We start from the raw sequence: 144,179 nt of genomic DNA, 5'->3' as shown, positions 1-144,179 counted from the left end.
GCATAAAAGAAAAGTTGACCCATATAATGTATTGTCGGCTATTGCTACAAATATGACTTATGACTGGTTTTGTGCTCCAGGGTCACAAATGAAGAGAGATTTGAGCAGGTTAGGCAAGTGTTCCTGTTGAATCGCACAATGCAAATGAGTGACACAGGTGGGCAAACCGCTTTAAAACGCGCACCCCTCTCCGAAGCAAGCGGCATCACCCAAACACACCTCACAGGTGCACAACATCATTGTTTCAGAAGCTTAAATGTGATCAGCAGAGCAAAACATCATTAAATTCCTGCTGTTTCCGCTGATTACAGGTCATAAGCTTTTGTATTTGCCTGCTATCTGTGTTTTCTTTTGAAAATGATGATTATTCATTCAGGGTTGAGGCATAAAAACCAAGACTACAGACACCTGCACGAATTACCCGCCCCTCCGAATTCTGTGACTATTTTTATTGATAAATAATTGCTATTGCAGCTCATCATTATTGAATTTGCGCTCAGATATGGAAACCTTTCTAAGATGTATTATAGTAATTATCTCTGTCAGTCTGAAATGCTTTTACATCTGTGGCTTGAATGAACAGAATAATAAAAATCTTGCAGCAGTTCCGATTTCAATTAATTACTTCGCCAGAGTGATTACAAACTTTAGGTCGGGATTTTATGGCGGAAAGACACTCGGATAACGGTGATAAATAGCAAAGAAGAAGAAGTTTTATTCACTTGTAACCTTTTTGTGAGTCGCACTTTTTATTTTGGACTTGCAAGACAAAAATAATGTCTTGATTGCAGCGAACAAAGAACAAATAATACATGAAAAAAGATATCCTATATCCATTTTTCTCTATATGACAGTTTTAGTTTGCATATTAACATTCAGCATGAGTAATTTTGTATTTTAACTCAAGATATGGTATTGTCATGTTATATGCATTTTTTGATGCATATAACCTGGCTATATATATTATACTATGATATGAGTGACACAGCTGAACTGTAACTTTGTCGCTGGATAATGAGAGAATCAGTGCAAATGCCAAAGTAATAGTTTCTAATTTTTTCCCCTCAACGGATTATTTTTTTCTTGTTTTTGTATCTATGCATAAATTAAAAAATCTGCTGAAATTTATTATTCATCTGAGATGTGATTAATATGCAAAATTATGCAAATTAAGATGCAATTAGGCTCCAATTCTCTAGTGGAATTTTCCATTATAATTTAATACAAAGTAACAGAGTAATTGGTGTCACGTGTAATTACGGTTACTCAAGTGTACTTTCAGGCATGCAAATGATGCGCTATATGTTGGTTATCCGATGCAAATGTGATGCTTTAACAAGTCGGGAACGCCGAATGTGCGATTGCACCAAAAATACTACTGGCATTTAATGCACATTATCTGTGGTACACCATTAATATAGACGGGTAGCTGCTGTACTTCAGCTAAATGGCGAAATCTTTTATTATTTTATTAATTATGCATGCAGCTTTTATGACCTGGTATTAATTTGGGAGCCAACAAGGAATATTTGGCCTTTTTAAAATATTTAAAATGAAGCACCTACGTAGGCATTCATCTAAATTTAAAAAGTACCCATCTATACGTGTCAAACTTGCAGGTTCAAGCGTCAAAGCCGAGAAAGAGGAATAATTCCGAAACTTTCCGGGGCTCTTCTCGAGATCAGCTCCTTCTTGGGAGGTAAATTGATTTTGAATTGTTACATGGCTGGTTACATGACTTGCTTGACATCTCGCCCAATGACATTATAACACAGATGCTCGCTTCATTGAGCTATGCCTTTCTTTTCTCCCTGTATATCCTCTCTCCCTCTCCTCTTCCCGATCAGCGCTCCGAACAAAGACACGGGCTCCCCCCGCCCTCCCTCTGCCGCGCCGCCTCCGCTCCGTCCCCCTGCCCGCACAACTCTCTCAAAGAACATAATCCCTCAACAAAAATCGACGCACAAAGGAAACTTGAGCTCAATCCTATAACGCACAGCCGTGGCAGACAATACCCCCCTCCCACCAGCCCCATCCGGGCCTCTTCAGGAACGCTAAATGCCCTGTGGCAAAAAATCAGTCTTGATCCCTCCCAGCCTGGCTGATTAGAGGCATCCCGCTCGGGGTTTTGCCCATTAGCGCGTGGCACGGGCTGCCCACTGCACGTTCCCCGTACTCGAGGGCCTGTTCTCATCCGTAGGTGATTGATTGCTGAAAGTGTGCATGTTTCTTGAACTCTCAAAAGTGAAGGTTCTGTCCGAGCCGTGCCAGTTCGACGCAAATCCCGATCCCCTTGACAAGATGCTTTCCATCTTGATTGTGTATTTTTATGTCTTGCAAGTGTAAAAATCTGGTTTATTTCATCAAGCTGACATGATCTAATTGGTTACAGATGAGGTTGCGTTGAAATTTTGCACCGCATGCCATCATCAGCCAACAAAAGTAAGTGTGTTTTCATAGCGTTCATGCTGTTACTTTTTGTTGGTAAAGAAAACTTATACTGCATATAGAATATGATGCTAAAAAAAAAAAAAAAAGGATAATGTTGTTTTGGTGAAAAATTGGCAGGACAAGTACAAATCCAGGCCAGCTGAAAAAAATCCTCATTGTTGAGCTCTATATGGTTCTTTGGAGAATAAAAAAACATTTTTTTTTTGTCTGAAATTGTTTTTCGGTGAAGAAAACTTGTACTGCATATTATGGAAGCTTGTTTCTGCCATGGAATAAAAACATTAAAAAGTTAATTTCAACTTTTTATCTCACATTTCTGACTTTTTTTCTCACAATTGCGAGTTATAAAGTCCAAATTACGCCCAATTCTAAGAAAAAAGAAATTCTGATATTTTGTCTTGCAAATGCAAGTCTATATCTCACAATTCTGACTTTATTTCTCAGAATTGTGAGAAATAGACTTGCAATTGCAAGACAAAATATCAGAATTTTTTTTTTCTGAGAAATAAAGTCAGAATTGTGAGAAATAGACTTGCAATTGCAAGACAAAATATCAGAATTTTTTTTTTCTGAGAAATAAAGTCAGAATTGTGAGAAATAGACTTGCAATTGCAAGACAAAATATCAGAATTTTTTTTTTCTGAGAAATAAAGTCAGAATTGTGAGAAATAGACTTGCAATTGCAATTACTTTTGAGATATATTACTTGCAATATAAACTTGCAATTGCAATTACTTTTTTTATTTTTTTTTCTGTAGTGGAAAAAATCTTCCATAGCATATAGAATATGTCGTTAAAAAACACAAATTTGCATAATTTTGTTGTGGTGAGGTCAGTGGAAAAATTAGTAGGTCAAGCACAAACCCAGGCTGGCAGAAAAATCTCTTCTCTATATGTTTTTTTTTTTTTTTTGTCTAAAATTGTTTTTCGGTGAAGAAAACTTGTATTGCATATTATTGAAAAAATAAAAAAGATCATTGCAACTTTTTATCTCACAATAAGAGACTCTTTTTTTCACAATTGTGAGTTATAAAGTCCAAATTATGTGCTCGCAATCTTTATATCACTGGCTTTGTAATTACAAGTATATATCTCACAATTGCGAGAGAAAAAAATTGCAGTTACCTTTTTTCCATAGCATACAGAAGAATATGTCGCTAAAAAACACAAATTTGCATAATTTTGCTGTGGTGAGGCCAGTGGAAAAATTAGTAGGTCAAGTGCAAACCCAGGCCAGCTGAACAAAAATCTTTTGTTCGGCTCTCTATATGGTTCTTTGGAGAATAAAAAACATCGTGATGTTTCATCGTAGTTTCTTTAGATCTTAATGCCTTTTTGTGTGTCGAATATATCTAAAGCTTCTCTATTCTAAAGTGTTTTTATGAGTTACTCTTATTCATTCTAAGCATCTTGGATTTCCTCTGCTAACGAAATGCATTTGTAGGCCAGTATATCTAAACGAAGCTGATGATCTCATTTTTAACTCACTACCAAAGTCAGGTGTTCAGAGATGACTTGAAAAAACGTCTGTCAGAAATACGGGGATTGAGGTAAGGTGCAACAAAAGATGCAGAGCCGAGCACGGCAGGAACTTGAACTGGGTTTGTGGCATCAGCATTGTGTACAATAATATAGGGCGATGCACGTTTGCCTGCGTCGTGTTTCCTGCATGTGGCAGTTTAATAATAGCACTCCAGCTTCCAAGATGCAGAATAATGCTGCTACCTGAATCTCAGCCAAAGTGTTTTTAATGCGTCCCCTTAGCTTCGGCTTTGGGCATGCAAGTTCGCAGTGGGGGAGCGTGGGTGAGGCCGATGTAATCTCGTGTTGGAAGCGTAAATGTTCAGCCCGGTTCGTCTGTGTGGTCTTTCTCTCTCTGTGCATTCGCAGAATGGCAGTCGAACGCAGCCCCCGTGTGAAGATTACATCGACGACAAACGCGGCTTGCAGAAACTAGGCCACGCTCTGATGTTTTTGAGGGTGAAGGAACCTCACCTGGCTGTGATATCACCGATAGGGAACGTGCAACGAGTCGGCTCATGCATACGTCTCCAGTCGGCACGTGCCTTCTTAAAGAGTGATGTTGCATAATGTGGAAAATGTGGCCTGCTAACATGCCTTATAACGAGTCACGCTAGTAATATTATTTATTTAGAACTTAAAATTACTTAATTACTTCGTTTAATATGCAAAGACAATATTTGAGCATTCTGACGCAGCAGGAATTGCGTGGAAATATTTGGGAAACCTGTTTGAAAACAGTCAGCGGTCGCAGAAATGAAGTTTTAAACTTATGCACTCTAAAATTTGCTGGGTTAAAAACAACCCAAGTTAGGTTGAAAATGGACAAACCCAGCGATTGGGTTGTTTTAACCCAGCGGTTGGGTTAAATGTTTGCCCAACCTGCTGGGTAGTTTTATTTAAACCAACTATTGTTTAAAAATTGCTATATGGCTAGCTTAAAATGAACCCAAAATAGTTGGGAAATTAAAAACCAGATGCAATTAGAGGCAACAATAATAGACAAAAGGTGAATGTTTATTATTAAGCTTTAATATCTTATTAATATAAATTTAATAGTTTATTAATATAAATTTATTAATAAGCAATTTAATAAATGTTTATTGTTTAATAATTATTCATTGAACATTAATAAATGTTCATTTCCAACATACTTTGGGTTAATTTTAATTAAGCAATACAGTAATTTTTAAACAATAGCTTGAGTTAAATAAAACTAGCCAGCAGGTTGGGCAAACATTTAACCCAACCGCTGGGTTAAAACAACCCAATTGCTGGGTTTGTCCATTTTCAACCCAACTTGGGTTGTTTTTAACCCAGCATTTACCTCACATGAATGCTAGAGGATGTGATGCATACTAATAAATATGCTTTTTCATCTTTTTGCTATATGAATTCACAAGTCACCGGTATGCAGCAAAAAGACATTCCCTTTCCAGACGGTTCGGTACGTCCCTCATTTTTGCTTTTTTAAATTAAACAGTTTACTGAACAAATTGTGTCTGTCTTTAAATGAATTCAATTATAATTAAAAGTTTCTTAAGGATAAAAAAAATATATATCTGCTAATGCTGTAAACTATTTAGGGAGTCCTTACTTAAAATGAGAGGTTCAGAGCCCAAGCTATTAGCCTAAATTCAGTTGCTGTTTATTTTTAGATATAATAATCAACACTCAAATAACAAATTGTATGCAGAAATTGCATTATCTTCTAAATCTAATTATTAATAAAAATGATGTTTTTACTCCAATTTGTTGTTGAAGTCTATAATCATTTACACAGTGGCTGTCAGATTTATTTAAACATGCATTAAATAATCAAGACATAGGTTAATACAGTGCATATATTTAGATATTTCTATATTTATTTTTCTGAGGTAAATGCTACGTCACGTGACAGTGTTTACAAGCTGTTTTATCGGCGTCTTTCCGCCGTTAAAACACTGGTTGAGCGATTACACAAGAAATTATACGTTTCAGTAAGTTGTACTGTATCTTTCAACATACCTTCAGATGTTCATTCATGTTTATTCAGTAGTATTAAAGAGGAAGAGATGATCGCGTTCACTTGCGGTCTGCGCTTCTGGTTGAACAGTGATCTGTCACGCCACATTAAAGAGCGCCAAAATGTCATTTTTTGTCTGAATTTCATGATAAAATGGACATAATTTGAAAGATGACACTTTTTTTCTTATTGAAGTAACAAAACACGGAGCTTATTGCGATTATTGGTGGTTATTTGTCATGTAGATCCAATGATCCAGTATCACGGCATGTACCGTATCGCGGTTTTTCAGTTCGTTTTGAATATCGTTACACCCCTAATGAATGTAAGAGTCTCAGAGTCTATTGTGACGCCTCGTTAGATGCATCTGATGGTAACATGTTTGTTAAGAGCAAACGCATTTCTTTAAGCACAATACTTTATGACTTTGTGCTTTCAAACGTTTGAACAATAAACAAAGTGTCCATATGTCCCAAAAGAACTACATTTCAATTGTGTGCAATGTTACACTTTGGAGAAGAAGCGGCTGCTAAATGGCAATTAACAACAAAAAGCGCTCTAGAGAGTAAAACAATCTTTTCCCTTCTTTTCTCTTTCTCTTTTTTGATTGTTGGTTGTTGAATAAGTGAATCACAAAGACTGACAGTTGTGTTTCTGGCTCAGCTTCTCAGCTTTTTGCTTCAATGGAAGTAGGCAAACATGAAACAGACATTATTTGAAATATTTACTCAGCAGATGTGTTTTCTTTCTCTTTTTTAAAAAGTAAAAGGGGGGAAAAAAAATCCATCACGGAATAGGGAGCGGGGTTGGGAATAAACGCAGTAATTTGGTTCTTCTCTTCATGGATTACTGTCACTCACCATCAGCCACTCTGTGCGCTTGCCAGTCCTGTTTGCGATTTCTGGGCTTGTGCTGTACCTTGAAATATTTGCCAAATGGATTTTATAGAGGCTGTAATTAAATTTAGTCCACCTTCACATGGTTTAGGAGGGCAGAGGCAGTCTCTCTGCTTTGAGAGGGTTTTCCTGGTGCTGTTCTCAAACACTTCATGTCCAGATCAACACAGCGATTTTGCGATATGTTTAATTTTTATAAAGGGAATTTTGCAACAATGCAAATTTGATTTCTTAAAAATATAAAAGCATAAAACGAGCTGTATACATTTAGCCTAAAGTGAATGGTGATGCATATTCGTGAACTGATGTTTTTATCAACTTCACCTTCACTTTAGAGGAATAGTTAACCACAAAAATCCCAATTCTGTTCTTACTCATCATCACTCTTTTCTTTTCTATGAAACACAGAAGATGTTCATATTATTGGTAACACTTTACCATAAGGTTTCATTAGTTAACATACAGTAAACTACAAAACAACTACAGCATTTATTGTTAATCTCAACATGTATCTGCTAACATTAGTTAATGCACTGTGAACTAATATGAACATTATTATTAACTAACATTAACAAAGGTTAATATAGGTTTTTATATTAGTTCACACATTAAAGTCCCCTGTAGTCGATCATTTTATCCCTTAAAACTCAAAAATCACCAAAATTACATATTTAAACCTTTTTTCCTGTGGAAAAAATGCCTTAAAATAGCATGAATGTAACTTGACTTCATTTAGTATACGCTGATCTATGAATATGCAAATGAGCCCCGCCTCCACTCACTCGCACCAGCTCAGAGATCCACTCGGTCAACTTACTGAGGTAAACGCTGGACAATTTTATCGCTTTTTACAACTTCAGACACATAACGGTAGTTAATATGATTTGCCTTTTGCTTGACTACGTTATCAAACCGTTAATAATGTGTTGCTAATGTTGCTTCAGAGCGGTCATAGTTAATGATATGCTAAAGCCCGCCCACACGTTGGCGTGTTACAAGGTAGTTTGTGGAGTCAGAAACACCAACGATTTCAAACCGCATGTCTAAAGATCACTGCAGTTTTTAAAGGGAAACTACTCAGCAATGTTGATGACTTATGCATTTGCACATGGTTTGTCTTAAAGCATATTAAAAAAAACATTAAAAACTTCACCACAAGAGGACTAATGTTAACAAATGAGACCTTACTGTAAAGTGTTACCATAATATCAATATATTATACCCATTTTTTTCAACAAAATCAGTTTTACAGAATGCAAATGCAAATAATGCATGTTTGTAAGTGATTGTGCTTCCATACATAAAAAAACAAATAAACTGTATTCTTATTTTGCAGGATTTTAATCCCTAACCCGGCTTACAAACACAGCGTCTAAAAAGGCATGTGGGTGTTTTATTTCTCTGTAATATGAATTGAAATATAAATCATTTTAAATCAGCTTCTTTATATGTAATATTTTGCTAATGAAATGATAAAATTTGCTTTATACATATATATACAGAGAAATGGGACAGGATTGTATAAGGCAGGACATACCAGTCCAAAGAAATGCTTTCCACGGAGCCATCTTTCTTATAAATCACGGTCTGAGCATTAAATGCGAGATGTTACACATGCACACATGACGCACATACACAAATTACTTGCTGACGGCCCGTAATTACCACTGGTTCGCTGGCCCTTTTGGATAGCAGTTATGGTGACATAATTCATTAGTGTTTGCCCAAAGAAATGATTTGAAATCTTTAAAGTGCTCCTTCAAGCATAATAGCTATTAAGGGGGCCACATGCAAGACTGAAGTGTTAAACGGTTTGTTGAAGTCAGCTGGGGTACAAGAGATGATAAATATAAATTATAGTTAATATACTGCACCAGTGGTTTTTAAAAAATCTAAATGTTGCTGCTGACGCAGAAGACTGCAGTAGCGGCGGCAGCCCTTCACGGATGCACGCCACAAAATGCACAACGCCCACAAACAACACTTCACTTTCACAACTCTGAGAGGTTAGTGCATTGCTTATGCCTGGGTACACAAATTTGATTACTAACAACATGTTTTGTACACCTGCAACCCACATACAAACAATAGTCGGTGCGTTCACGGGGTGCAAATACCCTTATTTGATTAGGAACAGTTGAAAACTTTGCACTTTAAAAGTAGTTTCGCGACGCGTTCTACACTTTGTGTTGTTTGTGTTTGTGACTTAATTTGTTCAAACCGCCGTTATAACTGGTGACAAAGCCTTCTGGTAACAATATGTTTTTCCCAGTGCTGCGGAAAGGTATTTTTTATCATTTATGAGCTTAGGTGCAAATGAATGAAAACAGACAACTGTGAAACATGGATCACATGACATGCAGAGCAGGTGAAGATGTCGATTTGTTTTTGTCATTTATAACGTGAAGGAAATAAATGTGTGGTGCTCCCAAAATGTAAAAGTTGAAGAATCTGACACTGAAAAAAATAAACGTATTTATTGATCGGTTTATCATTTGCCATTTCAGATTTTTAAGTTATTTATATTAATTAATTAATCAATTATATATATATATATATATATATATATATATATATATATATATATATATATATACGTTAACATTAATTTTTACAGCCCTAATATATATATATATATATATATATATATATATATATATATATATTAAATAAAGTCTTAAATGACCATAAAGAGTTGTAAGGACTTTGGATGCTTGTGCGTCAGGTCTTAAAGTGATGTCAGTTAAAGAGATGTCTTTTTATTAATGTTACAATCCCCCTGTAGTCAATAATTTATCCCTTAAAACTCATATTTGATCAGCAAAATTACATATTTAAAATTTTTTTCATTGAAAAACATTTCTTTATGCCTTAAATTAGCTTAAATGTAACTCTACACCCTTGCCTCATTTAGTATATGCGGTTCTATGAATATGCAAATTAGCCCCGCCTCCACTCACTCGCACCAGCTCAGAGATCCACTCGTTGATGATCACATGTTAACATGATTGGTTACAAGGTAGTTTGTGATGTCAGCGATGTCAGAGAAAATACTCAGCAGTAATAATAATAATTATACATTTTATTTATGGACACCTTACATGCAGATAAAACACATAAAACTATTTACAGCAACAAAACAAATTGCGAATGTCCTGTGGAAGCAAGTTCAATTGATGGGGATCAGCCTAAAAGCTTGAGATCCCATAGAAGCCAAACACATGTGAGGAAGAACTAAGGAAAAGGCCAGGTTATGCAATGCCTTGTAAACAAGAAGCAAAATTTTAAAATCAATATGCTGTTTAACAGGTATTTTGAACAGGTAGTTTTTGTACTACTATTAAGCTTAAGAAAATACTTGAAAACCAAGCTTTAATTTCAGACAAACAGTTAGAAAGAGAGGATGGAGGAAGTTCAGAAGTTGAAGATAAATAGAGCTGGGTGTCGTCGGCGTAACTGTGAAAACGGATACCATATTTCCTAAAAATGCTTCCCAGTGGCAATAAATAAATGATAAATAGTAAAGGACCCAGGACTGACACCTGTAGTTATACTTGATGATTTAGATTTAAACTGGCCTAATTTAACAAATTAGCAAACGTGTTGAAAATATTTAAAGGTGCTCTATGTAAGAATGACAGCTAGTGGTTGAAATGGGTACTGCAGACCAAATTCAAAATATAGTTTGCCCCGCCTCCTCCTCCTCAGACTCCTCACTCTCGCGGTTGCCAGTTTAAAGACACGCAACAGGAGCGAGCTCAATTGACACGTCGCTGGGAGTTTGATTGACCAATAACCAATCATAACACCGAATCCGCCATTTTGTCTGACAAAGCATTTAGGAGATAGAAGATTAACCTCGGTGGACTTGAACTTGAAAAATGGTGTGTATTTACGTCTTTCCGCATTTTAAACAAAATACTTCTCATATTCATTCATGTTTATTTGATGCTATAAATGAACTAGTAGGAAGAGATGATCGATTCATGAGCCGCTTGAGCTGAGGCGCTACAGTGATCTGTCACGACACAAAACGTTTTTTATTGTTCGAATTTCTTAAAAAATTACACAATTTGAAAGCCTGGACTTTGTTTAATATCATAAGTAACCTGCTTTGTCTTGTCTGTCGACGTGTTGTCAGTGTCCTCTTTGCTCAGCGATGTATATTTCACTGTGTGTGGCGTGACAGTGCCATGGCTTGTCGGACAAAGCAACAGTAACTAAGGGGGGCGGGTCTTTGCGAAGGGTCAATTGACATTGGAAGGCGAGGAAGATTTATTAATTTATGATGAGTTGATATCGTGTTTTAATATACTCCCGTTCATAGAGATTTTTAGATGGATGCTGAGGCTTTTTAGGTCGGGTAGAATCTGCGATCTCTGACTCAGTTTGTTCACTGGCTTCCATGGCTGCAGTTCGCTGCATGTGTTTTCCGCCAACTGGCAACCCGGGGTGGAGAAATACTATTGGGTAAATTGGCAACATGCGGTCTTGCTCAGAAATTCCGACACGGAACGCAAATTTCAAAGTAAAATAACTGGCTGTAACAAAGTAGCAAAAATATATTGTTAATAAATAACATATTATGGTATTTTTATGCTTTAGTACAGTCAAAAACTTACATAGAGCACCTATAATATATATATATATATATATATATATATATATATATATATATATATATATGAAGAGTTTGGTTCCAAACTCGCCATTTTCAAAAAAATCGAGTTTCCGCCAAAATCAATATTGTATATGGTCAGTATTGAAAAGTCATTTATTAATTTTGCACAAAATGCGATATCCGTCGTGTTATTCTGTCATGTTCCCTCCCTTTCTTTCCAAAATGCGACAAACGCCAGTCTCCTTTTTCTCCAAAACGCGATATATCCTCTCTCAACCAATCACAGGCGCACCATTCCACCCACTGTAAACATTGAAGGCTTTTTAAAAAGCCGATTTTAATAACAATGTACTTGGCAAATGTGTTTATTTAACAGTGCGGTGGCGCAGATACTCTTTAATCGGTAATGACAAATAATTTATAACATTAACAAGATGACCGTTGAATTCATTTTGGGAGCGACGGCTGAATGTATTTTTAGTAAAATGTCTGTACATAAGATAAATATTGGCAAAGTTTAGACTCTGTCATATAGGTGTGAATCAACTTACTTTGTTGTGTATTTTCAATTTGAAAAATAACTTTTATATTGATGGATTAATTGCATTTTGAAAAAAAGTGTCATGGATTTATTGCATTTTGGGGAAAAAAATAACATGTTTTTATAATAAACTTTTTAAAATCAAAATGTAGATTTGAACTTTTAATGTTTTTATAACCAAAAGATGCTATGTGAAAGTTTGAAACAGAAAATAGTGGTTTTCATCTTGCCACTTTCTTGGTAAAGAAAACACCTTTTTACTCAAATTAATCAAAATGGAGTTATTGCGTTTTGGAACCAAACTCTTCATATATATATATATATATATATATATATATTAAAAAAATGAATAAAATATAAAAAATGGAATCTATTAGATCAAATATTTAAAATATAAAAAATAAAAGTTAGGTGCGATTAATCGCAGTTAATTACTGAAAAATGTGCGATTAATTAATTTATATATGTATATGAAGAGTTTGGTTCCAAAACGCAATAACTCCATTTTGATTAATTTGAGTAAAAAGGCATTTTCTTGTGGCAAGATGAAAACCACTATTCAGACTTTCACATAGCATCTTTTGGTTATAAAAACATTAAAAATTCAAATCTACATTTTGATTTTAAAAAGTTTTTTATAAAAACTTATTAATTTTTTCCCAAAATGCAATAAATCCATGACACTTTTTTTTTTTTTTTTTTTTTCAAAATGCGATTAATCCATCAATATAAAAGTTATTTGTCAAATTGAAAATACACAACAAAGTAAGTTGATTCACATTATATGACAGAGTCTAAACTAACTCCAATATTTATCTTATATACAGGCATTTTACTAAAAATACATTCAGTCGTCGCTCCCAAAAAGAATTCAACGGGTCATCTTCTTAATGTTATAAATTGTTTGTTATTACCGATTAAAGAGTATCAGGTGCCACCGCACGGTTAAATAAACACATTTGCCGAGTACATTGATATTAAAAACAGCTTTTTAAAAAAGCCTTCAATGTTTACAGAGCGTGGAATGGTGCGCTGTGATTGGTTGAGCAGATATATATCGCGTTCTGCAGAAAAAGGAGACTGGCGTTTGTCGCGTTTTGGAAAGAAAGGGAGAAAACATGACAGAATAACACGACATATATTGCATTTTGCGCAAAATCAATAAATGACTTTTCAATACCGACCAGATACAATGCTGATTTTGGCGGAAACTCAATTTTTTTTTGAAAATGGTGTTTATCGCGTTTTGGAACCAAACTCTTCATATATATATATATATATGTGTAGCTTAATTAAAATAAAAATAGATATTTTAAACAAAACAAAGATTACCAACATGAATTATTATTAATGCTATTAATTTATATTTTATTATTATTTCATTTGTAATCATTGTATGGTGGTCTATGGTGGTTACGGCCCTGTTTGTACTCTAATCTGGATTTTAGGACTGAATTTGGTTGAAAGAATGACGTGGCCTAATAGCCGCTCCCACCGGCGAGGCCTCCTTTGTGAGCCCGACTTGTTCATTGTTCGCATGGGCCGACTAGCACCATAGACACGGCATTCATCACTTTGTCTGGTCTTTGTGTGTCTCCTTTTGAAGCAAACAGCAGGAATTATTAGGGGCTTAACACGTAGAGGGTCCCAATGTGGCTCTGACGGCATAAGCCTCTTCCCCGAACCCGGGCGGCCCTTCCTTATCCAGGGTTAGGAAACATTCAAGCCTGTATTCTTAACGTTATCGAGCGTCTGCATCAAGCGTTCGTCTGATCTTGTCGATTAATATTAAATAAACAATCTTCTAAAAAGCCAAAGAGAGCTTTTCCCAGCCATATTCCCAGGAAGATGTGAATGAGTCGACGTTTAGGGAATTCCAGGGATTATTATTATTGGGAGCGCGAACGTCGATGCCGTTTTCGCAAGCGTGGTATTCCGGCCGGGGGGGTGGGAGGCAATACCGGAGTACCACACCTCGGCGTCTCGGGTCCCGCCGATTTGGGGAGCGTGTGAAATCCGTGGCACCTCTCCTGCATTCCTGGCTGAATCGGTGCCATATCTGTGATGGACTGAGGCAGAAGAGCAGGCAGCCGGGGATGAATACGGCTTAATCTTTACACAGGCCACATGTGTGCGCATGATAACATGGATGCTTTCTTCCTGTGCTGGGTTATTCTCATCCGGCTGCCAGGTTGCTGCCTCGAACAGCCGTGTTTCGCTGCGATATTTAGCTTGCACCAGAAAAGAACGATGGCACCTCCTAAGGAGGGGGTTAATGCATGTTTTTGGAATTGGAGGCAAAAATTGCTGTAATTCCTGACACATTTCGAGAGACAGATACGGCTTTTTTGCTGCAGACAATATGTAAGAGCAACTATAAATGGATGACTTGCTTCTCAGAAGCTGATATTTGATTTAAGTCCTTGTTGTGATGGAGATGAGATGAGGTTATTTTTGGGAATGCCGTGGTCGGTTTGAGGCGTTCGACCGAACGGAAACCCGCCACTGTCAAAATGCAGAATTTATGCCTTTTGTTATCCAGTTATCCTTTTCACACATTGTTTTTTTTTTCCCCCACCCTTCTGGTTTTCCCAGGATCACTAAAACATTCATTGTGATTGCATTAACATAAATGATTCTATAGCATCTCCGTCTGTAATTATGGCCCATGTTTCCGCGGCCTTCGGCCTTGAGTTTGGATGAACCCCAGGTGTAGATCTCGGCTAGTGTAATGAGCAGACACGGACTCCTGTCCTCTCTGAACCGCAGCGCTCCTGCAACCAGCTCAATTAAAAAAAGCAGGATGTGCCGTGATATTAGCACAAAATTAATAGACTCTCACTAATTGAATCTATCAGATTCAGTGGGTAGTATATCTTCAGCACAAACACAATTGCGTGTTTTTGGACAGCTAACAAAGGTTTTGCTTAGATGCAACTGCCAGCCCAGTTCAGTTATTCTTCAGCAGTCAGAATATAATACATTTATTGTAGAATGCATCAAAATCCTAACCATATTTATTTATTTTCATGATTTATATATGCATTTGTGTGTTTGTTTGTATTTATTTATTTGGGATTTTCTTTTTGTGTCTGTTTGCATGTTATTTGTTTATTTATTTGCTTGCTTTATGTATGTATTTGTTTGTATGCTTTATTTTTTATTGTATTTGTTTTCATGTTGTATTTATTTATTTTCAACGTCTTTGCATGTTTATTTGTTTTCATGTTTTATGCATGCATTTGTGTTTTTGTTTGTATGTTTTATTTGTTTATTTGTTAATTCAATATGAGTTCATTGAAATTAAAAAATTGAGTTACTACAATGAAGGCGATTGGTTTATGAAATATTATGTTATCTGAAGCACATTAATTATTAAAAGTTGATTTGACAAAAGAAAAAAATGTTGTGATAATTAATAATTTCCTATCTAACCATATTTATTTATTTATTTATTTGCATGATTTATGTATGCATTTGTGTGTCTGCTGTATTTACTTCTTTATTGAGAGTTTTTTATTTTTTGTCTGTTTGCATGTTATGCATTTATTTTCAATTTTCAAACTTTGCATGTTTTAGACTTATTTGTTTGCATGTTTTATGCATGCATTTGTGTATTTGTTTGTATGTATGTTTTATGTATGTATTTATTTGATTGTATCTTTGCGTGTTTTATGTATTTATACATTTATTTATTTATTTATTTATTTATTTATTTTTTTTTTTGGCCTTTTGCATGTTGCATTTATTTATTTATTTGCTTGTTTTATGTATGGATTTGTTTGTATGCTTTATTTATTTGACTGTACCTGTTTTCATGTTGTATTTATTTATTTATTTTGAATGTCTTTGAGACATGTTTGTTTGTTTGTTTGCATGTTGTATGCATGCATTTGTGTATTTTTATGTATGTTTTATTTATTTAATTGATTGTATCTGTTTGCATGCGTTATGTATTTATTTTGGATCAATGTTTTTCTTTGTTTGCAAATATATTATTTATTTGCACATTTCATGTATGTATGTTTTCATGCTGTATTTATTTTTTTAGGAATTATGTCTTTGCATGTTTAAGATTTATTTATTATTTATTTATTTGCATGTTTTATTTGTTTGTATGTGGTATTTTATTGCTTGTATGTCTTGTTTGCATGTTTTTATTTATTGCAGATTACATCATTTAAAAAAATAAAAATGGATAGGCAGCTTTATCATCATCATCATCCTCTTCTGAGAGATTTTACACCGTGCAAACTCTGTCATAATTATTATTTTAGCACGTATTTCGCCTTTGCTCTCTGATGTAGCTGTCACACAAAGACATCAGAAATCATGACATCTGTTTGGAAAGCACGTTGTTTGTTTGCAGTAATAATACATCTGCATCTCCTTCAGTCGCTCCTTAGTTGTTCAAGTAGATACAATTGCAATGTCAGATGCACCTCTAATTGAAAACTTAATTATCTTTCTGAAGCCATCAGCTGTCACTTACGAGGATCAGATACCGGGATCCTCTCTGGGGACCGACGTTATTTTGGATGTAATGGTTTGGGACCCTACATTTTGTTGCATGTGAACATTTGATCACCGAACAGAGCATTTATAGCTCACTGTTTAATTGAAGTCAAATTAGCAGTGTTTAATTTCACACAGGAATTGTTTTTTTAAATGTGGCTCAACTAACACAATCAAACTTTCCATTAGTCCACTTGTGTCTCTTGATGCATTTGTTATTTTCTCATTACTCTTTATCTGAAACTCCATGGCTCCCAGAAATTTCAAGAGAATGGAATTATCCGGTGTTTTAACTACTATTCCGTGAGGAATGCTTTACCTGGAGTCATGACACCTCTGCAGGAGAACAACAAATACAGAGTTGTCGTTGTTGCTTTGGTTCATTCAGAAGCTAATATTTTGAGGCTGTTCTCTTTTCATTACCCGCAGCTGTACAGGTGAATCCGAGGGCGAGATGAGATGCCTCGTCATATGTTCTTGTCTTTAAAACACAGTCCCTGCGTCCATACTATCCATCCTAAATAAGTGTGTCCCAAAGCATAGTATGTTGAAAAGAGTATGCCAGAAGTCCCCAGATGGTCTACTATTTTGGAAGATTTTCCAAGTGTGGATCCAGGAATCAGGTCCCCCCCAGAAATCGGGTCTCGATTTCTCATGACACCATGTGCTTTGGAGGAGGATTCAGTTCAGAACTACAAACATGAGTAAAAAGTGACTTCAAAACATGGTGACGGTTAAGATAAAGAGTTTAAACATCTGATAGTTTTTCCTTTTGCAGATGCTTCCAAAGTGAGCGTTTCATGGGAATCAAGCGGTGATCTTGGCATTGGCCTATGGGATCAAACCACATTGAATCTGATCTTTTTCAATTTCCGAAATTCCCCGTTTGTATTGTTCTTTTGCACATGCAGGTCACGTAGCAAAAGTATTTAACTTACAGGACAGTGTCCGAGGTCTTCCTCTGAGGTAAACTTCATTGTCTTGACTAATCTTATATTCAAGAAACTGATACTGACATGTTCATTTAGTGTTGATAAAAATAGCACAAACTTCTTGCATTTATTTATATAGCTCATAAATAGAGATCTTGCATGCTTTCTGTCAATCATCTGGTAGAATTAAATGTGGGTGTTTTTTTGTCTTTTTTATAGTTTAGGTCAGTGCAGTGGGTCAAAGAATGTTTTTTACTGTTTCAATTTTTTAAAAGGTACCGCATTCTCCATGGTAACAAGTTATTATTGTTTTTACATACATGATGTGATATATATTTGTTGTTTGGCTTCATACTGTCAGAAGCTAATATTTGTTCTCTTTTCATTACCCACGGCTGTACTGGTGAATCCAAGGGTGAGATATGCCTCGTCATACAACCCGAATCACGGAAAAGTTGGGATATTTTTTAAATTTGAATAAAATGAAAACTAAAAGACTTTCAAATCGCATGAGCCAATATTTTATTCATAATGGAACATAGATAACACGTTTAAACTGAGAAATTTTACGAGAAAAATGAGCTCATTTTCAAATTTGATGCCTGCTACAGGTCTCAAAATAGTTGGGATGGGGGCATGTTTACCACCCCCCCCTCTTTTCAAAATAGTTTGAAGACGTCTGGGCATCGAGGTTATGAGTTTCTGGAGTTTTGGTGTTGGAATTTGCTCCCATTCTTGCCCGGTATAGGTGTCCAGCTGCTGAAGAGTTCGTGGTCGTCTTTGACGTATTTTTTGTTTAATGATACGCCAAATGTTCTCTATAGGTGAAATATCTGGGGTCTCATTTATAAAGCATGTTCAGTTCCCATGCAAAGGTTGTGATCTATAAAAAACAAACTTGACGGGAGAATGTGCGCACCTTTAAGCAAACTTTGAGCCGTGCGTACACACATTCTGGAGACAGAGGGAATTGGCGACACCGATGGTGAGCTGAGGGACTGACGGCAGATGAAGGAAAACCACTTTAAATCCTTATTATGAGTCATAATCATAAATACAGTGCATGTGTTCACAATAACAGTTTAAATAAATAAAACAATGATTTAAACTTGCATGGAAACTCAAGTTTTCATTTTGATGTACACATTTACATTAATATTACACTTTCACTAATAGCGATAAGCACTGAAATTACATGAAATTAGGTGCCATCGAACGTTTTTTTACAAGATGTAATATAAGTCTAAGGTGTCCCCTGAATGTGTCTGTGAAGTTTCAGCTCAAAATACCCCATAGATTTTTTTTAATTAATTTTTTTAACTGCCTATTTTGGGGCATCATTATAAATGCGCCGATTCAGGCTGCGGCCCCTTTAAATGCTTGCGCTCTCCACCCCCGGAGCTCGCGCTTGCCTTAAACAGCATAAACACAGTTTACACAGCTAATATAACCCTCAAAATGGATCTTTACAAAGTGTTCGTCATGCATGCTGTATGCATGCGTCGGATCATGTGAGTATTGTATTTATTTGGATGTTTACATTTGATTCTGAATGAGTTTGATGGTGCTCCGTGGCTAACGGCTAATGCTACACTGTTGGAGAGATTTATAAAGAATGAAGTTGTGTTTATGAATTATACAGACTGCAAGTGTTTAAAAATGAAAATAGGGACTACTCATGTCTCCGTGAATACAGTAAGAAACGATGGTAACTTTAACCACATTTAACAGTACATTAGCAACATGCTAACGAAACATTTATAAAGACAATTTACAAATATCACTAAAAATATCATGATATCATGGATCATGTCAGTTATTATCGCTCCATCTGCCATTTTTCGCTATTGTTCTTGCTTGCTTACCTAGTCTGATGATTCAGCTGTGCAGATCCAGACGTTAATACTGGCTGCCCTTGTCTAATGCCTTGAACATGGGCTGGCATATGCAAATATTGGGGGCGTACATATTAATGATCCCGACTGTTACGTAACAGTCTGTGTTATGTTGAGATTCGCCTGTTCTTCGGAGGTCTTTTAAACAAATGAGATTTACACAAGAAGGAGGAAACAATGGAGTTTGAGACTCACTGTATGTCTTTTCCATGTACTGAACTCTTGTTATTTAACTATGCCGACGTAAATTCAATTTTTAATTCTAGGGCACCTTTAATCAAATGTGATATGAATTCAGATAGTAGATCACTTTTCCATTGACACACTGTTTTAATGACAGTGAGGAGCGCTGGGAGCACAATAATTCCTCTTTAAACTACACTGCAGATGTTATACAAAATATTTTAGCGAGAACGACGATCAGTGATGCACACTTAACTTCGATATAATGGAAGACACTGCTGGATTCGGTGGTCGAACGGTCCGTTGTCCTGTTTGAATAGTTCCAATGATAATATCTTACTGTATAACCGCAGCTGCACGGAGGTGTTGATGTCGTGTGAAGGATCTTCAAACAATTACCACTGTATATGAAGGATATAATTTGAGGAAAATGGTAAGATTTGCATGTTTACTTTTTAAAATACTTTAGTGAAGCGCAGAGAAAGACAATTGTATTTACACTGCAATAAATAAGTAGGCATATCCGTTTCCACTAAAAAATATATAGCCTATAAACTTCCTAAAAGATATGTTCACCTTATCAGCAAAACTGCATAAATTTGATTCGAATTGTTTAAAACAATTAAAATACTATTTGGCCAGTGGAAAACATCAGTTCTAAAACCTTTATCTTAAGTATTTAATACAATTTTGTTTTTATGCATATTTTGATATATTTATTCTAAAACATAAGAATATTGGATGATTTTTACCAATGTAATGTGTATGGCACAAATGTTAACCATGGTGTCACGTGGATGGGAACATGCATGGAAATGATATGCAGATGAGGTTATGCTCGGCGTCATAAGCTCCATATATGGTGATTTAGGGGAGGAGACCGGGTGGAGATGCACGTACGCACAATCTTCCACTGACTGGGATTTATAAAGGGATTTGTGCGAAGGATCTGGCGTACGCATGGTTTTATAAATCTTTGTGCGTACGCAAAATCTAGCTTTTGCGCATACGTACACTTTTAGGATGAAATCTACGCAGAGTTTTATAAATGAGACCCCTGGACTGCAGGCACAGCCTAATTCAGCACCCGGACTCTTCTACGATGAAGCCATGCTATTGTAATAGCTGCAGTAGGTGGTTTTGCATGGTCCTGCTGAAATACACAAGGCCTTCCCTGAAATAGACGTCATCTGAAAACCTTTATATACCTTTCAGCATTCATAGTGTCTTCCAAAACATGCAAGCTGCCCATACCGTATGCACTTATGCACCCCCATACCATCAGAGATGCTGGCTTTTGAACTGAATGCTGATATCATGCTGGAAGGTCTCTCTCCTCTTTAGGACACGGTGTCCATGATTTCCAACAAGAATGTCAAATTTGGACTCGTCTGACCATAGAACACTTTTCCACTTTGAAACAGTCCATTTTAAATGAGCCTTGGCCCTCAGGACACGACAGCGCTTCTGGACAATGTTCACATATGGCATCCTTTTTGCATGATAGAGCTTTAGTTGGCATCTGCAGATGGCACGGCGGATTGTTTACCGACAGTGGTTTAGTTGGCATCTGCAGATGGCACGGCGGATTGTTTACTGACAGTGGTTTCTGGAAGTATTCCTGGGCCCATTTAGTAATGTCATTGACACATTGACTCATTGTCGCCGATGAGTGATGCAGTGTCATCCACGGGCATCCAATAAAGGTCTTCAGCCTTGTCCCTTACGCACAGAGATTTCTCCAGTTTCTCTGAATATTTTGATGATGTTATGCACTGTAGATGATGAGATTTGCAAAGCATTTGCAATTTGACATTGAGAAACATTGTTTTCCACAATCTTCTTATACACTTTCACAGCTCTTCCCATCTTTACTTCTGAGAGACTCTGCCTCTCTAAAACATCCCTTTTATAGCTAATCATGTTTCAGACCTGATATCAATTAACGTAATTAGTTGCTAAATGTTCTCCCAGCTGAATCTTTTCAAAATTTCTTGCTTTTTCAGCCATTTGTTGCCCCCGTGCCAACTTTTTTGAGACCTGTAGCAGGCATTACATTTGAAATGAGCTCATTTAGTGGATAAAAGTGTAAAATTTCTCTGTTTAAACATTTGTTGTGTTATCTATGTTCCATTATGAATAAAATATTGGCTCATGTGATTTGAAAGTCTTTTAGTTTTATTTTATTCAAATTTTAAAAAACGTCCCAACATTTTTGGGATTCGAGTTGTATTTTCTTGTCTTTAAAAAAACACATTCCCTTACTATCCATCCTAAATAGTATGTGAGATTAAAATAAGTGTGTCCCAAAGCATAGTATTTCCGGTAGATGGATAGTGTAGTGTAGATCCGGTGTGGTGAGAAATGACTTAGGTCATTGCCTGATTATAATTCTTGCAAAATTTATGATTTATATAATTTAAAATGCATTATAATGACTTTATAATTAATGTCATTAATGCCATTAATGTCTTTTAAATTACATGGTTCATATACTAGTATAACTGAAGCTATACATTGTAAAATCAAGCATTTTTTTGTCTTATATTAGGTATGTTTTTTGCTTCCAATATCTGTTTCATTTTATATTTTCAAGCATGTTGTTTGTGCACTTAATGTAATAAACATCATACAGTAGTGAAATAGGTTATAATTAGTCAAGAAATCACGATAACAACTTTTGATCAGGCATTACGCCTGGGTCCTAAAGCAGACACGATTCCTTGGGGGGACTTGATTTCTCATGACACTGTGCACACTATAACGGCTAATATTGCCCACAACCCACTGCGCTTTGGAGGAGGATTCAATTCAGAACTACAAACATGAGTAAAAAGTGTGGGTCGTTTCATTTTTTTAAAGGTACTGCATTCTCTATGGTAACAAGTTATTAATGTTTTCACATACATGATGTGATATACATACACAAACACACATATATATTATATTAGAAATATATGTGGTACAGTATATGTGAATAAACCTCCCTCTGTCTCTAAATACCTCACCATATCTGTGCACCCCAGAAAAAATGATTATTTATACATTTTAAATGACTTGCTCTTGCATAATGTGGCAACAGAGATTGTTAATTTGTTGGCCAGAAATTCATTCAGAGACAGTTGAAGATGAGACATCGTCTCTGTACAGTATTCCCACGGCATGAAACTCACGACAGATTCAGAAATCAGTTTACAGTAATTAGGGAAATACTCTAAATGTCATTTTGAATCTTTATACCACTACAATGAATTCCACACTTTTGATATTACTCACAGTTACTCATTGTATTGAGCAGGATCGGGTGTTTTTGCTCTTTGTTGTGGCACTTTCCGTTTCAAAACTCCTACGGCTTACTTGAAGCAAACCATCGTCGGTCTTTCCAAAATAAGCATGATAAGCTAAGGTGTGCTTTGTGTTGATCTGTACTTTATTTGTGACAAAATTCAAATGCCAAAAGCCATGCAAACCGCAAAAAAAAAAATGACCCTATTTGTTTACAGTGAATACATATTTACGCCGTCGTCTCGTTTGCTAGTTGTTGATGGGAATCTCGTGAAATTGAATGATTGCATTGCATTACGTATTCAAATTGAGTTAAAAATCCTCAGAGGTATCAAAATACACATTGACTCTTTCTTTAAAAAGTGCTCAAAACACGTGGACATACACAAATCAAGGTTTGTCTCTGTCAGTTATTTTCAACTAGCAGTTTAAAAGAATCAAGGTGTGGAAGGAAAAGTTTGACCTTAAGTCTTTGTGGTTGCCTTCACATCTGTGTGGGTTATTTCCTACCAATTATAAAAGAGTTTTGCGGTCATGAGCGTTTCTGAAACTACGCGCAGTCAATATTAGAGGTAAATATGGCTTTTATGATCTCAACCTGCTGAAATGCATAATGACGTTTGCATGCAATTTTCACCTGCAGCCTGAATTCACCTAATCTTTAAAGCACAGACCTTATGTTTTAACCGATACGGTTCAGATCGGGAACAAACACCGATGCCATCCGTGCTGTTGAAGAATGTCGGTGCGGAAGTGTCCAGCTTTGGCACGCGCCGCTTTCGCCTCCGGCGCTCCAATACGCGTCGCCGCCATCCACCCAAGCCTTCGCACGGTGTCAGACGGCGATATGCGGCAGAAAGGAACGCCACCTCTTATCGGCGCCAATCCAGATTAACTCAAAGACACGCTCCCCCTACATTTCTGGGCCCACTTGCTCCATATTTGGGCACCGTTCGACTTGTTTTTGAGCTATGGCGAACCTAAGGCAAATGGAGAGCCCTGGCCAAGGTGCTCACAATTAGCCACATTTCCCAGGGCTGCAGGCCTGTGGGTTTACTGGACGGCAGAGGCTTAAACCCCCTCGTGTCCCTTCGGGAATCTCGGCCAACTCGGAGCCGCTGGCATCCCTGGAGTGATCGCTGAGAGGTGGATGGGGATGATATGCCTTCCACAAGAGGCCATTTGCATCGTGCTGAATTCTGAAAGGGATAAAAGAAACGTGTTGGCTGGAGGTGTCTGAGAGCTTGTGGACCGAGAGCTGCCTTCACTCCCAGACTTCTGTCCTATTTGTATTCGCATACGCTGTCGTTCAAAAGTTTGAGTTTGAGATTTTTAAATGTTTTTGAAAGTCTCTTCTGCTCACCGAGGCTGCATTTATTTGATCGAAAATACAGTAAAAATTGTGAAATATTATTACAATTTAAAATAGCTGGTTTGAATTTATTGTGAAATGTAATTTACTCCTGTGATCAAAGCTGAATTTTCAGCATCATTACTCCAGTCTTCAGCGTCACATGATCCTTCAGAAATCACTCTGATATGCTGCACAGTATTTTTGCCTTGTTTTCAGAAAAATAAACTTCTTTTCCCTTTGAATTAAGAAAACAAGACTTAATATCTTATGTAATTTTGCTTCTTAAAGGATTATTTCACTTCAGAATTAATTTACTCGCCCCCATCTCATCCAAGATGTTCATGTTTTTCTTTATTCAGTCGAAAAAAAATGAAGGTTTTTGAGGAAAACATTCCAAGATTTTTCTCCATGTAGTGGACTTCACTGGGGTTCAACGGGTTGAAGGTCCAAATGTCAGTTTCAGTGCAGCTTCAAAGAGCTCTACATGATCCCAGACGAGGAATAAGAGTCTTATCTAGAGAAACCATCGCTCATTTTCTTAAGAAATAACAATTTATATACTTTTAATCACAAATGCTCGTCTTGCACTGCTCTGCGATGTGCTACTCATTTCGTTATCACGTTGGAAAGGTCAGGCGTGACGTAGGCAGTGCTGGGCACGTTACTTTAAAAAAGTAATTAGTTATAGTTACTAGTTACTTCTCACAAATAGTAACTGAGTTACATCATTATAAAAGTAACTAATTACCAGGGAAAGTAACTATTGCGTTACTTTAATTTTTTTAAAAAAATATGTCAAATAACTTGAATGCCCCCAATATTAAATATAAGTCTAAGAATAAATTATTCTTGATCCGACTCGTGACTCATGATCCGCTCTTCCTCACGACATGAGGAAGAGCCATTAATGTTTAGCCATTAAAGAAAATGTAGTTTCATATTCATGTTTAAATAGTCATATGTTATGTTTTAAATTCATTTACTTGATTATGAAAAGTGAACAGCATGAGTAAGATGCATCATAAGATGCGCAATATATCGGGAGACATGGAGTGGGTCAGACATGATTTTGACCACTTCATTAAGTTTTGCTTTATAGAAAGCCTCTCTTTAAAGTGAATTTCGTTTTGTAAAAATTGTATCTTAATTTTAATCAATGTTTCATCAATCAATTGCCTGGATTGAATAAATAAGAAGGAAATATAGCAGACTCATGGCAGGCGCGGGAACTGGAGCGCGTCTTACAGGCTACAGAACCGAAACTCAGAGGCTGCTTGCCTCGCAGACATGAGAAATATATCTATAGAAAGCTTGAAATATCTAAAAACGAAAAGAAATAGGCTAGGCCTACTCTGATTATGCAGCCTAATCCGAATGAAGTGCATTCTCTCTCTCTAGGCGTGTCCAGTATATGCGGAGATGATGAGAGTCAGCAATGTCAACTTCATCTTCGCAGCCGACACTGATTCAGAAAACATTACTTTATTAATAAACAATTAAAATGTCTCCTTGCTGTGTTTTATCACATTCATAATTATTACTTTTTTTTAGTGTCTATTACATAAACGCTCATATTATGGTTTATTCTCTCCAGTATTTAAGAAATTAAATTAATATAAATGTGATTAGTCAACTAATGGTTTAAATGAATAGCTACTAGTCGACTAAACAACTTATTTCCCATTTTTTCGATCCAGCATGTCACAAGGGGTATTCTGGGTTGAGCTCGCGCTCATCTCGCATGCTCATAGACACACACACACAGAGCATCGTTCATTATTATGAGTTTAAAATTATATTTGTGTATGACTATCCGCAGCACACACCAGAGAAAAAAACTTTGCAGGTCCTATGGCTAAGAGAGAGAGCCTACTCAGATGAAAACCGCTTCAGTGAGCTCAATTATAGTAACGCGGCATTTTTTTTGCCAGTAACGGTAACGGCGTTGTAACGGGAGAAAAAGTAATTCATTTGATTACTCGTTACTGAAAAAAGTAACGCCGTTTATTTATAACGCCGTTATTCCCATCACTGGACGTAGGCGGATGTACCGCAGTAGGGCGAAAAACCCTCCAACCTCGACATCGTTGTTTCACCTTTTTTGTAAAGGCCGTTTGACGTTCGTTTTGTAAACACTGGATCGGTACTTCTGCCTACATCACACGTGACCTTTCCAACATGATTACGTGATGCGTGGCGTATCACAGAGCAGTGTAAGACGAGCATTTGTGGTTAAAAAGTATATAATGTTTTTATTTTTCTTAGAAAATGGCAGATGGTTTCTCTAGATGAGACCCTTATTTCTCATGTAGAGCTCTTTGAAGCTGCACTGAAACTGACATTTGGACCTTCAACCCGTTGAACCCCAGTGAAGTCCACTATATGGAGAAAAATCCTGGAATGTTTTCCTCAATTTCTTTTCAACTGAAGAAAGAAAGACATGAACATCTTGGATGACATTAGGGTTAGGAAATTTTAATTCTGATGTCAACTAATCCTTTAAGTAAATGTATTATGGTTTAAGAATGTTTGGATATTTGTAATGAAGAAGTAATGCAGTGTGTCACATGATCCTTTAGAAATCACCCTAATATGCTGATTTGCCGCTCAAGAAACTTTTTTTTTTTTTTTATTGTTATCAGTATTGAAAACAGTTTTGCTGCTTCATATTTTTGTGGAAACTCTGATGCATTTTTTTCAGGATCCTTTGATAAACAGAAAGTTCAAACTAACAGCATTTATTTAAAATCTATTTTTGTCTTTACTGTCACTTTTGATCAATGCAATGCATCTTTGCTGAATAAGTATTCATTTCTTTAAAAAACAAATCTTTTGAACAGTAAAAGCCCCAAACTTCTGAACAGTAGTGTTTGCACTACAAAGCTTTAGGTGTCAACATTTAATTTAAACGTGGCATTGAATGCCTTCAAGTATGTTTTATGTGTAGATTAGTGTTACTCATGCAGGGTTTGGTTACAAAGGCAAGCTTTTGCATTTGATGAAATACACAAGAGATGGTTGTATTCGATTGCATATGTGTTTGGTCTGTCATTTTCATTACAGTTGTCAGAAACACAATTATAAAAAGTAAAAAAATGTATTAGTGGTCATATCATGAGAAATCAATTTGATAATTTCAGAATAACGAAAACACTTTCAGATTTAAACACTTCTTTCTGTATATTCATAGTTTGTAAAAGGATTGCAAAATCCATCTATTGAAACGTATCTAAGTTTGCTTACACAAATTTGAGCAGTGGCCAGAAGTGATGTTTGTTTTTAATGACCCTACAAGTTCAAATAAACCATCAAAATATGAGGACAATATTTTATATGTTTGAAATATTTTAAATATGAAGGAAGAACAAAACTCTAAACTTGGTTCAGGTATTTATCTGACAAAATAACAAAATTATTTGGTCAAAAAGGCAAACAACAGCTACAGGTTTTATTTTACCATGCAAAAAACTGCATAGAAAAACAATAAGCATACATTGACTACAACGTAATAAGTATTTAATATCTCATTGGTTCTCTCTTGTTTTTGCATGTGTTCATAATATCTAAGTATGATAGCCTGGCCAAAAATGATGACTATTTGGGATTAGGTTAGGATTATCTGATGCAGTACAGTGTTGTATCGTTGTATGAAGAGGGCATTAAAACGAGGGTCTTAAAGGGAAATCCATATTTTTTTAAAGTAACTAATCATAAAAAATGCCATTTATGGCATAAAAGACCTTTGTGCAAATTATAAGAAGGCCTCAAGGGGGGAAAAAATGAATAATACATTTATGAAACTGCACCACTTTTGTACTAACAAGTATGAAGTTTAAGTAGACAGACTGTGATTCTTAATTCAGACATCAAACATTTCCTTCCTTATCTCTGTCAGCTCTACCCAAACGCTTTTGATTAATTCACACAGGAAGTGCTTGTGAAAGAGATTTATATCACGATTCATCTGCAAAATAATCAAATCATTACCAGCTAATGACAGCAGGATGACGGATGGTGTGGATATTTGCCCGGTCCCAGTAACGCTCGCGCCCGTAGACACAGAGGATGTGTTTCTGCTGTTCTGAGATCAGCCGCGCAGACAATCCCGATCTTAATGAAGTCGTCTGAGGCGGCGACAATTACTGACTTCTGTCACTATCACCGGGGGCGACGAGGTTTGGGAGAAGCGCTCTCTTTGGTTGAGGGATCCCCCATTGCTTTCAATGGAGTGATGTAGAGTGCTTGTCAAAAGCAACATGGAATATCGGAGGATTAATTGTTCGGAGAAAAGAAGTGGAAAGTCTCTATCAATAGAGCGTAATTGAAACTCGTTTAATTCTCAGTGTAATCAAACCAGCGCTGTTTCTCAGTTGTTTCTATTGGTTGATATTGGGCAGGTTAGAAGACATGCTCCATCTGACACTGTTTTAATTGCATTTTTCTCAGTACTTTTTTTTTTTTTTTTTAAAGAAATTAATACTTTTTTATTTAGCAAGGATGCATTAAATTAATCAAAAGTAACTGTAATGTTGTAAAATAATGTTTTACAACATTATTATAACGGTTTTCATAAAAATATGAAGCAGCAGCACAACTGTTTTCAACATTGATCATAATCAGAAATGTTTCTTGAGCAGCAAATCAGCATATTAGAATGATTTCTGAAGGGTCATGTGACACACTGCAAAAAATTATATTCTTCCTCAGTATTTTTGTCATTTTTTTCCCAAGGACAAATATCTAAACATTCTTAAATTAAGATACATTTGCTTAAGAAGCGAAATGACAATCCTCATTTTGGCTGCGTGAGATTCTCCAGCTTTGTTGTTGTTGAGCTGTTAAAGCTCCGCCCTCTTCTGGAAAGGGGGCGGGAGCAGCAGCTCATTTGCATTTAAAGGGACACACACAAAAACGGCGTGTTTTTGCTCACACCCAAATAGGGGCAAATTTGACAAGCTATAATAAATGATCTGTGGGGGATTTTGAGCTGAAACTTCACAGACACATTCTGGGGATCTTATATTACATCTTGTGAAAAGTGGCATAGGTTCCCTTTAAGATTCTTTAAAATGTTTCACAGGAAAAATAACCGCAAACAGGTTTGGAATGACATAAATGATGAAGGAAGTTGCGCTCATCTTTTCTTCCGTATTATGCCGTATATCTGAGTGAAATGCTTCTCAAACAAGAACAAATGTAGGGCGGGGCTTGATTTTGTCTGTGGGGAATTGATTGGATGGTTGTGGTTTGCTATTGGTGGATCTCATGTGAGTGACAGGTTGCCCCGCCCTCATCATCAGAGAAGAGATGTTGCTGCAAGAGGGAGGGGAAGATATTCCGATTCAAGATTATGAGGGATATGAATTTAAAACAATAATGATATGCAGGGCTTGATATTAACACCCGCCAACCTGCCAAATGCGGGTAGGTTTCAGCTGTGGCGGGTACTTTGGCGGGTTGATTATAATTTCAGCCTACAGCCAAATGAAATGTAGCCAAGCTTGTTGCATCACAAAATTACAATTCAGTCACACTTCTTTACTGATTAACTTGCTGTTAGTGAAGGTGAGATAGGAGGAATCACGCTGAATGACACACGACAGAAGCGTGTGTAAATATCTGTCTGTCATTAACAGGGTTGGGGAGTAACGGAATACATGTGACGGCGTTACGTAATCAGGATACGAAATTCCAGTAACTGTAATTCGTTACAGTTACGTCAAAAAACGTAGTAATCAGATTATAGTTTTACATTTTGAATAAAAGGGGGATACTATCAGGATTACAGTCGTTTCATTTAAAACTAAATAAATCATTATTTTGCCATAATAACACATATTAAGCGCTGCTTGATTATACAGTATTTCCTGGTTCTGTTGCCAGTGATGACTCACATGAGCCACCCGCTGGTGCATGCGCAAATAACACCCGTCTACAATCTCAGACGCGGATTGAATCACTGCTGCTGGTTAAACAATGCTTCCTGCGGGGAAAACGCTCTCAATTCATGGAAATTTCACTGCTATTTTGTTTTCAATCAACATGATTGTACAGCGCAAACTCTGCCTTCCAACTACGAAAACACTTTCTTTATCAAAGCACTAAAAAAATAATCTGTAATACCATACTGTAGCCACTAGATGTCTGAATAGCCCTTTACACACACACACACACACACACACACACACACACATATATATATTTATTTATTTAGGGCTGTGTATTCCCAAGTTGAGGAAATGAGACATAATTGCTCAGTTTTAATAGATTTTAAAAGTAACCAAAATGCTAAACATTAAAATTAAAGCAGAACAACCATAAACAGAAATGTTTGATCCGAGCTTGTTCAGTTTGTTTATGATCTGATGTGACTTTTATATTTTTAAGCTCTAAACAACAACAACGATAATAATATTGCAATAGATAATTTATCAGATTTATAAAATATTTTTATTGTTGAGACCCATTCAAAAGTATGGAATGAACCGAAATTGAGAAGAAATAATTAAAATTACATTTAAAAATGCAATTTATTTACAGTAAAGTAGCCTCCCCCCTATTTCTTTCTTTCTTTCTTTCTTTCTTTTATACATGTGACCTTGAAGTAATCCAAAAGTAATCAGATTACATTTAGTGTTGCTTTCGTCAGCGAAAATTATGACTAAATATCGTCGTCAACGAACCTTTACCACGTGACGAAAACGAGACGAGACGCAACGTAAATGCTGGTCATGTGACGATGACGATAATTAAATGTATAATGCAATATTGTTGACGAATAAAAACGAGACTAAATGTGGATTACAAAATAAAAACTATGCTAAAATGTCTCTTCATTTTCATTAACCAAAATGAGACGAGACGTTATTTCGTCTCGTTTATTATTATTTTGCAGTATTTCTGTTTCCTGTGTCTCACTTCAGGGGCTGCATCAGGTCGCACTGCGCAGACGCAGGCGACATCACTTCCTCTGACATAGAGAAAGGGACCGATATGTAGGTAAATATGTAGATTTCACATGGTCATTACTTAATGAAAAATGCACAGGTCATAGAAAATGCAACACTAATTACATTACTTTCATATTGTGGTACTTGGATTACATTACTGAATACATTTTTTATGAAGTAACGGAAAACATTTTTAATGTAACCCTCCCAAGCCTGGTCATTAATGTTAATCAAACAACAAAAGATGTTAAATAAATGTATACATGTTAAATAAACCTATGTATCTGAAAAAGATTTTTTTTTTTTATTTATTTGTAATTTGCTTCTTTTTATATAGTATAACAAAAATAACTGTAGCTTTATACCAGCTGATATACAATGTAGTCTTGATTTGGGTGGTCAATCTGCATTTGAAAGTTTGAAAGGGTCTTGTAAATCAAGTAAAATGACTCAAAATCAAGTAATTTAAGCATGCCAAAGTCAGCTTTAATCATATAAAATGTAATTTCCCAACAGCAAAATTGTGGCCAGTGCAAATGCTGAGTGGCTAGTAACTTTGGAAAACCACTAGCCACAGTGGCTGGTGAGCAAAAAAGTTAATGTCAAGCCCTGATGATATGCACGGATAAATCATTTATAATAAATACAGCAATATTCCATAAAACATAAAAAACAAGAACTGCCAGTTTTGATTTCATGGTGACCTTAAAAAGAACCGGTGATGTGCCACAGCATCTAAAAATATACACTTTCTCTGATTTTAATCTAAACATTTAAAAGTGCATGTTATTTGTTAAGTACCCATTTGCAGATTTATTAAAGAGGAAAGGAAAAAAAAAAACAGCTTTGCCTAATGTGTTAAATGTCACGCTGCTGCTTTAATGTTCAGTGCCTTATTGATGTTTCTTGCTTATTGATTTTCTGAAAAAAAGTTAAAGATGTGTCATAAAAATGCCTTTTCTTAGATGAATGTTAATAGAATCAGGTGTGAAATGCTGTTTTGATGGGCGTAATGAATCCGACGCTCACAGCACAACTTTGTCACAATTCACCTCTTCCTGCCCCAATCCGGTCATGATTGACTGGAGCACAGGTGTGCTTTGATGCTTACAGATGTTGCCATGGTTACATCCTGCTTTCCAGCCCATGCAATTATGCGTAATAGATGAACTTCACTCTTCAGCAAATTAACTGCAGGTAAAATGTACCGTAGTCACCGATCGTCTCCGAAGGCGGTGAGTTTTCCCTCATAAAAGCTTTTGCCAAGTGATGTGTTCCTGCTTGTCGGTCGAGAGCTTCTCGTGGCAGGCAATCACTCCGAACTTCAAACTCTGTGGAATTTTAGGAATCAGTGTGTGGTTTGTCTCTTCAAATTACTGTAATAAACTTACATTTATCTTAAGCTCAAGTGCTTGAAACGGGTCATAAACCTGACAAAAACAAAAGAAGAAATGGCAGGAAAATCCCTTGAACTAATTGGGAACTTTTTTCTTTAGTCTTGAGTTTGACACTGAATATCCCAAAGCAAACTCATTTTTATAGAATCCATTTATTTCAATGCCAATGTATTTGTGTGCTTGTTTTTTTAATAAGCCGGCTAATAATATCCAGTCAGGCGAATCAAACTCTTCTCATGGAGGATTCTCTATCAGAGCTGTGCTTATTTGAGTTCAGATCTGTGTTTAATTAAGCAAGAGTAACGGACTCGCACGTCCTGCTGGGACTCAAACGTCGCCGTCAGATGCATGTCAGTAATTTGGTAGTGAACTGAAGGGGATGGAGATTTAAGTGCACAGTTTTCTCACACTCTTTCTTTCTCTCTTTCCCACACTTTTTACACATTTACAGATATTTATCTTGACTGTAGTGACTGACTCACATGCACCGTTTGCACTTTTAGGTTTTGTGTGGTCTTCAGATTTTTTTGTAACATTATAAAGGTCTGTCAGTGTATTGTGAATACATTTTTATAATACCATAATTGTAATTATAATACATTATAATACTTATATTTTCATTGAACACACATTTAGTAAATATAATGCATTTAAAATCATGACAAACAAGCAATTTCAGATGCATCTTCTTATGTAATATTGCAATCTGCAAATAGTGTAATGCATTTTAACTTTGGGTACAATATATATATATAGGCTTTAAAAAGTCATGCCTTTTATGCATTTATAAGGTTATGCATTTATAGGTTGAACTTTTTTAAGCTTGATGAAGCTTTAATTTAATTTTTAATTAAGCACGACTGTAGAAAAACAGTGAGATGTAATGCAATGGTAATCAATTTATTACATAAAGCACACTTTAGGCCCTATTTTAACGATCCGTGCATGGCACAGGTGCACTTAGGTTGTGTCTGAGTCAAAAGTTTGCTAGTTTAACGATGGGAAAAATGGTTGGTGAGCCAGAAGTATGGTCTAAAAGGGTTGTCCCTAGTCTCTTAATGAGTCATGGGTGTGTTTTGGGTGCAACGTGCAATAAACCAATCAGAGTGCCATCTCCCATTCCCTTTAAAAGCCAGTTGCACATGCACCATGGCAGATTTGCTATTTACATAGCAGAATTTGCAGGTGGAAAGACTGAATGCTTCTCCAGAGAGGAAACCTTTTATTTTTAATATTTAGCATGTTTGTGTGCTGCTGCGTGTCCCTGTGTGTGTAACAAATTGTGCACCCGCCTATAGGCACATATTACTAATGAAAATACTGTGGCATTGACTTTAGAGCAGGTTTTTGTTAGTAAATGGCACAGTCGTTTTCAGTTGCCTCAAAATAGCAACACGCCAACAACGCATCTGAACAACTCTTTTTAGAGCAGCACGTCCATGGGCACAAATGCATTTGCTATTTAAACAATGTGTGCGCTGGACGTGAAAATGATAACTACGTCAGGCTTAAACTAGCAAAAAATAATTTAGTTAACCGTCAGTAAAAAAACTAAATAAGAATAAATACATGAATTACTGGCATAGATAAATACAAAAGTTTAGGTCTAACTGTAGCATTCAGGTAATATAATGTAATAATTAGTGTTCACTGTATAAATTAAATATAGATTGTTTTGTTGTTTGATTTACATTAATGACTAAGGGTACGTTTACACGACAACGATATGCTTAAAACGGAGACGTTTTTTCTTCGAGTTTTCCACGTACAGACGACACCATTGTCAAAACGATCCCCATTCACATGAATCTGTGAAAATTACTAAACGACTGTACGCTGTGATCTGCCGACAGGCCATTAGATAGAAATGAAACACTATAGACTGAACATGTGATGCGCATGTGCATGGCGTCATCGTTTTCACAGATTCGTGTTTTTGTTGTTTGCATGGACTGTTTTCAAAAACTTGCACTTTGAAACCCGTTTTCAAAAGTTTGCATTGCAAAACGGCATTGTCGTGTAAATAAACGGTCAAAACGCATAAAAAGTTTTCCATTTTTATTTGTAGAAAATGGTGTCGTGTGAACAGCCCCTTAGACAGCAGCAGGTATTTATAGGTTGCTGTCACTTTAAGACCGAATGCACAGATCCAATATAATGATACATGAACATAAACATGAAAAACACTTAATGTGCTTTAAACAGTGATATTAAAAGATCAAATTCAGTATACACCTTATTGATGATGCATACTATATGTGACCCGTCACGGAAACCAGGGACACAAGTCGGCAGCACAACTCTCGAGCAAAATGAGAAAGAAGCATTTTTTTTCAAAATTGGTGATTTTCGTTTTTTTGCAGAATCTGTTAGTTGAGATCATGAAGAAGCCTTTCCGTGTTTGAGATAGCAGTATTGGCATATTTAAAAGTGTACATTTTGAGGTTGAAATCGGCTTGTTTTTCGGAGACTCTAGCACGCAGTAGGGGCGTGTCATGTCTGTGTGTATTTCCATACTGGGAAGCGTGGCTACTTACTATGCAGCGCTCTGGCCGGCTCTAGCTGATATCAAAATTCAATGAATGTTTTGAAGTACTTCTTCGACAAGCCGGATGCTTATGAACAAGCGCTCACTGATTCTGAAGACGATCTGAGTGACGATGAAAGCGGCATAATAAGACATTACCTCTCTGGAGTCGGGTAACGCGCCGGCGCATTTTGCAGGATTTTTTTCACATTGCAGCAAAACAGACTTAAAATACTCTGTCATTTTTTGTCATAGAGACATAAATAATATATCAATTGAAACTATAGAATGTCTTCTTTTATTTGTGTACACTCAGAGTAAAAACAAAATGTTGTGCTTTTTGAAAAATAAAGAAAACTAACATTATGCATGATCTCTCGTCTCCCTCTGAACGAAGTCCAATCTGATAGTTCTCAGAAAATGAACTGTAACTTAGTGAATACTAATCATAAAAAAATTATACTTAGCCTATGTCTGAAAAAACGTTGAAATGTCAAGTGTTAAAATGTGTAAGTCAAATCGAAAACAAACCTTCTGTGTTTATGTAATCTGTATGAAAAGAGAGCCATGTCAGAAGTCCGTGATTCAGCTCATTATCTGCTAATGCGGCCACGCCCACGGAGCCAGCGCTATTCAGACGCAAATTCTGAGTCAATGCATGCATTCATCGTCTCAATCGTGTATTTATTGACTTGAAAAGTGTTTTGAATAGCCATAGTTAGCGATCTCTGGCCTCTGTTAGTCCAGTTATTTCCTGGATTGCCTATTCTTCTTTAACAGGCTTCTCAGGTGAGAACATTTCATTTCATGATTATAGTGACCAAAATGATCACGGTTATCACAGAATCCTGTTCAAAAAGTCAATTCACCAAGTTTTATGTGGAAAACCAGCAAATAAAAAATAAAATTAGCATCAATATGTACTTTTTCTTTACATAAACATTAAAATAATAACATTAAAAATGATGGGCAGATTTTAAAGGAGTGTCTTGCAACATGTTATCTACAATGCACAAGTTCAAATAGAGTTTTGACAAAAAAGTCACATATTTCAGCCTCTAAATCATTTTTATAAAAGTCAAAAAAGATAAATTACTGACATTTACAATGCACATTAACCTTTATTATTAATAGTATGCGGTCCATGCAGCTTTACAGGGGGTATGGCTTATCTAAATGAGATGTAAATGAGCCCTATTGTCACTCCCAGCAGGTGAGAACAGGCGAGAACTGCAACTTTAGAGGCGTTTTTCTCCCTATAGAGCTTTCTTGATTGCCTACCTTCAAATGGCCACAACTTCTCCAAATATTATCAGATTTCCATGTGTCACACATCGTTGGAAAGCTTGGAGACTGCACTTTCAGAATCTGTGAATAACTCAAAATGCCCCAAAACCGACTTGTGTCCCTACTTTCCGTGACTGGTCACATATACAGCTCTGAACACGTTCAAATGGTTCAGCGTTTTCTTTATAATGGTTTTCTATGGGGAAAAGCGTAACGAGAAACTGCTTTTTTTGTTTATCTTCTTGCCTGTGAATATTAAGCATCATCAGTAAGCTAAATACTGAATTTGGTCTGTTTTAATTAATACAAACCTGGTAAAAATGACTGGCAGTCAATGGAGGAAAGCCTTGTTTTGCCCTCCAGGTGGGTGTTGATTTTGATTGACAGCTCCTGTTAGACCATTAATTTTAGCAAACATTTTTACGTTTGCACTTTGTGTCATTTATTTGTTTATTTCATGTACTGTATGAGGGATGCAGGTTTTTGCTTGTTCATCAGTTTCACACTGTAAAAAAGCTTTTTTCTTTATCTCGAGAGATCTTCAAATCAACATCCTGCCATGGCCTAACATGGGTGGAGAACTATCAGTGTGTCAGAACTCTTCTGCTTTCATGTTCAGAGAGTGTAAAGTGTGTAAAAATTGAACCGCACCAGAAATACAGCCATGATCATCATTTTGCTGATCTAATAGGTGCTGGTTCACCATATTTATATGAATCAGTGCTGCTTTGTGCACTTTAGATCAGCGAATTGGGTTACTTTTTCACTGTTGTTTTGCAACTCTGTAGGTTGAAGCGACAACAATAATGCAATATTTAACCTCCGGAACGCCATTGGTCTAGTTTTGGACTAGTTTTGAGAAGTGGATTTTGTGGTAAAAACCTGGCAACCCGTTTATATCGTTCTTTTGCACATGCAGGTCAGTTCAGAACCGTGATCTGTTCACACTGGAAATCTGATATTGGACACATTTAAAACAACAATCTGAACAGCTATACAAAAAAATCTGATTTTAAAAATCTGGAATTAAGCATTACTTGCAGTGTGAACGTAGCCTTAAAGGGTTAGTTTGTGTTCTTAGTCATCTTCAGAACACAAATTAAGATCTTTTTGATAAAATCTAAGAGATTTCAGTCCTTCCATTGACATTTCAAGCCCCAGAATGGTAGTAAAGACATCATTAAAGGTGCCCTCAAATGAAAAATTGAATTTATCTTGGCAGAGTTGAATAACAAGAGTTCAGTACATGGAAATGACATACAGTGAGTCTCAAACTCCATTGCTTCCTCCTTCTTGTGTAAATCTCATTTGTTTAAAAGACCTCAGAAGAACAGGCGAATCTCAACATAACACAGACTGTTACGTAACAGTCGGGATTATTAATATGTACGCCCCCCCAATATTTGCATATTCCAGCCCATGTTCAAGGCATTAGACAAGGGCAGCCAGTATTAACGTCTGGATCTGTGCACAGCTGAATCATCAGACTAGGTAAGCAAGCAAGAACAATAGTGAAAAATGGCAGATGGAGCAATAATAACTGACATGATCCATGATATCATGATATTTTTAGTGATATTTGTAAACTGTCTTTCTAAATGTTTCGTTAGCATGTTGCTAATATACTGTTAAATGTGGTTAAAGTTACCATCGTTTCTTACTGTATTCACGGAGACAAGAGAGCCGTCGCTATTTTCATTTTTAAACACTTGCAGTCTGTATAATGCATAAACACAACTTCATTCTTTATAAATCTCTCCAACAGTGTAGCATTAGCCATTAGCCACGGAGCCCAGCCTCAAACTCATTCAGAATCAAATGTAAACAATATAACAGTATACAGTACTCACATGATCCGATGCATGCATGCCGCATGCATGACGAACACTTTGTAAAGATCCATTTGAGGGTTATATTAGCTGTGTGAACTTTGTTTAGGCACTGTTCAAGGCAAGCGCGAGCTCCGTGGGTGGAGAGCACGAGATTTAAAGGGGCCGCACAGCATAAATTGGCTCATATTTAATGATGCCCCAAAATAGGCAGTTAAAAAAATTCATTAAAAAAAATCTATGGGGTATTTTGAGCTGAAACTTCACAGACACATTCAGGGGACACCTTAGACTTATATTACATCTTGTAAAAAAAAATGTTCGATGGCACCTTTAAAGTACTCCATGTGACTTTAGTGGTTTAACCTCAATTTGATGAAGTGACACGAGTGCCTTGTTTGTGCAAAAAAACATAATTTACCACTTTATTTACAAAAATAATAATCTCTGACGCGTTCACAAGAGCATTGTGATGCATTGTGTTGATGTAGGAGCGAATGCGCATTGGAGATTAATATTAAGTGGTAAATCATGTTTTTTTTTGTGCAAAAAAGTTGTTGTTTCATAAAATTGAGGTTAAACTACTGGAGTCACATGATTACTTTAATGATGTCTTTATTACCTGAAAGTGGCGGGAAAGTGGTAGTTGCGTAGACTGTCAATGGAGGGACATTGACAGTCAGATTTCATCAAAAATATCTTAATTTTAAAGATGAACGAAGGTCTTACGGGTGTGGAACAACATGAGGGTGAGTAATTAATGACAGAAATTTAATTTTTTGGGTGAACTAACCCTTTAATGTGACACGCAATGGTAGTGTAAAAACTGGGTACGTCTATGTTGTTTCCAGAATAAACCGTGCTGATAGGTTGGTTTTGTCTGGACACACAAATCTTATTTGATCACTTGCAATTAATAGTGCAGAAAAGATCTGATTTGAGAAAAAATCAGATTTGCCTGCAGTCTGAACATAGCCAAATACTCTAATGAGAGTTAATTAACATGTAGTTGCTTATAGTTAAGAATGTCTAAAGTTGACTGTCGAAACAAAGTGTTTTCTTCTTATTTGTTTTGTGTGGTTATATCGTTTTTTGCATCTAATTATTTGCATTTTGCATAGTTTTTTTTTTTTTCCCTGCTCTTTGTCAGCCATCAGAACAGGCCTGCCGCAAAGTTTTGGGTTAAGAACCACATCTTCCTGTACTGTAAACATCAGCATTTGTTAAAATAAAGATGATAACTATACAATTCACACACTCTAAATACTGCAAATTGTTCAGCAAGAACAACAAAATAATAAAACCTTCTAAATTTAGGCGAGACCTCTGATATTTTGCCATAGGCGGTGTATAAATATAGTCTGTAATTAAAATGTACCGACTGGATGAAAACAACAGCAGTCTTGCTTCTTATTCAGCCTGGCTGTTAGTTGTAAAACATTAATTTCAGGGTGTTGTTCGGGGTGAGAGGGAACGCTTGAAATCTTATGTTTACCCTGGTTTTCTGCAATGTACCATGGCTCTGAGTTTGATTTATTTCCACTTCTGTACAGACAGTTCTTTTTCAATCATGTATTTTCATTTTACTGTCCATTAGATTCGGCTGGCAGAAAAAATATGACTCTGTCAACACAATTAAGCTGACTTCCTGTGTCAGACACCCACGCCGCCACTTTAACACCTACTGTCAGTGTGCAGATGTACTCCAGAACCTGCACTGTTAGCGACTTCTTCAACACGCACTCTCAGCTGTTATGGCAGTCCTGGCAGACAGCGTGAAATATTTTGTATTAAAGTCAACATGACATAGAAATTAACCCAATTAATTTATTAATATGGTGCATATTATTCCACATAACAAAAAGTACAGCGTTGAAATGTTTCATCAGAATGCAATAATTTGACTCAACTCTGAAATTACTTTCCCTTTCAGATGACGTCACAAATGCTGCTTATGTTTAATATAACTGGTATATTCTGCTTTATTTGTCTGTAGGTATTTAAAAATCTTCAATAAAAAGTTTTGTGTTACTGATCAATCTAACCTGTTCTCAGATGAATATATATATATGCTATATATATATATATATATATATATGTTAGTGCTGTCAAACTGATTAAAAGCAATCAATCGCATTTAACGTAAAAGATTGTTTCCATAATGTGTGTGTGTATATATATATATATATATATATATATATATATATATATATATGCGTGTGTGTGTGTGTCTCTGTGTGTATACACACACACACACACATATATATATGTAAACAAAATTCATATACTATGTAAACAAGCTTTTATGTTAGATGTGATCAATTGCTATTAATCGATTTGACAGCATTTATATATTAATACATACTGTATGTGTGTTTATATATATATATATATATATATACACACACATATATATATACACACATATATATACACACACACACATATATATATATATATATATATATATATATATATGTATGTGTAAGTTCTTAAAATGTTTACGTGTCTTTGCTAAAAATTGATTTTCTCAGTGAATATAATGTTAATAGCGTCACGGTTGGTGGTGTAGTATTCAATGCACGATGAAGGAGATATCTTCAAATAACATTTAATGGAATACTAGGAACAAGGAACAGGAAAATCACCAGGAAATTATACAACACCATGTAACTTAATACAGGACAAAGACTGAACTGAAACTGAGGGTTTATATACAAAGGAAACAGGAGCAAACAAGACTAATTAACAAGACACAGCTGGTACAAATGAACTAATGAAGGTAACCATGGAAACAAACAAGTGGCGGGAAACTGAACAAAGGGAGACATGTGACAAATGAAAGTGCAAACAGAAAGTCCAAACACGTGACAAATAGTTGGTCTAGATCTGTAAAACTCGAGAAGTTGCGGAAACTCAAACCATTTGAGGAAACTGATTTCCGTAAACCATTTAAGTATAAGTACTCTAAACTCATATACATTGAGTTAAATTCACTTATATTTTAGAGTTAGTCAATCATAAGAGTAAACTCAACTTAAAGATTTTAAGTTTATTCCACTCATTCAGTTTGAATTCAGGTAAAAAAATCTAAGTAAGTCTTAACAACTATATCGTTACTTAAATGGGCTGAGGAAACCGATTGCGGCAAATGGTTTAAGTTAATCAAACTCAAAGTAATAAAGTTACATAAGACTACGCAATACCTAACATTGGCACAAAATGAGCGGGTATTCTTAAGTATTTATTGAAAACAACATTTACGTCACAAATATTACATTTTAAAATTGTAAAAGTTTGTCAAATTAAAATAATAACATAAAACAACTATGTTCTAACACCATCAGAAACAAAGTGGATCATTTTTATGTAAAAAAGGTAATTTTCCCCCAAGATTCAACAGCACTTTCTGTATGATTCAAAGGCAGTGCACTGACCCAAGACTTGGCAGACATCACCTCATCTTCAAAGACAATCAAAATATCAAGTGTTATTATGAGTTTCAAATTAGAAAACGTGAGGAGCAAATCAAAGTTTTTTAATTTTAACTAACGTTAGCAAAACAGCCATCATAAATGATCCTCGAGCCTAGTTCACCGGGACTTCGGCTGCTTTAGTAAACTGAATTAGCATTACAAGGATATACTAGATGAAACTTATGAAGCGGGTCATAAATAACTATTAACAAGAAGTTTGATGGCGATGATCTGCCAACCGTCTCAAAACATAAAAGTCACGTTATCTGAGTCCGACTGTGAAAAAGCACAAAAAATATAAGGGATAGTTCACCCAAAAATGAAAATTTGATTTTTATCTGCTTACCCCCAGGGCATCCAAGATGTAGGTGACTTTGTTTCTTCACTAGAACACAAATGATGATTTTTAACTGCAGCCGCTGCCGTCTGTCAGACGTATAATGCATGTCAATGGGAACTCGATCTATAAGAGTAAAAAAAAAACATGCACAGACAAATCCAAATTAAACCCTGCGGCTTGTGACGACACATTGATGTCCTAAGGCACGAAACGATCGGTTTGTGTGAGAAACCAAACAGTATTTATATCATTTTGTACCTCTAATACACCACTATGTCCAACTGCCTTGAGTGTGCACAGCATCCACAGTAGAGCTATATACTATTTTTGGCAGCTGTTACAGAAACATTTTTACAAAAAAAAATCTTCTGATTTAACCTTGAGATTTGAAGTATTAGATAGCTTAGATATTTGCACCACTACAAAGACACTAATTCTTAATTTCTGAAAGAAATGCAAAATCAATCGGTAGTTTATAACGACACACAAACATTTACATTTAATCGCGTTTGGTCCCATTTATTTTTGATCACAGTGCATACACATACAAACTTTAAGTCCAAAAGTGCGCACATTTGGAGAAATGCACATTTACCTCAGATTTCATTAGATAGAATAAGCCGGGCCGTACGCCGTACGCATAATTACCGAGGTCAGAAAATGTAGTTTCCTAGGGGGGTACGGGGGCATGCTTCCCCGAGAAAATGTAGATTTCCCTGGTGTACATATGTGCATTTTTAAGACGTTTTAAAGGTGCTAAAGAGGATGTTTTGTTTTATACATTTTTGCAATATTACTTGAAACTGTCTTTACTAACTGATAAAAGACTATTTATTAGGTGCACTGAAAGGAATAATATTAATATACATCATCTGTGCACGAGGTAGAGCCTTAAAAACATCAGCCAATTGTTTACGCGATCATCGCATATATGATTGGCCCTCTGGCTTATCAATCACTGCCATTACGTTCCTTGTGAGAGACGTGCGGCTGCGCGCTCCAGTAACTTTCCACACTCCACAGGCGCCGCATGCAATGTTCTTGTCAGGAGTAACAACTGCAGATTATGAGCTGCGGTGAGTCCGACATAATGAATCCACTAACACAACACAGCAAATGCTGGTGGTAAACAAACACTCGTGTTCCAATACTCGTGCACGAGTTTTGGGAGGCGTTCCCTCGAAATTCTTACGCATGCGCTCATTTCAAAAACTCAGTAACAGTCTTTGGTTTCTCAGTCGACGAAAAGATCATCTTTAGTACCTTTAAGGCCAACAAACAATTTAAAACCATGTCAACAAATACATGCATGCACAGTTTTGAGGCAGCTTTAATAACATGTTTGGTAATTTCATGACTTAACTTACAACAGAACAACGACGGTGCACGGTCGTAGTTTCTTTTGCGCTTTATTTAAGCTATAATAAAGTAATTATGCAGCACGCGCCGGCGCATTTGCGCATGCAATTCTTGAGTGCGCGCCACGAGCACAGTATAACGGCTGATTGGACAGTCGTGTTAGTTTTACCGACATAGCCTGACAACATCTCATCTGACCGCAGTTCACTGTTGTTCAACTGAAGCTCCCTCGTCGTCACCTAACGTTACCTTTTCCGCGCTCGTTTGACTTGAGCCTGGCGCTGAGGCGAAGTCAGAATGTGCGTCTGAAAAGTGTCCATTTGTTGTGGTCGTAAAGAGACAGTTTTATAGGTCCCACTTTATATTAAGTGGCCTTAACTACTATGTACTTACATTGAAATTAATAATTTAATACAATGCACTTATTGTGTACATACATGTTTTTACATTGTACTTATATTTGAGAAACATCTGCATGTAATTACATATGTAATTAATTTCTGTAGTTACTTTTATAATTACACTGTTGTCCCATCCCTACCACCTTAGCACTACCGTTAAACCTACCCATACCACCAAAGCTTTCCCTAACCTTACCCGTATCCCACTTCAATAGCAGAAAAAGTGTTTTGCATTTCAATATGAACCCAATAAGTACATTGTAGTTATTTTTTGATGTAAGTACATAGTAGTTAAGGCCACTTAATATAAAGTGGGACCGTTTTATATACATTAAATGCAGCGTTTTATTTGGCGATGTTTTAAAAAAAAGATTTTTATTTTTGGTATTTTATATGCTCTGTTGGTGGTTTGTGGAGTAGCATCACCAGGGGGGGATTTTTTTTAGAGGCAGAGGCAGGGATACAGAGACCAGAAGGGGGGAAATCCCCCCCGTCCCCCCTACATATCACACCATTATTAGAGGTACAAAATGATATAAATACTGTTTGGTTTCTCACACAGACTGATCGTTTCATGTCTTAGGACATCAATGTGTCGTCACGAGCCGCAGGGTTTAATTTGGATTTGTCTGTACATGTTTTTTTGACTCTTATAGATTGTGTTCCCATTGACACGCATTATACGTCTGACAGACGGCAACGGTTGGAGTTAAAAATCATAATTTGTGTTCTACTGAAGAAACAAAGTCACCTACATCTTGGATGCGCTGGGGGTAAGCAGATAAACATCAAATTTTAATTTTTGGGTGAACTATCCCTTTAATTTACCACAGACAAACTGTTATCCACAGCATATCACAGCATATTCGTGGATAACTCGAATGGCGTGTTGCTGGCGCGCCTCGATTGTTTGCTAGCAAACGTTAAACACATTAGTATTACTGAGCTGGTTAATCTTCAGCTAAATAGGTACGAGAATAAAACAGAAAATGTTCAAAAGTGCCCCAAATATGAATATAGTAGTTTGAAATGCTTACCTGTTATTTTTCTTGACCGTGGCATAATACTTTGACATGAGTAAATAATTACTTTAAAAAAAGCTTAATGTAGGCGTGTAGGCTTAATATGAAATAGATTCATGTGTTTATTATTGCTTGTGTGTTTATTTGATTTTTAGTTATTTATTTAAAGACGTAAGCTAATAGATTAAATGAATTTCTGTAACTTAAACCATTAAAGTTAAATTAACATATTATCTTTAGTGACTTATTTAGTTTTGCTTAATATAATACGTTTTTGAGTTCACATCACAAAATTTGTTAAGTTGAATTAACTTTTTAAGTTTTAAGTAAAATGAACTTATGTAGTGAATTTCACAGTTAGATTTTACAGTGATATATACAGTATGTATGTATGTATGTATGTATGTATATATATATATATATATATATATATATATATATATATACACATGACATATACATTCAAATATATACATATATACAAATATATATATATATATATATATATATATATATACGCTATATAGACCAACTATTAACATTATATTCATTGAGAAAATAAATTTTTAGCAAAGACACGTAAAAATTATAAAAATAAACTATATATATATATATATATATATATATATATATATATATATATATATATATATATATATATATATATATATATATACATGCAATTTCAAATTTATATATATATATATATATATATATATATATATATATATATATATATATATTATATATATATATATACACACATTAAAATTTGATTTACTCTGTGATTATAAAGTTAACAGTTGTTCTCTATGGTGGTGTTGTAGGTCATAGCTGTTGAAAATGTGGTTCACATCATAACTGCTACTATATAGTGTACTTCAGCATGATTGGAACACTCCATTATCCAATCAGCATCCAGAACCAGAACTATTTTAAAACTCTTGCTTCATGATTTGGATTAATGTGTGTAAATCAAAGCTGATCAGTGTCTCTTTCTCCAGCACTCATGAAGCCCTCTTGTGGTCACTCTGGAGAACAGCACGTCAAAGTCTCGTCCTGTGTTCTTCATCCACATGATGATGGTGAGTGTAATAATCCAAAGCCAATCCTACAGTGTCCAGATATTCTCTCAGCTCTTCATATCACTATTTCAGACTTAAAGGAATTTCCCACTAGAGATCACTCCCCTGAAACTAATGTGTGACGCTGATTCATACAGAGAACCTGAAAATTATGAATGCCAATGATAAATGAAACCATCATGGCTTTTGTGGAGTCCCGAAGCCACTATTTGGGTGCCTTTTCTGAGAAGCAGTTACAATGTGATGATGACAAGAAACGGCTTTAACGATAAGAATCACCTAAGTGAGTTATTATACCACTAAAATGTTGAATAATAACACAGGATTTGATTGAACTCGCTTCCGTTTAAAACAAACAAACAAACAAATAAAAAAAATAGTTGCAGGCTTTAGAATACGTTTAATGATTTCCTCTGTGATTATGTAAATTTTGGCCTAGTTATCAAGTCCGAGGTGTCAGTGTGTGTTTTTTTGGAAATGTGCAGATGTTTCCATGATGTGAAGTTAAACATAGCAGCCACCTTTCCGTTCATATGACAATAACACCGCAACAAACACACGAATGCACAAACATATTTGGACAAACGCCCTCGAGTTTGTACAGTAGCAACAGGTGATGCTCGCCAAAGGCCGTGAAGGTGAGAGTGTCGCAACACATTTTGCTCGCTGTTTTTTTGTCTCGTTCTCTGATATAATATTCACATGTGTGTCTGCTAGATAATAATAAAGCTGTTTGGAAATCTCCTGCTCATCCTAAAAACGTGTAAATTAGTGTCAAATGCAAAGAGCGCTGCTGTTGCAACCAATGCTTTAGATTTTGTGCATGCATTTTGTTTTGTATTAATTCATTCAAAATTTCATTTAAAACTGGCTATCATGTCAAATTTAACATCATTTAACATCATCAAAATGATCACAAATCAACATGTAGATAGCCATTTTTTGCCCTTCATTATGTTTTCTCAGAGACTTGTACTGTCACTTCAGGAGGCTGGTGGTCATGTATGATCTCTCTCTGGTCTGCACCACTCATTCAACGTTTCCTCATGTTGCATCATGTGTGTAAATTCTATATGATCACAATGCATGTAATGAATAAGCATGCTGATATTATTCAGGCTGAGAGAGGACTTTCACACGAGAATATATTAATATTTTTTTTAATTCAAATAGTTTTTCTTTTAAAATCAAAACTTTGTCTTCAGAATCGTTCATTATTTCCTCTTCACCTGAGGAAGCTCTACTGGAAATCTGATGGTATCTCATGTATGTTTTTTACTGTCGAATAAATGTCACGTTAACTCTGGTGTAAAAGCTTTCTAATAACGTGATCTTGTGTCGGATGACTCACATTTGAAAGGATTCATCATCATATCTGGTGCAAAAACTCCTGCAGAGCTGCCTCCAATAGTTTCCTTTTCCGCCTTAAAATATAATATCCATGTGGCGGATCTTTATGTTTTAATCGCGATTAAACAGGTGTTTGAAACAACGGATCAAACTGGAAATGATTAAAAACATCAGAATATCAGAATAAAATAAAACGTGCTGCAAATTACAACTCTATCAGTGTGTATGTAAAAATTAATGATTAAAACGGACAACTCATAAATCAGATCTCGGACGGAAATGATGCAGATTTGTTTTAATTCAATTATACAGGCTAAACCTTTAAAAAAATAACCACCGAAGTGACAAAGTAAGAACAAAATTAATATATGAATTTTATTCAAATTAAAATCAACATCCGCTTCAAATGCGCAGCACCGTTCGCTCTAAATTCAGTCGAATTTCAATGCATAATTTAAGTATAAATGCGCTTTTTATATAAAAATATAAAAATAAAATGTTTTATCAAGATTTAAAAAAAAAAAAAAAAAAAAGTCGCACGACTTGAAGTGTAAACACACCGTGGCTGTGGATGGCAAGTTTTAAATAATTTTATACCGTCCTCCTTCCTGACAATTTTAACATGTGGTGTGTAAATATGAGAATGGTTGAGTGTGAAAGTGGATGAGTCCCTGGAGAGCGCGCGTGGAGACGCGCCGCGCCAAAAATCAAAGTGGGGCAAGAAGACGCGGTGCGCCACAGCTGGCAGATCGTCTTATGTCGACGGGGAGGGGCGGTTCGTTTACCTGACACCCCTCTCATCGAGCTCGAACCCTCCCCCTTCTCTCGCGCTTCTATCCCGCACCGCAGCCCACGTTGCGCGCAGTCCGTGCGCTCCCAACTTCAGCGGAACGCGCAGGGACACCTCCATCTCCATCAGCGAGCACAGCTGTGGACGCGCGCCGGCTTTGGATCTCTCAGCGCGGGGACGAAGTTAAACGAGCGTTCGCAACTTTTGGATGGAAATCATTCGAGGAGATTGCTAACTTGTCTAAGGTATTGTAGTATTTCCTTTCGTTCTCTGGTGTGTCTGAGCATCTGCTCCGCTGCTGTATATTTAGCGAGCAGTCAGATCTCTCTTATCAATAGATAAACAATTGATAATGAGCGGAGGAAAATCAGACTTTCAGGTTGCATTGATGTGTGTATCTCTAAATGGAAGGAGAAGTTCATTTTTAATAGTGTCCTGACAGATGCAATGATTTAGAAGTGTGTTTTAAACACAAATCAGAGGTCAGGATTGTGTGTAGCACTATTAATGACAAATGCATGGGTGCATAAGATCTAAATAGGAAAAAAAGAAGGAGGAAAAAATCCCATTTTATGGAGTCAAGAGGCAGACATGCTCCTAAATAAGATGAAATGACTAATAGAACTAAATGTTTCTAAATAAAGCCCACCCTGCAGAGAATCACATCACACTGTGTGTTTTCTGTTTCGGTGGGCTGGTGTGATGGATAAGTTATATATCAGGAGTTTTACACTTTCAACATAGTGATGTTTACAGTTGCAAACGTGAGACGTGTTTACATGCATTTGCATGCAGAGAAAAAAAGGCGAGCAGATTCAGATGCATATTCAAGTGCAGTAATGTTTTAATGAAATGTATTTATAATATTAAGTTAAAAGTCAAATGCACGTAAAAAAAAATTTTTTAGTTGATTACCTGGTTGCCTTAAAATTTGAGTTGCGATCGATTTAATCAACAGAGACTTGAAATGTTGTGTTAACCACATTATCTAAGAAAAAAAATGTTATGATAACAAAGCACGAAAATAGTTTTACAGTGTGTTTTTGTGCATTCACTATATATTTGAGTTAATACAATGAAGGCGATTGATTTAATCAACAGAAACTTAAAACATTATGGTATCTGAACTACATTACCTAAGTTGATTTGACAAAAGAAAAAATAATGTTTACAGTATATATTTGAGTTCATTGAAATTAAAAATTCAGAAACTCGAAATATGATATTATCTAAGTTGATCAAATTTTATGATAACAAATCATGAATTACATAAAATCTACTAATCTCAATATATATATATATATATATTTGCTTTGGAGCTTAGCATTAAAAAGAATTGTTCACAACTGAGATGAATGCATTTATTTGCATAATTTTTCAGCCGAATTGCTTGTAGGCACTCTGAACAAATAAAATAAAAACATACAAGTCTGTGTGCTTTTAATGCATATCTACTGCTCTTGATTGCCAATTATATGGGGTGTGATAGAATAAATTATATTACAAAGTGCTTCGTTTAAATTCACGTACATTACTGTTATGGTTATGTGTGGCAAGCATACATTACTATTATTATGCTGCAGTTCTGCGATGATGTGTTGATGAAGGAAGTGCACATGATCTCATGAAGATGTTCACAGTTACTCGTGGGCAAGAAGGTGCTGCTGTCCGCAGATGATATTAATTAAAAAGTCGACCGTGTGGAATCGAATCGAGGTGCAGTAACCTGAAAATGAAAATGAGATGACAAAAAGTGTGTCAGAGTATATCTGATCCCTCATTAGGAGGTCACTGTGGTGAAAACGAGGTTATTCTTCTTGAGATTACTCTCAGCCCCTTAAGTTATCTGGGGTAGAATTAGTGTGGTTGATCTGGTCAGTGTTTCTCAGAATAGAGCTCGTGAGCTTTTCCTGCCAGCGTCAGGTTTGCTTCTTGTAAGTGCTGTTTGACATCAAAGTCGCTGCTATTATGCAGGTTTCTCTCATTCTTACATCTTGTTGACGATGTGACGTTGAGAAGTACAGTCTGCCGATGTGAAACCGTGTGGGCCCTCTTGATGTCAACCTGAAAGTTGTTAACCATTTTTCACTGGCATCGCTTAACCCCATTTCCACGGCCGGTTGTCGAGATGCTCTCCTGCACCTCTGATATCTGTGTCCCAAATCTTTCGGCGTGCTCAGATGCAGATGCTTGTTTAAAAAGCATCCTCTCGCGTTCTCCCGCCAGACTCGCTAAGGCCTCGAACGCGTCGAGCTGCGAATAGCAACAGGATGTCAGAGTAGGTGATGTATCGTAAAGACCAGAGTTGCATCTTTGTCAGGGAGAAGCACACGCCGCTCGCCCTCCCGACCCTCGGAGACCAATTATCCGGCACGCCGCGCCGCTTATTTTCAGCGTGCACCTGAGAGAGTAATCAAGGCGAGTCGTCCTCGATGAATTATTTCCACTCGTCCTGTTGCGAGTGACAGCGATCAAGGAAATTCCTGAAGAACTTCTTGGTTGGTCTCTCAGCATTAATCGTCCTCACCACGAACGCTAGGATGAAATAACAGCTCAGCAAAGAGAAGAATTATACTTGTGGTTAGAGCACGGTAAATACCTGTTTAGCTGCCAGCGTATGCATTTATTAGACTGTCGCCAGCAAATAAGAGGTCTGTCTCGTTTTTTAATATGCGGCTGCTCGGAGATTCCACCCTGTTTTCTAATAGTTAGGAAAGGTAACAATGAATCAGAGACTTTTGATGACAAGCTCAAACCAGTTTGGGGGAGAAAAAAGAAGAAAGGAAAATTAAGGATTGTTTGTGCATACTTGGGCTCTGAGTCAAGCATGCAACTGGAAAATAATTTAGCAACTTTTTTCCCTAAATCATTTGCATACATCAGTGCTAAAATCCGCATCTCGTGTTTGATTCCTCAAGCGCCGACTCTTATTTTTCACGTACGCTTTTATCTGGCTTTGAGAATCGCTGCCGGATCTCTTTTAAGAGGACAAAGCGTCAAAAGTGCGTCATGTTGATTTGGTCATGCTCGGGCTAAATGACATTTGTGCAAAATCAGAAGAGCACTAATAGAACCGTCACTAATAGAATTTGAAATGCGCACCCGGAGCCACCTTAAACCTTGCAAAATTTCGCATAACCTAAATTTAGACACTCCATATGTTTTGATCTGATGTTATTGTCTGCTATTTCTATGCTTGTCGTTATCCGATCTGTGTAGGTTTTCTCGAATCCTTTGTTCTGGTAAGACGACACAAAGAAAGCAGTATGTATCAGAGGAATGCACATACTGCAAAAGATCAGGGTTTTAATACCCACCCACATACTCGCAAGAAACAATTAAAGAAGATACTCTCTTTTACAGTACACACACACACACACATATGCACTTATAGAGATTTGGAGGGACGCAGATTAACGCCATGCAAATCTTTGCCTTTGCAGTGTAGTTGACTGAAAAGAAGCAAGGGCTTTCGTTTGTTGCTTTGATTTGTCGTGCACACATGTAGAGAGAGAGAGAGAAACACTGAAAAGAGAGGGAAGAGGTGTGTTGATAAAAGGCTCTTATTTTATGCATAACTTAAGGTGCACATTTTATGACCACCACAAAACTCTCGCATTCAGTTTGTTGCATTTAACGGCCTGTGTGGAATATCTGCATCATATCGCGCTCATTTTGATAGATGAAAGCGTAGTAAAACGAGCTGGAAAAGTTCTGGACAAAGAGCTTCACAGCGCCTAACTTTATTAATTGTTGATACGTCGCAATCCACGAGGCAGAAATTAGAGGGCTAATTATTTGATCATGTGACGCTGCCCCACTGCAGTGACAGAAAAGTAATTTCCCGGGCCTTGAAACTGATCTCTCTTGATTGTTAGATGAAGGATTTGTTTTATAATTCGATAAACAAGCGATAAAGAGCCTCTCTCTCTAGTAATTGTTTTTAAATAATTAATACGGATTCCTTCGGGAGTCTCAAAGAGCAGGGTCTTTTCTTTTTTTGTTGCCGTTCGGTTGTCTGCGGCTGGACTTTAGGATCCCGCAAAAGCTCTTCAGTGATTTAAAAGTCTGGCTCACTTTATTTGGCAGGTGTTCAGATGTGAGGAAGCCACAGGAGGACTTTTACAGTCCACACAGTGCGCACTAGACAGAAATTACTGTTCACTATGAGTTTGCTCTGTTTTTGTCAGTGCATGTGATTGTAAAACGCTTTAGTCTAAAGTCCCTCGTGGAAAGTCTGTTTCTGCCGTTTTTTATTATTATTAATGTTTTTTATTTAATACGAGTCATGAGAGTTGTGCACAGTCAACCACAAACTACTGTATTAATGTGCTCCTCTATTCTGTCTCAAATGTGCCAGCGACCGATATTTCGAGACTGTAATGAGTTCCACGTTTTCGTGTTTCCAGGAAATGTTTGTTTTGAATGCTTCTAATGGAGATTTGTACACTGCCCGTTTGCCTGCGCATTGATTCGGTGTCTGTGTTCGGTATGTGGTGGGCACTGATGACTTACCCCATGCTGTTTGTGTTATCAAACTGCCGAGATGCTCTTGGCTCTGATTTATAACACTACCTCAAATAATCTTGTTAATGCACATTTAACATTGCGGAAGTGGCAAGCACATAGACTAAACAACACCTACGCGCGTGAGCATTCAGAATAGCACTGGTGAAGTGTGCCGAGCGATAAACTGCCTCCAGTGCAGCTGAAGAGAGGAAGACCGCACTGTCTTGTTGTCATGAGGGATTCTAACTTTGGATGCACGCTTACACGTACAGTGTCACTATTCTGGGATAAATGGGGAAAAGGCTAAATAAACAACGAAACCACCTCTGGGGTCCTACTTCCTAGTCAAAATAAAACTGTTTTTTGTTTGAAACAAAAAATGACCAAATATTTAATGTGATGACATATCAAATGAAGCTACTCGTGCATCTCAAATTCAGAAACCCAAGAAGTCTTAGATAAAATAGTTTTACACTAGTTTACACCAATAAAAGTCCCAGATGAGGTGGAAACAGCTCCTATTTTACACTCTAAAAAAAATGCTGGGTTAAAAACAACCCAAGTTGGGTTGAAAATGGACAAACCCAGTGATTGGGTTGTTTTAACCCATGCGGTTTGTTTTAAATGCATGCTTTTAACTCAACTTTTGTTTAAAAATGACTATATGTCTGGCTTAAAATGAAACCAAAATAGGTTGGAAATTAAAAATCAGACACATAATTACTAGAGGCAACAATAATAATCAAAAGGTTAACATTTATTAATAAGCAATTTAATAAATGTTTATTATTTAATTATTATTCATTAAACTTAAATAAATGTTCATTTCCAACATATTTTGGGTTCATTTTAAGCAAGAAATACAGTCATTTTTAAACAATACACTGTAAAAAAGAATTGTTGGTTTAACTTAAAAAAATAAGTTACTTGGTTAAATTTTGAGTTCATTGAAATTAAAGATTTGAGTTAATACAATGAAGGCGATTGATTTAACTCAAAATATTATGTTATCTGAACCACATTAATTATTGAAGTCGATTTGACAAAAGAAAAAATGTTGTGATAAGTCATGAAAATGATTTTTTACAATGTAGTTGAGTTAAATAAAACGTTTAACCCAACCGCTGGGTTAAAACAACCTGATCGGTTTGTCCGTTTTCAACCCAACTTGGGTTGTTTTTAACCCAGCATTTTTTAAAGTGTACAGTAATTTTTTTTCCAGTGTTGTTTGTACATGCATTTGTGTGTATAATTATTATATTTTGCATATAAGTTTGCCCTGAGCATGTTGGGGTTTTAAACTCCTCAATTGTGTTTACCCTTCTTTAAATAGGTGAGAGCTGAATTATAACCACAGTTGATCAAATCATTTCTGCTCTGTGAATCTGCATGCCCTTCTGTATGTCAGAGTTGGTGTTGTTGGGCGGTGTGTGTGTGTGTGTGTGTGTGTGTGCCAGGGCTCTTGGCAGTGTCTGCACCTGTTGGCAGCATCAGGACCCTCCTGGCAAGGCCGGCAGAAATTGTGTGATGCTCTTGTACGAGTGCAGAGGAGACTGCAGCCACAGCGCGGCAACATGGCGGCCACTGCGTTCGGCCGGTGTTTCTGTCGGAACGATGCAGCTACACAATCCTTCTGTGGGCCGCTGATGGATTGTGGGAGCAGAAATGTTAAGCGTTGTATTTTCAACGTTGCTACATTCTAAAAAATGCTGGGTTAAAAACAACCCAAGTTGGGTTGAAAATGGACAAACCCAGCAATTGGGTTGTTTTAACCCTGCGGTTGGGTTAAATGTTGCTTTTAATCCAACTATTGTTTAAAAATGACTATATGTCTGGCTTAAAATGAAGTCAAAATAGGTTGGAAATTAAAAATCAGACACATAATTATTAGAGGCAACAATAATAATCAAAAGGTAAACATTTATTAATAAGCAATTTAATTAATTATTCATTAAACATTTTAATAAATGCTAATTTCCAACATATTTTGGGTTCATTTTAAGCGAGTAATTTTTTAACAATAGTTGAGTTAAATAAAACTACCCAGCAGGTTGGGTCAAACATTTAACCCAACCGCTGTCCATTTTCAACCCAACTTGGCATTTTGTAGAGTGTATATTTGAAGTGTGAGACGACAAATTTATTTTAGAAAATAGCCTAATTTTGGAGTTTTGTCTCATTGTGAATCTACTGAATGCATCTCGATTAAGAGATCTGCTGTTGATTCCTCACAGTTGTCGGTATCAGTTTTGGCCTGATCTAAGAGCGTCGCTGTAGCTGCTGCACTGCCCGATGTGTTTCACGAGGACTGACATCTCAACAAATTCACTCTCTTCAAATTCACATCCATGCCGGAAATGTGTTTAGCGCTGTACGAATGACATATCAGATGCATTGATCGTTTAAAAAGTGAACGAAATCATTTACTCGTGTTGAATGCATATGTACTGCGCGATGAAATACTCTTACATTTCCTGTTTGTAACAACAGTGATACTTAATGTTCTAGCGGATTTCATACAGCTTTATCACCTTCAGTTTCATGCCTATACATGTTACACACCCTGCTTTCAAAACTGTAATTAATTATTGGGCCTATTAGTCATTATAATTGCTGATTCTGGCATGGGCATGTGCTTGGAGACTTATAAACCAAAGTCTTTTTTATAATTATTTTTGCAATGAATAAATAGTTTATTACAGTCACATACAGTAGCAGAAACAATGTTGGATAAATATAAATACGGTCATTTTTTGTTTACAATTTAATAATTAGCTTAAATATTGAGTGGTCTAACTCCTACTGGTCATATATTCATTTATTTATTCAGGACACAAGTCAAGCTGAAGTATGTGATGTCAGGTGTGCAGTAATTCACATCTTTTACAATCGTTTTAACCATTCAGGATGTGGCGTTGCTTCCAAACCACCTGTGACCCTTGCACATAATTCTGCCTGACTGTTGTCTATGTGTTTGTGTTTTTATTTATGATAACATAAGTTCAGCGGCTGATAAAATGCTCATGCATGTTGTTGTCTTTGATGGACATCTTTTTTTAAAATAATAATAAAAAAAAAAAAAGATTGAGAATGATTTGTTTCTTGTTTTCATGTAAACATCATTATTGTTTAATAATAATGCATTCAATTGTAAGTCTTTTTATAAGTTAGATCAGAAATAAACGACACCTTTTTATAATTATTTTTAATATTATTATTATTACAAACGTGCATCAGCGTATGCTTATATTTACAGAAATTAGATCTGTGTGTGTGTTTGCTGTCACCTGCACGTGTGTGTGTGCGCGCGCGCGCGTGCGTGTCATGCACCAGCATCACTGACAGATGGCGTGTCCTTTTGCTATAAGAAATATTGTACTCTTGAGGCTCTTTTGCAACTTTTAAAAAACAGAAAATCTGCTATAATATCATCACACTCGTTCACATGATCATTCGCGTTTGCCTCGATTCTACTGATCAACACACACACACACACACACACACATCGGGATCAAAATCCACATTGTGCACAAACAAAGATCGCTTATTTATTTTGCAACAAGAACAAAAAAATGCAACCTAATTTTATAGTGTTCAGCAGAAATTTATGTGCATCCTGTATATGTGTGTGTGTGTGTGTACAGGATGTGTGTGTTATTCAGTAATAAATGCAGAACCGCCTCACTCTAATCAAGCTGATTAAAAATTCCTGCGCGCGTGCAGGCGGAAATCCACCATCATCATCCTCGTTCTCCGGCACTTTTACTTTATTTTCGCCTGCATCCTCCTCCAGGACAGCGGGAGGACCCGAAATCCGTCTTCAATCGCGTCGTTTAGGAGGTTTAGAGATGAGGAGAAGCGGCAGGCAGCGCGGAGAGGGAGGGATGAGCCGATGCAACTCATAATTTAATGGGGACAGAGAGAGAGAGAGAGAGAGAGGGAGAGAGAGAGAGACGAAGAGAGAGAGAGACACACACACAGAAGGGAAACAGAAAGAAAAGGACCGAGCGCGAATGTTACAAATGTAACAAGCGGAAGATACAATGTCGCGCTGACGTGCGTCAGGAATGTTCTCATGCTCTGATGTTTCATTCGACGTTCGAAAGTGTATCGCGCACTTTTAAAGCTGCTTTGGATCCGCATATCGGCTCGAGATGAGACGGCAGGTCGCCGGGGCTTCGTGCTGTTGTTTGGCCAGATGAGAGGCGATTCACGAGCGCTTCTGATCCTATAGGCTCGCGTTGTTCAAGCTCAATGGGATGTGTAGGGAACGCCGATGCTTACTTTTATTTTTTAGCGTATTTTTGCGTACGGAACGGACGGTGGATGTGATGGTAAACTCTATTGAACTCTATAGACTTACCGGTGATCGCATTTAGGATTGATGCATTTTTTTTTTTAATTTTTTATTTTTTTTTAAGTACTTTGCGCTTCGTATCTATGTATTATCCGCTGTAATTCATGTGATCTTAGGCACTGGTGTGGGCGATCTGGAAGTTTTGCATGTTTTAGAATAGAATAACTGACATAAAGCTGAAGTTTGTGCTCCTCCTGCCAAAACTTGAAGTCGCTGTTCATCCACAGCTCTTTATATGCTCGTCTTAAAGTGGTGAGTTCAAGCTGTTTCTTTGTTTTGTGGAATGATTTTAAAGATTTGATTGTTTTTAAATTTTGTGTGTGTGTGTGTGTGATAATTTCATTCCCTTATATACACTTTAAAAATGTAATGTAACGTGTGCATTATCTAGTTTAATAAAATGCCAAAATATTATATGATATGACATCAATCTGCATTAGGTTACAGCAATGAAAGTAATTAAAAGCAATAAAAGTAAGAGTGTTTGCATTGACATGCAAGGTTTTGTTTTTCATTTCTTATTAAATGAACATTAAAAGTGCACACAAAGTTCATCATTTTTATACCTGTTATATTGGTTTTCACATGAAGTCACGTAAGTTCAGCGCTTTGGAATTCATTGTTGCATGTCTCGTGTCTCGTTTGGCCTGTTTGATGAAATCTAACCCCGTCTGTCATGCTGACTGTGAATGCGATGTTGAGACAAGGTGCACGTCCCTTTTCTGGGAATCTTGGATAAGCAATTAAGGGAAACTTTTGGTGTCATTAAATACAAACAGTCGCAACCTGTATTTTACATGGAGACGTGTGTCTTCGCCTCCAATTTAGGCTCTTTAAGAGCCCTCGGTTTTTCTCCAAGAGCTCTGATCCGCTAAATATTTCACAACCCGTCCCTCTTGTTCGTTGTACGGTGCGCTGATCACTGAAGTGGACTCCTCTGCACATTAATGCGACTGTACAAAAACTAGCTTGTTTGCTCTTCACATGGGATTCTGCAGTGGGTTAGACATGCATAATACATGCTCCTAAGAATGGGAACGTGATCGTCGCATGAAACATTGTAAATGCCATGTAACATTAGGCTTGATTTGACATTTCAGTCTGCAACGAAGAGACACAGTTTATGTTCAGATACGGTTCAGTCATCTTTATAACTGTAACTGAACAGTCCTGACGCTTTGCTTTTATTTGTCCCTTCAGGTGACAGCGAGCAGTGGTGCTGAGAATCATGGAGCATCTCAGCGAAACATGCCTGGGGAAGGAGAACTGTGAGATGGTCAACAGTCTGAACGACACCAAGGCCCCTCCGGCCAAACTGGCCCGCCTGGAACAGAACGGAAGCCCGCTCGGCAGGTCTCGTCTGGGCAGCACTGGAGCTAAACTCTCCGGAGTGCCCTTCAAACCCCCTGGACATCATCTGAAGGCCTGCCATAAGAGGGGTGAGTGTGCTTTTTCTTACCGCCGTGTCCTGGGATGAGATTCCAGTGAGGAGCGGTTCATCTGTCCACCTGAACGTCATGTTATGAGAAGAGGTCATTTGGGCTTCTTAATAATTAATCGCATCCAGAAAAAAAGTTTGCGTTTACATAATGTATGTTTGTGTACTTTGCATATTTATTTTGTATTTATAAACGCATATATATGCATGTGTATATATTTAAGAAAAATATAACAATCTTTATCGTTTAAATGATATTGAAATATATACATGTAAATATTTCTTGTATGTGTATATAAATACAAAAATAAACATGCAAAGTACACACACATACGTAAACACAAACTTTTATGCTGAATCCGATTAATCGCGATTAATCGCTAAACAGCCATAGTCCAAATGACTTATTAATGATTAATCGCATCCAGAATAAAAGTTTGTGTTTACGCTATATGTGTGTACTTTGCATATATATAAATTAATATATATATATTTTTTAAGAAAAATATAAAATATAAAAATCAATAAATATTTATATATTTAAATATACATTTAAATATTTCGTAAATACATACATGTGTATATAAATATAAAATAAATATGCAAAGTACACACACATATATTATGTATACAAACTTTTATTTTGGATACGATTAATCGTTAATTCTCATAGGGCTGTGCAATGATTAATCGCGATTAATCACATCCAGAATAAAAGTTTGTGTTTACATAATATATGTGTGTGTACTTTGCATATTTTGTATTTATGAATGCATACATATACATATGATATATATATTGTAGATATAGTATATATTTAAGAAAAATAAAAAATCAATAGAAATATATACATGTATGTGAATATAAATACAAAATAAATACATAAATTATGTAAACGCAAACTTTTATTCTGTATGCGATTAATCGTGATTAATCATTAAACGGCACTAATTTGGACCAATGATATTTCACGATAGGCGGGGCTACTGGATATTTCACCACTCAGAACGTGACTAATAAAATGTTGTGGCCACTGATGGTTAGGATGAAAAACCTTTATCTTGCACCTGGATGAAATGAATCTTGGTTATCTTTATTGTTTGGTGACTTCAATGTTTCAGTGCATTGCTATTTATTTCGCTATGTGTATACATGCATGCATATGTAATATATATATATATATATATATAATATAGCAGTGTGCAATTAAAGGGGATATGTTTTAGCCACAACAACTAGTGTTAGTTATTCACGTTCCTCTGCTCCGTTCTATAGCTCTCTGGGCAACTGTTATTATTATTTATGGGAAACTTTTGCTGAGTGCCTGCTGAACTTTGGTAGCTACTGTATTCATTGTTTTAGCTGAATAATATTTACCATGGGCTTTTCTCAGCTCTCTGGGAACAAAGCGTGTATTGATCTCGAAATGAACCGACACAGCAGTCTTTATTGTTAGATCTTTATCTATTAAAAATGGAAAAGCTTCGATTCAGCACATTCCCTGGCATCTGCTTATGATTACCCTATTTATTGATTGTTTTCCAGAAAAACGGTCGCATTCTTAGGAAACTGCGACTGCGAGGAGCAGAAATATGATTTATTACGATTGCCCAGATAGAAGAGGTTGATATTACCCCCAGCCTGTGTTAAACCCTGTAAAAATAAAGATCCCGAGTCCAAGAGATCATGAAGTTCCTGAAATTTCATCACCGGAGTGTTGCAGCTGGCTGGTATTATGTGATATTTGCACAGTAAACCCGAACACATGACAGCTTTGGACGGAGATTCTTCGTTTTTTTTTCTCCCTGATAGCGGCGCACTGTTTACACAGACGTAAACCTCAAGGCTATACGTGCATTGGGAGCCGCTGCATACGGTGCATCATGGGAAGGGTACTGGGATCTGCCTGAAGAAGTATTCTAATGTGATTTGAGTACCTTAACAATAAATAAAGCGCTAAAGCCCTAACCTTTTTTATTGCGCTAACATGTTTAAATAGCAGAGCTTTTTGGTTGCTCGTGATCTTATTATGCATGTTACAATGCTGCTTTATTTATAGCGGATTATAATCGATTGATAATTTGAGGTTGCATGCTTACACAAATGTAACTATTCCTATTGCTCATGTTTGGGGTTAGGGGTTTTTCAAAATTGCAACACAACACCTTGCATCTTCCTTGAGCAAATGCACACTTTATTTTTAGCCTGATTAGCATTTTTGACCGAATATGCAACACTCTGTGCGACGGTGAAGTGTAAAGCGTGCTCTCTTGTTTCTGCTAGGTAACATGCTGCCGGTGTTTTGTGTGGTGGAGCACTACGAGAGCCCCATCGAGTTCGACAGCAAAGAGGAACATGCTGAGTTCGTTCTGGTCAGGAAGGACATGCTCTTCAACCAGCTCATCGAGATGGCTCTGCTCTCCCTGGGCTACTCGCACAGTTCGGCTGCGCAGGCTAAAGGTACGGCGTGCTTTCGTTTCTATTCCTCCAGAACATGCACTTGATTTTTTTTTTTTTTTTGCTTTTAGATCAGAATCATGAGTCATAGAACGCCAGGCAGATGCTCTGATATTTTTGGAGGCTATTTTTGTAGTGATTTGTTGGCTGTGTTCTGGTAGCGCACGCACGGTTTTGCTCGGGCTGACCTGATGCCGAGGTCAGGGGGGTTGTGGGTAGAGGCAGGAACACACAGGTGCACCTCCTGCTCTCTGTAATCACACTTTTCTCAATGGGAACGAGTGTGGAGGTGGGCCTGCGGCTTCTAATTGCTCGCTTTATGGAGTTGGGGGCTATTTTAAGAGCTGTAGCCTTCAGCCTGTAATTTATCGCAGGCTGTCCATCATAATTTCTTTTTTTTTTGGATCTTGGTTTTTCTTGTTACTCATTTAGTGCTGGTCGAAAGACAACATAGGGCTGAGAAATGCATCTTTTCAACCCCATACTAATACTGGTATTAACATAACAATAAACTTTAGAAAAACCACAGCTCTGTTCCACAACATGGTGAGAGTTCACAACATAAGTACTGTTCAAAAGTTTTTTTTTTTTAAGAAATGAATACTTTTATTCAGCAAGGATGCATTAAAATTATCGAAATTGAAGCAGTTCTTTTGGACTTTCTATTTATAAAATAATCCTGAGAAAAGTTTGACTGTTTTCAACATTGATAATAATCATAAATGTTTCTTGAGCAGCAAATCACCATATTATAATGATTTCTGAAGGATCATGTGACACTGAAGACTGGAGTAATGATGCTGAAAATTCAGCTTTGATCACAGGAATAAATTGCACTTTACTATATATTCATATAGAAAAGAGTTATTTTAAATTATAATAATTTTTCACAATATTTCTGATTTTTCTGTATTTTTAATCAAATAAATGCAACCTTGGTGAGCAGAAGAGTCTTTCAAAAACATTAAAACTCCTCACCAACCTTTAAATTGTGTTGTATAAAAACAAATATTGGTTAAAATTGTCAATCTTAAATGGATTTCGGCATTACATATGTATATTTTTGCATATTTATAAAATGTAGTTTACTAGGTTTTGAGGTTTGGACATTACTTCGATGGTAATACCATAGCATTTTTTATTATTATGTTGAATATGGTTATTAAATGGCACATATCAAGTATGAGTGTCACTGTTTCTGAACTCCCTGAAACGCCTCCATTTTAGTCTTGAGTTTTCTTCCAGGAACGAACACGCCACAATATTCCTTATTTAAATAATTCATACGCAGAATAAAGGGGCGGGGCCTGGTTGAGTTAGTTAGTAGTGTGTTGAAACTGGTGGTTATGGTAAGGGGCGGGACACTCAAAGCACTCGACCAATCACAACACACTGCTCCAGCCGACCAATCAGAGCACATTGTGCTTTCAGAAGGAGGGGCTTCATAGAGACAGAAACTAAACCGAGCGTTACTGACAGCATGGGAAGAGAGGAGCTGCAACAATGCTCGATGTAACTAAGAGATTCGTCGAATAAAACGTGAGTTTTGGCGCAAGTCCAGAACTCAGTCACTGATAAACTCACGCTGTTTGATTGACAGCTCCAGTGATTGTAAAGGGAGCCGTTCTTTGATTGCTTTCTATATATAATTTAATCACAGTTTAAATAACAGATTATTTTCATCCTAATAAGAGAAATAAGAGTGAAGTTGAGCATTTAGTCACTGGTTTGATTCACTGACACACAGACAAAGATCATCTCTCACAACACACGGCTCCAGCCGACCAATCAGAGCACATTGTGCTTTCAGAAGGAGGGGCTTCATAGAGACAGGAACTAAACAGAGCGTTACTGACAGACTGGAAAGAGAGGAGCTGCAAAAATGGAGAATATGAGGAAAATAATGCATGCAAACCTGTTCTAGTGCAGCCCAAAAATGAAATCAACACTTTTTAAAAGGCTTTTATTCCTGTGTGCTGTCATGTGTGAGTGTCTGCCTGTGGTAAATCTTGTTTCCTCACCACAGGTCTGATTCAGGTGGGCAAGTGGAACCCCGTGCCTCTTTCCTACGTGACGGATGCACCCGACGCCACAGTGGCGGACATGTTACAGGATGTGTACCATGTGGTCACGCTGAAAATCCAGCTACACAGGTCAGTGTTTCCCATGTACTGTACCCACAACAGTGCCGCCACAAACAGTGCTGTTTTTTTTCCCCCCACAAGCCACTGCTGTGGGCACACACACAGACACACCTCTTCCTTTTTTCTGTAGACATCCATGTATATCTGTCTGTCTCAGTCTGTCTGGTCTCCAGAGGCTCTGTGGCTGTCTCACACTTTAAGGTGTGCTGGATCCGATCGCTCCTTCTCTTTGTGTGTCTATGTGCAAACATGGATGTGTTAATTGCACATTACAGCAGTACTACTGCTCATCCAATTACTCCAAAGAACTATGAAACCTTCAGTATTGCGCTTTTTAATTCAAGATTCAAGCCTTTTATACGAGATAAATTCGAGGAGGTGTATTTGAAGGTGTCATGTGTCATCACTAGCATTATCAAATGGAAAGTTAAAGGGGTCATGAACTGCATTGTTTTATAATGTTTCCTGGGGTGCACTTATAATGTTAGTATGCTTTTTACATCAAAAATTGTCATAATTTAGAAATAAAATTACCCTGATTTTAGTGCTTTGATTTGAACGCTCTGTTTTAAGGGGCGTGTCTGCTGTGAGACTTCAGTGTAAACGCCCACTGCTGTGATTGGCTGACATCTTTGCATATGAAATAGCTCAGTATTACTCTCTTGAAAACTTTTAGCACCTTTTTACTATTACAGCTCTCAAGGTTAACTAATCGTTAAAAAAGTGTTGATTATAGCATTACATTTAGATCTGTGGCATTATATTTAGATCGTGGCATGAAAGGTTGCAGTGATGAACATTGAAAGCAGTGATCTCGTCAATTTCTGCACACTAACGAATGCTTTCATCATAACTAACAGTGACGTAACTAAGAGTTTCGTTGAGTAAAATGGGAGTTTTGGCGCGAGTCCAGAACTCAGTCACTGATAAACTCACGCTGTTTGATTGACAGCTCCAGCGATTGTTAAGGGAGCGTTCTTTGAACACTTTCTGTATATAATTTAATCACCATTTAAATAACAGATTATTTTCATCCTACTAAGAGAAACAAGGTGAAGTTGAGCGTTTAGTCGCTGGTTTGATTTACTGACACACAGACAAAGATCATCTGACTGTACATGAATCATTAATATCAGATCAGGCATTAGAATGAACACAGTTACTGACATGTTGTTGCATTACTGTCGTAAAAGTCTGTTTGCACCGAAATGCGATTGATTTACCAAAGAATCCACAGTGAAATGTACCGAATACAAATAAATAAAGCTCAACTGAAAATAAATAACCATATTCCTGCATTAGGATCCTTTGAAAGGTAATGTTATTTTAGTCCTGTATCGCTCTTCTCTCCTCCTCATCTCACTGACACACCAGTGGGCGGGGCTAACGTTACAATGATGAAGTAGGCGTTGATTTCTTCTGTGGAGGCGGAGTTTCACCTATCTATAGACGCATTACGGGACGAGTCGTTCACTGGGCCTGTGTCAGTAAACTTACAGGATATTCTTACAGTACGATGACCTCAAGGAAAAGTTGATTTCTCAGTTCATGACCCCTTTTGCAGTTCCGTTTTGTGACGCTGGTGGTGCGGAAATGACACTCCTCATCCTTAATTTGCATTGCATTCTGGCATCGAACATCTCTGAATGTTTTTTTTTGCATGGGGGTGTTGCGATATTTACTTGGCAGCTTGCCGTTTTTTGCGTCCTATTGAACAAGCGTTCATTAATGACACCCTGAATGCAGCTGTGTTGATTTGGTCGTGCATTTCTTTTTTTTCCCAGAACACACATACATATGGATAAAGTATTTAGATGCAGGTCCTTTTTTAATGCATCTAGCATCTAAATCTATCTGGAAACACCTTAAATTGTTTTAGCAAGCACATGAAGGCAGGAAGGTAGAAGTAACGTGAAATAATAGTCGCCGCATGCAGCTGATGTATAATTCATGCATCAATACAGCAGATGTGTTGTATAAAGTAATTAACTAATCAGAACAATCAGGAGAGAGAGAGAGAGAGAGGGAGAGAGAGACTCCAGATGCATCTGCTTCATGCGCCAAATGAAATCTGTCTGTCTTAGAGGGACGCTTGCAGCAGAAAAGCAAAGCCCAGTGCTCACTGTCCTCTCCCTCTCTTTTTTTCTCTTTCCATCTCTCAATCTCTCTTGTTCTATCCCTTCCTGCAGTTGTCCTAAACTGGAAGACCTTCCTCCAGAGCAGTGGACCCACTCTACAGTAAGAAATGCGCTCAAGGAGTTACTCAAAGACATGAACCAGAGCTCTCTGGCAAAAGAATGTCCCTTATCACAGGTGCTGGAGCCTTCCACGTCTAGTTGCCAAGATTGCAAGTGTCCCTTTTCAAATGCCCAGAGTTTGATAGAGTGGAAATGAACAGAATTGCCATAGAAATCCAAATCAATAGCCATTGTCATACTCGTAGATTAATGCACTTTATTTTGATGCTGTTGCAGCAGTGCTGGCTGTTGTGAATGCGAGTATTGTTGGGTAAACAATGGGCAAACCACAATGATCTTGATAATGCATTACAAGCTGTGAACTGTTATGGGTGAATCTCACGAAACCTGTCACCATGTCATTTTTAACCTAAAATTCCAAAGAAAGAATTGTGTTGTGCTTATAGAAAGCCTTCATTTGCATTTTCATTTGCACTTATTTTAATGACCGTTATGCAGCTCAAATTCTCATTACCGCAATGCAAAACTTTATACAGAATTGTAGTAGTATTTTCTTACAGTGTTCATACTGCGCTTTTTATTTAATTTTATTTATGCTGATTTAAAAGAAGTAAAAAAAAAATACTGTATTACTATGAAAATCCCACCAGAATTACTTTTTGCAAACAATTATTTTAAAAAAAGTGAGACGTAAAACAGCCAGGCTATTACCGTAATGAGGGGGAAAATAAATAAATAAATAAATAAAAAGCGCAGTATTTGTGTTATATTTTAATATTTTTTTTCTTAATCAAATTTTTTTTAAATACATACAATTTAAATTAAAATTATTTTTTTAAATGAGGCCATAAAATTATATATATATATATATATATATATATATATATATATATATATATATATATATATATATATATATATATATATTTTTTTTTTTTTTTTTTTTTTTTAATGTTTCAAAAAAATTCATTAAAAAAAGAAAAAAAAAAATATATATATATATATATATTTATATATATATAAATAAATATATATATATATATATATATATATATATATATATATATATATATATATATATATATATTACATTTTTTTTTCAATTTTTATATATATATATATATATATATATATATATATATATATATATATATATATATATATATATATATATATATATATATAAAAAAATGAAAAAATGTTTTTTTTTATTTTATTTTTTTTTTTTTTTATGAAGCCCATTTTTAGGACTATTTTTCCAGACTATTACAGTAATGAGGGAAAAAAAAAAAAAAAAAAAAAATATATATATATATATATATATATATATATATATATATATATTTCTTTTATATATTTCTTGATTTTGAGGTTAAATGTGATCTAGACACATTTTCCAGAGATTCACCCTTTTTAAATAAGCAGAGCTGCTGTTTAAATGCTTAAGGGAAGACGAGTGTTTCAGCTTGTGTGTTGGCACAATCGTAGTGCGTTTCATCTCAGGGAAGCCCGTTCTTTACCTGCAGGTGTGTGTGTGGTGGTGTAAAGAGTCCCAGGGTGCTGTTCAGGCAGCGCAGGGGCTGGGCCGCTCCACATCTCTCTAATCACTCTGTTTACAGTCCATATGTGAGCTATTCCCACTGAGCAGCGGCCCGGTACTTACACTGAATTAGAGTCCGCTCGCATGCTGTAGGCTGGGCGGCCGGCGTGTGCTGCAATCTTCGGGGGAGGGGGGAGTTTTCTGCTTTTCTTGTTTCCAGGATGCTTCATCATGCTAGGCTCGTCTTTGGTAGGTAACCTAGTAGAAGTGACCTTTTTTTCAGGTGAACGGTCGTGCTGTTGAACAGGAAGAGTAGGAGAGATTGGGCCGATTTAAGAGCGAACGCCAACTTTTATAGGATTAGTGTCTCCTTGATACTCCGAACGGTAATCCCTGCTCTCGAAAAGGTTAATGAATGGAGAATTAGGAGAAGTACGCCACTTTGGAGAATGGTTAGCAGAATGAAAGGGGATGTGAATGGAGTGTTTGTTGCATGTTTAGGTTTATGCAGTTGCAGGAGAACTGGTGAGCTGTCTTTATGACTAGTTGGCTAATCATTACTAAAGAAGCTTTATATAAATGTGTTGATTTGAGGGTCCATCATACAGCAACCAGGCTTGCTTATTAGTACTGTTCACGTGGGATGTGTTTTTGTGCACTTTTCAAAGTTGAAGTACTTTTAATTTGACTTAAATGCGACACTCATTCTGCAAGAAGCTGAGAAAAATCTGAAAAAAACAAAACTGAGAAATGATAATGACGAAAAAATTAATATTATGCGTGAATGTACGTGCTTTCCCATGACTCATTGTCTACGGTTTATTGTATAATTACTGTAAAGCGTCCTTGTGCTCTGGAAAGGTGATATTAAATTGTTGTATTTTTTTTATTTGTATTTTTTTAATTAATTTGAGGAATTTTGAAACTTCTCAGAAGGTCAACACGCTAAAACTTTTTATAATAAAAAATACATTCATCCCCTCTTAAGTGCAGTGCTATACATATTAAACATACATTTTTAAATCATATTTATGTTAGGAATTTTAATGTCAGTATTATTTTTGTTGCAGCAGAGATGAATTTAGAAACTTCCCAAAGACAACATGCTAAAACTTTTGAAATTAAAATATTTTTTTTATTATAATATTGTTAATAGTATTTACATTAATATTAATTTTTAATTTTAGTATTAATTATTTGTGGGATGAATTTAGCAACTTCTCAGGAAGTCAAGATGCTAAAACTTTTATTAATAAATATATAAAATATAATAAATATAAAATATTTATAAAAGTTTGTGGACATGCTAAAATTTATTTAAAAAAAAAATAAATAAATAAATAAATATAATATATATATATATATATATATATATATATATATATATATATATATATATATATATATATATATATATATATATATATATATATATATATATATATTTTTTTTTTTTTTTTTTTTTTTTATAAATTTTAGCATGTCCACAAACTTTTATTTGCATTTCAGACCTCCAAAATACTGTTGTTGTGTAAATGAACAATGAAAATATAAATGAAATTCCATTTCTAGTTGTAATGTTGTCTTGTAAATGCCCCTAAGTTTAATGGACATGCTGAAATTCATGAAAAAAATAATCTAAAAGTTAAAAACAAAATGGACAAACTCACCAGTTGTCCTCACTAATTGACTAGTTAATTGTTGCATGATTAATTGACCATCCTGACCCATTCCTAGTTCCTTCCCCCTAGATAAAAAACAAAAAACAATTAAAAAAAATAAACATGGTTTTGTTTTCAGCACAATATAATGCGACCGCCGTCAGGCCGATTTCTCGTGCGCCGCTAAAGAAAGGAGAAAAGTAAATTGCTCCGGCAGGTTTGTGCGAGGCCCCTCCCGCTCATCAGCCGTCTTTCAGCACACGTATGTTTCCCTGTGATCAAACTTAACCCCTGTGTCCCCTCAGACGACCGCAACAAAAGAGCTCCCCACCCACCCCGTGCCCTGAAAGAGCAGCTGTGTAGTTGCATAGCAGCAAATAGCCATCAAATGCCATCTCTGCGGGCTGAGCTCGGGTTTGACGTGAGCTTTTCTCATGGTTTGGACGAAAAAGAAGCTCTAATTAAGACGTTTAAAAGAAAAATGAAAAGGACGGGGAATAATGCGAACAGTCTCTCCCCAGGGAGACCAAAAGATGCCACGTAAGAAGGAAGTGCCTGACTAGATCCGGAGCATTTCTATGCGACTCTCCCGTGACGGAAAGTCAAATAGATGGTTTAGGTCGATAGCGGCGTGACAGACTTCCTGGGCGCTCTGATAAGGCCTCTCGATGGTTATCTTTTAAAGAGGCTTGTCCCATTACCTGTTGATGGCTCCTGGCGCTCGGTACGCCGAGGTGTTTATCTGCATGGTTTGTGGTGGTGTACAGAGCTCGGGAGATGTGCGGCGTGAGACCGAGTGATTAATGAACGCAGCTTTTCGCAACATCTGTGTCAACTGTACTCAATATGAGCCTCAGAATAGTAGATCTCAAACAGATCTTTGATGATTCATCGTGGGTAATTTTGTTCCTCCTCTATTGTTAGATGTTGATTTTGTTTGTTAGCTCTCTTCCACCGTGACTGTTGTTTCAGATCAACGATAAAAGAGGCTGTGACATTTAAAACGCCTGAACGTGACCTCCTCCTATCTGCTGCATATTCCGCTCTTCCTTTTGGAGATGGTCTTCTTCTCCTCATCTTGGATACCGTTATACACTTTTCATTTCTACAGCAGCATGAGCTTTGGCAGTAAAGGTTAATAGTCCTTCTCGAGCGTACACAGCGATGTGTTTTTGGTGAGCGGTTAACTGGCTGCTCCTGCTGAACTGTGCACCTGTTCGTGGAAAAAAAAAAAGCTTCCAAATGGGATTTTCAGCCTGATTCTGTTGGAGAACCTTTTAAAATTCCATATAGTGCCGTAGTGACATCATATGGAACTTAAAGAGGTTCTGTTTTCATTCACATTCTAACATTTTGTTTTACAATTAAAAAGTCCATATTATGCATAAGAAAGCATTTTTAAGTTTCATTTGATTTTGTAGAATAGCATACTTAAATTCTGTATGATGCACTGTAAACCTGAAGAAGTTGGGCTAACTCAAAAAATTTGAGGTAATCCGTTACATCAATGTTTTCAATTTTAAGTAAGCAGAACTATCACGTTTTGAGTTTGTAGAACTCATGCATGTTTATTGCTCTAACTTGAAGTAGTGAGTTAGCTGACTCATACATTTGGATAGCAATTAACATAAAATATTTAGTTAATTAACTTTTATTTGAGTTCTTGCAAATTAAATGAGTTATTTACTTGTCATAGGAGAACTTTTTAAAACTGTATATGAAAATGTAACAATTTAAATTTCCCCATGTCATAAAGAACATTTCAAAGTTCCATATGATGTCATAGGCAAACTTTTTAAAACTCTATATGAAATCATAGAAGAACAATTTAAATGCATAAGCAGATGATAGAAGAGCATTTTTAAAACGCTCCATATGATATCATCGAACAAATTTTATAGTATGCCATAAGAGAACGTTTTTAAGTTCCATGGAATGTCATAGAGCCTCTTTAAATTCCGTATGATGTCATAGGAGAACTTCACATATAGTTTAAAACTCCATATGAAAACAATTTAAATTTGCATACTATGCCATAAGCAAACATTTTTAAGTTCCATATGATGTCAGAGAAGAGCCTGGTTACATTCTAAACTCCATGACATCATGCAGCACAATTTAAATTTCCCCATGTCGTTTGAAGAGCATTTTAAAGTTAATATAGTTTTAAAAAGTTATGTACGGAAATCTTAGAAGAACAATTTAAATGTCCAAATTATGCCATAAGTTATGGAAGCTTGTTTCCGCCATTAAATAAAAAAGTACTCAGAATTGCGAGATTTAAACTCACAAGTCAGAATTGCGTGATATAAACTTGTAATTCTGAAATTTTTTTCGCAATTGCGAGTTTTTATCATGCAATTCTGATTTTTTTTCTCAATTTTGAGATATAAAGTCAAAATTGCGAGTGAAGTCAGAATTGAGAGATATAAACTTGCAAATAAACAGAGAAAAATGCTAGCCTTTTCCCTCTCACAATTGGACATTATACGCAATTGCTAGTTTATATCTCGCAATTCTGACTTTATATCTCGCAATTCTGACTTTATAAATTGTAATTCAGACTTTATATCTCGCAATTCTGACTTTATAAATTGCAATTCAGACTTTATATCTCGCAATTCTGACTTTATAAATTGCAATTCAGACTTTATATCTCGCAATTCTGACTTTATAAATTGTAATTCAGACTTTATATCTCGCAATTCTGACTTTATAAATTGCAATTCAGACTTTATATCTCGCAATTCTGACTTTATAAATTGTAATTCAGACTTTATATCTCGCAATTCTGACTTTATAAATTGTAATTCAGACTTTATATCTCGCAATTCTGACTTTATAAATTGTAATTCTGACTTTATATCTCGCAATTCTGACTTTATAAATTGTAATTCTGACTTTATATCTCGCAATTCTGACTTTATAAATTGTAATTCTGACTTTATATCTCGCAATTCTGACTTTATAAATTGTAATTCTGACTTTATATCTCGCAATTCTGACTTTATAAATTGTAATTCAGACTTTATATCTCGCAATTCTGACTTTATAAATTGCAATTCAGACTTTATATCTCGCAATTCTGACTTTATAAATTGTAATTCTGACTTTATATCTCGCAATTCTGACTTTATAAATTGTAATTCTGACTTTATATCTCGCAATTCTGACTTTATAAATTGTAATTCTGACTTTATATCTCGCAATTCTGACTTTATAACTCGCAATTCTGACTTTATAAATTGTAATTCTGACTTTATAAATTGTAATTGTAATTCTGACTTTATAAATTGTAATTCTTTTATAAATTGACTTTATATCTCGCAATTCTGACTTTATAAATTGTAATTCTGACTTTATATCTCGCAATTCTGACTTTATAAATTGTTATTCTGACTTTATAAATTGTAATTCTGACTTTATATCTCGCAATTCTGACTTTATAAATTGTAATTCTGACTTTATATCTCGCAATTCTGACTTTATAAATTGTAATTCTGACTTTATATCTAGCAATTCTGACTTTATAACTCGCAATTCTGACTTTATAAATTGTAATTCTGACTTTATATCTCGCAATTCTGACTTTATAAATTGTAATTCTGACTTTATAAATTGTAATTCTGACTTTATATCTCGCAATTCTGACTTTATAAATTGTAATTCTGACTTTATATCTCGCAATTCTGACTTTATAAATTGTAATTCTGACTTTATATCTCGCAATTCTGACTTTATAACTTGCAATTCAGACTTTATATTTCGCAATTCTGACTTTATAAATTGTAATTCTGACTTTATATCTCGTAAATCTGACTATAACTCGCAATTGTGAGTTTATATCTTGCAATTCTGAGAAAAAAAGGTCAGAATTGTGAAATAAAAAGTTGCAATTACCTTTTTTATTTTTATTTCATGGCTGAAACAAGCTTCCATAATAAGCAGGCATTAAGTTCCATATGATTGCATATAAAAAAAACAATTAAAAAAAAAATACTCCATATGATATCATAGAAGAACAATTAAAACTTTTATAGTATATCATAAAAGAATGTTTTTAAGTTCCATATAATCTCATAGAGCTTTTTTAAATTCCATATGATGTCATATATAATTTCATATATCAAGTTTTAAACTGTCAATTTTTATGTCTTAGAGAACATTTTAGAGTTCTATATGATGTCAAAGGAAAATAGTTGTTTCTACACAAACCTATACTGTAACCTCAAAAACTAATCTTCAAAGAAGCTTATAGTCACATCAAGATTCATAACCGCTTTATATCTCTAGGTCTGCTCCAAGATGCATTGGAGCATATGCTGAAGTTATCCATAAACTCAAACTTGAAGGTGTTGTGTTCCTCTATTGTAAGCCACGAACCCCTCCTCCCAACCTCAAAGTCCCCAAGTGCTCATGTTATAAAAATGATAAAGCTGCCGTACCTGTAATTTAAAAACAGATGGTTTCATCTTTTGAATATTTATAACAATCAAAACAATTTCTGCGCTATGTAGCCCAGGGCTATTAAGATGTTAAGTGTTGGGTTTAATGAAAAAGAATCTGAGCTTTTTTTTTTTTTTGGAGTGGAATGTATTAAAATATAAAAAGAAAAAAACAGAGAAGATGAATAGGAAACATGCTGTTAGGGCAGCGAGGAGACATGAACTCATTGTGTGGTCTCAACATGCAACTCCGGCTGTGAAAACAGATTGCAAATATGAGTTGCATTCATATAGGGCAGAAATCCCCAAAGCATCATCTGCTTTGCTCTCTGCCTCACAGATCCTCCTGTACTCTTTCATACTCTGTGGCATTTGTTAAAGGGACATGTATTTTTATTAGTTTATATTACTGCAGAAAAAAAAAATTGTGCATGAATCGCAATTCTTACCGTTTCTTGGATCAAGATATGACACTTTATACTATATACGTAATGTTGCATTGTGCACAGCACAGAATGACAGGATTGGTTAATGTACTGTGTGTGAATGTGAATTTTAAACGACATACAATTTTGTCTTGCAGAGTATGATTTCTTCAATTGTTAACAGCACTTACTATGCAAATGTGTCTGCGGCAAAGTGTCAAGAATTCGGACGCTGGTATAAACATTTCAAGAAGACAAAAGACATGATAGGTGAGCATCTTTCTTTCTGTGTGTTTGTCTATCTGTCTATGTGGTTTTAATACACCTCATTTGTTTATGTTCTTCAGTTAAAATGCAAATCTAATACCAAAAAAAACTTGTGTTTAGGACAAAAAATCTTTGCCATGCACATAATACAGCAATATGATTTTTAGCTTGTCAAGAGTTCAGACACGCTTCTGTCAGTCAGGTTGTTGTACTCCAGCTCTTGACATCTGCCTCTTGTTTCCTGTTCACACGTTCACTTTTACCCCCCACTAACACTCTGTTTCTCTCTCCACACCTGTGAATGCGTGTGTTGCGTGTTTGTGTTCATCTGCGCAGTCGTGCGCCAGCCCTCCCAGCTGGAGGGTTACCTGGGGACGTGTGTCCTCCACGACAGTCCACGTGCCACCACGTTAGGTAGGTCACGTGACGCACCGCAACCATATTATACATGAGCGCATGTGCTCGAATTCCGACGGTGGCAACACTAACCGCATTAACGACTCACGGCAGGCCGAGAGCCGCGTGAGCGGGGCAATTCGCGTCTGATATCAGATGACGCCGGCTGCCACGATATAGATGTATGCATATACAAAAACCAACAAATTTTGTTTTTTTTTCTTTTGTTGTGGCCAAGTCAAATGTATTTGTATATTGCTTTTCACAATGCACATTGTTTCAAAGTAGCTTTACAGAAAATCATGATGTTAATGTTTATAATATCTTAAAGGGGACATATCATATCGGTGCATCTACCAACCCAGAAAACGTGAAAAAGGTCAACCCAGTAACTTTGTTTTGGCAAGCCTTTCTCTGCAATCATGTGAAAAAACGAGACGCTCAGATTTCACTCCCCTTGTGACGTAGGAAGGGGATCTTATTATAATATTACCGCCCCTTAATCTGCACGTTTTCCACCCACGGCACCGACATTTTGTTTTCGCAAGCGAAAACGTTTTACCAATTCTAACGCCATAACAAAAGTTGGAGCAAAGCATGCTAACTGTTCACAGACGAGCACTGAACACTATTTAGAGTCTCGTTAGCTTGGATAGCCTGAAAGTTGACCCTGGCAAGATTTGATTGCTAAATTTTCTGTCCGAGCAATGTTTTGGAAAATATATTAGACCATTCACAGCATTTGATAGCAATCATAAACGTTAGTCTGGTGTGTATGGCTCTGTTTGGCAAACAGGTACGCTATGTATAGTGGGCGTCCATATGGGTTTAGCAACATGTTGGCACATGCTAGTGGATGAGTTGAATCAACTCCACAGCAACTACATAAATTAAAGCTCCGCCCTCTTCTGGAAAGGGGGCGGGAGCAGCAGCTCATTTGCATTTAAAGGGACACACACAAAAACGGCGTGTTTTTGCTCACACCCAAATAGGGGCAAATTTGACAAGCTATAATAAATGATCTGTGGGGTATTTTGAGCTGAAACTTCACACACACATTCTGGAGACACCAGAGACTTCTTGTAAAATTGCATTATAGGTCCTCTTTAATATCTTCATAACTTTTAACAGATCAGCGCTGGGCGATAATATAGTTACATTTTTCTACAATACAATCAGTCATGCAATTGAGATTTGCTCTAGTATATACCATTTTAAATGGATAGTTCACCCAAAAATGAACATTTTGTCATCACCCCCCATGTTGTTCCAAACTTGTATAAGTTTCTTTCTTCTGCTGAAACACAAAAGAAGATATTTTAAAGAATGTTGGTAACCCACAATTGACGGATTTTTTTTCTACTATGGAAGTCAATGGTTGGCGTTTACCAACATTCTTTAAAACATCTTATTTTTGTGTTCAACAGAACAAACTTATACAAGTTTGGAACAACTTGAGGGTGAGTAAGTAACAGCAAAATTTTCATTTTGGGGTAAACTATCCATTTAAGTGAGTATATGTATCCGGATGAGGTTGGATATACTTACTTACAATTGCCAAATGCCTCTATTTTGCTTTCTGGTTTTTATTTTATTTAGACGAGAAATTTACACTGAGAGCAAAAATCAGTTTAATATACAGTTATATAGAGTGGGATTTTGGACCAATGAGATTATTATGGGCGGGGCTTGGAATGCATGATGCTATGGTGCATACAATAATACAGTTTTTACTATGAAGCTGCTTTGTATTTGTATAAGGCGCTACAATAATAAATGTGACAACTTTTATCCAAAGCGCCTTGCATCGTATTCACGATGCACCTTTATTCAGTTCATGCATTCCCTGGGAATCAGACCGAATCAGACTCATGACTTTGGCATTGCTACAGTAGCACCATTCTCTTTTATTTAAACCTCCATAGTTACGCCAAGGATGTGTGTTTGACTTCCAGAGAACACTGCTAATGATAAAATGCATGTCTTGAATCCACTGCCAATGGTAACTGGTTAGGACACAGCGGGTTGAGCGCATCGTTTCACGAGTGGTCAGCGAGAGGCTGATCTCGCAGGATTTTTGGGAGTGTGGCGAGGCGTCTCTAGCGCAGCAGCGCTCCCATTCAGACACAGCCGGGCCGTGGGGTTTTACCTCCCTCCCCTCAGCCCACATTCTCTCTCCCATTGTGCTCCTAATCCCAGCCTGCTTTGTGGCGAATTCCACAGGAGGGACTCCGGTGCTCTGTCTGTGCCACTGCAAAAGGTTTCTTCCAACCTTTTCAATTTGCATGGAAAAGTGTGCGCCCCCCAGCAAAAAAGGCATACCGTAACATCAGAGCAGAGGAATGAGGGGGGATTATGGGAGAGCTTTGATTATTACCCAATTTTTTTTGTTGTTTGTTTTTTTTTTTTCTTTCCTTCTCACTTTCTGCTGATATTGAAAAGAACAGCCTCGGCTTTGTGCTCGCTGTCAGTTAAGACACATGTTTGTGTCCTTGTGCTTATTGTGCGTATCTCTGGAGAGTTTCCATGCGCTTAATCTGGTTTTTATCTTCCTGTTGAAATATTTATATTTGGATGATATGCTTTTTTTTGCACTCCATAAAATCCGTAAGATTGTGATGGAGTTGTGCGGCGGGCTCATTTTTTTCAGCTGACTACCTGTGTTTCGAAAAGGCGTAACACTTCAGTCCTTTAAACTATTAGTTTGACGTTTTTTTGTTTTTTAGCATATTTTCAATATTTCTTTTGATTAAAAGAATCAGATGGTATCAAATAGTTGCCTTATTCCTCCGTCCTCTCAAGGCTGGCCTGTTTAAAAGGCCGTGCTCTGGGCTTCCAGCGTAACACGCTCCGGTTTATATTTAGACTTTCCCAAAATTTCATATTAGCCAGCTTGTGTACCTTGTTTTAGAATTAAGAGCATAAAGGACGATTCAAGTGTATGGCTCTCTGGCTGGGTCCATGTGAAGACGTCCTGCTCGCTGCTTTAGCAGAGCGCCCACACTGGCTTGTTGTTATTGCTCACATGATTTGGCCATGGACATTATAAACTAATTTCTGGTGCTGCCAATTTATGCAGATACAGGTCACACACTGTGCCCCATTATATTAGAGAGGTTGTGCTGGGTTACTGTAGTAATGGCAGGCTGGAACGGCTTCGATTCGCATCGTTTAGTTTGATACTTCTGCTTTTTGACTTCAGGTCATGTCTGGCCTGAAAAGTGTTTACTGCTTCATAGTGATTCATTTTGTGATCAACATAGAGTAGCGATAGGACAATATATTAGCATGCCCAATTGTCCATTTCGGTGATATGCCCTATATATTTATCTTTTAAATATTATTTATTTACTATTTATTTAGTGCAAAAGTACTAAACTTGATACTAAAATAAAAACACTGCTTTTCTTTGGTGATATATAATACACAGAGGTGTAAAGAGTACCTGAAAACCATACTTGAGTAAAAGTACAGATACCTTACAGCGAAAATTACTACATTACAAGTTATAAGTCACCAATTCCAATATGACTTGAGTAAAAGTCTTAGAGTATCTGATTTTAACAGTATTTTACTCGGTCTGAATGTCGGCTAAAAGATGCACTAGTCCTGAGAGACATGCCGGTGAAATTAAGAAACGATTGATTTGTAAGATGAGAAATTAAGTTTATTTTCTAAAATCAAAATAAAACTGAACACCTCAATGTTGCAATAAATCAAGGTCGACACAACAGCCTCTTAAACGTCTACAAACTCTTACGTCTCAGTTAAGCTCAAGTGGCTATAAGTAATCTAATATCCATCAAAAAGATCTTGTCAATATAGCAGATAAATAAAACAATGTTAAGTAAAATTAAAAAGTCAAAGTCTGCTTGCACTGGATGTGCTGGTTTCAGCCTCATCACTGGCTGCTGTCAATTCCTCATCTAATAAATCAAACATCTGCGATTCATATTACCAGCTAATGCACTCACATTCATGTAAAGTATCCTTGTTGATAGGGAAACGCACAAGATATAATACCTTCAGTGCCCTTAGATGCCGATATCGCTGCTTTATAGCAGAAATAAACTGCTGCAGAAAAAGTTAGCTGTCATAAAAAATGAAATTTGTAATTGCATTACTCATCACAAATGTACTGGAGTAAAAAGTACATTTACTTGCTCAAAAACGTAGTCAAGTAGATAATAGTAATATCATTGATACTCAGTACAACTACAAAGTAGCCAAATAGATATATAAGTACAGTAACTAATTACATTTACTCAAGTACTTTACACCTCTGATAATACAATTTTGAATTGAAGTATCAATGTAAACACAGTCAGCTGGTCTTAAGTGAATAGAAACAGGCAAAATAAAAATCAGATTTGTTTCACATTAGACCTGTCGCTGTCTATTTTGATGTTAATATGAATCAAACAACACAATATTGACAAGAAAAAGAGAAAAGCACTTACTGTGTTCTCCATTAATGACTGTTTACATGAATAATTACTTCAAACAATATTTACTTAATTGAGAAATGATTTCACTACATGCCACTAATTTAATTTGTTCGTTTATATTAATATGCAATTTTTTCTTAAAAAAATGAAGAGGCAAGTTCAGTAGCATAAAAATTTCACTGTTATTAGAATAAATTACTGAAATTGTTGTTGTGATAATAAAGGGTAAAGATGTCAGTTTTCCTAGACTGAGCATCACTATATATATATATATTTTTTCATCAGCTTTTTGTTTTTCCATGCATTTATTTATTTATTTTTGTATAGTGAAATAAAACCTGTAGTTGTAGTTTGCACTTTTTGCCAAATTATTTTGTCAGATAAATACCGTCACCAAGTTTAGTGTTTTGTTCTTATATATAAGGCAAGAACGAAACACTAAACTTGGTTAAGGTGTTTATCTGAGATATATTTTTTGCCTAATAATTTATCTCGAAACTCTTACTTTCTCATCAGACAGTTGTCAGTTGAAACAATCTGAACCCTGTGCATTGACACACTTCGTCTTCTTTGTGTCCACCTTTAGCTGAGATGGACGGTCTGTCTGATCTCTCTCCACCTGGAACAAACCACCTCAGCTTCAGTCAGCAGCCCATCCCGGGCAGCACAGCCGAGCAGCCCCCGTCCCCGGTGCCCCTGTCCCACAGCAGTCAGGCCCCCGGTCGTGCCCAGCTCCCCGGCCTGCACCCCGGCCTGGTGTCCACCCCCATCAGTCCCCAGCTGGTGAGTCAGCAGATGGTAATGGCTCAGATCCTCAACCAGCAGTACGCCGTCAACCGTCTCCTGGCCCAGCAGTCCCTGAGTCAGCAGTACCTCAACCACCCGCCCGTGAACCGCGCGCTCAACAAACCGCTGGACGCGCAGGTGTCCTCCAACTCCGAGGTCTCCTCAGAGATCTACCAGTGGGTGAGAGACGAGCTGAAGAGGGCGGGCATCTCCCAGGCCGTGTTCGCCCGTGTGGCCTTCAACAGGACGCAGGTACAGAACTATATGTGATTTCACTTTTTTAACTTTAGTTAGTGTGTAATGTTGCTGTTTGAGCATAAACAACATCTGCAAAGTTACGACGTTCAATGCAAAGGGAGAATTTTCTGTTTAAGGACTACAACAAACGGCTGGTTGGAACTACAACGAGCTTCTTCCTGGGTTAGCGACATCACTAACCCTAAAATTTACATAAACCCCGCCCCCGAGAACACACAACAAAGGGGGCGGGGCCATGTCGGGCTGCTTTAGAGAAGAGGAAGAGTTGTTGTAGTCGAGTGTTGTTATCATGCCGTCATTTTACGCCGGACTGCTTCACAAACGAGGGTCAATTCAACACAAAAGATGAACATGACGGCACATGCTAGTGGATGAGTTGAATCAACTCCACAGCAACTACATCAATTTATCTACTAACCATTCAGAAACGTCTAAAAGTTGTAACTTCTTCCTGATGGTGCGTTCACACTAGACGCGATTGAAGCGTTAAGCGCTGACGTGACGTAGCGAGCGGAGGCAGAAATCTGAAACAACATGGAGGACAAAATCATCGTCGCTGTACATCTTCATACTTTTATAGAAACCGGAATATGAAAAAACTAAAAAATGAATCCCGCACACTATCAACTTGCAAAACAATAAGAAAGACACTTTATTAGCAACATGCCTGATGAAGATCTTACGATCGAAACGTTGCTAATAAAGTGTCTTTCTTATTGTTTTGCAAGTTGATAGTGTGCGGGGATTCATTTTTTTGTTTTTTCATAATTTGACTTTATTAGTCTTCTTTCCTACGCACCTATCTATCACCTACAGGTGTGCGACGCTAATCATTCATAGAAACAGGAATAAAAAGGATATTGCTTGAAACAAAGCGAGTGAGGAGGTCGGACAATCTGGCAAGTTGTACAAAACGGTCTTTACTCAGTTTGAGCTATATAAATATACATATTGAGACTACATGCTAGCTAGAGCTGACCAATTGAGCTTATTCGCTGTAATTTACAACTATTTCACCGCTGACAAGTTGTGTTTATTCAGAGGAAGTGTGCAGAAAGAAGTGGAAGAGTCTGGGACACATAAAGGAGCGGGAGAGCCCCTCTCATGACGCGAATTCGCGTCTGTTGTGAAGTGAATTTCACGCGCGAATGAAGCGAGTAAACTCAAAATGTTCAAGCGTCCATAGCAAGTTTTATTCGCGCAAGTCGCATCTGGTGTGAACGCAGCATGAGTCTCTCCATCAGTGTCGACTCCGGTTTGAACAATGTAAGGCTGAACACTTTCGTCATTTTGGCTGCGTGAGATTCTCCAGCTTTGTTGTTGTTGAGCTGTTAAAGCTCCGCCCTCTTCTGGAAAGGGGGCGGGAGCAGCAGCTCATTTGCATTTAAAGGGACACACACAAAAACGGCGTGTTTTTGCTCACACCCAAATAGAGGCAAATTTGACAAGCTATAATAAATGATCTGTGGGGGATTTTGAGCTGAAACTTCACAGACACGTTCTGGAGACACCAGAGACTTATATTACATCTTGTGGAAGAGGCATTATAGGTCCACTTTAACTAAGTTTAGTGTTTTGTTCTTCCCTCATATTTAAAAAATATAAAAAATGTTTGATGGTTGAACTTGTAGCGTCATTACAAACAAATATATCCCCTCCGGAAATCACTTTTGAAGATGCTGTCTTTGAAGGCAGCTGTCTATGTAGGCAGTATCCGGCTCAGGTTGTGGAACGGAGCCATTAAGTATGTTGTTTTTGTAGATGGCTGTCAAATCATTTTGTTGACGATTATAAATGCTGAATCATATCCCCGGCTCCGCCCCAGCCCCATACATCAGCTGTGACATGTTGCTGTGATGCTTGCCACTACACGCTCTCTGTACATCATTAAAATTCATCATGCCTTGCTAATATAGTGACAACAGAATGCTGATAGTTGGATGGTTTATCTTCTTTTGTTTTGGGATCAACACAAAGAGAACAGTCGTCCAGGAAATGAGGGGTTATCAGGACAAAGACTTTTCTCACAGATATTATTTCAATCAGAAACTTTACAAACCATCAGCTTCCTGGCAGGAGTAACTGATCACTGACTCACATCTTCTGGTTTGCACGCCCAGGGTTTTGACCTTGTTTTCGTCACCGCACGCAATCTGCTGTCAGCACTGAGCTGGGACAGGACACTTATTAGCGGTGTTAGCCGAGGCAAACATCACTATTATTATTGCTCATTCAAATTATTACATTTTCCAGTCAAAAACTCATTCCTCAGTGTTTGTGGGACGTTATTGTGTGAGGAAAGATACCTCAAATTGCACAGTTTGAGCTGCACAGGTGTACGGTTTTCACTCGACAGGCAAAATTCGCTTTTGAATTTATTTGAGAATTCACTATAACATATTTGGATGCAAAGAATTATAGAATTTATGTATTTATTTTTTACTGACATTAGGCAAAATGACCACAGATTTATGGCTGGTCAATATTTGAGTCTACTACTAGGAGTGGAAGTCATCAAGGATTATATTATATTATATTATATTATATTATATTATATTATATTATATTATATATATTATATTATATTATATTAGAATCATGATGTTAATATTATGATTTGTTTCTTTGTTATTTATATATTATATATATTATATTATATTATATTATATTATATTATATTATATTATATTATATTATATTATATTATATTATATTATATTATATTATATTAGAATCATGATGTTAATATTATTTGTTTCTTTTTTATATGTTATATTATATTATATTATATTATATTAGATTAGAATTCATGATGTTAATATTATTTGTTTCTTTGTTATATTATATTATATTATATTATATTATATTATATTATATTATATTATATATATATTATATTATATTATATTATATTAATTATATTATTATATATTAGATTCATGATGTTACTATTATTTGTTTCTTTGTTATTATATTATATTATACATTCATATGTTAATATTATTTGTTTCTTTTTTAGTTATTATATTATATTAAATTATATTATATTAGAATCATATGTTAATATTATTTGTTTCTTTTTTAGTTATTATATTATATTAAATTATATTATATTAGAATCATATGTTAATATTGTGATATGTTTCTTTTTGTTATTTTTTGCTTAGTTAATTGTTCTGTTTTTTAATGTAATATTGTGAAATATTGCAATTTAAAATAGCTGTTTTCTATTATAACATATATTCAAACATAACGTCATTATTGATGTTGCAAAAAGCTCCTTAATATATGGAAACCTTGATATATATATATAAATATATATATAGGATTATTTGATGAATAGAAAGTTAAAACAAACAATTTTTTATAAACAGAATCTTTCTAATCTCTCCTATAACATCATAAACCGCCTTTACTGTCACTTTTGATTAATTTAATGCATCCATGCTGAATAAAAGTATTAATTTATTTAAAAATAACAACTTAAGTCTTTTGTGCAATTATAGCTCATTATAGCTGAGTGTCACTGTACTTTTTCACCCAAAATATTTACATCCAAAAACATTTTTGTGCGGCATATTTTGAGGTTAAATACTTGTGATCAACCACTGGGAAAGTTGTGAGACGAACTCAACATTGTGGTTTTGCACTAGTTGTTATTAGTAAAATCCCACCTCTCAATTCTAACTGAAAGCCTTGACAACTGTCTGCCATCATCAGGTGAGACAAAGAGAGCCGTACCTGGACGTGTGCCAGCGGTGGGGGACGGGCGGGCGCTGGCTCGGCCGTGGACTGTCACCGCCACACGCATGAGCGAGTGTTAGTGGAGACTCTGGGAAGATAATGCCTCTCGACGTTCTGCATAAAACCTGCTTTGATGTTGTGTTAGAGCGATTGGAATCTATAGGAATCAGCGGCCGCGTCGTGACAGGCCTGTTTGCACAAATTGGCCTTTAGTTGCGCTCTGAGGAATTTGCAACATTTTGTTTCCAGTATTTATTTTACATTCATCTCCACATGTAAATGATGGCCGCTTGTGGTGGCATGTCGGGGTAGCGTCTCATGCGGGTTTGGTGGCCCTTCTTAGAGATTATAACATCTTAATCACACTTTGTAAAGTGTGCGCACAATTGACCCTCCACTTAGAAATGTTACTGACCTTAGAAAAAGTACACTACTTTATAAAAAGTTTGGGGTCGGTAAGATGATTTGAATTGTCTCTTCTGCTCACCAATGCTGCGTTTATTTGATCAAAAATACAGTAAAATTCTGAAATATTTTTACTTTTTAAAAGAAACATTTTCTATGTGAATATGTAATAAAATGTAATTTATTTCTGTAATCAAAAGCTGAATTGTCAGCATCATTACTCCACTCTTCAGTGTCACATGATCCTTCAGAAATCATTCTAATATGATGATTTTCAGAAAATTCTTGGAATTTTCAAGAAAAAAATGGAACTCTTTTGTAACATTATAATTTTTCTCACTTTCACTTTTTCACTTTTGATTCATTTAATGCATCCTTGCTGAATAAAAGCATTAATTAATAAAATTAAATTTAGTTAAATTTCACTTAGGATAAAAGCATCTGCTAAATGCACAAATGTAAATAAATGTAATTTCTTTCAAAAATCATTTAGTGAACGGTAGGGTACGTTTATGAAAGTCCCGTGTGTTTGTACAGCAGTAAACAGAAATTATGTTGTAGAAACATCACTTCTAGTTGCTTTCAAGTGAGGCTTTTCTCTTTTCAGGGACTTTGAGAAACATTTGATTCAATTTTTTGAACATTTTAATCGCATTACTGTATAATTTAACTTCTCTGGAAAGAAAGGCTTTGTAATGTCACATTTAAGTCATAAGCTCCATTAAATTATTAGCACTGCATGAGCATATTCTGCTGAAAAACACTTTTAATAGAAATCTCCAGTTCAGTTCTGCTTGTTGAGTGACTGAGGTGGGCGGAGCTTAGCGAAGGGTCAATTGCTTTGTCACGTATGGAGTGGAGAGGATGTTTTAATCGTTGCACTTGTACTGATTGCTCTTTTGTAAGAGGACAATGCATTTATTTCTGTCTCTCTTTCTGTCTGTTTCTTCCAGGGTCTCCTCTCAGAGATTCTTAGAAAAGAGGAAGACCCCAAGACGGCGTCTCAGTCCCTCCTGGTCAACCTGCGAGCGATGCAGAACTTCCTGCAGTTACCGGAAGCGGAGCGAGACCGGATCTACCAGGACGAGAGGGAGCGCAGCTTGACCGCAGCCTCGGCTATGGGCCCCGCGCCCCTCATCAGCACCCCTCCCTCGCGCCCTGTACAGGTAACGCACTCGATCAACCCTGACGCCCACTACATGCCATGCATCAAGGGACTGAAGTTTCACACGTGGATTCTCTTTGAGGAGTAAAAGCTGTGCTGTAGGATTGCAACCTTTGATGCATGGCAAAAAGTGTTTTTGCCTTGTTTTCCAGATAAAACATCCTTAAAACAAGATACATTTGGAGACATTTTTTTCTGTAAGATAATAAGACAGAGAACATATCTTAAATTAGATTTTTCTTATTCTGTTGGCAAATGTTTTACTGTAAATAGATTATCTGAAAACTTATTTGTTTATTTATTGCAATTTTTTCTTCTCAATTAAATGTTTTAAGATGGATATTTTTACTGGAAGACAAAGACATAACATACTTATAAATGCATTTATTTATTTACTTACTTATTTATTTATTTTGCATTCTTGTTTTCTGGTTACAACATCTAGATATCCTTAAAGAAGATTTTTTTTTTTTGGATATATTTTAAGATAAGAAGACAGAGAATATTGAATCAGGTCATTTTTCGTACTCTGTTTTCAATTGTTTCTCTTGTTTTATGCATAAATCAACAGATTTACTGCAAATAGATTCTCTGAAAAAAGAAAAACTTTTTTAATATTTTTTTTTTGCAACTTTTCTTCTCAAGTTAATGTTGTTTTAAGTGGTTATTTTTACTGGAAGACAGTTAAAATATCTATACATCCTTAAAACAAGATACATTTAGAGACATTTTACTGTAAGATAATAAGAAAGAGAATATATCTTGAATTAGGTTGATTTTTTTTTTTTTTCTTGCTCTATTGCCAAATGTTTTTCTTGATTTGCTGTAAATAGATTCCCTGAAAACACACCTAATTTTTTTTTTTTTTTATGGATTTATTTTAGCAATATTTCTTCTAAAGTAAATTGTGTTGGTTATTTTTACTGGAGGACAAAGCAAAAATACCAATTCATTAATGTGCATTGATAAATCATTCACAGTAAGACCATAAACGTGAATTAATAAAGCGAATGGGGTCATGTTGAATTTAAATAGATTCTGTATTCTCACTAATGTAAATGTAGGTGGACCTGAACACCCAGACTCAGTTTCAGCACAAATATTTGGCGTGCGTTCACCGACTAACATAATGAATGATTAGCTCAAGTATGCTTTTCATCAGTCATCGTCAGAGTATTTGCTTTCCGCAGTCCTACAGACCCACACCAACTGCTGGAAAAATGATTTTGACGTTGAAATACACTCAAACTCTTTTTGTTTGAGTGTGCCTCCAATGCAAGACAGGGAAAACCTGTTTGGAAACTGTCATTATTTTTGCACTTCTGTTTGGTGCGGCGATTGGTCCGGAAATTATGCACTGCGGCTTTAAATCTCAGTGTATTGTAGTAATCTGTTAGTCAGGAGCTCACACATGATGCTAACCACAAGGACACCATTATGATGACCTCAAACCGAACTCTGATATGCAGTTAGGCGCAAATGCATTGATACAGATACTGAGGAAACAATGCTTTAGTGGTCAGCTATAATGTCCTGTATTTGATTTGTTATTAATAGTTGAATTAACAGCTGTAAATATTACAATTTATGCATTTTATGTTTTATGCATTAAGCAGACGCTTTTATCAAAATATTAAATATGCTAAACTTAAATTATGATTATGGACTTGAAATTGAAGTGTTTTTACAGTTTTTGGTGAGGACCAAAACTAAAGTAGAGATGCATTAATGTACCGATACTTTTGAGGAAACATTTTATGCTTTTATCCACTGTTGGGCGGAAACCTTGTTTCTCCAAAACAGCTATTTCAGGAAATGGAAAAACAATTTTTTTAAATAATTAAACACAATTATCAAAGTTGGTATTGTGGCTTTATCTATGATCAGACACCTGTATGCATCTTTTATATTAACATTGATTTAACCAAAATAAATCTCAAAAAAAAAAAAAAATCTCATGTTATTAAAGACAAAGTGCTTTGCACAGGCTATTTAAAACAGTATTGACTGAGTCGATGGCAAATGCTAGATTTAGACACTCTCTCCGCTCCTCAAATACATAAAACATTAGCCTTTATATATAAAGTGTTTCTTGAGTAAAGAAAAAGCTGTACTTAATCAAACAACCAGTTCTTTATTTACCATTGCATTGCAAACAAGCAGAGATGTGTGCGGCACTTCATTCATGATAGGGGTGGGAGGAGTTATGAGGTTTGACTGACAGTTTGAGGAGCCAATGGAATTGCAAGGTTTAGTCACAAGCTCTTTTTAATACTTTTCATTAGTTAAACATTTGCAAAACCCACAGACGGACGTAAAGGGTGACCAATAGTAATGATTTATGAAAAAAAATAAACATGACGATATGCTACCCTTAAGTTATGAGCATGCACTTGAAGCATTTTTACGGTAATTGTTGAGTATAAATGCATCTCTACTTTGGAGGAAACGGTTTTACATTTTATGCATTTATCCAAATATTAAATAGCTACTCTTAAATTACGAGTATGCACTTGAAAATGAAGTATTTTTTTTTACAAAACAAAAGGCTCAGTACATCAATGCACCTCTACTTTGGAGGAAACGTCTAGTGCAGGAAAGATCCCAGGAAGTGTTTCTTTCACTCCCAGCCTTCTAGAGCTCAGAGCTCTCCACGCGGGGCGGGAAAGGTATGCAGAACGCTCTCCACCGCGGCCTCCTTCAAACGCAGTTGAGTGTGTCTTAGTGGATCGGACACAAAGCCTTCCTGTGTGTGATGGACTGAGGAGGGTCTTTTATACCGGATAAAAACTCCCGCACACACACACACGATGTGTAAAGACCGAAATGTCATCAGTGTTCACTCAAGTGTGCATGCATTTGTGTGTGTGCTTGCTTGCATCATGTCCTTGTGTGTGTGTGTGCACAAACCAGATGCTGCTTTCCTGTTCAGATCCCATTATCAGATGGTTCTGTAACCTGATTATTCAGCAACTGCGCCTAATTCGTCAGCCTTGTACAGCGCTCGGCAAAAGTCTCCATTATCTGATGATATTTGGACAAATTGGTGAAATTTGAAATCAAAGGGCATATCGATGCACTGGATGACATGCATATAATGGCTGTGTTCCAAAACCTAGTGTGCTTCATAGGCAGCATCCTCATTAGTAACTGATTTGGAACGCTCTACATAGGCAGCAAAAAAAGCATGCAGGAAGCTCGACTCTTTTGATTCCACTAGAGTTAGTATGTCGCTACTGTAATAAGCATAAAAATAATTAATATAATTAATTGTATTAATACTTTTCAGTATTGAATAAATGATTTAATATTATAAATATTATGCTGCCTACCTTTTTGAACAGCCTTTATATGCATGTTTAGTCGATCATGCCATTGGTCAGATAACGTTTTGCCCATCATTGGCTCTTTTGCATAAACAACGAGCGATAAAGCAGATCCACGTAGAGGAAAATCTGATGTGGGGCAGCTTGATGCTGACAGATATGAGTGAGATGTTCTCAGGGTTTTCTGCTGTAAATCAGCAGGGTGGCACGTCTCACAGCGCTGCAAGGCTTTTATGGCGCCCATAAAAACAGATGTGAAGGTATGTTTCCCACATACGTTAATGGATCGTCAAGTTTGCACACGCTCATCCCTTTATAATTAGATGTGGTCGCAAGATAACTCAACCTAGACACTGATGCTTCACATGTAAATGACTGCTGGAGGTGTCGTTGACAGCCTCTTCACATGGCAGTTTGGAGACCCTTCATTTTAAAAAATAAAGAGCGTGTTATAGAAATCTTTGCAAGCTGCTGAAATCATTTGTCACGGGGTGTGCTTTAGGATCAGCTGCTGTGATGTAAATCTGATCGTGTGTACTAGAGTATTCTGATCGTTCTGATGAAGTGTGTTTGTGTGTGTCTTCACAGCCCAGAAGAGAGGAGTGTAACAATGTGAGACCAGAAGACTGGAATCCCAGAATTCCAGTGGGCATCTCTCCTGTGAGTGCACATATGGTACATTGTTTATGGAAAAGTGATGCATGATTTTGTCCTTGATTATAAACCTACATTTATATGTATACATCAGTTACCAGCATATCAATTTAACATGCATTTGATGCATTAGTTGTATGTATATATTTATATAAATCAATGAATAATCAACAAATCCTGAAAAATACCACAAAAATATGAAGCAGCACAACTGTTTTTAATATTGATCATTCTAAAAGCTGAAAATTCTGAAAATTAAATTACATTTTAGAATATATTACAATAGCAAACCATTATTTTACACAGTAATAATATTTCACAATATTCCTGTTTTTACTGTATTTTTTATCAAATAAATAGAGTCTTGTAGAGCAGAAGAGACTTCTTTCAAAAGCATAAAAAAAAAACATGTTCATAGTTCATGTTACTGGGTCCTATGTTTTCTGCGATGTGGAAAACGGATGGAATCACAGAATCTGGTTATAAAGATTGAATTTACAGTATAACGCGGAATGACACCTAATTTTGAAAAGTTTTAATGAATAAATCAAGTAGGGCTGTATAATTAATCAAACTGGACTAGCTTGTGTCAATATTAAAGCTCAAAAACTGCTTTTAAAATATATGCATGTTCTGCATGTCTCCATTTGGTCTATGTCCTACTTAATTTGTACTAATTTGTACTTAATTTTAACTTAATTTGTACCTATCAAATTACATTAAAGTAACAAAGAATAATAATAAATAATATATTCTTTCATATTATATTATATTATATTATATTATATTATATTATATATATATATATATATTATATTATATTATATTATATTATATTATATTATATTATATTATATATATTATATTTACATTAATTTAGTGCTGTCAAAATTAGTGCGTTGCATGCACTTCATTTTTACAGTTTAACGCATTAAAAATATTTAACGCAATTAATGCATCCATTTTTTTCTCATAATTAGGCTAGCGTTACATTATATGATTACGCTCTTATTCATGCAAATGCTTTTTAACCATTCAAGTGCCACAAGATAAACGAGAATACGCTGTCTGTGAATGTCGTGTCATGTGACAGCCAGTATCGAGTTCTCTTTCGGGCTTGAATAAACAATAACATACAGAATTATGCCAAAATGGCCATTTTGTCGATTATCCTCGTAAGAGCAGTCTTAAATGAGTTTAATAACTTAAAGAGTTGAAATTGAGATGCACGTCAGATCCGCGCCATGTTCGGCAGCGGCGGCTCTTAAAGTGACAGCAGCCTATTAAACCAGTTGCTGTGATGATGTCTGTTAATGTTAATCAAAGAAGGTAACAGAGAAAATTGTTGCTTTAATAAGGATCATCTATATTTAATCTATAATTTATGCAGTGAAGACTGTAAAGTGTTTGATAACTTTTTATTATAATGGGTTTATGTAAAGATTGTTTTAAATTCACTTAAATTATAAGTTATTATTTTAAAGCCTAGTAAATGTTGAAATTGATGGTTATACTGTAATGTATAATGTCTATAATTAATGTTTAGAAAAATGTATTTCATAGAGACGTCTGTACCAGTGATTGTGGCCTTCATTCATAACAAGATGAACAAATGTTTAAAATATATTGTCTTTAAGTTGTTTCTACATTAATTTGGAGAGTACTTTGAAATTATTACAATATAGAAATATAAAAAAAAAAAGATCATGATTAATTGCAGAAAAAATTTGATTTAATTATTTTTTTAAAAATATTTTTATATAATATTTTATTTTATTACTTTTTTTTTTTTAACATAATTTGATAGGTACACTAAAAATGAAGTCTTTATTCTTTCTTTTTTTTCCAGGTCAAGCCCAGCCCTCTGACCTCCGAGTGGAACGGGAAATCCGAGAGCTGCGTGTTAAACATCAACTCCTCCATCTACGACGAGATCCAGCAGGAGATGAAGAGGGCCAAAGTGTCCCAGGCCATGTTCGCCAAGGTCGCCGCCTCAAAGAGCCAGGTACGGCCCAAACCTCGCGCGCACACACACACACACTCCCGCTCTGACTTTCACTAGCCTGTCATGCTTCAATCGCTCGCCTGGTTGACAAAACATTGTCAAACATTTTTGTGTACAGTCTAAAGAATGCCCAGATAGCAAGATAAAAGTGTAAAAGGAGAGCTTTGTTAAGCCTCGCGCTCGTCGGCAGGCAGGTAGCGCAGCGCCGTAATGACTCGAGCCGCTTTATTGTGGGTTTGTGAACAGCAGACAGTGTTGCAACATAAAACAAATGTGTTTATATAATTCAGCTGTGCAACGACCACACCGTTATCTCACATAGCGAACAGCCTTCTGCTGAATACAGGCCTCTGTGAGAGACATTACCGTCTGTTTTAGCCTATTAAAACTAATTAAAGAAACGCAAGGCGAGCCCCATTATTAAAGGTTTCACATATCTATGTGCACACTTAAAGATTTTCACAATTACATCTGATGGGGGAGAAAACGCGAATAAAAGCCCTAAATTATCTGGAAATATCAGCAGGTTTTTGCTGATTGCACTGATTATGGTGCCAGATACTTTTGTTTCACCAAATTACAGTTTGATGCACAAACCACTGTTTTTGTCGAAGGGAGTTCAAAGCCGAGAAGGGTGGAGGAGAGAAAAGACAAACCAGGGCATTTATTCCAGTAAGATTCTCGTATAAAATGATCGTTTGAGAGAAAAGAGCCCCCTCTCTGTCTCTCTCTCTCCAGCCCTGCCTGAGCCTGTGTGCTCCATTCATGGCTGGTGTGAATGTGAATTGAGCAGCAGATAAGAACTGTGCTAATTACGCAGCTGAAAAAGGGGCCTGGGAGAGCACTTATCTCCGGCTCCATCTCGTAATGTGCGCTCCCCGGGCAGCTGGTCCCCCCTCCTTCCCTTTCGCAGCCCCCTCCGCGGGGCCCACGGGGGCCGCCGGCTGAATGTCCGGCCGGTGCCGAGTGCCGCGCCGAACGCGCGGGAACGATGCCGTTTGCCAGACGGGCTCGTGCAGCTGGGAAACTCTTTTGGAACTGGGGCGTGTCGCCTGAAGAATCGAGGATTGGTATTGGCCATCGTTACGTTTACGTGGCGATTGGTGACTGTGCGATTGGTCTTCATGAAGATAAGGGATCGTTCTTCCAGGTTGAAACTACATTTACCATCATTCTCTGTGATTGCGCACGAATGCTAAAAAACGATGCAACTAAGAGATTTGTTAAATAAAAAGGGAGTTTTGGCACGAGTCCAACTGATATACACCTGTTTGATTGACAGCTCCAGCGACTGTAAAGGGAGCGTTCTTTGATCGTTTTCTATATATAATTTAATCACCGTTTAAATAACACTGTTAATTTCAATATGCTTTTTCTTGGTAATTTAAGCAATTTTTCTCAGAAATTGTTAGTAAATTTCACAAAGTAAATTGTGCATCGAGAATGCTGTGTCATGTGTAGTACACTGTGAAAGACGTAAGCGTAATGGTCAAACACATCCATTTAGAGCATGTTTACATAGGAAAACAAGAGGAAAGCAGTGCAGTGAAATGCAAAATTGCTGCCTTTTAATGTGCATTTTTGTGCAACATAAGATTGTTGTCTGTCAGAATGTAGAAAATGCATTTTTTTTAAATGCATTCAATTTATTTTGATTTGTTAAAGTCGAATTTGTGATTTCTGACTCAATTCAATTCACATTTATTTGTATAGCGCTTTTCATGATACATATTGTTTCAAAGCAGCTTTACAGAGAATGCATGTCAACATTACAATTTAGAGAATGCAGTTAGCTAATAATGTAATAATTTAGGCAATTAAGTAGTTAAGACAGTTAAATAGGAAGACAAATGTTTGTTGTTGGTTGATGTTTGTTGATGGGGTTCTATAGCGCAGACGGAATCGCTGAATCTGGTTATAAAAATGTAATTTACAGTATAACACGGAATGTCAGAATTTTGAAAAATTTGAATGAATAAATCAAAAGTAGGGCTGTATTCTTAATCAAAACATGATATGTCTGAGAATATTAAAGTTATTAAAATATATGCATGTACTGCATGCCTCCGTTTGGTCTACTACACATACTGAAGCACACGTGACACTCGTCTGCCACTATATGAGGACATGAACACATGAACTTCATCTCCAGAGCTGCACTGAGAGTCACTTCATCATTTCATTTGATAAAGCTATCATTACTGCTGCATAAAGCTCCACTTTTAGACATACACTCATGAATTTCCCCAAGCACTTCCCCTCGGGGGAATCCCCGCCGCCATTTTGAAGTGCGTTCAACTTCGTCAAATGGGCGAGGGAAGTTGGACAGACCCTCGATCCCTCAGTTTTTGTCTACTCTATATGTACATTTCAGGCAGATCCATAGACCCCAATGCAACATGATTGTGATGTCACAGCAGAGCGCACTTAATTTACCCCCACTCACTTATTTTAACATTTAACCACATAATACTTGTAGCTTTTATATATTTTCTCCAACAGCCCAAGCATACATGCATAAATCAGCTCCATAGCAGATTCCAAGTGATCAAGGGCTTACGGCGTTCCATTTAAACGCATCGCAAGGGTTCCACCAGTAGTGGGCGCTCGCTCAACGTAAGCAATAATGTACATCCGAGTGAACGAGACGGAGGGAAGTTAGTGAAGGAAGGAAATAAAAAAATTGGACTTAAAATACACACTGTGGGCCCTATCATACACCTGATGCAATGCGACGTCAGGCAAGTGTTTTGGGCTAGTTTCAGCCTGACGCAGTTATCATTGCCACGTTGTTTAAATAGCAAATGCACTCGCTCCCATCTGTTCACCCATGGGCGTGCTGGTCTGAAAACGAGGTGTGTTCAGATGCATTGTTGGCGTGTTGCTGTTTTGAGGAACTGAAAATGACTGTGCCATTGACCAACAAAAAAACCTGCTCTAAAGTCAATGCCACAGTATTTTTTTGTTATTTAAAGGGCGTGTTAGTAATCTGTGCATGCACAACGTGCATACACTCTGCTTGTTACACACACAGGGACACGCAGCAGCACACAAACATGACAAATATTAAAAATAAAAGGATTACAATTAAAAGATTATTATTGTGTGCATAAATATCATAATGGATAGTCATTGCATGTATCAGAATGACTTACTTGCAGTAATGGCGAATGAAATTGGCTAATTATTTGACCAATCGTGGCAATACACACATGTATTTAAACTGACTGGTGTTTATATTCCACTATGGTGCAAGCGCACCTGGCTTTTAAAGGGAATGGGAGATGACACTCTGATTGGTTTATTGCATGCTACGCTCCAAAACACACCTATGACTCAATAAGGGACTAGGTCCAACCCTTTTGGACCATGCACCTGGTGCGGCAACCATTTTTTCCGTCGTTAATCTAGCAAAAGTGGATTTGGACACGCCCTAAGCGCACCTCAAATAGGGCCCAGAATCTCAAAGGTCATCACAACAACCCGCCAAAATAAAAGTTTGGTTTAATTTGATGAAATTATGACCGAAATATATTACTATAGTACAGTAAAAAAAGTACTTCTCAAAGTAACAACAATAATACAGTTACAATTCTCACTATTAACTACGACTTTTGCCTCAATAAACTCCTAATTTCTGCTTATTAATAGTTAGTTAAGTTTAGGTATTGGGTAGGATTATGAGATGTTGAATATAGTCATTTATGAGTACTAATAAAAGCCAATATCCTATAATATGCATGATAATAAGCAAATAGTGAGAATTGGACCCTAAACTAAAGTGTTACCAAACATTTTGAAGGAATATCACACAATTTCTTTTTAAATTAAACAGTTGCGCAGCACTTTGTTTGCCAAAATATGATTTAATTACATTTTAAAAGATTCAGTTGTTGCATTCATATGATTACCACTCTTTTTGATGATATATTAAATAATAAAACACAGAATCCAGAATTAATTGAAATGTCTAATGTCAGATCAGGTCCATACAAATTTTAAATATCCATTAGTAAATGTTGAAACCAAGATTAATAAATAATGCTTTTTCACTATTAATTCATGTTAGCTAATATAGTAAACAAATGGAACCTCTTTGCAAAGTGTGACCACCAACTGTGTTTGTTTGTGCCTGGCTGAAGGACCTCGGGGTCCTGGACGGCGTGTCCTGGGAGGCGTTTTGCCGTATGGTTATCTTCCGTGGCGTGTCGGATTAATTGGCGCGGCCATCAGTGCAGGAATCCTCGGCCGTAGCGGAGGTAGACTGCAGCAGCACTAGCCGCAGCACACGCTGGAGATCTGGCACAGGACGCGGGTTTGGCTTCCGCAGCCACGGGGCTCCAGACTCGGCCCAGCTCTGCCCTCCATGAGAGCCGTGGTGGAGGGGGAGGCGCAGCGCTCGTCCCCTGGGCTTTAAAAGCCGTAAACAGTAGTTTGAGGGGGTTAAAGAGAACCGTCGCGTTGTGTGTGTGTGTGTGTGTGTGTGAGCGTGTGTACCTGCTTACTCATGTGGCTGTTTGTGTATGGCTGTGGTGCACATGAGTGTGTGTGTGTGTGTGCTGTTTACTGGGGGATGGGCACTGGATCGGAGCCATGCCGTCCCCCTCTCTGGGCACACATCCATACAGGACGTGAGTGCCAGGCTTTATCTATTTGGTGGCACTTTCATATTCCGAGTAGCATTTCAATTAATTTCTCCTCCTGCACCACAGAAAAACCACAGTTTTGCAGCTGAAAATGATGGGCATAAACTGTATGTACGAAATCCTGACGTGTTGGAGGTGAACGCAAGCTGCGTGGTGAAATCGCAGGATATTTTCACCCGGTTTGTTGTCTAAATGTACTTTTTATTTGACATATGACTTCGCATATTACGAACCTGAATTAAAGATTGTTCAAAATCGCGCTTTTTTTGCACGATCTAATGCATTTCTGAGGATATCTAGACTATTGTTGAAAAGTTTGGGGTTGGTAAGATTTTTTTAATTTATTCAAAAATACAGAAAAATTGTGATATATTATTACAATTCAAAATAGCTGTTTTCTATGTGAATATATAGTAAAATGTAATTTATTTCTGTGATCAAATGCTGAATTTTCAGCATCATTACTCCAGTCTTCAGTGTCACATGATCCTTCAGAAATCATTCTAATATGCTGATTATTATCAATTTATTTTTATAGAAACCTTGATATATATTTTTTCAGGTTTCTTTGATGAATGAGAGAGTTCAGAATAACAGCATTCTTTAAAAACAGAAATCTTTTGTTACATTATAAATGTCTTCTTTACGGTCTCTTTTGATAAATTTAATGTATTCTTGCAGAATAAAACCAGTAATTTCTTGCAAAAAAAAAAAACATCCTGACCCCAAACTTTTAAATTTGTTCATTTTAAGTTAGGTAAAAAATGATGAATTCAAATATTTAAAATATAATTTGGAATAACGTGCATTGATGAATCATTCGCAATAAGACGAGTATTATGTAAATGAAGGCAGTTTTGGTTTCATGTTGACTTGAATACGTAGATTTAGAGGTTTGTTAAAATCCCTGACTCTGACTCTGAGCAATAGCCATAGTGACGTATGACTTAGCAAACAGCGCTAATACAGACATGACAGCGCTGAACTGGCATTCAGAGAGCTCTGCTGGGGCTGAGAGAATAGAGAGAAGAAGGGCATTATGGGAGTGCTGACACCCTCTGATGGTGAATACAATCACGGCCCCTGTTGTCAGATGACAAGCCCTTTAGAACCCGGAGCCATTCCCTTAGACTGACCTGTCTCTCTCTGTGTGTCTCTCTCTCCTGGAAGAGGCTGTGGTAATTAGCAGGGCTCTAATGAGACAGAATGTCAGTGATCTGCCGCAGTACAGGGGGGCAGGCGATAGGCCGGTGTGTGTATGAAGGGGGGTAGAGGAGGCTGTGCCATCTGTCACTGAGCGCCTGGCTCGCTGCTCTCTAGGGGGGCAACAGTGGGTCGGGAAAAAGTGAGCGAGAGAGAGATATTAAACTGTGCAGGATAGATGGTGCATATCAATACAAAATTGTTATTGTAATTTCAGCTGGTGGTTGACTGATATATGTCATCCATTTGCAGATATTTGCCTCATTGATTGATTTGGTACAGTATGTCCCCCTTATGCCATTTTCACTCCCCCAGCATTTATTAAACACTCTAATGATGACATTTCCTGTTTTTTTTTTTTTTTTTTTTTTTTTTTTAAATAAATATATATATATATATATATATATATATATATATATATATATATATATATATATATATATATATATATATATATATATATATATATATATATATATAAACTTTTTTTTATATTGAGTATTTTTAGCAACTTTATAATGTATTATTTATTTTTACATTTTATAAAATTGCTAACAAATTAAAATATATATATAAATAAATAAAACATTATAAAATGTCTAAAATATTTATTTATTATTTTTATTTATGTGTTTGTTTGTTTGTTTGTTTAATTAATTGATTTATTATTTAGATCTTCCATTTCCTGATTTCAAATTAAATGTATTTATTTATTTAAAAAACATAAACATTGGGCAGTCTTGTCAATGGATAATATTTAGAAATTCAATAAAAATTAAAAATTATCTGCTAAAATTGCATACATGCTAATTTTAGAATTTTATTGGCTACATTAAATTGTTTTGCATAAGTTTTTTTTTTCACTCTCACACACACACACATGTATGTGTGTGTATATATATATATATATATATATATATATATATATATATATATATATATATATATATATATATATATATACACACAGTATATATATATATATATATATATATATATATATATATATATATATATATATATATATATATATATATATATATATACAGTCTGTGTGTGTTTATATATACGTATGTATGTGTGTGTATATATACACATACATACATATACACATACATATATATACACATACATACGCATATATGGTATAATAAACATATGGTATAATATAATATAATATAATATTTTTTGTATATAACCACTTTTTTTTTTTTTTTTTTTTTTTTTTGAAAAACATTTTGTTTTTGTTTTTTTTTTTTATTGAATTTTAATTTAAATATTATGTAAAATAAGTGGTCATTTAATTGTTATTATTTATTTTATTCATTTGATTGTACGGGTCACCGGTTAACCTGCAGTCTGAATGACAGCGTCAGTCTTTCTCTTCCTGTCAGTATTGATGGCATCATCTTGCACTCAGAGGTGTTGCACAGGTTTCTGTCTAGTGAAATGAGACTTTCCCTCCCCCTGATATCACCTGTCAATCATAGTTCAAGCTGTGATGTAAACTAAAGAATATGGAACCCGTTTCACATTTCCGGGCTTCTTACAAACAGTATAGTCTTCATAGAAATGATTTTGTTCCTGTTTGCTCCAACAGCATTAAGACAAAATCCATGATAGCGTTTTTCCAAAAGAGGGAAAAAATAGAGAGGGGGAGGGCAGATCTAAATGTATCAACTGCGTTTACTTTCATTAAGGCACGAGAATCCAAAGCCGGATGCAAATGAAATTACACTCCTATAGGGAAGATCGGTCCTCCCTCTTCCTATTCCCCCATAATTTTACACAGAATATATATTTTTCATTATTGTGCTTCATTTTGAAGAGTTGTTTGTTTACGGTTATGAATTCGCTGTCTCCCATGGGCGTGAGCGAGGCAGATGGGAGCGGCGGGCCTCGGAGAGCGGAAATAGGGCCATGACTGTTTATTAATTGATTTATTTATTTATCTGGCTGCCTGGTTATTAGGTTGCCTGGGAAACAGCTGCAGTTCCCCTGTATTATTAAAGACACAATATTCGTGAACCAGAGACCCAGATGTCTGGGAAATTAATTTCGCGTCTGATTTATCGCAGCGCTCTCTTCCAAACTAACCTTTTTCCTTGTCGTTTAACGCTTCTCGTTCCTGTTGCGGTGACCAGCATCTCGTCTTTCTCTTGCTTGTTCTCCATCTGCTCTCTCTCTCTCTCTCTCTCTGTCTCTGTCTCTGCATGTAAGGTAGTGTTAGAGGTGGCCCGGTTTCTCGCGTTCTCCTCTGTCAGACCACACAGGGCTTGTTCTGAGGCCCATTCTCGCTAATCTGATCAGGCAGGCAAATACGCCGGGAAAAGCGGCTTTAATGATCCCCCTAATTACCTCAAGTCAATACCAACTGTATTATTAGACTCCGGGAAAATATTCCATTAGGGTCCCCCCCGTGGGACTCCCCGCACGTAGCGATGTCACGCGCCGCGCGCCCCCATGCTTGTAATTAATTTTATTTACACACGCAGGAATGCACAAGGTCGCACCTGCAGCCCGGAGCCGCCTCGCCCGGCCCCCGACTCGCCCGCTTAATCAGATCTGTCATAATTACCATTCTGCATGCTTCTGACACACGCTGCGAAATATTTCAATTTAACTGCAGCCAATGGCTGCGGCAGACGCGCTCGCCCACGGCGTACAGAGGCGGACCGGACCTGCTCTCCTGTTTCCCTTCTTTTCTCTCTCACTTCTTGTGTTCTGCAATGTTTTGGACATCAGACAGACATGTTGTCCCATATATGTCCGTTTCTTCCATTTGGCATCTTTTACTCACTCTTGTGTTCAGGGCCGTAACCACCATAGACGAGAGAGAGAAATGGCCAAATCGTCCCCCCCGAATATTTGATATTCTTGAGGCTGCTCTGTTTTTCGCACCACTCTGTTAGGATGACAAAAAGTTTTAAAAGTGTTTGTTGTTGTTGCTTGGTCTGCTTACAGCGCTCGTCAGTGTCAAAGTGATTGAGATGGCCAATCAGATCAAAGAAGGCGGGGCTTACTGTTCACTGAAGACCAGTAGGAATTTGAGTGCAATGCTTTAGTTTTAATAGTGAAAAACTGTGTGAATAATAGTGAAAGTAGCATAACATTTAATATTTGACAACTACGATAGAAATGTTAAACGACTGACGGTAATATCCAGTGATGCAAATTGCTCAACGTTTTTTTTTTTTTATTAAATTTCAACGTTTTTAAGTTTAATTATGCTATGTACATGATTCATATGACGAGACAAGAAAACTTTTGCGTTTTTGACATGCACACATTCGTTCTTATGTCTAATATTTTAAAATATTTGCAAATAGTTACTTCACAACCACAATTAGACCTAGAACTATTACCGTTCTTGTTTCTTTTTTCCCCTCAAGTCCCGTTTAATCCTTAAATTATTTAATTCCCTTAAATTAAAATAATGGGGACAGCTGCTGTCTTGAAAGTTTGTAAAATTATGATAATTATCCATACAACTTGTGAACCTTGGACCACAAAACCACAAAAATAAGGGTCAATTTTTTGAAATTGAGATTTATACATCATCTGAAAGCTGAATAAATAATCTTTCCATTGATGTATGGTTTGTTAGGACAGGACAATATTTGGCCGAGATAAAACTATTAGAAAATCTAGAATAAAAAAAAATCAAAATATTGAGAAAATTTTCTTTAAAGTTGTCCAAATGAAGTCCTTAGCAATGCATATCCACTCGCAAAAATACATTTTTGATATATTTACAGTAGGACATTTACAAAATATCTTCATGGAACATGATCTTTACTTAATATCTTAATGATTTTTGGCATAAAAGAAAAATCGATCATTTTGACCCATACAATGTATTGCTACAAATATTTCTGCGATTAATGTTTTCTGTTTAACGTGTTAAAAATATTTAACGCAATTAACACCACATTCATTTTTCTGTGGCGTTCTTTGGCTAGCGTAACAGTATATGATCATGCTATCTAGATTTCATTCACCAGCTCTACGAAACGAGAGAGAGTGGTTGACAGAGGATGGTCCGGATGTAGGCCTATCCTATGATCAGCCAATCATTCATTCAAGTGCTTTTAAACCATTCAAGCGCAATAAGACGCAGAAGAGAACTCAGTTCGTCTCTCTGATCGCGCACAACCAAAACGTGCGCGCAGAAAGCCGCTTCTCAAACAGCGCGTCAAAATGTGGGTTTTTGGCAAGTAGCCTCGTTTGAAATGATTTTAAAAGTCTTAAATGACTGTAAAGAGTTGGCAGATCATGTGTGTCAGCTCTTAAAGTGACAGCAGCCTAATAAACCTGCTGTCTGCGTCATTAATGTTAATCAAACTGCAAAAGACAAAGAGAAAATCACTCAATCCTCTCAACTGAATAACTTTTGTAGCTTTAATAAGGATTAATCTATGTTTAATGTATTATACTATATGTTAACAGCTATAATTATTAATTTTATCCCTAGAAATTGAGAAAAAATCTTTTAATAGAGACATCGGTTGCAGTATTAACATCAGTGAAACTGACCTTCATTCGTAGTGCTTAGTTCAAAGATTCAATGTGAAATTGTGTATTACAATATAAAAGTATATTACAAATTTTAATGTTAGGTGCAATTAATTGTGATTAATTACAAAAATGTGTGATTAAATCAATTGATAGTATGTATACACACAAACACATACATATATAGTTGCATTATATTTGACCAACATAAAACTATTCAAGTTCATCAAACGCTTCAGAAGCCTCTGTCATAAAAGTTAGGACTTGATATATTTTTGCCGTTTTAAAGCAAACTCGTGCATTAATTAAGAGTGCTGTTGGAGCTGACATGTACAATTTGGAGGTTTTATGCAGTTTTAATCTATAATTCAATAAGATCAGGCATGATTTATCTGCTTAATTACTCTCTGATATTAGCAATTAAACTCCAGCTTTGAATTAAATCTCAATCACACGCTTATAATTGATGGACTAGCGTTTTCTCATAGGTTGCTTGTGTGTCGAGGGCTCCTTGCAGGCGTTCGCTGCTCTTTGTTTGATTTGATGCAATCAACCTGGGTCTTTTTTTTTTTTTTTTTTTTTTCTTCTTCTTCTTTCAGGTTTCTTGAATGTTAACCTATTAGGGAGCACCAGATAATCCTGCTTTTTTTCTTGCAAATATTTTATAGACAAATTTGTTGATATTGTATCAAGGTGCAAAGTATTTTAAGTTGTTTTTGGGCACAGTTACATACACAATACTCACACAGATATTATATATATATATATATATATATTATATTTTTTTTTTTTTTTTTATTTTGATGCGATTTAATCTTTTGACAGCACTAGCTATAATGCATTACATCTTTTCATTAATAATTGTAACCAAACTTAAATGCATTCCTTATATCTGAAATTGGTTAATGCATTGTACTTTCTAAAGGTGTTTTCAATGAATAGAAAAGTATAATGTAGTTATTATAACTGTGGTTACAATTATTCATATAGACCATACAATGTATTACAAGGTGCATTACAAGGCATAATTAATGCATTAAAATGCATTATACATAAAGGCTTCATTGCATCATTGTAACGTTAGCCCCGCCCACTGGCGTGTTAGCGAGAAGAACGATACAAGACTAAAAACATTACCTCTCAAAGGATCCTAATGCAGGAATATGGTTATTTATTTTCAGTTGAGCTTTATTTATTTGTATTCGGTACATTTCACTGTGGATTCTTTGGTAAATCAATCGCATTTTGGCGCAAACAGACTTTTACGATATGGACTCGACAGTAATGCAACAACATGTCAGTAACTGTGTTCATTCTAATGCCTGATCTGATATTAATGATTCATGTACAGTCAGATGATCTTTGTCTGTGTGTCAGTAAATCAAACCAGCGACTAAACGCTCAACTTCACATTGTTTCTCTTAGTAAGATGAAAATAATCTGTTATTTAAACTGTGATTAAATTATATATAGAAAGCGATCAAAGAACGCTCCCTTTACAATCGCTGGAGCTGTCAATCAAACAGCGTGAGTTTATCAGTGACTGAGTTCTGGACTCGCAACAAAACTCCCGTTTAATTCAACGAATCTCTTAGTTACATCATGTTTGCACTGTTAGTTATGATGAAAGCATTCATTAATGTGCAGAAATTGACGAGATCACTGCTTTCATGTCAACAACATGTCTGTGATCGACTACAATGTTCATCACTGCAACCTTTCATGCCACGATCTAAATATAATGCCACAGATCTACATGTAATGCTATAATCAACACTTTTCAAGATTAGTTAACCTTGAGAGCTGTAATAGTAAAAAGGTGCTAAAAGTTCTCAAGAGAGTAATACTGAGCTATTTCATATGCAAAGATGTCAGCCAATCACAGCAGTGGGCGTTTACACTGAAGTCTCACAGCAGACACGCCCCTTAAAACAGAGCGTTCAAATCAGAGGGATAAAATCAGGGTAGGAAAAATGCCTTTTATTTCTAATTTATGACCATTTTTAATACTAACATTATAAGTGCACCCCAGGAAACATTATAAAACAACACAGTTCATGACCCTTTAAGCATTCAGATACATTCTGGTGCCACAGTGTATAGTAGCCTAACTTCCAGAAAGCTCACAGGGAACGTATTAATGGCGTCATGCATGTTGCTCAGCAGGTTTCTTGAATACCCACACAAAACAACCTTTTTGTCTCTGTCTGGAGATGTCTAGATAGATGGATAGACAAACAGACGGCCATTATTGATCCCTGAGGGGAATTTTTTCATGAAAAAACGGCTCTATACATTTACATGTTGCAATCAAACAAGACAAGACGGAACACGTGGCACTGCAGCCTTGCATATATGGTGGGAATTATGAATTATGTGCTAAACAAGATCTTCTTTATTTAGCCATGTGAATCAACAGATAAAGGCCCGTTCGCACCAAGAACGATAACTATATTTGCGTCCACACCGGCGCATGATAACGGTCTGTTTATTCTATCGCCCCCTTGAGTTCGGAGGTCTGCTAGAGATTGCGACGCATTCCCGTCTTGCATTAAATATGTCTGTAGCCGGAGGATGAAGGCGGTACGAGTATCTTCTTGACCACATCTGTTGGGAACGGACGCGTCTCTGTGTGTTTAGAGTTCATCTGGGGCTCTGGCCTCATTTTCTCTTCCTCCATGCCAAGACCATTTGAATAAATACTGGGAGAAGGTCTATTTGCATAGCAAGATATCCAAAAAGGCAGTCCGTTCTCGGCCTATTTTTGGCCTGTTTTTTTTTTTTTTCTGCTTATTGTTGCAGAAGATTCACATATGCTGTGCGAACGCATTAATATATTTCAGCCAACAGATGGACTTGACGCGCATGCGGCGGGTCCAATTCCTTCACTCGTACATCCGCAAACCCCACACACGTTCGCTCGCTCGCAGGGCCCCGCGCGCAGACGAAAACAGGTTTGAACATACTGTATTATCTTTTGAATTGATCTGCATGACACTGTCTGCCAAAGCTGAGCCGGTGCCAGATTCAGGAGGGGCGGGAGAGCAGGAAACAATAATGCTTTGTCTGTTGAACACTGCAGCCCTCTGCCTGACATCAAGATGTTTGTTTCTCGCTTTTGTTTTTACTTCAACGCGCTCAAGACTGAAGCCATAACAATGGATTAGCATCTTTATTTAAAAACAATGGAAAAGAGTGAAAAAGAAAGAGCGGTTCTTTAACATCTGCCCCCAGATTGCGGTTTTGACAGCCGTCCGTGTGAGCGACAGACCAGGAGTTTGTGTGTTTGTTTAATGGAGGATCCTGATACGCCCTCCGGTCTATAGGGGCCGTATCTCTACCGAAACTTGCTGACTTGTTTGAGAAAAGCAGCCAGCGATGTGATGACTGATAAGTGAACAGCCGTGTCGTAGAGGGCAGAGCGCTGATCTGGAGACAGCGGTGACGGAGATACCAGCTGATCTAACATCATGATTTACATAATATACAAACTATATGCAAGATTAGGATTACTGCGTCTCAAGTTTAGTATGCAATAGTGTCCAGAAGGAACAGTATTTTTGTGTAATTTTTCAGTTATACTGTATGTCAACAATACATGTCTTATATATATATATTTATATAATTTTATTTATTGTGTGTCTGTGAATATATATATATATATATATATATATATATATATATATATATATATATATATATATATATATATATATATATATTTGTTTAGTTCAAGTAGAAGTGATAAAATTTTATTAATATAATAAACAATTAAAAAATAAAACTTAAACCTAATAAAAACTATATAGACATTAAAAAACTAATGCAAAAAAAAAATCAAAATATTAACAACTTAATTTCTCTTTTTAACATCTTTAAAAAAAAAGTGTATATATATATATATATATATATATATATATATATATATATATATATATATATATATATATAGTGTGTGTGTAGAAATTAATTTAGTTTTATGTTGATGATATTTTTGTGTAATTTTAGGTATACTGTATGTCAACAATACATGCTTTATATCTTAAAATATATCTTTATTTTATTAAAAATATTTAATTTAATAAACTAATTTTATAAATTATTTTTTACATAAAATATATATATATATATATATATATATATATATATATATATATATATATATATATATATATATATATATATATATATATATATATATTTATTTTATTTATTAATATTTATTATATTTTATAGATTTTTTTTTGCTTTCCTATAAAAGATATGTTTATCTTTTTCCCAAGCATAATTTACCATGTCCAGAAGACATTATATTTTTCATGTAATTTTGTTATATATATTTTGTGTAAAAAAAAAAAAATACAAAAAAAAAATTATTTTATTATATTTTATTAAAAATTATATATATATATATATATATATATATATATATATATATATATATATATATATATATATATATATATATATATATATATATATATATATATATATATATATATTTATTTTTGTATTTTTTTTACACAAAATATAATATATAACAAAAATATTATGCAAAAAAAAGCAAAAAGAAAATTCTATAAAATATAATAAAGTTAATTTCAATTTTTTATCACAATATATCATTTTCATTTTACTCATTTGAGTATCTGCTTTGATTTGTACCTAGTTTTGTTGCTAAATGCTTAGTTTAATATTGTTGTGTTTTACTTAACATGTTTAATTTAACTTAACTGTTTAATTTGATATATATTTTTTAAATTTTGTTTCTAGTTATATTGGTGGTATTAAGTGTAAATTGATCTGCTCAGATGTTTAATGCATCACACTCTCTAAGGGTGATGTATGAAGTCATATTTTTGGTACCATATAAAATGTGATTGTTATTTAGAGAGATTTCCCTCTTAAATAGCTTTGATTTTCAAACTCAGTCGCCTCCTACTTTTTCTTGATGGGTATCTTGACTATACGTATGAGTAGTTTACACCATAGCGAGTAAGTTTCCCAGTGACCTTGCCCAGTCTCTACATTCTCAAAGTTTTTTGTCCAAGCACACACTTTTAGTGCGCAGTAGAAGTATACGGACTGGGATTCGGCCCAGTGATGCTGCGGAGCCGCTGGCCGATTCGGAAGCGGTGGCGGCGCCGAGGGCCAAGCGATTTGAGGCCGGCGTCGTCTCTGAGGAGTCCGAGGCCTGGCATAACAGGGTGAGCGGAGGGGACGATAAGGAGCAAATGAGATAATAAAAAGGTGTTGATGGTGCCATGTGACTGTGATGTGGAAAACCGCAACTGTCTGGGGCTCCTGAACTCAATCCCAAGGTTATTAATGTGCTCTCTGGCATCTCGGGCAGGGCGAGGGACATAAACACCACGCTGTTCTCTCACAGTTGTGTCCTGTGCGTCTCTCATTGGCAGCTTGTGACCGCTCGGCCCTCACACTCATATACACGCTGTCCTGCTTAGTTGGGTGAATCTTACGCATGAATTCAGCCATTGTGTGCAAGAGAAATATTTTTATCAGAATGCACCACTGCTATTTATACCTCCAACACAATGCAGGCTCTGGTGGGCTCCTGGACCCGCTCATCCTGCACCACTTGACCCGTCCAACAACCACACGGCCTTTATGGGTAACATACGCTTGTGAAGTTGAGCTGTGAATGGGTGAATCTCACTCAAATCTGTCAAGAAGGTCATATTTCACACACACGATAATTTACATTTAAGGAAACTTTAGATTCAAAATTAAATCAAGGTTTTATTTGATTTCATTACTTAATTTGTGTTAACATGTGACCTGGACACTTTTTCTCTAGTGAAATCTATCAACTATTTTTATTAGGCAATGAAATGGAAATCAAATGGAGTCTCCTGATGTTTGTCCTGAAACCCCATTAAATGTGGCTTAGTAAAATAAAATCTTAAAGCTTTATGTTCTTTAAGACAAATTTAATAGATTTTTTTTTCAAACATCAGGAGACTTCAGCATCTGCATTTGAATTCCATTTCATTGCCTAATAAAAAAATAGATTATGGATTTCACTAGTGATTTTTCTTTCATATGGCTATTGGGTGAATCTCAAAAAAAAAAAAAAAAAAAAAGGTCACATTTCACACCTAAAATAAAATCTTAAGTATTTTATTTTATTTTTTTATTTTATTTTATTTTATTTTATTTTATTTTATTTTATTTTATTTTATTTTATTTTATTTTATTTTATTTTATTTTATTTTATTTTATTTTATTTTATTTATTTTTTTTTTTTTATTTTATTTTTTTTATTTTTTTTATTTTATTTTATATTTTATTTTATTTTATTTTATAAAAAAAATGTCCAGGTCACATTACACACCAACAATACATTAAAATCTTATGCTTTTTATTTTCTTATGCTTTTTATTTTATTTTATTTTATTTTATTTTTTTTATTTTATCAAAAAAAAAAAAACAAAAAATGTCCAGGTCACATTTCTCACCAACAATACATTAAAATCTTATGCTTTTTATTTTATTTTATTTTATTTTATTTTATTTTATTTATTTTATTTTATTTTATTTTATTTTATTTTATTTTATGTCCAGGTCACATTACACACCAACAATACATTAAAATCTTATGCTTTTTATTTTATTTTATTTTATTTTTTTATTTTAGCAAAAAAAAAAAAAAAAAAAAAAAAAATGTCCAGGTCACATTTCTCACCAAAAATACAATAAAATCTTACACTTTTTTTTATTTATTTATTTTTTTATTTTATTTTATTTATCCTCCCAAAACAAATGTCCAGGTCACATTTCACACCAAAAATACAATAAAATCTTACACTTTTTAATTTAATTTATTTTATTTCATCCCAAAAAAAACAAAACAAATCCAGGTCACATTACACACCAACAATACATTAAAATTATTTTATTTTATTTTATTTATCCCCAAATAACACCAAAAATACAATAAAATATAAAGCTTTTTTAAGATTGAATTTTATGTTCAAAAAGAAAAAATCCCAGTAACCTTATTCTCATCTAGAGCTTCATAAGTGATCGCCACAATCTCAATCTGTGCTCAGTTTTGCCAAAATACCAAACTCTGCAATCAAAAGATCTCATTCTCCACATAACACTGTACTCTTACTGTACGTCAACTCTTGACTCATTATTAATCGTATTTATTTCTCAATGTTTTGAGGAGAAACTTTATAAGACAAAGTTGATGCATAATGAAACATAACTGAGAACTGCTTTAAAAGAGCAATTTACTTTTCCTCCGTAGGTTTTATCATCATCACTAAGCAGTTAGTTATACATGACTAGTTTTCTTATCTCCACATCCTTCAATAATATGCATATGACAGAATTGGCCAAACAAATCCCAGTAACGCTCCCGCATCCCGGCCGTCTCTCTGCAAGCGCGCTCTGTGTCTGGTAAGACAGTGGAAGAAATGCAATTGGACAAAAACAAACACAGTTTCAGGTCTTGAAGGCCCAGAGAGCATTACACCATCAGTGTGTCCATCCACTGCAGAAGTGTTTATTGTGTTTTTGTTCTATAATGCAGCAGCATTAATGCTAATACCTCTGTTGACTTTCTCTGGTTTGGTTGCACGTCGATTTTTTTTTTTTTGGTGGCTCAGTGGGATTTGTTTGCAGATGTTTGATTGAGGATTATTTTACGATAGTGTGTTAATGGCTGCGATAAGGTGTGTGTTTGAACCGTGTTCGGCTGCAGACATCACAGCAGGAACGGAGCTCAAATCCCCGCGCGTGCAAATAAAACAAAACGCGTCAAACGTGGCAGAGGAACAAGGTGAGCTGATGAGCCTCTCTCTCACTCACTCTCTGGGGCTTTACATGGCTTTTGGGAGGAGCAGGAACATGGGACAACAGAAATGCTGAGTTATCTTTGCCATGCAGCGCTCTGGTGTGGCTCTGGCTTCTGCTCCGTGTGTGTGTGTGTGTGTGTGTGCTGGGTAATCCTGTGGAAATGAAAGGTGCTGCCACACACTGGCCTGGAGATTACGGCATCACGTTTGTAAGTGTGCCAGGACTCAACTGCAAGAGCTTTTTTCCTCTTTTCCTTTCCTGAAAGTAGGATTTTACCAGACTTTATATTAGGAATTTATGGAGGACTTATAATGCTTTTGTACATGTTCAGCTTTCTTTAGTGCATAATTTTGCTGTTTGAGCATGAAAAAAGACTCTTTATCAGGGTCACTGTTTCTGAACTCGCTGAAATGCCAAGAATATAAAGATTCTCTCCTAAAGTGTTAAATTGCAGTGTTAAAATGTTCGCTGTACTGCAGTAAGTTCATGACGTTTTCAAATATGTATCTGTTATCCAAAAAGGACAAATATTAAATAAACATAAAATGCTAAAAACAACTCTTTGGGGTCAGTAAGATGTTTTTAAAATAAAGAAATTAACACTTTTATTCAGCAAGGATACATTAAATTGAGCAATGATTTCTGAAGGATCATGTGACACTGACATCGTGTGACACTTTATTTTATTTTATTTTATTTGTAATGGACTCACACCAAAAGATCAAATTATTCTTATTTTATTTTATTTTTATCATAATGGACTGAGATCAAATTATTCCTAACAACTGAAAAAGTTTGACATCAGTTAAAAAACTTAATTTTATTTTATTTATTTATTTTTATTATTATTATTATTATTATTATTTTTATTTATTTATTTTTTTTGTAATGGATCAAATTATTCCTAACAAATGAATAAGTTTAACATAAGTGCAAAAACTTAAAATTATTAAACAATATATTTTTTTAATGTTTTCTGAAGGACCATGTGACTTTTTATTTATTTTATTTTATTATAATGGACTGGGATGAAAAGATTCCTAACAAAAACTTCAAATTATTAAACAATAATTTATTTTTATTTTATTTTATTTTTTAGAATGATTTCTGAAGGATCATGTGACACCGAAGAGTGCCATAATGTTGCTGATTTTCAGCTTTGATCAATTTATGTGGAATATATTCACATAAAAGTTTTTCAGAAATCTGACGTGTCATCTGTTGACTCCTGCAGGGCTGGCTGTGTGAACTGCTGCGCTGGAAAGAAGATCCGTCCCCGGAGAACCGCACACTCTGGGAGAACCTTTCCATGATCCGCCGCTTCCTCAGTTTGTCCCAAATGGAGCGTGATGCTATATATGAGCAGGAGAGTAACGGAGGACAGCAGCACCACACGGACAGACCGCCTCACCTGCTGCACATGCCCACAGACCCGCTACAGGTCAGAGACGCACAAACATCACACACACACACACACACACATATACAAATCCGCTACAGGTCAGAGACGCACAAACATCACACACACAAACACACACCCGCTACAGGTCAGAGATGCACAAACACACACATCACACACACCAGCTACAGGTCAGAGACGCACAAACACACACATCACACACACACATATACACACCCGCTACAGGTCAGAGACGCACAAACATCACACACACACACACACACACACACATACCTGCTACAGGTCAGAGACGCACAAACATCACACACACACACACACACACACATACATATACACATCCGCTACAGGTCAGAGACGCACAAACATCACACACACAAACACACACCCACTACAGGTCAGAGATGCACAAACACACACATCACACACACCAGCTACAGGTCAGAGACGCACAAACACACACATCACACACACCAGCTACAGGTCAGAGACGCACAAACATCACACACACCAGCACAGGTCAACACACACATCACACACACCAGCTACAGGTCAGAGACGCACAGGTCAAGATGCACACACACACATCACACACACCAGCTACAGGTCAGAGACACACAAACACACACCAGCTACAGGTCAGAGATGCACAAACACACACATCACACACACCAGCTACAGGTCAGAGACGCACAAACACACACATCACACACACCCGCTACAGGTCAGAGACGCACAAACACACATGCACAACACACACACACAGGTCACACACACCACATCACACACACCAGCTACAGGTCAGAGACGCACAAACATCACACACACCAGCTACAGGTCAGAGACACACAAACACACACCAGCTACAGGTCAGTGATGCACAAACACACGATACACATACACACCCGCTACAGGTCAGAGACGCACAAACACACACATCACACACACCCGCTACAGGTCAGATGCACAAACACACACATCACACACACCAGCTACAGGTCAGAGACGCACAAACACACACATCACACACACCCGCTACAGGTCAGAGACGCACATCACACACACCAGCTACAGGTCAGAGACACACAAACACACGCTACAGGTCAGTGATGCACATCACATCACACACCAGCTACAGGTCAGAGACACACAAACACACACCAGCTACAGGTCAGAGATGCACAAACACACACATCACACACACCAGCTACAGGTCAGAGACGCACAAACATCACACACACCAGCTACAGGTCAGAGACGCACAAACACACACATCACACACACCAGCTACAGGTCAGAGACGCACAAACACACACATCACACACACCAGCTACAGGTCAGAGACGCACAAACACACACACACCAGCTACAGGTCAGAGACACACAACACACACACCAGCTACAGGTCAGAGATGCACAAACACACACATCACACACACCAGCTACAGGTCAGAGACACACAAACACACACATCAGGTCAGAGACACAAACCACACACACCAGCTACAGGTCAGAGACACACAACACACACACCAGCTACAGGTCAGAGACAAACACAAACACACACACACCAGCTACAGGTCAGAGACGCACAAACACACACATCACACACACCAGCTACAGGTCAGAGACGCACAAACATCACACACACCAGCTACAGGTCAGAGATGCACAAACATCACACACACCAGCTACAGGTCAGAGACACACAAACACACACATCACACACACCAGCTACAGGTCAGAGATGCACAAACACACACATCACACACACCAGCTACAGGTCAGAGACACACAAACACACACCAGCTACAGGTCAGAGACGCACAAACACACACATCACACACACCCGCTACAGGTCAGAGACGCACAAACACACATGATACACATCACACACACCAGCTACAGGTCAGAGACGCACAAACACACACATCACACACACCAGCTACAGGTCAGAGACGCACAAACACACACATCACACACACCAGCTACAGGTCAGAGACGCACAAACACACACGATACGCATCACACACACCAGCTACAGGTCAGAGACGCACAAACACACACATCACACACACCAGCTACAGGTCAGAGACGCACAAACACACACATCACACACACCAGCTACAGGTCAGAGACGCACAAACACACACATCACACACACCAGCTACAGGTCAGAGACACACAAACACACACATCATACACACCAGCTACAGGTCAGAGACGCACAAACAAACACGATACACATCATACACACCACACAAACACACACCAGCTACAGGTCAGTGATGCACAAACACACGATACACATCATACACACCAGCTACAGGTCAGAGACGCACAAACACACACATCACACACACCAGCTACAGGTCAGAGACCAGCTACAGGTCAGTGATGCACAAACACACACGATACACATCACACACACCAGCTACAGGTCAGAGACGCACAAACACACATGATACACATCACACACACCAGCTACAGGTCAGAGACGCACAAACACACACACACATCATACACACCAGCTACAGGTCAGAGACGCACAAACGCACACGATACACATCATACACACCAGCTACAGGTCAGAGACGCACAAACGCACACGATACACATCATACACACCAGCTACAGGTCAGAGACGCACAAACACACACATCATACACACCAGCTACAGGTCAGTGATGCCCAAACACACGATACACATCATACACACCAGCTACAGGTCAGAGACGCACAAACACACACGATACACATCATACACACCAGCTACAGGTCAGAGACGCACAAACGCACACGATACACATCACACACACCAGCTACAGGTCAGTGATGCACAAACACACGATACACATCATACACACCAGCTACAGGTCAGAGACGCACAAACACACACGATCACATCACACACCAGCTACAGGTCAGAGACGCACAAACACACACGATACACATCACACACACCAGCTACAGGTCAGTGATGCACAAACGCACACGATACACATCATACACACCAGCTACAGGTCAGAGACGCACAAACACACACGATACACATCACACACACCAGCTACAGGTCAGAGACGCACAAACACACACATCACACACACCAGCTACAGGTCAGTGATGCACAAACACACACGATACACATCACACACACCAGCTACAGGTCAGAGACGCACAAACACACACATCACACACACCAGCTACAGGTCAGTGATGCACAAACACACACGATACACATCACACACACCAGCTACAGGTCAGAGACGCACAAACACACACGATACACATCATACACACCAGCTACAGGTCAGTGATGCACAAACACACACGATACACATCACACACACCAGCTACAGGTCAGTGATGCACAAACACACACGATACACATCACACACACCAGCTACAGGTCAGAGACGCACAAACACACACATCACACACACCAGCTACAGGTCAGTGATGCACAAACACACACGATACACATCACACACACCAGCTACAGGTCAGAGACGCACAAACACACACGATACACATCACACACACCAGCTACAGGTCAGTGATGCACAAACACACACGATACACATCACACACACCAGCTACAGGTCAGTGATGCACAAACGCACACATACACATCACACACACCCGCTACAGGTCAGAGACGCACAAACACACACGATACACATCATATTATAGACTGTGAGGGATACACTTATAGTCCTAGATCATGCAATTTTCATAACACAACTTTTGTCTTCGGCTGGACAGTGGGTATGTTATTAAACAACAGTGCGATCCATTGAACACACTGCCCTTCTGTCTTTTCATTCCTGGCAGACATTAAATATGGTGCTACCCTGATTATTTTTTCTGGAAATTCAACAGGAAGTGGTTTATGTATTAAATAAACATGTGGTAATGATATAAAAGCTCCCACATCTGAGTGCTAGAGGTGGGTGGCATGAATAAAATCATATTTCATAATTTATCGATCACAGTATGGCTATTTTTGCTGGAAATCTTTTCATCATCTCCATTTCTTTTATTTCTTTTATTATATAATTAATGTCTCTCACTTAATTTTTTTCTCTAGTTTAGGGATATAATGAAATCAGACCAAAATATCAATTTCTTAACAAATCAAGTCTGACATCAATACAGAAACTTATTAGAGATTTTATTTTATTTTTATTTTATTTTATTATTTTATTTTGATCATAATGGACTCAAACCAAAAGATCAAATTTTTCCTAACAATGAATAAGTTTGACATCAGTGCAAAAACTTAATTATTAAACAATCTTTTAATTATTTTTATTCTATTTTATTTTTAGATTTATTTTTTTTAATTTTATTAGTAATGTGCTCAAAACCAAAAGATCAAATTATTATCAATGCAAAAAACTTCAAATGATTGAATAATTTATTTTTTTATTTTATTGTATTTATTTTATTATTTATTATTGATATCAATGCAAAAACTTCACGATTAAATATTTTATTTTATTTTATTTTTTTTTTTATTTTATTTTATTTTATGATCATTGTGGACTCAATCCAAAAGATCAAATTATTATTATTATTAATATCAATGCAAAAACGTATTAAATTGTTTATTTTTTATTATTAATATCAATGCAAAAACTTATTAAATTGTTTATTTTTTATTTCATTTCATTTCATGGACTCAAACCAAAAGATCAAATTATTCCTAACAACTGAAAAGGTTTGACATCAGTGCAAAAACTTGAAATTATTAACAATAATTTTTATTTTATTTATTTATTTTATTTTGTCATTTTATTTTTAGATTTATTTTTATTTTATTTTATTAGTAATGTACTCAAACCAAAATATCAAATTATTATTATTAACATCAGTGCAAAAACTTCAAATTATTAAATAATTATTTTGTTATTTTATTTTATTTATATTTAAAAACCTATGTGGTAAAGCCTTTGTTTGTTTTATTTGCCCAGAATTGCATCTAATTTTGATCATTTGAAGTGTGGATGACTGTATGACTGTTTCAAACACTGTAAGTAAAGCAGTCATTAGCAACATCGTTTGTCTGCATTTAGATATTAAGGACAGCTATAGCTATTCTGATCAATTCATCACTATTCTGAATCTAAGTTTAATCACAAAAATCCCCAAGTTATTGTGGTTACAGCTGTGCATTTGATCAGATATTATTTTGTTTACTCGCAAACATATGGTCATTCCAAGAAAATAGCAAAACATTTACTCACTTCCATTTTCACCACTTAAGGCGACGGGATCCAATCATGGCTGCTGCAGATTTCAACATTTACCTCTACACTATTGGTTAATGCAATATTTTAACCAACATTAACAGATTATTGCACATTATTAATGTTAGCTAATGCATTCATGTTAAGAAATGAGACCTTATGGTAAAGTGTTATCAAACATTTACATAAACATAAATACATGCTGTGGGATAATAAAGCCATAAAATAAAATACACGTAAAATTATACTTCATCTTTAATGTACTGCATGTCGGTTGTTGACCTTGTACTTGCTCATGTCCCATATTTTCTGCCTATTGTATCCCAAGGTCTTTGAAATGTTATCAGGAGACTAGTGCATTTGCAAAAATGTTATCAAGCATTCCTGGTCCCTTTGGGAATGTCCCAGGAAAAGCCGTCTGTATGGTGTATGGAAAGCAGCAGCTGCCTGCTACAATGGCCCAAACTCTCAAACAATGGCACATTTCAGAGCGAATGTGTCATGTGTTTACAGCGATGTGAGAGTGGCCTAAACACAGACAGCGATAGCACTCGCACCCGTACATCTCTCTCAGGACCCGCGCGATGCCATCTCCACACGTATTGAGTCTGTTTACCGTGTTCAGCAACAGCTTTTCAATAGGGCTTGATAAGCAATCATCAGACCGGCACTTTATATGTGAATATTCTGATGAAAGAGTTCGCATTCGTGTTCACAGGGAGCAGGTAAAGATATAATATCCCCACATCTGAGTGCTAGAGGTGGGTGGCATGAATAAAATCATAATTTATCGATCAAATTATGGCTATTTTTGCTGGAGAATCTTTTCATCATCTCTTTTTATTTGATTTACTATTTACTATATACATTTATAGTTTCGTTCAGTTTAGGAACCTAATTGATTTAAACCAATAGATCAAATTATTCATAACAAATTAATAAGTCTGACATCAGAGCAAAAACTTCAGAATTATTAAACAAGAATGATTCTCTTTTATTTTTTTATTTTTTTTTTCGGACCAATAGATCAAATTATTTATAACAAATTAATAATTCTAACATCAATACAGAAACTATTTTATTATTTTATTTTATTTTATTTTATTTTACTGACATCAATACAGAAACTATTATTTTATTTTATTTTATTGATTTGGACCAATAGATAAAATTATTCATAACAAATGAAGTCTGACATCAATACAGAAACCATTCTATTTCATTTTATTTTATTTTATTTTATTTTTTATTTTATTTTTTATTAGGACCAAGTCTGACATCAATACAGAAACTTATTTTATTTTATTTTATTTTATTTTATTTTATTTTATTTATTAGGACCAGGTCTGACATCAATACAGAAACTTATTTTATTTTATTTTACTGACATCAATACATAAACTGTTTTGTTTTATTTTATTTTATTTTATTTTATTTTATTTTACTGACATCAATACATAAACTGTTTTATTTTATTTTATTTTATTTTATTTTATTTTATTTTATTTTATTTTATTTTATTTTACTGACATCAATACATAAACTGTTTTGTTTTATTTTATTTTTTTATTTTATTTTATTTTATTGATTTGGACCAATAGATCAAATTATTCATAATAATGAATCATTTATTTTATTTTATTATTTTAATTTATTTAATTTATTTTATTTTATTGATTCAGACAAAGTCTGACATCAATACAGAAACTATTTCATTTTATTATTTTATTTTATTTTATTTTGATCATAATGAACTCAAACCAAAACATCAATTTATTCCTAACAAATTCAGAAGCCTGACATCAGTGCAAAAACGTCAAATAAATAAATTCTTCACTTCAAAACAAATACTTCAATACAAAAAACACATAACGGCAAAACTAATATTATAAAATGCATAGTTCAGACTCATTCAAAACCATTTTGAACGTTAAAAAAACTTCCCTTGAGTTTGACACTGGCATGTTTCTCTGTTTCTCTCAGACTCATCAACAGCCTTCCTCTCAGCTCCAAGCACAGCTGCCCCTGCCGCACCCCTCGCAGCCTCCTCTATCCCAGCAGCCCTTGCAGCAGCAACAGCAGCAGACGGGACTGCGGCTTCCCCCGCGGCAACCCTCCACGGCTTCACCCGCCGAGACCGAGGACGAGAACCGCTGCAAGAGTCGACAAGGCAACCGCATCTCCTTGGAGGCGCTGGGCATCCTGCAGAGCTTCATTCAGGACGTGGGCCTGTATCCGGACGAGGAGGCCATCCACACGCTCTCGGCACAGCTGGACCTGCCCAAACACACCATCATCAAGTTCTTCCAGAACCAGCGCTTCTACATCAACCACGCCGGCAAGCTGAAAGAGCCGCCCCTGGGTTTCCCCTCGAACAACAACAAGGACGAGGGCCTGACGGACTTCAAGGAGGGCGAGCTGCTGCCCGAGCTGGACGAGAGCGTGCAGACCAACAGCACCATGTTCTCCATTAAAATCGAGGAGCACCTGGCGCCCGAAATGCACGCCATGAGCCAGGCCCAAACTGAGCAGGAGGCTAAAGAGTAACGGACCTCCTTCTTTCACTTCCAATCCTCTTCTCTTTCACTCTCATCTGTGTTCCATGAGCGAAACTGTAAGACTTTTTACACAAGACTGAATAATACAGAGATGATTAACTTTCACAGTTTTGTAAAGCGTGGATTATTTCACTGTAAAGACTCGTGCATCATTTCAATAATCTGCACAACTAAACAAAATGGAAAAAATGGAAAAAAAAAAAAAAAAAAAAAAAATCTTAAAGGAATAGTTCACTCCTAAATGAAGAATTTTGTCAAAAATCTTATTCTGAAAACCAGTTTCTTATGAAGTGAATGATGACTTGGACTGTCAAGCTTCACAATCACAAAAGCATCATATGTAGTCATAAATAGTCCATAAAGGTATATATTATGATTATGTTTGCTGTAAATACAACTTTCATTTTATTTCATTTTATTTATTTTATTTGATTATTTTTGTAATGGACTCAAACCAAAAGATCAAATTATTCCTAACAAATGAATAAGTCTGACATAAGATATATATATATATATATATATATATATATATATATATATATATATATATATATATATATATATATATATATATATATATATATATAATTTTTTTTTTTTTTTTTTTTAATAATAACTCTTTTTTTTATTTATTATTTTATTTTATTTTTAGTAATGTATGGAAGCTTGTTTCTGTCACGGAATAAAAAAGGATAATTGCGACTTTTTATCTCACAGTTCTGACTTTTTCTCAGAATTGCAAAATAAAGTTGCAATTGCGAGTTATAATGTCAGAATTGCATCATTTAAAGTCAGAATTATGAGATATAAACTCGCAATTGCAAGAAAAAAGAATTGAGTGATTTTAAAAGTCGCAATTACCTTTTTTATTTTATATTCAGTGGCGGAAATACAACTTTCATTTTATTTCATTTTATTTGATTATTTTTGTAATGGACTCAAACCTTAAGATCAAACTATTCCTAAAAATGAACAAGTCTGACATAAGTGCAAAAACGTCAAAATTATTAAACAAGAATGTTTTAATTTATTTATTATTTTATTTCATAAACCTGATGGACCAATAGATCAAATAATCCACAAATCAGTCAAAAACGTGAAATTCTTCATATATTATGACTTGTTCTTTTTCACTCTCAAAAACTGTAAATTTAATGGTATTTTACTGTAAAATTAAATGAAATGTCGAGATCTATTACAGTTATTCACATTATATAGTACGGAAACTTTTGAGGCCAGCTACTATCCTTGTTAGAGGGCCCGCCTCCCATGCCAGGGACCCGGGTTCGAGTCCAGCTTAGAGCGGGTGGTTTGAACAGAAGGGGTTATACACAATCTTATGAAAGTAAAATAACAGTTTTCTGTTTCTATTTGGCGTGCTATTTATACACAGAAATTACTGTTGGTGTGCATATGATACGCACGTTTGACATGCATATAATACACACTTTTTGCGTGCATATGATACGCACTTTTGGTGTACATATAATATGCCCTTCCCCACACCACTAATCCTACCCATTGCATATCATATGCACGCAAAAAGTCATTTCAGTGTATAAACTTTATCTAATTAACAGTTTTTACCATAACAGTTTACTGTTAAAATCACGATAATTTTTTACAGCGTATGAGTCATTTTACGTTATTGTGTTTTATATCACAACATGGTTTATCTGAAGTCACACGACCGTTTTGTGAGCGCGTGTTTACGACAGCCCCAGTTCTCATTCACTTCTATTATGTAGAAATATTCTTCAGAAATCACTTTGTGTGTCACACGGGTTTGTGAGAAGAGAAAGCGATGTTTGCGCGAACTATTCCTTTAAGCGAACAGTACGTTGCTGTGGATATTTGCCGACTGCACTCGTTGTCTGTTGTTTTTACACTGATTTTAAACTACTGATTTTAAAAAAAGGAAAGTCAATGGAGTTTGATAGACTTTGATGTTTACGTATGTGATGTTAACTGGATTTTTAAAAAAAGAAAATGCATGAAATTGGAGAAGGGGGTAGACAAAGGCCTTAACGACGAGGTCCCGAGTCGAGCACTGCTGGCTAACGAGTTTTTCTCTTGGAAATCAAAAGGATCGCTCAGTCTCTGGATCCCTATGACCTGCAGGTAAACCGGGGGGAATCTTATTACTATTTGGTTTGAAGAAATATAAATATATAAATATATATATATAGACATATATTAATTGTAAAAAAGTATACAGTCTTAAAGAAACTATGCCAACAAATGCCTTGTACTATATGGCACTGCCGATGTTAGATTATTTTGCAAAACTTTGGTCACTGTAAAATCCTGGATTTCCACAGTTTCAAATGTGAATCACAACATCGTCCTGCATTATTTATTTCCCGCGTTTTCCGAACACTTCCGCCATTTTGCCGCTTTTCGTTTTACTGATCTTTTTTCTATTTATAAATGTAATTTTGATGGGCAGTAAAATCAGAAGTGTCTTAACGTTTTAAATGGAAAATGTGCTTTAACAGTTGCCTAAAAAAGTGCTGTATGTCAAGCAACTCATGCTAACGAGCTTCACGATTAATGTTGTATGCAATTTTTACTATCATGCAAATAAACTTAGGTAAACGACTAACCTATAGACCACCTTAGAGAGAAAAACATATGCAATTTGTGTGAAATCGATGTTTGCAATGTGTCTTCCTTTTGGTTAATCCAATTCAAAGCTATTCCTGTATAAATATGATGTATAAAAAAAGTGGTTCTTTTTTATGAGTTTATTGCAATGAGAACACCAGTTATTTTGTTACGACTGACTGTTTTATAAGTGTTTCTTGGTTTCTTTATGCAGAAATGTTCTAACTAGGAGTGGTTACTGATTGTTAATGACACAATTAAACTGTTTGTATTGTACTCCGGAATCTTTGCGTTAATGTGCATTAAAAGAATATCCACAGCGCAGGCGAAGCGGTTCTTGTCTGTGTTTCCGCATGTAAGGAAGAAGCTCCCGGGTGGAAGGCAGGATGAAGTCGTATTAGAAGCGTGTTTAAGGGTAAATAGACGGCAGGTGTTAAGGCCTTGATAATGAGTTGATCTGCGGGGATTTTGGAGGTGTAAAGCTGTGAAGGTGCTTTGACTTCACATTGAACTCCAGGTGAAGCTCATATGGAAATCTGTCTCACCCATATGGAGGTAAATCATCAATGACCTCTTGCTTTTCCTCGAAGCATCGCAGTGTTGTTGTTTGCAGGTGTTTTTAGGGACAAATCTCATGTATCAGGATGAGGGTAAGTTCTAAATCATACCGCAAATGCTTTTTTTTTATCATTAATAACGTCCTTTGTTTTGCCAAACTTTGTACATGTGGCAGGAGATGAAGGCAAGTATGTAGATAACTGTAATATATATGAAAAATGGAAAATACGCAACTTTGCAGTCGTGCAGATTGTTTTGCTGAACTACAGCGCAATCGTTTGTTGTCTAACTGACAGCAGTTCCGTTATTGCAAGTGGGAAAATAACTTTCTTTTTCTTTTTAACTATGTGAAGTTTAATATTTTAATGTGTACATTAGCAGGCATCGAATTTCATGAAAATGTCAAATAAAAGTCCTTATACAATGGAGGCCCTCGACTGAATGTGTTCCAATGACAGACAAGATTCTCCTCTTTCTGTTGTTTTACATCATAAAATGGAGCTGATATGATCACTTGAATTTTATTAACACAAATGGACAATTTTTTTTTTTCTCATTTTATCAATAACTTAACTACTTCATATGATCTTCATAAATATGAAAATATATATTAATCTTAGCAAAAACATAAATCTTTGGGGGGCTGAAAACATTGCTTATATATAAAAACTAATGGAGATTTCTTTTTTTTCTTTTTTTTTTTTTTTTTAACAAGCTGGACAAAATTTGTCACCAAAAAAGTCATTTGGTTTAACTAAAATTTTGGTTTTACCGAATGACGATATTTCCAAACAATACTAACAGGCTGATATCTAGCAAAAGGACAATCAAACATTTTATATTTAGTACAAGTTTTTAAAATATTACATTTTCCATGTTTTATAGCGGTTGCACCAAATGACCTGATGTTTTGGGACATGCGTATGAGCGAAAGTGAAAACATGAATTTGTCAAATAGTTAAGAGAGAGTTAGTTACTTTGCTTCATGACCATGTGGTCCTCTGCAGGTGTCTGAATTATGTCACATCCTGTCACATGATATTGACCACATGACTTGATCCAAAATGGTCCCTTTATATTGGTTACTCCAAATAACATCAATGAAATTCATTTTTCCGGACATTCTTTCTCATAACAAAGCAACGACTTCTACACATAATTTTGTTGTTCACATAATGTTGATATATGATGTAATAAATGTATATTCTTTTTTATTCTGGCATAATTCTATAACATTTTAAGGTATTTTAATCACAAATGAAATGGCTGTATTGGCCTTTGGACGGTTAAACCGAATGACCTTCTGACACTTCAAAATCTTTAAAATACCTTTATATGTAGTAAAATATAATTAAAACCCTTTGGATTCAATAAAAGAGATCTAGTTGTACTGCTTACATACTTTGGATGTCATATCTTTGTTTTTTATTATTATTGAGGCCTTTGGACAAAAAAAAGAAAAAAAAAGAAAGAAAAAGTCACGTCAATGACCCATAGACATTAAAAAACAAAATTACTAAAATTCTAACTAAAAATACTATAAAAATACATAAAATCAAATTCAAAATATTAACCAAAACTACAATAGTATATGTATATCAATGCTAAAATAACACTTGTTCTTTTTTTTAATTTATTTATTTATTTTTATACAAGGTTTCACAACCGTCAGATATTTATTAAAACGTTTGCAAAATCAGGCAATATCAAAGGTCCACAGTTCATATTCATATTTCACCTGTTGTAAGAACAAGGCCACAATGGATCTGGTGAGTTTTTAAAAAAAAATTATTTATTTTGATTTTCTGTGTCAACCACGGATACAGCACAATATATACTCTATTATTTCAGAAAACAGAACAGTAACAGTCAAACCACAACAATTCTGTACATTTGGTAGTCCACTTACCTTCTTTGATCATATCCATGCTATGAGAATATTTCACTCAATATTTTACCTGAAGAATAAACAAAGAAGTTTGACAACAGGTTGACACAATAATAGCAGGTTTTGCCTCATAGGGAGTGTGCAACACTTACCCATCAACCCCTGGGACTGTGCAGTAAATCAAACAGGAAATGCAGCAGAAACACTAATAACGTTATTTTGATGTGATCTCTCTCGGAAAATATAAGTTCTCTGTCTTCAATAACTCCAGGACTCCGATCGAGACCACAGCAGAAGGATTCGGACATCATGAAATCAAAACTGACCGTGTAAGACATGCTTTGGTCTTTCTGTAAAGAATTTTATCTTGCTGTATACATCCTACAAAGGCAGCATCTCAAGTGAAATATGGAACATTAAATGGCACAAATTTTCATTGATGATAATAATGAGAAATGTTTCATCATATCAGAATGATTTCTGAAGGATCATGTGACACTGAAGACTGGAGTAATGATGCTGAAAATTCAGCTTTGATCACAGGAATAAATTATATTTTACTATACATTGACGTATGTGTAAATGATGTTTGATATAATTCTTATTAGTATTTATATATTTTGTCATTAATGTAAAATATTAAAGCAACTATTGTATTTAAATTTTGTTTTATATAATTTTTTTTATAAAAATAATCAGACAACTGATGACATACAAAGCAGAATCCCAGTAAAAGAGATTAATCTGAAAGGTAAATTTATTCTTTGACTTATATACAGGCATATGAATGTTTCCATATTTAATTGCCCATATTTTAATTGAAGATACATCATAATATCAACACTGAATTCAAATAGAGTGATTATTTCACTCAATTAGCCTACAGGGTTGAATTAAAAACAGTTCATTGGATAATGAATGGACAAGTATGAAATGGAAAAAAAAAAATAAAAAAAAAATAACACTACAAAACAACTACACAAATTCTCCACAAATTCATTATTAACAAATTGACAAGATTTTCCACGTTACTTTTCACTAAATGAACAAGGAAATGTATTTTTTATTTATTCAAGTATCAATATAAAAATTCACAGCCATAAACGAATACTTCATTATTTTAATACATGACAAATATCCTTGTGTCATTTGACTTTCGCGAATATTTTTGAGTGATGACGCAAACGAATCCTTCGAATCAGAGTTTTAATCGATTCTTTAAAAATGATTCATTAACTGACTCATGAATGAATCAAACTAACCAACGGAAGTTTCGCTCGATGACAAAAACGTTTTCTGCTCTCATAATAATGCTTCCTTCAAATAATTTGATAATTCCCACTTCTGAAGTCGTGATTACGAGCTCATTGGATTCAACTTGCGAAATTGGAGTGCATTTTTTAACCTAGGAAACTCGTATTTTCGATAATTCCGTGTGAAGGCAGCATCATCATGACGCGACGAGAAGGATTGTACGGGAAGCAAAAGTGCGGGAAAGGTAAGTAGTCGTAAAAAACGCCAGTTCAACCGATTAGAAATGAATGAAATTATCATTGTACAGGAGCACAAGTTGATGCATGCTAAATGCTAGAACTGATGTCATATGAATCGCAAATTCTCTTTAATTTTATATATAAACCTGACGCGCAGGGTTGCCTACTTCAATGTAAAGACCTCAGTATGCGGTATTTGGTATAAAGTAATTTTGAACATTTGAATAACAAAACATGATTAGTATTTATAGCAATACACAACGCACAAATTTAAATTGATGTACTTTTTTTTGTATAGCCCACCCTATGTAGTCTACTTAGTTGGATCTTCGACTAGCTGTCAAAAGGTCTTGTCCACACACTGGTTATTTTGGTCAAAACAGTCGTCTGACCGACTAAATGATCATTCACAGTTTGTGTTGTTCTTCTTACATGTTGTTGTGCCTGTCTTCAAATCTTTCAAGTATATTCAGAGTTTTGTTTGATGCCATTATCCTTGTAAACTTTGATTAATCCAGTTATTGTTTAAGAATGTCCATGTGAAAGGACAGATATAAATCCATCCTGTCATATTTAGCTGTCACTAGAGTCCATTCAGGGAACACTGATGTAATGCTTCAAATGATGAACCCTGTTAAAAGCTTTCTTTTTCAAAATCTGGGTCATTTAGGGGGTCTGAAATCAGCAAACGGGCTCAGCTTGGGCTTCTTAGAATGACCTATAATGGTTAATCATGTTTATTTTTGTGCCTTTCCTTATACTTTACATAACATAAAAGAGAAGGCCACATTTAACTCAAAGTTATATCTCGGGATGTGCATCATCATTATTAAACTTTTTAGTGTACTTTAGGAATGATGTATTGACTTTACCCCAAGAAGCATTGAATATAGCTCTCATAATAACTGAAACATCTGTATGCCTTTCATTTTATGAGCGTTAAAACCCCCCAGCTTAATTTAATGATTGACATTACCATCATTTTTTTAAATAGCTTTTCATTTGATCAAAAACTGTGTTTCCCAGACCTTTTGCACATTTAGGCAAGACAGGTAAGTCTGTGAGTTTTTCATTGTTGTTGAATGTAAATTCATGTTCCAAGTTCATTTAAAGTTTATTTTGTAATTAGTCCATCGATTTTTATCAGTTCCCCATTCAGGCTGATTTGAGGAGCATTGTAAATATTGGGTGTAGGGTTGTCAAAAGTACAGGTACCAAGTCGGTACTGAAATTTTAAAAATGTGACGATGCCAGTGCTGATAGACGCCTGTTTTCAAACTCTCCTGTGTGTATCTGTGTAAGCACTCTGTGTGTTTTTGAAGCATTGATCATTGTAGCCAATCACAAACATATCTGTTGAGTGTGTGAACACAATGGCCAATCAGAGGTGTTTAAGTTAGTCAGAATCCACTCAACACCGATCAAAATGCTAGAGGGAAATGTTGGTATCGTCACATTTTTAAAATTTCAGTACTGACTTGGTACCGAAGTACCGATAATTTTGACAACCCTAATTGGGTGGGCATTATCTTGTTTACAGCATGATCAGCCAATCACAGTGAAGTGGAGGCACAGCCTCCTCTGTCATATTTTTTTTTCTTGGGGTACGTTTACATGACTAAAAACGGAAACGTTTTTCCTTTTGCATTTTTCGTGTACAGACGACACCATTGTCAAAACGATCCCTATTCACTCGGATCTGCAAAAACAAACAACTAGAATCACTATAGGGCTGCAACAACTAATCTAAAATATCAATAATCGATAATGAAAATCAACAACGAATGTCATTATCAATTAGTCGTGTCTGCCCACCATGCACAGAATACTTCCGCCAGTCGCGTCAAATTCATTTTCAGTGCAAAAATATTAATTTTGCTGTTGTTGGATGATAAATTTAGGTTTAAAAGTCAACATGTAATTCAAGTATTTTACGAGAATAGTAACATAAATAAATATAACTGTTTATTTTAAGGACAGCATTGGGCAGGATGTGGAATTGTGTATTTTGTCAATAAAAAATAAATAAAAAGAAAATTGGGGTTTTATCCGATTAATCAAAGAAATAATCGGCCAACTAATCGATTATAAAAATAGCTGTTAGTTGCAGCCCTAAATAGCTGTATTCTGCTGCCAGGCCAGTAGGTGGCGATGTCACTTTGTAAAGAAACTACTCGCCTCTAGACTGAACACTTAATATGCATGCACATGACATCACTGTTTTCACAAATTCACGTTTTTTTTTGTAGTTTACACAGTGACGATAACGGTATCGTTTTCTAAAACTTGTACTTTGAAACAAGTTTTCAAAAGTTTGTATTGTTGTGTAAATAACAGCCAAAACTCATAAAAAGTTTTACATTTTTATCAAAAACTGTCCTTACTTGGCCTGGATTTTCTTCTTTATTAGACCTCATTGAGAACACGATGAGCTCACAAGAGACGCTGCCTACATTTGAACTTTTAAGGCCAGGGTATACTTCATTTTTTTACGCGTACACGAGCGAACACACACCGTCGAATGCACAGACTCATCTGTAGGACCTCGATTGTCGCTGTAGCTTGCATGTGTTCTGGTCTGTTCTGTTAATGCAGGCATTCTTCGACTACCTTGTGAATTGACCCCTCCAGGGCACGGTTGCCACCTTGTGGATAAACTAATCACTGCAAAAAAAAATTAAATGTGTACAAAGTATCCGCTGTTACAAAAATCCAGTGGTGTGTGTATAGTATGCGAATACTCTTCTGATGACGAAATTCATAAAAAGTGAAGTATATTTTGGGCTTTATTAATTTTTGTCACTTTGACAGTAAAATATAATATTTTTTAATATTTGTTTGTAATTGATTTAGTATTTTTTTTTATTTTTATTTTTTTTACTATTAATTATTTTCTCATTTCTCATTTTATTTTTGGAGAGGCAAAAATCCTCTCTTGCCTATTTTTGTAGCATGTGCACATTTTTGCATGCATGAAAGATCCAGATGATTTGTCAAAATGTGAAACGAATACTGCTATTTGTCATCTTTTATTTGCCTTCAGGTTGTTCCGACCTCGTTTTCTTTCTTCTGTGAAAGACAAAGGAGATGCAGCATATTGTTTCACATACTACTTTTTTGAAAAATTATTAGACAATCACAGTACAAAGCAGCTCTGGTTTGTACGTGGTGCTGTTGTAAATAGGAGAGATGTGTTGAACAATCTCTCAGCAGCGGCTCTCAGCACAGCTGGATGGCCTGATAAATCCGTAAGAGCCGTCCAGTCCAAACAGCCTGATAGATTCAAAGGTAGCGTGGCTCCTCTGAGCAGACATCTGAAGAGACAGGCTGGACTCAAAACCTTACTCAGTAGCCAGAATCTGTGAGCTCACCTGCCATGAGTTAGATACTAACAAACTGCACACAAGATGCTGCAAAATTAGTAGGGCTGGGAAAATGTATTTATTTTTTTATTTTTTTGATTAATCGTTTTTTAAAATGTTGTCAATTTGATATCAATTCTCAAAATGTCCAGTTTGCAAAAAATCTGGTATGTAGCATCTACACGCACTCCAGGTAAAATTAAAATATTTTTGATCGGCCAATCCGTTCTCGTATAGCGCGTCAATGAATTTGACGGTGAGCATGCAAAAATTAATTTAACTTGGTATATGGCATTACAGACATGACTTGCGGGTGCATGCACAGTATCATCACAGCGCCACCTACTGGTACCAAGATAGGAAAAATGGCTATTTTTGCTTATAACTTTTGAATGCCTTGTCCTAAAATCAGTAGATTCCTTGAGGCATGCTAAGTTGAACGATATCCAATTTTCTTTGGATTGGCTATTTTGAATTTTGTCATAAAATGCTGTGTTTTACGAACTTATCATTGCGAAACTCGGTATGATTCATCAAGGCCATGTTCTGAGAGGACCTGTACATTTTTAGGTCAGCGCACCCAAGTGGTCAAGAGATATAATGAAATTTATGAAAATGCTTATAACATATGAAAAATTCAACATATTGTCATTAGATTTTACATCATTAAATTTGTCCGAAATTTGGTATGTAGCATCTACAGACACTCATGACAAAATGTTATTAAAAGATTTTTGAAAGACCCAACCGTTTACAACTGTGTCAACAAATTTGACTGCGAGCACGCCAAAATGGATTTGCGGCTATATCACTGCAAAAGTTTTGAGTATTGACACAAAACTTGGTACATGTCATCACATACATGACTTGAGGTTGCATGCGAACTTTTGTCATAGCGCCACCTACTGCTCAGAAGTTATAAACCGTGTTATTATGTTATAAGTGCTTTAACTGATGTCAAATATTTCATTTTCTGTCCTTATTCAGCTTGACCCCGTAATTGCTGCTTGCAGCTATATTTTATTTGCGCTATCGCTTGTAATTTAATTATTTGTTCTTTTTTTTCTTAATGCCTGTTTACTTGTCTTTAATAATCTTTGAAATTTTTAGCTGTGGTATTGAAATTGGAATCGAGAATTGTTAAATTTCACTGGTATCTAAAATTTTGGTGTCATAACCTTTTTTTTATTATAATACAGGGATACATGGGTCAAAAACAGTAACTATTTTATATTCACTTATTATAATTTTTTGTGGTGGGGCCACTAAAAAAAATCATTAATTGAATGGAATTGAAAATCGAGAATTGAATCTAATTGAGATCTTGTGAATCGAATTGAACCAGGACACCTGTACCAGTACCTAGCCCTAAAAAATAGTACAAGTTGTTTGCATGTATCCTGTGCAAAGTGTGCACATTTTTGCATGCATGAAAGATCAGGATGACGTACTGCATATTGTCTCACATACTACTTGAAAAATATTACAAGACTGCGCAGAATGCAGTAGGCCGTACATTCCAAACACAGCCGAGGAGAGTAGAGTTAATCAGATTCAGGTGGAATCGGGAGGTCCAATCAGATTCCGGTCTGTGTCCTGATGACTAATTAGATCTGTAGTCTCTTGATCAGTTACTTCCAAGCCTGTGGTCTCTGCACCGAATGAGCATTGCTCAGCTCAATTAACCCACCCCAAACTCAGCGCCTTACAAAAATAATTGAATTTAATGGTGTAATTGTGCAGCAAGGCACCATTTTACCTCGTTGTAAACCTATGCAATAGATTCAAACCTGAACAAAACACTGATGACCCTCTACAAAGCAGGTCGGTGGAGATCAAGATATCATCATGCTCAATATTTATCAGCGACGATCTCAAACACCTCCACTTTGCGGCTAAATTGAGATGTTGCCAAGCAACCGCATGGTATAGTGCCAGGAGCGCAGCTTTACAGCGTCCCCAGTTGTGTCTTTTATCTCTTAGAAACACTACACTGTCTGCCTTTTTCTGTAGAACAAGTTTAAAGGTGTCGCACAAAACAAGTGAATCCATACTGCGGTCTGATGGCACAAGTTTGCGTGGCGGCATGTAATTGTTGCTGCTGTGTGTGCAAACAGTGGTTTGCCGAGGCCAGTATCACATTTACTGTGAAAATGATTTTATTATTGTTTGTGTACGTTTTAGAAAAATACTATTTCAGTCTTTCTGTGTTCTTTTTAATTATTTCTGAAATCTACTAGCAATTCCAGTTGTTTCAAAGTAAATCCTACATCATTTTTTCAGAGTATATGTAGGTTTAAGGGTTAACTTTTGTGCTATTACTTGTGTAAATGATTAGACTTTGTTTGGCGGACAAAAAAAATGGGCAAAAAAATCCCATAGACTCACAAGGGGAGATCTGAACCTAATTTTGACTTGACATTGACATTGCACGTGTTTTAAATGGGCAAGCATGACTTTGGAAACACCAAAGACGCTTTAATATATCATGTGTTTTATTAGACAGATGTGCAACTATTTGGATACATTCATCGGCAGAAAACTAATCATTGTTATATAGCTCAACACAGTAAGTCTGATTGTTTAAATCCCATATTCTTGATTTACCATGCCTAATATCGATCTAGCTTACAGAAGTGTCTCATAGCAGCCGCCGAGCGAACGCACAGAGTAGCATTATAACAACTTTCAACACACAAATGTATCTAATATGATAAAACAGCGCTGTGTTACCCCACATACGTTTGATCGGAAGAAGCAGAAGCGGTGACTGCAGCATAATAAAAGCTCCGCTGCTCTCGAAACGTATCGTGCTCGTCTCTCATTAGCAATCGCTCCAGCGGCCTCGTTCCGCTCCAACAGCTTTCGGCTGCACCCTGCTTCATACTACAGTAATGTTAATAAGTCTTTAATACATTAGCTCATCCATGAATATGATTTCTGCCCGAGTCCCTTGAACTCTTTTCCACCGGATATATAGACCTCCCATGATTCCGCAAAATCAAGGCATCTTCAAGCTACGTCTTTGTTTTTAATAAGCGACCTCTAGTGGCGAAAAATTACATATTGTGCCTTAAAGGGGCTATGTGTAGAATTCAGAAACCCTTGTTATTAGTGACACCGGTGGCCGTTAAGTGAATTGCATCCAACAACTTATTGCTCATGCACACGTAACATACAAGAGACTAAATGTGATTCAAGACCTAATATACTCGTTCTTCACGTAGGAAGAAGTTGGAAATATCTTTGCAGCGATTATACCGTTAACGAACATCACAATGTCATCTGCACTGCTGAGAGAGACGTTTAGATGAATATGTAAATATGTCCTGTGCGCTTTCCTCTTAATAACAAAATAAACACAACAAAAATGAGAAAACAGCAGTTCAGAAAGCATCAGATCATAGTGATGTGGATATGTTTGCACCAGCTCTGAGATTCACTGGCATCGATTCGTCAGATGAGGTATTTAAAATCACACTGTTATGATAGTTTGACTATAAGGTATATTTGAGACTGTAGTTTGAATTAATCCCTTTTCTTTGCAGAACGGCTCTTTTGGCATTATCCTGAACATTGTATAAGCATTCGTTTAATGTGTCATTGAACGGAAGAGAGTGTAAACATCACATTCTTTTGATTGCTTCACATTAAAATCAGTCTACAGGCTTTCATAGACAACCTAGGAAGTCAGAGAAGATCTAATTTTTTTAAAGGATTAGTTCACTTCAGAATTAAAATTTCCTGATAATTTACTCACCCCCATGTCATCCAAGATGTTTATGTCTTTCATTCTTCAGTCGAAAAGAAATTAAGGTTTTTGAGGAAAAGATTCCAGGATTTTTCTCCATATAGTGGACTTCACTGGGGTTCAACGGGTTGAAGGTCCAAATGTCAGTTTCAGTGCAGCTTCAAAGAGCTCTACATGATCCCAGACGAGGAATAAGAGTCTTATCTAGAGAAACCATCGCTCATTTTCTAAAAGAAAAAAAAAATATATACCTTTTAACCACAAATGCTTGTCTTGCACTGCTCTGTGATGAGCCACGCATTACGTAATCATGTTGGAAAGGTCAGGTGTGATGTAGGCGGAAGTACTGATCCAGTGTTTACAAAGCGAATGTGCAAAGACTAAGTCAAACACCCTTTACAAAAAAAACGTAAAACAACGATGTCGGATGATTTTGAAGTTGAAGGAGAAAATGAGATGGAGTTTTTCGCCCTACCGCGGTACTTCCACCTACATCACGCGTGACCTTTCCAACGTGAGAAATGAAATGGCCGATGGTTTCTCTAGATAAGACTCTTATTCCTCGTCTGGGATCATGTAGAGATCTTTGAAGCTGCACTGAAACTGACATATTGGACCTTCAACCCAGTGAAGTCACTATATGGAGAAAAATCCTGAAATGCTTTCCTCGAAAACCTTAATTTCTTTTCAACTGAAGAAAGAAAGACAAACATCTTGGATGACATGGGGGTGAGTAAATTATCAGGAAATTTTAATTCTGAAGTGAACTAATCCTTTAAATTGGCAATAAAAAGCGATTTAATACATGCAAAATCTATTATAGCCCCTTTAAATATGTAGTTTAGTGTTTTGTTTTGTAAATTCAATCATTTGAATATCACTTTTAACATGTTCTTTGTACAGTTACGACGTTCTTGCTGTCAAGTGCTTATGCAAGCAGCGTAGACCGTAATCTAATGCTGGTTCAATGGCTAGTTTTTTTCCCTCAGCAGGAATGGTTCAGGCGAGGTAAAATACTCTGAACAACACAACCATAGCCATTTACTCACTAGGTGTCCACTTATTCATTTTCAGGAAATTTAGCTGAAGTGGCCTCTTATTATCTGAAGTACTAATTGAACCTATTTTCCTTTTCGAAGCCTGTCTACCTGCATTCATTTTAAAGCAATAACTCATGGATGAGCAACACCACTCATTGGCAACCACTCACACTGATGGCTCCACTTATGTGGTGACCAAAACAGCAGCACCTCCCCACAGTTGGATCACGAATCGCCATGACTTCATCTCAACGTTATGCAATTTAATCATGGTCGGTACCTACAGGTTTTCTGAAAACTGTTGAATTTCTTATAGGTTGCATTTAGTCCTAATGCACAGATCTGATTTACGCCAAGAAGGTCTAATATACCTTAAGAGAACTGGTATTGTTTGGCTGGTGCATGGATCAGAACTCAGTTCTGGAAACTTTTTCCAGTAAACAAGATCACTGCATTGAATTGCAACATGTTGTTTAATGTAAAATCAGGGTCCTCAAGAAAAAACAGCGGGTTAATGGATACCATTTCACTTTGTTACTCGAAAACGCCTATGATGTTCTCTGATCGTGAGTGAAATGTGTTTTATAGTCGTCTGAGATCCTTTTAACGACGCTTAATTTAACAAAAATCATTTGCCGAGGTGTTTGTGGTACAGTAGGTGCATCGTGGGTAACTCGTCGGGTAAGCTGATAACATTTAAGCCTAACGGTTCTTTCTGCCGCTTCGCTTCCGTTAATGTGACAAGCCGAATAACACTTCAAGTTGGGCTTCTCGCACCTGTTTGGTTAAACTATCAATGAATATAATTTCCACCTGGATCTACTTTAGCCATACCGAGAGCAAGCCTTCCCGCAAAACAGTATGGCGCTAGACCGACCGTACGCAACTTACACCTAGCTAGCCATCGTGCAGAAAAAAAAGCACAGAAAAAAAAAACACAAATAAAGATAAAGGCGAAAAAATGGTTTTAAGTGTTTAAATGGATGGAACAGCTGTGGAGGGATGAATAACTCGTTAGCTCTGTGCATTTTAAGCCATTATACCCACACCTCTCACCTAGCCTCATTTGCAAAAAGGACAGGATTGAGGTGCTAATTAACGTGATAAAGAGTTGAGCAAATCTGATGGTGGCGCTGGATTTTGGAGGGAAAAAAATAATCTGTTACATCTGTATTCTCCAACACTCAGAAAGGTGTGACTTTCATGTTTAATTAATTAAACGTTCTCTTTAACTGTATCTTGACAAATACAAGCCAATTAGAAATGGAGGAGAAATGTTTGTGACTAATTAATGGTTGATTTCAGGGGAAAAAGTCTAAAACTTGGAACAGATTTAACTTGCAACAGTAGTCTCACACCTGGATTTTCACAGCACTAAATGCTGATTAGCAGGAAAATAAACCATGGTGTGGTGCAGTTAAAGTGAAGCATCACCTCTCAGCGCTTTAACGGAGATGAATAGGGCTAATTCACCAGCTATGGGTGGGGCTGTTGCATTAATTGAACGCAGGCGAAACTCCAAAGGAACACGTCTCTGTTTTGTGGCTGATTTACCTCGGTTTGTTTGAAGCTCGCTTTTACATAATTACTTCTGAAGTGTTTTTGATCTCGTCTAGGAGTTATTACAAAATAAAAGTCCTTTCTCTATCTTTTTTTTAAGCATTTTGCCATGAAACAGTGCGTATGTCACAGTTAAGTGACAGTTTCTTGCAGCCGCAGTGTTTATGACCAATTCGTGTAAAGCAGTGGATTTGAAGCGGGGGTTTGCGAACAAAATGCATGAGTTTTGCCTTTCATTTAATTCTACCCCACCTTAAAACAACATTAAATCATTGACTGCTCTAGTGTAAAAACAGGAAAGTGGTAGTGCCATAAGAGGTCACCCAATCAAATAACCTCATCTTTTGGGGTCAAAACTGACTGCATCCAAACAAGCAGCATGCATATGCAGAATATGCTTTACTGCCGTTCTCGACAACTTTTGTGACTAGCATGATGAACAGATGAAGACTTCCACTGCAAAAAACTCTTAAGTTCTTCTGACATCTTTTCTTTTCTTTTCTATGTTTAAGTTCAGTAATTTCACTTTAATGGCAATGGACAGGTTATTAGTCAGTTATTAAAATGCCTTATTTTCAAAAATATCACTTTAGTCAATTCATTGGTATTTAACAAATTTGACTGTCTTTTGCTGCAAAAGTCCATGTGTGCTTATTTTTAAAAAACCTCTAAGTTCAATTCTTTAGACAACAAGAAGTAAAACGTCAGTTTTACAGCATCAAAAGAAACAGTTTTGTGTTTACTTGCTACTCACAAAATCCTGTCATTGACACTATAACAATAGACAAAAAATGATAACTTGCAGCTCGGCAATTGAAAGCGGCTCAAACGCTTGATTCGATGTGCGACTTCTGGTTCTTCTGAGGACTAGAGGTTTTTGCTGACAAAGGGAATTGGTGTTTAGCGGTTTCTGCCAACGATCTGATATTTCTGAATGGGCTGACGCTGGGATTTAGCGGTATGGATTACTTTTATGATGGACGGATGCGCTTTTTTTGGCTACAAAATCTTGGGTCCCTTTCACTCCCATTTTAAAGCTTGGAAGAGCCATGACATTTTTTAATATAACTCTGATTGTGTCTGAAAGAAGATAGTCATATACATCTAAGATGGCTTGATAGTGAGTAAATTATGGGATAATTTTCATTTTTGGGTGAACTGTCCCTTTAAGACTCAAACTCTCTTCGATATAGAAATATACCCTGTTTTTAATGTAATATATTATACAAGCAAGAATGCAATTTTCTCCCGAATATCCACACAATTGCAAATGTGACGTGACAGAACTGTTGTTTCCTTAGTGAACGTATCTTGTGGCTTTGAATGAATTGGTAGAGTCAATGATTCAATGACTCATTCATAAATGCATCGACTTGCTTCATGAATGAATGAATGAATCAATAAATGAATCAATGAATCAATCAGTGAATCAATCAATCAATCAATCAATCAATCAATCAATCAATCGACTTTCCCCCACCTACTGGCAGTTTTAGTTTAACATTTAAAAGTATCACTTTGTTTTTATCATCATTTCATATTTCTATATTAAACATTTTCTCATAACATTATTTATACCACTCTAATTGCATTCATGCCACCTCTGAGCAACATTAAATAGTGTGTAAAGACATCTAGATGAAGCTTGTTCCACTTGTGTACATAGATGGCTTTTGTTGATACTGATTTAATTTTTGATTGAAATTGATTTAGTTTAATTTCTGTATTTATTATATTAATTTAAGAATTTGTCATACAACATGACACATACATTTAATAGGGTTAGAAAAATGTTGCTTGTATAAAGATACAAAATTACAACCTTTTATGTCCAAACTTAAAGTGAAAGTTCCAAAATCCAAAAATGATGTGTGGTTATGGAATTCAACATGGAATTTGATTTTAACAAAATTTCCATTGGAGCCAGTTATAAATAACATGTTTAATGCATAAAATAATCCTTGCATGTTTTTCACAGTAATGTCTCATTGTCACAATCACATTATTATATTTGAAACTAGCATGACTAGTTCTTTATAAAACATAATACTCAGTTTTCACAATGTTGTTTAATTTTATATAGCCAGACAGAATCGTATATATATATATTGCACAGTCTGTAATCTTTGGTTTCGCATTTTTCCCATTAGGATAACTATAGTTATTTTTGAATAGTTGTATATATTTATAGGATGTGAAATGTAGGCCTTGCTTGACTGGAATCTTTTTTTCTAATTTGAGCACAACACATGTTGAAGTGCCTCAACTTGGTCACAGGAAATTTGAGTTTTTTTGATGTATGTGTAAGTTTATATCCATCGTCACCCAATAGTTCATACGCAGCACATAGACTGACAGAACAAAAGCCCAGAGTCATTAAACGCCACAGCACACACATCAGTCTCTCGTACCACTGAATTGTTAAATGATGCTGTACAACATCATCATTTCCCTAACTAGACAGCTCCACAATTCATCCAGAGTGCATTTCTTCTCTTATCGGGAGCTGCGCTTTTCAGACACGTCATTTCCGAGTAATTCACACATGCTGAAACTCGTCTGAAAAGAGCAGAGCGACACAAATAACATCACCGTCATCTGAGACAGGATATGCTCTAATAATAAAAGTCTGTCAGAGAAATTCACAGTATTGAGTACAGGACGAGATTTCTGCAGGGCCATAAAAATGCCCTTTGTGCCTCAGCGTTTCCCACAATTCAACCCGAGCAAAATGATCATTCTCTTGGGAATGGGATCTGTCATGCTTTTTCTAGTACTGTATGTTCAAGTCAATGAACTCCCAAAATAATGCACTCAGACTTTTCAAAAGTATTTCATATCATCTACCCATACTTTCAACATCTTTCAGAATTGTGGATAGTTGATATGAAATATTGGAAAGTTGACACATTCTGTGGTGTGACATGCTGCACATGCAAAACTATTTTTAAACAGAATTAGAAAAACTGTGTTCATAATTGCTATGCATGCCACTTTTATGCGCTAACATTAATTAAGAAACCAAATTTGTACTTTAAAAAAAAAATAATTTTACTACACTGCAAATCATTGTCAGTATTTTTGTCTTTCTGGTTAAAATATATAAATATGCTCAAGTAATTTATATTCTTTTTTTTTTTCCCCCCACTGGCAAATTGTTTTTGTCTTGTCTTGAGTTTTATTAGATTTATGCGTAAAACAAGAATAAAACAATTTGCCAGTGTGAAAAGTAAAATAAAACTAATTCAAGATATATTCTCTGAGTTTGGCCTCATTTGAAGTGGGAAAAAAAAAAAATGCAAAAATGCTTATTTAGAAATTCCTCTGCAGTGTAAGGAAGGCAAACAGGTGTTTAAAGATGTATACCTTTCCTTATATGTCCATAGTAACTTTCATTTGAAATACTGATGTTTATTAAGAAATCCACGGAAACGTTACGTGCAATCTCCACCCATACAATGGGATTACATTTTCAAATGCATGTTTAAATCACGCCGTGCACGACTGTAGCTTTCAAGTCTGAGCGCTGGTGTCATCGTCATAATGAACGCTAGCTGTCGAACAGAAGCAGATCAGCTCTAATCATTCAGATTTTAAAACCTGTGTGTTTAATGCTCTTAATTGAGTCTTAGAAAGCCCCTCTCCGGCTCGCCGCCTATCCTGCATACAAATGCATGAGTTTCTGTGTCAGCGCCATCTACAGAGGCAGCGCAGGAGCAGAAGGCGAACGGGGACAGAGCTGTGTGAATTTTAATTGCGCTCACAGCCACATAGCCACAGCTACAGTGACATGCTTATGTTCCCCGAGGTATAAAAATTTAAAACCAACTAAGTAAAAAAGAAAGTTTCTGTAAACGGATGGGGTGGGGGAACATATAAGTGGCATAGCCGAACGAGTGGTGCGGGCTGCCTCAATTCCCCAAAGATGGTTTATTATTCCATGCTAAAATGAAGCGGGGAGCAAGGAGTGGTAGTCAGCGAAGCGTCGGAGTTGCTCTTTGAAGGCATTAAAAAGCTGAACGCACAACAAAGACCAGATGTTCCAGCATGCTTTATTTATACTGCCATCAGCTATGTTCTGATGTCCACGGAAACACTTTACGCCATTTTTCTTCTCCGTACTAGCCGAGGCCTTTTTAACACGTACTGTAATACTCCATGATTTTTGTCCTTTATTGTTGCTCTTGATGGACTTTGAGCTGCTCTTGGACAGTAATGTAAAAGAAAGGTTGAGAAACTAAAATCAAGTTGGAAAGCATCACTTTTACTATTGCTCAGGGTTTAGACATTTTTCCAACTTTCTTACTAAACTTTGGCATGTAATTCACACATCGTTTTTACTCCTGACATGGATGAGACCTCAAATCATGCGGCAAGAAGTGTGCAATTACTTTTCTAAACTATCTTCAATTTTTTGTACCTTGTTAACAAATTGTTTTTTATCTTGTTTTCAGCATAAAGCTCACTCAGTTGGTTAGATTTATTCTAAAAACAAGGCAATTTGCTAAGATAATTTGGTTAAAACAAAATTAACACAAATTTTTTTGGCATCAGATTACTGATTTATCTCTGTGTAAACTTGCATAGTTTCCGATTGTACATATTATTACAGGTCGATACCAATATAATTCAGTGCAGTATTATTTATTTATTTCTATTTATTAATGTTTTTCCAAACCATTTGCAATGTATGGATACTTTGAGTAACTTTTGTAACCTTGCACAGGAAAAAAAGAAAAAAAAAAAAAGAGTAATTCTGTGGTTAGGAGCTGCTCGATTATGGCAAAAATCATAATTACGATTATTTTTGGTCAATATTGAAATCACGATTATTGGTGGGCGATATGAACGAAGTCTTATTTCATGATGAGTAATTTTAAATATCAGTGAAATTTCACAATTATCGATACTTCAGCAAAAACTAATATTAGGTTAACTAATGTAAGAAAAAGGTCCTCAAAATAATTACATAAAACAAGTAAACAGTCAGCAATACAATAAGAACAAACAGAGAAATAAATACAACAGAATGAAAATACAAATTAAATAAACATTGTTTTAAGTTTTTCAGAAAAAAGCACAGTGGTATTCAGATAAGTAATAGCCTGCAACAAAAATTTTAATAATCTAATGTAAAATAGTCTTACTGTACACATTAAATATCTTAATCCTTACTAAAGCTACTTAAGTTATTCAGTCAAGATCAGTGTGTGATTTTTTTTTTCTTTGTCATTTGTTGTTGATAAAGGGTTAGTTCACCCAAAAATGAAATTTCTGTCATTAATTACTCACCCTCATGTCATCACATCCATAAGACCTTTGTTCATCTTCAGAACATGAGTTAAGATATTTTTGATGACATCCGAGAGTTTTTTTTTTATATCTCCCATAGAAAGCAATGTAATTACCACATTCAAGGTCCAGAAAAGTAGTAATAAACCTGCTGCTGTTTGTCATTAAAGGGTTAGTTCACCCAAAAATGAAAATTGTCATTAATTACTCACCCTCATGTCGTTTCAAAACCTGAAAGACCTTCATTCATCTTTGGAACACAAAGATATTTTTGATGAAATCTGAGTTGTTGTGTTTTTTTTTTTTTTTTTATCCCACATAGAAAGCAATGTAATTACCACATTCAAGGTCCAGAAAGGAATTAAACACATCGTTAAAATAGTTAAGACTATATAGTTAATAATAATAGTAATAATTAATAGTTAACAGTGCTTCAACCTCAATATTATGAAGCGACGTGAATACTTTTTGTGCAAAAAAACAAAACAAAACAAAAATAACTTTATTCAACAAATTTGTCTATTTCGACTATTTTAACAATGTCTTTACTACTTTTCTGGACCTTGAATCTGGTAATTACATTGCTTTTTATGGGGGATAAAAAAAGCTCTCGGATTTCATCAAAAATATCTTAATTTGTGTTCCGAAGATGAACGAAGGTCTTACAGATGTGGAATGACATGAGGGTGAGTAATTAATGACAGAAATTTAAATTTTGGTTGAACTAACCCTTTAATGAGAAACAGCAGCATGTTTATTAGGCTGCTGCCACTTTAAGAGCTAATGCACAGATCCAATACACTGATACACAGTAGGGATGGGCGATATTATCGTTTGCGATAAATACCGTTGAAAATTCTCCTCATGATAAAAATTTATCTCCTCTCGATAATTACGATAAGTCTAGTTGTTGACGTAGTTTCGTGCGAGACCGATTCACTGTTCACGCACGGAGTTAAAACAAGCACGACTAAAAAGATGTGAGGCTGAGGAGCAGTTTGTTGTTAAGCGAGGAGCTACCGCCACAATTTGGAACTGGTTTGGTTATAGAAAATCAGATGCGGAGCAAACTATAATAATCACTATAAACAAATGTTCAGTGAGTGAGCCGTATGTCATTCACGCCGTCATCACCCGGGTGTTGATAGCGCGCGAGTGCAGGTGAGACCTGAACATCTCACGCTGCTATCTGTGTTTAAACTAAACCCATTTAAACCTTGCCACTTTAAACATTCAACTGTAAGACGCAAAAGAGAACTCGCGCGCACTGTGAGGAGATTTGTGTGTACTCATCCGAAGCGCGTACACGGAGAGCTGCGTCACAGCTATATTTTGTTAACTATCTGAAGACATAGTTGGGATTGTTACTTTTTGATACAATTAGGGCTCTTACGGTCGGCATGACAACCGCGCCACCGCGGTCGTGTGAAATATATATATATTTATATATATCAGAGTTCGCGTTAACGGTTTTTTTTTTTTTAGCAATGACGGAAAAAAATATGAAGGCCGTCCGTCATTTTGACAGATTACTGAGGCTGATGTAGTATGTAGCTTGTAAATGTAATTCCCACCCCTGTCCAGTAGGTGGCGAGTGCGCTCCAGTGTGGCAGCAAAGCGCGAGTTCAGTCTCCAGAATAAAATGATTCACCACACAGGCAAGCACTCGGTTTAGGTATATTTTATAATAATAAAGTTGTGATACTTATACTTACATAAATCAGTTTCTAATCTAGTTCGTTTTGTTTTAAATGGTTCGTTTTGTTATTTTTCTTGCTGACTATCAAACGAATTCTGAGGTACAAGTTAACATAACGTTAATGTTAAGTGAAAATGCTTGCAACACTGACGATTTCGGTAAGCTACTGTGTCTTTCAACATATTTTCATGTATTTCGTTCTGCAAAGAGGAAAGGATGAAGCTGTTCAAGATGAAAGCGAGATCAAAATGAAAAGCCTATCAAGATGAAAGCCTATCAACTTATCCTGCAAGTTCATGAATAAAAATGAAAATGTGTACGAAATCAGAAGCTATCAAATGTCTTATCATTATAATATAAAAATTAAAATGACGGGTAATAATTGATTATGATAGATTTTTTACTGTCCGTCAAATTGATATGTATATATTATCGTCATTGGTATCGTTATCGCAATAAATACCTGAAATTATCGCGATAATTTTTTTAGGCCATATCGCCCATCCCTAATACACAGGCGTTTTCTTTTTCAACTGTGTGTTTACTTAAGACATAACCCACTGTGTTTACATGAATACTCTCCAAAAAGGCATTTTGACATTTTGTGTGAATGCGTTTAGGTGCGTATCCGAAGCCCATTCGCTTATCCATGTTCGACTCGGGGCGCGCACAGAAAGCCGCCTGGCAAACCGTGTCTCTTTTGCAGCTTAATGCGCTTTTAATAACACTGATTTTACCTAGATTATCTTGTGTTCATAATCGTTGGAAGCCGAAATCGAAAATCAATTACGATTAATCCCACAGCCCTAGCTTACTTGAATAGTTACTTGGAAAAACTTTAAGCAATGATACTTTAATATTTATGATTAAAACAAGAATAAACATGTTCTCTGAAACTTTGGCATCAGACTTTGGCATTATCACTGTGTAAATGTATATAGACAGGGTCATATTTAGGAAAAAGTTTAAAAAAAACAGACTAGTAACCACTTAGAACCTGCCTAGTTTTGCATAGGCATATTTCCTAGAAAATATATACAAATCTAGCATTTTTTTATATATTGAATCATGAAAACCAATGACAAAGACGATGTCGTGTCACATCCGAGTATCTCTTTCAGTGTCCTTTCCAGTTGCTGACCCAATGACCAACAGATTATTGTATTTACACACCCGTGCATGTAAAAAACACCGGCTCAGGCACTTTTTGCCTCAACAGCGTGTAATCTGAATAGAGGTTTTGCTTTTGAAGGGCACATTGTGTCGTCTGAATGACAATAAAAGGTAGCAGGCGCATTACTGTTCTACACTGCGGTGGTTTTTGTGCATCGAAAACCCAAAAGGCTCTCTGACATGTGGCTGTGGTAGCTTTTGTTTTTGTGTTAAATGTTTAGGACTAGAGGAAAAAGATTCTCAAACAAAGCTGTTCGGTTCAATTAAAAGAGGAAATATCTCTTCCTGAATGAGGGATCCATTGAAACAAAGAGTGTTAAATTGATGGTGCCACAATAAAACTATTAGCAGGGGAGTAGACAGATGCTGATGTGCCGGTCCCCTTTCCAGGGATTATTATTTATTTACACTTCTCAATCACAGCCTCCCAGATGCCACCCGGACTCCATTGCGGAGTGTGTGCTGGGGGAGGGGTGTGTGTGTGTGTGTGTGTTTATGGTATGGATATAACCAGGGGTGTAGTGGCTCAGCTTTGGCAGTGTGCGCCCCTGATATGACACCTGGACAAACACTATTGGTGTCGAATCCAAGGACTGATTTCCAGCTCATGGAGAAACCCATTATTGATTTGTGCTGTTTATTCCAGAGGCACTTTAATCGCGGCAGGCCTACTGTACATGCCCACATCTGTCGCAAATTGCTCCTCTTGGAGGCCCTTTTTTTTAGCAAGTATCAGCCAAAGGCATGACTTTTGAAATGTCTTATGCGTTTAGATCTCGATGCACACTGAAATGTCTAATGATGCACAGTCAGATAAAGATAAACTGATGATGTGTCACCCTGAAGGGGTTTATTTTGTGATAATGAGCCATTATTTTGCTTAATAAGGCTACTTGGCAAATAAGTAAATTGACATTGATTTTATTTTACACTGTCAGAAAGAGATATTTATATTTTTCATAATATTGCACATACAGTAAAAAGAGAATATTGAATTAGAAAAATTACCTCTTTTATTATCTGCTTTCATTTTCAGTCTAATGTGATTTCAAAAATATGGTATTATTGGCAGATAACCAGTCAATTATATTTTACAATTTCTACTTCTAAATGTTACATACTTTCCTTCAGTAAGTGTGCATGATTTTTTGGGCATCTTGTGTAAGCTTATACTTGCACCAAATTAGACACACACGATAAAAAAAAAATCTGGCTGATATATCTATATAAATCAGTGCAATAATATTATGCAGTTTTAATGTTTTTCCAAACTGATTGACATTTCATTGGATATTTTGTAAGTTTGCCTTGCACTGATCTACACTTGCATGTAATTGGACCAATATAATAATCAAAAAACGTAGTTATTTGTTTGATATCAGTATAAATCAGTGCAATATTATGCATTTCTAATGTTTTTCCAAATTGATTGACATTGCATAGATATTTTGAGTAACTTTGCACAGCTCTACTTTTAATTCGACCAAAATGATAATTAAAAAAATTATTGTACTAATAAAAGTCAACAATGTTATGCATTTCTAATGTTTATCCAAAAAGATTGCCATTGCATAGATATTGAGTACCTTTGTAACCTTGCACAGAAAAAAAAAGAAAAATACTGCTTTATTTTTTTCTTTTAATTACTTGAAACTTGTTTACTTTATTGAGAGATACCTGAAAGTTACATACAATTGT

The 144,179-nt window shown here is 36.1% G+C and overlaps 1 protein-coding gene across 6 annotated transcripts; it reads left to right on the top strand.

Moving 5' to 3' along the window:
- Window positions 1-45,804: 45,804 nt before the first annotated feature.
- On the top strand, window positions 45,805-118,163 carry LOC125243588 (DNA-binding protein SATB1). 6 transcript variants are annotated; one of them, XM_048153352.1, is made up of 13 exons: window positions 45,805-45,872; window positions 58,079-58,317; window positions 60,600-60,776; window positions 62,800-62,926; window positions 65,107-65,230; window positions 73,345-73,456; window positions 73,790-73,867; window positions 78,884-79,335; window positions 84,444-84,656; window positions 88,570-88,641; window positions 90,485-90,640; window positions 110,066-110,272; window positions 117,484-118,163. In XM_048153352.1, exons 2-13 carry the CDS (start codon window positions 58,107-58,109, stop codon window positions 118,045-118,047), a joined length of 2,493 nt encoding a protein of 830 aa, XP_048009309.1. In that variant the 5' UTR covers window positions 45,805-45,872; window positions 58,079-58,106; the 3' UTR covers window positions 118,048-118,163. The 6 variants fall into 6 exon arrangements, with proteins under 6 accessions (XP_048009309.1, XP_048009310.1, XP_048009307.1 ...); XM_048153353.1 differs by lacking the exon at window positions 45,805-45,872 and adding an exon at window positions 47,840-48,257 and having other exon boundaries at window positions 65,107-65,155; XM_048153350.1 differs by lacking the exon at window positions 45,805-45,872 and adding an exon at window positions 47,840-48,257.
- The last annotated feature ends 26,016 nt before the right edge of the window (window positions 118,164-144,179 follow it).

Source organism: Megalobrama amblycephala, linkage group LG13, assembly GCF_018812025.1.
Source record: "Megalobrama amblycephala isolate DHTTF-2021 linkage group LG13, ASM1881202v1, whole genome shotgun sequence".
NCBI lineage: Eukaryota > Metazoa > Chordata > Actinopteri > Cypriniformes > Xenocyprididae > Megalobrama > Megalobrama amblycephala.
This window is presented reverse-complemented; position numbering and strand designations above follow the sequence as displayed.

Excerpts from the sequence above, each read along its gene's own strand:
- LOC125243588 (XM_048153352.1), top strand. The coding sequence starts at position 58,107 with ATGGAGCATCTCAGCGAAACATGCCTGGGGAAGGAGAACTGTGAGATG. Across the intron at positions 60,777-62,799 it reads TTCGGCTGCGCAGGCTAAAG|GTCTGATTCAGGTGGGCAAG; the intron begins GTACGGCGTGCT and ends TCCTCACCACAG. Across the intron at positions 73,457-73,789 it reads GAAGACAAAAGACATGATAG|TCGTGCGCCAGCCCTCCCAG; the intron begins GTGAGCATCTTT and ends TCATCTGCGCAG.